At 32.7% G+C, this 144179-nt stretch overlaps 1 protein-coding gene across 1 annotated transcript; it reads left to right on the plus strand.

Annotated features, from left to right (window-relative positions):
- Positions 1 to 2297: 2297 nt before the first annotated feature.
- On the plus strand, positions 2298 to 101475 carry LOC127285424 (MOXD1 homolog 2). Its single transcript, XM_051311426.1, has 9 exons — positions 2298 to 2893; positions 60615 to 60914; positions 76846 to 76995; positions 90692 to 90886; positions 93875 to 93961; positions 94844 to 95026; positions 95629 to 96081; positions 96396 to 96589; positions 98333 to 101475. The coding sequence occupies exons 2-9, from the start codon at positions 60648 to 60650 to the stop codon at positions 98790 to 98792; spliced, it is 1989 nt and encodes a 662-aa protein (XP_051167383.1). The 5' UTR covers positions 2298 to 2893; positions 60615 to 60647; the 3' UTR covers positions 98793 to 101475.
- Positions 101476 to 144179: the final 42704 nt, after the last annotated feature.

Here is a 144179-nt window from a genome sequence, read left to right on the forward strand (position 1 = left end):
GATTTATTTTAATATAAATTATATTTTTCAAAAATTAATTTTCGTTAATTTATTAATTTTTAATTAGTAAATAATATTTAAGAATTCAATATTTTAATAATAACCTTTTTTGAGCTTTTACATACTTCTTCAATAATATGTTACAATATTATTTTGATGATTTTTTTAAGTATTTTGTTCAATTAAAAAAACTATAATTCAAAAATTTCAATGATAACTTTCTAAATTAGTTCGCCATTTGCGTCAGCCAATAAGATCGCTTGAGCACAAGAAAATTTTGCCTGTACCGTATGAGAAAGATTTTTTTTTCTTTTACAAATTGTTGAGTTTCATAGTGGTTAGGGTCTCGCGCTTGCGTCCGGCAAACCCGGGTTCGATTCACCGTCCGTACAAATTTATTTTCAAAAATGTACTGTATTAGGTTTTCGAAATATGTGACAAGTGTTATAAAGTTCGACTCTAAGTTAAAAATTCGAAGTGTGTGCGATGTGTGAAAATGTTTAGAAAAGAGTAAATTTAAAGATATGTTCTTGATATGAAAATTAGGATACATGAATTGTTTGGTAAATAATTTTTTCAAAAATATTAGCATAATACTATTGACTTAAAGTAAAATAGAAATTAATTCAATAAAATCTGTAATATCATTTATTGTGTATACTTTGAATTGAATAGCATGGCATCTTCACTTCAAATATTCTTCAAATCAAACGCACAAAATATGCTATGTTAACAAGAGTGCATGCTATTAAATCTATGGCGTAAGAATTTATATAGCATATGCTATTGAATGAGTAGCGAATGTCTTCGAACGATATTGAATATGCCGTTTGATGCGACAAACTAATATTTTATTGATTCAATAGCATTTTTTTCTCAGTGCACTGATTATAATTTTTACTGATATTTTCACTTTCACTTTTACTTCCATTGATTCTACTTTTCATTCTTATTCTCATTTTCACTTCTACTGATTCTTATTTTCACACTTAACTAGATATTAATTTACTAGCTAAAGCCACTAGCTAAACTTATTAACTATATACATACTACCTAGTTACTATATCTATTAGATACTTACTGCCTAGTTACCAGCCCAGGTGGAAAAGTTCCCGGTAGTGACTACCGGCAGTAACTACCGGCTATTTGTACAGCCACTACCGTTAATCGTTACCGGTAGTTACTACCAGTATTCGCCTACCGGTAGTGACTGAAGTGGTGGCGGTACCGGTAGCCACTACCGGGAACTTTTCCACCTAGAAAAAGTAAGTTAGTAAAGAAACGTTACTTTACCAACTTGTTACTAGATAAAGCTACTATAGCTATAGATAATTACTAACTAGTTACTATCTAAATTTAAAATCTAAACTTACTATCTAGTTACTACCTAGTTACTACCTAGTTACTACCTAGTTACTACCTAGTTACTACCTAGTTACTACCTAGTTACTACCTAGTTACTACCTAGTTACTACCTAGTTACTACCTAGTTATTTTACTAGCTTGTTACTAGATAGTTATAGTATTTAATTACTAGCTGGTTATTCTACTTACTGCTAAGTTACTAGCCTCTTTAGAACTTAATTATTAGTTAATGTTACTACTTACTTTTAACTAGTTTCTTCCTACTTAGTATCTGAATTCTTAGCTTAAATTTACTATCTAAAGCAAGTTACTAGCTTAAATTTACTAAACAGTTATAGCTTATAGTAACTGTTGTGTATACAGTAAGAAAAGTACCATGGTAGTCATAGGAAAGCATGCGTTACGCATAAGTTTGTCTCACTGGCACTCAAGGGCTGTGACTACCATGGAACTTTTCTGACTGTATATATTACAGATGTTCCGGGATATTTTGGAGATATTCTATGAATAAATTTTTATTCTGAGAGATGTAAATATTTCTAAATAAACCTAATTTTTAACTATTTCGACTACTGGATTGTTACGTTTTTTAAAATTAACTTCCTTTTGATTCTTTCACTTATTTACTATGTGAATTTTTGTGTTGAAAAAAATGTGCCCACAAAGGAGTTAAGAAAATGAAAAGATGGCGGAATGTAATATCCGCGCTCACGAAGAACATTCGTGTGGTGTTTGGGTTTTAAATCCGCACTCAAAAAGGGCCGAGTGCCACGATGGCTATAAGGGCAAAGAAGCTTTTTGTGAGAGAGGGGTGGGAGGGGGTTGAGAATAGCACGAGGGTTCGAGCTGTGAAGGGTCGGAGCGCAGTTCTGCGAGTGGGAGAGAGAGTCGATGTAGAAGGGGAATCCCACAGAAACCAGTCGTATCCCGGCCTCAGGTCGCATTGCCTGCGCGTTGGGTGTTTAGTCTTTAGGCGAAAGTCGTAACGTACGGTTTAGCCTGTCTGTCACGGTTTTTCTAACCATTTAATCGGAGTAGAATTTAATGTTCCGAAAAAACGATAACCTTTTGTCAATCGCGAAATTCAATCAATTTCACTTTTTCTTCAAATCTCCTGAGGAACCATTTGGACACTATTTTTGCCGAAACATTTGTTGAGAACAAGAAATCGTTTGTCATCTCTTGTTTGTTAGTGGATTATTTGGATTGCATTTGTGGATTTGCATTATTTGGAATATATATATAGTGATTTTGGATTATTACAAGTGTTAAAAAGTGGAAATTAAGTGAAAACTTGAGAGAGGAGTTTACTAATTCGTGAGGACACACGTAGAATGCAAAGTGGAATTTAAATTGGACGCTTGTCCAACACGAGGGACAAGTGCATAGTGAAGTGAGTGACAGAGTGAGTGCTTGTCAGTACTGTGTGTTTGGAGGTTCATTTCTTAAGGAACATCAGTGCTCTGTTGGAGACGTTAACCCTGGAAAAAAAAGTACCGATAAACCAGAAAGCGTCGCGTCGCGAGTGGTAAGTTTCTTGTGATTTTCTTCTTTGAAAGATGTGACCGAGAGGAGATAAGCCTCTTTTTTACCAGAGAATTTCCCTAATTTTAATTTTAGAAGTCATTCCACTTTAAATATAGCATTTTTTGAAAATGCTTATATTTCTCTAATCGTAAAAATCTCGTTTCAGTATTGTTTGTGTCGTGTTTCGATATTGCTCGCTTGTTTCAATGTTCTTTGGGTGTTGTTACTGATTGTCATCAATGGAACAGAATCACGCAAATTCTGATCCTTTTTTCCATGTTTAGCTGTTATATTAAAATGGAGTTAAAAAGATCGTATAATCTATTTTGACGTCACTTTGTTTCGTACTAAATCCGAATGGTTTATCATTTCCCACTCGAGAGGGAATACATTATACCGTGAACATGTGTAGATGTTGAACAGTCATGTCATATGTTTTTTGGAGGTAGAGAAAAGATCCTAAAACTTCGAAACCAACCCGCTGGGAATATTGACAGGTTTTTGGACTTTCAGAAAGAATGCGACAGATGATAAAAATTGAAATTTCAGAAGATGTATCGGTTGCAGATAAAATATTTCTTCTTCGTAGCTGTAGTGCATTAGACTTTTGTAATCTTTTACCTATTTGCTTCTTCCGAACTCTTAATTTTAAATATCTAAAAGTTTTAACCATTAATATCGGTTCTACCAATAAATAGTTCATCCAGTGTTTTGTTCCTTGAATTACAAATTCCAGATACATATAACTCAGTGATGAGAATTTAGTATCTGATCATATACTTTCCATCATTTATTGCAAATTCTTTGGAAAAAATATAGCGTGTCAGTTAATCTATAAAGAAGATAATACAACAATAGCAAAGCAATCAAATTGCCATTTGCACGCACAATTTAGTAAATGATTAATGTACTTTTCTCTTTCAGATGCTCGACATCAAATAGAAAATTTCCCTGAAAAAAGTTTTATAATGTAAACATTATTTTATTGGTAACTGTTTGCATATATATTTTATGGATCTTTTGTAAATAGCTGTATACATACAGAATGTGTTTCTTTTTTAAAAGTCAGATTCATTGGATTCACTACAATTCTGAAATGCACCAGGCGTTTCGGAAACGTTCATAAAACATCTCTCGAGGTCACTGAATGTCCCTCTTGCTAAGTTTTCCCTGCCTCCGACCACAGTGTTTGAAAGTCGGTGGTTGAGACTTTGACAACACACGGCCGGCCTTTTCTTTGCCTTGAGCTCCCACTCTTGAATTGGTGAAAAGGTATTGAGACTTCCAAGCATCTTTTCAAAAACCTTCAACTCATGGAGATCGTAAACAATGTGAAATTGCATAGCCGACAGCAAATCTATTATCCGAATAATGGGGGATGTGCACGTTCAGACGTTACTCGCATGACGGAAAGGTATCGGACGATTATATGTATATGTGTTTCTGAGTGTGTTCGTTGACTCGCAGCAATTTTAAAGGCCTTCAAAAGAAAATAAAAAAAAATTCTTTCGTTATATATGAAAGAATTATTCCGCTATATATTGCCAGCCTGTCATATTCAGTTATTCGTCAATAGTTTTTCCTCATGTAAAATATAATTATGGCAAACAAATTGACAGTTCAAAGCGAATAACTTCCGGCATATGTCAATTTTCCAAATTTTCAAATTATATTGCAATTCACGTTGACTGACAACAAAAACGGAAATTTTGAAACCAAATTCAAAATATGTCACGTGGATTAAATGTTTATTTCTGATGACAGTTTTTAAAATTGATTTTCATGAAAAGTTTTTAATAAGAAGTTAAAAGCTTCTTTTTTGTTTCTTTAGCTTTTAAAAATGATCGATGCCTTATTTTTCGCAACAGGTAGACATTTCTCGTTCCTAGTTGTAGTCATGTTTGTGCCTCACTATATATAAGAAATAGAATGTAACAAATGACTACACGACCATTAGCTAACGTTACATTTATCGATTTGATTAGTTGCCCGTCGAAGAAATTCCTTGTTCTACAAATATTTAGTCATTAGATACGACACACCGTATTTCTTCTAAAAAGATGTAAATAAATCGTTTTCAATCGTGTTAAAATTATAATACATTAATTACAAACGAGAAGAAAAAAGATATCTTCATAAATTAATTAAGTATTAGAATCATAATATTTTATACTTAATTATAGGATTAAAATAAATTGCTCTTACAAAATCGTTTCATCATCCTATAAAATTTATTTTCATAAATGCGTCACTTATAAAAATTATTAACTGAAGATTTAGTTTTGCTTAGAGAATAAATTTTTAATAGAAATAATTGAATTAGTAAAAGTTAAGGAAAATAAAATAAAGAATAATTGAAATAAATTTTTTGATCATGTAAAATCAGTTTTGCTCTGATAATTCGATAATGTTTTTAATCTCTTTTTAATTTATTAGGGAATTAATATTTGATCGATAAGACGTCGAACGAAACAGCGTTAATTCCTTATAGCGAAGACTCTCATGTCATCGACATGAAAGCATATTTATATATTCTGAAGAGCGCGCAAAAATAAAAGTAGAAAAAAAATTGAAAAACGTGGGTTGATGTGAGCTTTATAGCTCAGTGATTCGATCGAAATCTTGCTCGCGAGACGAATAACGATGAATAATAATTGTCTGGTATTATCGTAATATGTGCGTGCAATCAAAACGGTCGCGAAGTCATTCCCGGATGAAAACCGGTAAATCAGGTTGCTTCTGATATCGTTGGAATCGATTAGAAGGTTCACGAGTGCGTTTGTAAATACTTCTCAGGACTATAGACCTGGAAAAGTATCGAGACGACGACGACGACGACGATCCTTCTCTTGAACATCGTCACGTCCATTTCCTTTTTTTTCATCTTCCTTTTATGTGTGTGTGTGTGTGTGTGTGTATGCCACTCCCGGGTGATTTCATTTAATGATTTCGAAGTAAAACGCACGCACTAAGACTCTACAGGCGCACCTAAGACACTTTTAGAACGTATCGATTTATGAGCTCGACTATTTATTCACTTGCTCAACAAGAAAATTTAGAAAACTTCTTTACTGACCTTCATTATGGGAAATATAGAATTAACGCTGATAGTTAATTATTTCTTCTCTTTAAAAGACATTTTATCAGCTTTTATTGTCCGACAAAACATGCTTTTATTCTTCTCAAAATTGTTTAGTTTATTATAAAACAAATAATATACATATTATTTCTGTATTTCAAATAAATTTATTTGATAAGTCAAGTAAACGATTATTTGAATCAAATAAATTTTCTTTTTAGTTTGCCTTTTGTGATAACTTTAAGCGATGCCAATAAATGGAAATTGATAAAAGAAATCGAATTTCCCATTACTTTTTAGAAGATCATTTTTGGAGAATCACAAATATAGAAATGTCTTAAGACATTGAGAAACTTACTTTTTTCAATTATTGTCTTTGTATATAGGTGTTTTGAAAGCAAAACGTAAAATTTGACGATGAAAAGAGACAAAGAAAACCGACAAAAAAGCAGGGGTCATGTTTGTTGCGCGTATCAAATTGAACCATTCTTTGGGATTTATTGGCAATTAATAAGCGTTCAGCGTCGATTGATCAATAAATGTGACATATATATGTTAACACACAGTATGTGTTTATTGATACCAGACAACAAAAGTAAGACGATGATTTAGAATTAATTCTGTAATAGTTGATCATCTTTTATGTAACTGAATTCAGTAAAAATCCTTTCTTACGAGACTCTATTTATATAACCACACTATAAAGAATGTCAATCATTCCATCAACTTTTATCTTCTTCTCTAGTCGTTTTGAAATAAAAATGATTTCTAAATGCTTGAAGGCAGATAAAAGTTACAGAACACTTATTTTATTGGCCTTAAGTAATAATAGAATCAATAATAATTATCACTTAATAAACTAATGTCTTTTATTTTAGTCGTTCACTTTTAATTTATTAATGCATGGAACTATTTTGAAATTCGTAAACAATTTTAGTATTTTTAAATTATAAATTCAAAGTAAGGAATTACTTTTTTATTTTAAATTCGAAATTGATTGTCGGGTAAATATTTGTCATTCCACTAATAAAAGTTTTACTTTTGTCACGATGGTAAAATTTAAAAGAGTTTCTTCTTCTGGAAAATTGTCTCAAAAATAAATATAAATCAAGGAAGGAAAAAGTCAAATTGAAATTGGATTTGTGTTATACGTTAAATATTTGTTCAGAGGGACATTGTTGGGCATATTATTTGGGTGTTTAAAACGTCTCCATGGTTGAGCTCGTGGGTGGAATTTGAAAGCATTCAGGTGTCTACCTAATCCAATAGTATATATATATATATATAACAAACGGTCCCAAGGGTCGGTGGACCGAGAGAGATTCTGGTATATTTATGGATCGGATTCATAGCACAATATACGAATGGTATTCTAGGTAATATTGACGCCTGGTCGAGCGGATGATTCTTATAAAGTGCTATAAACACAATAACGTTTCTCGCGACGACATCGCGGCGAGACAAAATTAAGAGCATTGTCATGTCGTAAAGCGGAAATAAGAAAAGTTGAGATAAAACTCAACGGCGAGTTGCTTCTTTCCTAAGGCAAACTTTAGTCTCGGTTTTAGATATAAAAACAGCAAGTTGTGATTTGTAAATCTTTGAGATGCGGCCACAGCTTCGAAACTTGAAGGGATAAAAAAAAGTCCTTGAAATATAATGTAAAAATAACACCCTTACAAAATCCGATTCAGTGGCACTTTCAAGAGAAAGTCCTTCGTCCAACACACTGGTGGGTTTAAAGTTGGACGCAATTTCCATAAGTTAAAATATGGCTTCTTCACAAAGTGAGAAAAGATCGTTTTGGTATAGGGAAAGGAAGTCGGTAGCACAAAACGAGATGCTGTCTATGGACCATTGCTCTCGGGTCCGGGAATCTTAACCGCATATCTGCTTTAAGTTTCGGAGGTATTCGTTTCTTTAGGTTACTCGGTCGTTTCTTTTCTTTTTCCCTTCCCTTCCCACCTCTTTCTTTCATTCCAGTTTTCTTTTTCCAGAAAACGCAAAGCATGAAAAATCAAAAACGTAAATAACGAAAATAACCCTTTTCTCTAAGCACAAGTTTAACAGTTGGAATTAAATTTTTTCGCATCTACCTAATGTAGAATTTAAATTAACGAAAAATTAACAAAAAGCTAAAGGATTTTAAAATTGTAAATGTAAGTTTTGTTCTAAATTATTTTTGGCCTCTAAAATCGTATCCTCGCTTCCCCTGTTATTATTTCATTTTGTTTATAAGTTATTTCAAATTCGTGATTTATACTATTCGAAGCGAGGTTTTCGTTTTATAAAGTGCTGGACGGTAGTTGAGGACAAGTGATGGGTATATTATAACTTACTACCGAGGACTTAATTTCTGAACTCCTGTGGAGTGTTTCTTCAGCCGCCTCTTTAGTGGCGTAATAGCCGTAAAAAGTGTGCACAAGTGGAAGCCTCTCTTTTGCACTCATTTCCTCTCTCGCTGCAAAAGTTAAATGCACTTTACAAGAAACGATCAGGAATGCAAGAATCCTGAAAAACGAGTTTTCGTAACGTTCCGATCTTTTTGTTGTCGGATATATACTTATCCGAGAATCGTCGATATGTAATATTTATATGTCATGGAGCGTCATTAATAAAATACGAAACAATTGGCTAAATGTACATTTTAATTAATAGAAAATGTGCAATTAAAATGTTTTGAAATTTTTACAATTTTCAAGTTTAAATACACGTGTGGAATCATGTCAATGGTTCCTAAATCAATATTACACTTCTCTTCGAGTGCTGTTGGGCAGCTCCAATTACCGAAATCCGAATCTCGCGTAATCCTTTAATTTGCCAATAACCGTATAATTTCAAATTTTGATCATTTTTTGCTTCTATAATTCTTAGGAAAGACGTCACAATTTAACGAGAATAATCAACAATGCGGGAATTAGAGCAGCATCATTATGATTAACGGGTCGATGTAATTTGTCTCGATTGTGAATTTTCGTGTTACTTTTCCCACGACACTCTCGTACCAGACAATTCCCATATATGTAACTTTTAAAATAAAATAAAAGAAGAGAGTTGGCAGAATCTAGGCCAACAGTTACTGCTGCAATTTCTATATGCAAAAATCTTGTCAATTTTCTGGAATAAAATGTAATTAAGATTATCTGGCGGTAGAATTTTTTGAAATAATCTTCTAACAGGCAAAGCTAATATCTTTAAATAGATTAAAGTCCTCTTTAGTTTATATATGAGAGTTTCGTCTCGCTGATGTTAATTCAGTTAATTGGCAAGCAGGAACTTGAGAAGTGAAAAAAGGAATACCAACAAGAGGAAAATTTATTCTTGAAGGCGTCGTCGCATCGTCTCATCCATATGATCTATAATTTAGTCCGAGGTACTTACAAATTACAACGAATAGAATTCAACCGATGGCCACCTAGCAATTTGAGAGAAAGAGAGAGTTAGGAGCGGGATTATTTTGCGTCAAACACTGTCATTTTCTCCAGAATTAAGTTGAAATTAACATAAAATGAGAAGGAAGGAGAATAGACTTGAAAAATGTCTCCGTCTTCTTTTATATTATAAATCATGAGAACAGACGGATAATTAACCTCTAATTTTATCTAAATATTGACGCATATGGAAATCATTTGTCAAATAACTATTTGACTCTTCAATTATTATGTCTTGAATTTCATTTAACATGTCCAAAGCGTTCATCTATAAAGAACACGATTATTTGGCTATTGATTTTTGTTAAGTACCGTTTCATCTCAATATATATATATATATATATACTCGTTACCGAATGTTTAAGTGACCGAATAAAATGTTTGAGCACGAATTTTAGAGAGCTTTGCCGTTAGATTATATTTAAAATTTAAATCCCGAAACATCGACCTTGTTTCAAAACTTGTATACATATTTGCTCATCAGGAAATTTCATTTAACTTATTCTCTATAGAATTTTTAAAATTATAAATTGTCCGCTTTCACTAATTATTTCATTTAAAGTTTTTCAAATCAGTCTTTTATTCCGTTTTGTTTCCTCAATTTGAATAATTCGATTAAGCCATACACACATTTTCTCAATTACTGAGTAATTGACGGTCCTCGACTTTATTATTATTTTTTTATCAGATATCAGCATTGGGTTTCAGGAAATACTTGAATTTTTATTATGACACTCGGGAGAGGGTTGGAACTGATATTTATCAGGAGAAACACAATCGTGTTGCCCTTTTTTTTTATTTGCCCTTCGAAAGAGGCTTTAATACACTGAAAGCGGATTTAAGGATTGATTATTCACAAATTACAGTAGAGGAACATTTTTGAAAAAAATTTAGGATGAAACTCGCGCGCGAAGAGGAGATTAATTGAGGAGGGTGAAAATAACTAGAGAAATTCAATTGAGGTCAGCAACGCCGTTTCTAGCGGAAAATACATTTCGCTTTACTGTATCATGCCGCAAAATCTGAACCTGGAGCGTGTTTTTAATGCCCAGTCGTTATCTTTTATCTTAATTAAACAATTCGATTCTCGAAAAAATTTCTCATTTTATATTTATACCAAAAAATTAATTCTCAATATTCGTATACATCTTGGAATATATTATTGAATCGAATATTAAATATAATATAAACCAGATTCATATTTATTAAAGTAAAAAATTATTTCTAGGAAGAAAATCCGATTATTAATTAAAGGATTTTAATATCGTTGCAAAATATCTAAAGACAATGTGTATGTATATAGGAAACGTTGAGGACATGTTAACAAGAATTGTATTTTATTTTATATAAGAGAAACTGCAGGTTAGGAATTTCTATCTTGTTGGTTGAATGTTCACCTTCGTTACATTGGATCTTGTGTAGCCAGAAACGTTTTGCTCGTGTCGCTGATTCTAGCGGGTTAACGGTTCCGCTATATGTCCCTGGAAAATAAATGTCGCTCTTGCATATATATATATGGGCGCGACATATTCAGAACAAACAGTCATGGAGGGAAGTCTTGCCATCATCTGAATTTCATGATAAATGTCACTAGAAGAAAATGGCCAAGTGAAGTCATACATCATGCAGATAATTACATTATTTAACTTGTAGCGAATGAGTAATATATAAATGCCACACTCACTTATGTTGCACATGACTCCCAAACGTCACATTCCATGGACCATGTCAAATGTCCCACCCACGCTTTTCCACTTTTGGGATTGTCATTTATAACAGATGGATTTTTATTTTCATTTTGTAATTATAGTAACTGGCAAGGTATGTGCGAGAAGAGTTAGAGTGAAAATATCTTTGGAAAAAGCGCCGCCTTTTGAGAATCTTAAGAAGCATGCAATGCATTGAATTACCGATAATAAGGAGAGAACAATTTACGCGAACCATTGTGTTCCGACGAGAAACCACTACACACAGAGGCTTCTTAAGAGCTTTCGCCAAGGGTGCATTGACGTCGTTCCTGAGCGCATTCTTGAGAGTGCACGTTAATTCTCAGATTGTCGTAGACACGAGAGAACTACCTCTTTGAAACGTCAAGAACACGTCCTGCACCACTGACTCATAACGAGACTAAAAGTAAGCTCTCATTTTCAAAATCAACCCACCCCATTTCTTTTGTTATCCATAAAGAAACTCCTGACATTCGATGTTTCTCCCCTTCAGTCGTAATTTCATTTCATTTGCGCGCTCACTTTATCCGCAATTACTTTCCCTTTCTTTCTATATTACCCATCAACGTGCCACTTTTCTCTTTCAATTGGGACAAATTTGTTACGAATTGAACCACGAGAAACTATCTTTAACTGTCAGTAGTTAATTGAAACAACTAAAAGTTGGATATACCACAAACTCAGTTAATTTACGCCTAATCCAATATTTAGTACCACTTTCTTGCCTCTGAAGTTAACAAATGTTCTCTTGAATTCTGTTAGACTTTATTGAATTTCGACAAGAATTTTTTATACTGTTAACAATATTAGTAATTTGCGAGGTCAGAATGGAATGTGATTAATGGAAGAAGACTTCCATTAATTAATTACATTTCTTCTAGGAAAAAAGAAATACAATCAAAAGAGTTAAAATTAATTCTATACATCATTTTATTTTTCTGTCAAAAGTAATTAAGTATACTGTATAAGTATACTGAATATTACTTTATGAAAGATGTAAATAGTTTTGAATACAAATTTGCAAAAATTTAATTTTATAATCTTCAAAAATTCAATTATTTCTTGTCTAGGATGGATGGAGGGAAAGAGGAGAAGTGTATTAGAGCACAAGAGGAATTTTAAGACGCTGGAAAAAATAGAATTTTCTTAACTGAATTTTAGTGTAAATCCAAAATTAAATTAGTATTGTGATTGGTTAAATATAGAGAAGTAATGGCTACGATTCAAAAGAAATGACTAAAAACTTTGTGTTTTTATGAGTACCTGAGAGGTACTCGTATCTTTTTAAGCATCTCCTCATATCAGAAATGAAGTCACAGAGAGAAAAAAGCTTTCTAGATGAAATGGATGTTTGAAGTAAATGTAGTTTAAAAACGTTTATAGTTGATGGAAAGGATTGACGTTGAAATGTCTCACAGTTACAGAGAGAGAGGGGGCGTGTTGACGTGTGTAGCTATATTGTTCGTGTTTCGTTGACAAGTCACACATAGTTCGCTGCCTTGCAGTTTTAGAGATGAATATTACTGCCGGAAAGGAAACTCTAATGAATATAAGGGCGAACATGTGCAACTAACTACTCTCAAGTGATGCGACTCCGTATTATCATGTCCCAGATGTTAGCTTTTCTCATTCTCTTTCACCACTTTCTTCTTTTTAACACTCTTTCTATCTCTTTCTTTCACTCTTTTTCTTTCTCTCTCTTTCTATATATTTCTCTCATCTTTTTTCTATAACTATTTTTCTCTCTTTTTTGTCTTCAATTCTCTTTTTTAAAAACTTTTATTCTTTCCCCTTTCAAAAGTTCTTTTCACTGATCCGCCATCTCCATTTTTGTCTTCGTGGTTCTTCTTTCTTCACCTTTTAGATACACGGCTTGTCTCACTGTGCGTTTACCGTGTTAATGCGAATTTACCGGATTGGAAGGCAACCGGAAACTCAGTAAGAGACCCACTGCTCGACTTGCCCGAAGGACTTACATACCTAGTAAAACTTATCGTTTGCTAGACACTTTGACATTTTGCCCGAAGCGTATACTTGACGACGACGAATGTTCCTATTTACGACAGTGTTCCTGTGGAAATAATTAATTAGTCAAGCAAAACAAAACTTGCCTACTGAAATATTTTATTTTTAACTAAAATCTGTGGTATGAAAACAAAAATAATAAACTACTAGAAATATTTAAAAAAGTTGTATTATGGAAAATAATGGATTTATTCTATTTTAAATAGAGAACTAAAATTGAAAGTTCTTTAATTAATGTGCATGAATACTTTTTAGAGAGAAATCTGTAATAAAACAGAAATGACCTAAATACATTCATCATTGATAAGAAATGTGCTTTTGATGGATTTTCATTTATTTGTCCTTTCATATTCGAATTGTTTATCAGTGAGAGTAGTCTGCTGGCGTATTTGTTCTACAGAAACGGGGATTTTCTCGTTTCATGAGCATTCCATCGAAATGGTAGTTGTGAACGATCGGAAGTCGATCCTCATCATAAATATGCGGACGTGGTCAATGGACGAGATTCTCTGCTGTTTCGTGTGGGCGAAGGTATAACCCCCGCCTCTTGTAGGACAAATATAGGAGAGTCGATGGATACTGAACGCCATTTTTAATGCATTATCTACTTACTTCTCCCATATACCAAATGTTTGTGTCCGATACAACGATGTTCAATTTCAAAAGGATTCAAGAGATTGTGTTTGTTGGTTCGATTAAAATCCTAGTCACACTGACTAGTTTTAAATCTCACACGCCTTTGACACCTACGCTTTAAAGCAATTGATCGTTCTATTGTAGCTTAAGGTCTATGCATTTTATTCAACAAAAGATAAATTACCGAAATCAATTTAAACTTTCACTTTTCCTTTTTTATGCTTCTTCTATATGTTAATCATTTATGTTAATCGTTTCGTGTTCTTTTATATGCGATTCTTTAACGAACTGATCATTTTCGAGGGAGAACACTTTTTTACAAAGTAACTTTGATTTCTTTTATCAATTTTTATTTATTGCTCACAACTTAATGTAATGAATTCTTATAAATAATTTTAAACCAATGTAATTTCCAGTTTGAAAAAATTTTGCTGAGAAAAGACTTAATTGAAATTTGTTGTAATACTCCAATAATGTTTATTGGAGAGAAGCAATTTGGGAGATGTGGTTTTTTTTGTGTGTTACTTTATTTTTTGGCGGTCCATCTTTCAGAGGGATATCCAATGCGGAGTGAAAATGTAAAATTATCGCGTGACATAAATCTCGGGCAAGTCGCGCTGAGGATGCGCATCCCGGACTCTTAATTACGTTTTTTCGTCGCAACGCCCATTACGCTTGGCCATTAAGTCCGTCGAGTTAAGTAGCGACGTGATACCCTACGACCCTTAGGTACATACCCCGTTTACGTATATATGTATATATAGTTAGGAAGTACATAACGCGTACATGGCCGGTAGCTCTTTTCCTCTCTTCATCCCTCGATTCACCTCGTTTCCCTTTTTCTCGGCTTTTCCTCTCTCCGGGATAAAACTTAATTGTGTACTTTATCACGATTTCCTTGCGCGCGTTATTTAAAACACCTACTCTTCTTTTTTTTCATGAAGAATTGTTCTCTTTCAAAATTCATTTTTTTAAAAGATGTATGAAATACATTCCCTGATGAATTGTACATCATGTAACTTATTTATATTCATAATGACTTTTCATGTAAATAAATACACTTCATATTTACAAATCTAATTATATTTTGCCGGGAATCATAAATAAAATTTTCAAAAGCTGTGCTCTTGATAAACTGGTATCGTTTCATTAGGGCGCCTGAAAAATCATTCGGGGGGCTTAAGAATGGCAAAAGTGTCAAATTTCACAGGGATTTGAAACTCACGCGAGAGGTAATCGGTTGCCTGGGGCGCAAATTAACCCTAGCCAACCCTGACTTACATTTAATAATCTCTCATTGTCAGACAAAGTAATCTCTCGGTGAGATTTATCTCCGTCTCTTGATTTGAGAGCAGAAAACGAAGGAGGAGGTAGGCACCACTGGTACGCGAAAGAGGCGGAAAGAGATGAAGAAAAACGAAGACTACAAATATATACTCTCCTCTCACTGCGCCTACGCACGCAGTTTCATTATATATATATATATATATATACAAGCCGCCAAAGTTGACGTTTGTCCTCTCGTTGGACACGAGCAAAATATTAAGCTCAAAATTAGAATCTGTTCCATACATATACATTCTGTTCCATGAATATAAAATATGCAAGCAATTTTCCCCTCTCCTTTAAATTGCAATGCATTTATAATTATGTATTCGTCATGGACGCGGTCGTTAATTTTCTCTTCATTAAAAAAAATGTCGAGCTAAATATACCGAAAAAATAAATTAAAAGTTATGAACTTTTTGTAAATAATTCTATTGATTTTACAATGATTAAATATAAAAATAGTTTCTCTTCATCTTTTGGGAGGTATATAATATAACTGATTTTCATATTTGCAATTTAAAAAACTGAAGAAATAAGCGTCCATTTCGTAAATTATAACAATTACCCTTTTGCTTTTTACTGCTTTAAAAAATAAAACACCTTTCTAAGAATAGACTTTATGGAGATTAGCCGAAAATACTAAACGCCTTCTTCGATATACCTGAGGGACATTATTTCAGGGAACTTAATCTCCAATCAATGTGTGTATAAAATGAGTCTGAGAATCAAACTAAGAACATTCCGATCAGATTGCCGCACTTCGCTATCGTTTATACCACTTTCTCTCGATTCTAGCTACTTGCTGGTCACGTGACTAGACTATAATCAGTGGGTGGTTTGGAGTTAAGATTAAAGAGCATTGATTACCCATTTCAAATGGGTTTCTTCCGTTTTTAGTTAAACTTGAGTGAAAATTGTTGCTTTATTTTTAGTATGGCAATTTGCTTAAGAATACGTGTGGAACTTATTACTTTAACTTTAACATAAATAAGGAAATAATTTTACATTAATAAAGTAAAAATTTACATAAATTTATCAAACATGATTATTAGGCGAGCAAAATTAAATTAGTGTTTAAATAACATTTCTTCTTAATAATTCTTTCTTTTCAGAATAGATTTTTCTCGTTTGAAATAATTTGAAAAGACTAATTTCCATAATATGAAAAAATACACTTTTTCAGCTTCCTCTCTTGGGTGACTTTCATATGGGTATTGTATAACATAACGACAGAGAAGTATTGGTGCTGATCGATTTCGATTAGATTCGCGTTCTTTTTTCTCATTGGCATTGATTTAAATGGCTGTCGATTCAGCACCTGAAGGTGCAAAACAGGTGTAAATATATGTCAGCTTTTTTAATACCTTGCTTCAAACAGATGTAAAATACAGATGGTGGGTTGGTTTTCTTTGCCCTTGGGTGACTTGACTCAATTCAAAATAAAATACATATAGTAGAAATTAGCCTCAGGCTAGAAAGGGCTCTCTCGACGAGGGATCTCTGGACAACACCCCTTTTTGGGGAAATAGTAGAAAAATCTATATTCTCATCCTTAAGGATACTAGTAGTATTTATAGGCTACTATTTTTAGTACTATTTAGACTATTATTTCTATTATAATTTCTGCTATTTAAGTACTATTTTCCGAATTTCTTTAACCTCGATTATATTTTCTGTTTATTTTTCGTGTCGCTTGCAGAGTTGTCTCGTTCCTGAAAATTCATGCATTATACGGTTTTCCACACTTGAGAACACCTCCTCCAAATGCATAATGGAATTACTTTTTTTGTGAATTTATATGACTGGAGCTTCTCTTGGTTTCTATAGTTATCATATATTCTTAATATTAAACGAAATCGAAGATGAAATTGTAACACCTATCAGAACATTAATTAATTAATTCCGGGTAAAATATTAAACAATCAGATATCCCGAATAAAATATTCACCAATCACTTTCGATGGTCTAGAAATGAATTATAAAAATTAAATTATTATTTCTAATATTGAGACATTTAGCGATATTAATGTCAGTATTTTTTTGTTTCAGGTAAGCCATATTTGACCTAATTTTCAACTAGACCAATAATGTAAGTTTTTAAAATTCATTTATTGAAGAAACACAATTGCTACCCCAGCGGAATATTTCTTTAAGGGAATATTATTTCTTTAAATTAAATATGTCAGTTCCTTTGTGCTGAGCATTGACCATAGATTTATGAACATATGTTATTTCACGTTTTGATGAGCACCTTATTGTCTCGACGTCCGGTGTATTTGGTAAACGTCGCGCAAACCTTAATACGAACAACACATGCCAGAAATGAGTATGTCCATAGTTTTCGTTTGTTAAAGGGAGCAAGGATGGCAAAGAGTACATTTCTCATCGTAATGTGATTTATAGGTCATTTTTAACCCCTCGGGTAATGGTGGATCCTGCAAACTGCAACGGCTGACCTGTACTCTGACATCCGACCACCCGACCATTCGCATCGGCGCGTAAATGGGTATTGGGTATATTTCACACACACACACATTTACGAACACGTTTTAATATCCTCGTGCTTATTGTTCCTGTCGGTGTATCTTTCCAACACCTCACACACTACCACGAAACTAATTACCGTTGCGAAAAAATTTGCCGCTATTTATTACCGTCGGACCTTCGTGTGTGTGCTGTGTGAGGAATCGCGCTTTCTCTATATATAATTCATATGTAAGAAAAAAAAAGAAGCATTATTATATTTGCAATTCTTTTAATTGCCCACAATGAAAATATATTTAATTATCATTATACAGGACAGAAGAATAAATTAAATGTAATGTGAACTCAGCACTACTAGGGAGAGGCGATACAAAAACTCGGCTTTTTCAAGTTGCTGTTAGTTTCCAGATAAACCTTATGCTGATGATGCATAGAATTTTCTGAAAATGTAAGAATACAATATTCCTCTTGAAATTGCACAGTATGCAACTGTAAACGTGTAATTTACATGAACAAAAAAATCTCCATTTTCTCGCCTCAGTAACCATTTTAGTGTTTCCCGCTACTTGGTTTTCTTCTTACAGGAATTAATCTTTTTGAACATATATACATAATTTGCAGTTCTATATATGCGCCGGCAGTTTTTCCTTTTTTTATTACATTTTAAGGTATGTGTGATGTTTGCGTCTATCTGCTTCTTTGAACTGAATATTTACAAAAAAAAATAATTTCTCCAGAAAACATACCGGATATACAACAAATAATACATAAGGGAGGGAAGTTTTTACTGTATATCAAAGTTGACCCCGCCTTTTCATAAGATACATTAGAATCCAATAGGAATTCAATTTTTTCTCTTTCCTACATTCGAAAAACAATATTAGCGAAAAAACAATTTGTTCAGAACGAAAAGACAATTTCAGAATTAAAGTTAAATAAATGCGTAATCAGCAACAATCCAAAATCGAACTGATTTCAGATTAGATCTGATTAATTCCGGATTCACAAACACAATTCGAATAAATTTCGGACAGTTTCGGACTTTTCATCAGGGAAGGCATCATAAGGAGAAGTTAGTTAGCTCTCATGAATACCTGCTAATTAACTGTCAAAAATATAAGATTGATTAATCGTCAAATCATTGACGTAGTTCCTGGTTAAGGTAAGCGCAATATGATGAGGTTTTTTTTCGTTCAGAGTCGTGACATTGCGTTGAGCACTTATTAGTATCCAACATTCTATATAGATATATTGCTACCCGCATCATAAATAACATTTTGCGTTTATCGTTTGAACACTATGGATTATGTTTTATACTTATACACCACTGAAATTGTAACAAACTTAATAATCCATATGTGACGTTGGCGAAATCGAAATTTCTACGGTCGATCAAACAAAATCATCAAAAAATCATTATTTTTCCATTTTCTTATGTTTTTGACAATTGCCTAAATCGAAATTAAATCCGCAAATTAATTATAACGAACAATTTTCTAAACCTTCATTTAATCTATACTCTTAACAATGTATCTACTTTGACCAACATCGAACTTATATTTGACCTGCATTGAACTTACTTTGACCTAGAAACGGCGTAAGACGGGCGGATGGACTCATATCTTCTTATAGTAAGGTGTTCAATCCTAAGCCACAAAACCCTAAAAAAAAATTTATTACAAAAATGCAAAAACTTGGAATGTAAAAATTTTTTATAGAAAATAGTAATAGGATAAATAAAATGAAGAATTTTTTAAGGAAAATAAATGTTTCGAGTATAATAAAATGTTAAAAAAATTTCTGCATAATAAAGGTGTGCGATTAATGTATATAAATATATATATATTAAACAGCTCAAAAGTAGTTGAGAAATAAGAATTACCAGCAACACTGACGCCTACATTCTCGCATCTATACATAAATGTATACTTGTGTACAAAGAGTACAAATTTTACACTCGACCAACGAAATACCTCATAACATATAACAACGTTGTGACGAGGATAATGCATTATACGATGCATTGCTTATTATAAGTACACCCACGGACGAATATATACATGTATGTACGCTATGTATTTAAGGCTTTTAACTCATGTCGTAGTGTTTTCAGAACCCAGGATATGGGCAGTCACCCTCGTAAATTTTTCATTAATCAATAGAACACGAAAATATGACTAAAACACGTAAAAACCATTATATTGAAAATTTTAATAGTGCCAAATTCTCTCTCTCTTTCTCTCGGAAAAAAAATTTATTATCGATATTATTAATGTTTCACCATATGGTAAAAATTCCGGACTTATTTTGGATTGTTTTTTGATCTAACTAAAATCAAATTGTTGCGGGTTAATTTCGGATTTATTTCATGTAAATTTCGGACTATTGCGGACTGATCTCGGATTTATCTTCTCATCTGAACTGACTGCTGACTAATACGGATTGTTTTCATACAATTTATAGACTAATCCGGACAGATCTGTCTGTATTCAATATGAAATCAGTCTGAAATTTTAACTAAAAACATTAAAACAGTTAGATAATTGTCTTTAACTTGAAGGTATCAAATTGCAAAATTCTTTTCCTAATTCGCTGAAAATTATACAACTTATGCATATTTTTAGGATTTTAGTTATTAGATCTCTTGGAATTATTTGTTCTTTTCGTTTTAGATAATCACATTCTTTATTGCACCCTATATGATTATTAATATCGACAATAGAATTAAAAAATAATAGAGGTCTTAAAGATTGTGGCTTTAAGATTTGAAGACCTTAAAGGCCAGAGAATTACACATCCTCTCCTTTTCTATTGTGAGACTGTCCCAAACCCTTTTTTTATCACTCTCTCTCTCTCTCTTTCTCGCTCTTTTGTATGATTTGTATCAAGAATCGTCGAGTGTAGGCGTTCGTGGGTGGTGTTTAGGTGCGTCGTTGGTAATTATTCTCAAAGTCACAGAAGACTCTATCGGGTTTGTGCGCGATATACAATTACTGTGCCGAGAGGCATCACATATAGATAGAATATATTATAAAAGGCGCTTCACGACCTCTCTCTTTCTCTTTCTTCCTCAGAGAGAAATATAGTGAGAGAGAGAAAGAGAGAGGAGTGTGTGTTTGAGAAAATCGAAACTTTGCATGTTGCGCGCAGGTTTAAATTCACTTCACGTTTCAGTTGTTGGCTGTTATCAATGTCGAGAGACGCGAAGCAGCGGCATCATCTGCTGCTTTCTCACTCGAATTCGAATGCTTTTGAACTTGCTCGGTTTCCACCTTGATGACGCGAGTCTTATCCAATTATTACGCGATTCCGTTATGACTCCGTGCATCTGAATTTGCACCACTCGCTCCCCTCTCTCCATAACACAGCCGCACGGGGATCCAATTAACTTCGTAATTACACCAGTTCGCGAGATTATTCTCATTAGGACTCCCGGGTCAGAATATAGTCGAAAGCCGACCGCGCAGAAAGTGCCACGAAAGGGAAATGCGTGGAATTGCCATTTCTTTATTTTTTCATAAAACCAAACTCACATTGCTCCAACACTGCCAGGAAATTACGTTAATCGTGAAATTGTTAATTGCCGATGCAGGGGAAAAGGTCGCAATTATTTTGTCGTTTTTTTGAGCTATTAAAACAAGAAGTCCACGATTGGTTTGGGAAAGGGGAGATTGTACAAGGTTAGAGTTCATATAACAGATCCCTTTGGGAAGAAACTGAAAAATATCAGACGGAGAACGTTTGTGACCCATAATGTCAAGTCCACACGCTGGAATTTTATTCTTTTTTTACATCCTTTTTCTGAGCGCGAGTCAATCGTGTCCTCTCTCTTTTTCGATATACGCCTTTTTTTCATCTGGCTGCACTATCTCGCGTATGTGAAGGGACTTTCATACGTTACCTGCCATCGAACGTTCATTGTAATTACAAATACCGCCATGGTGTACGCCCCAACTCGCAAGCATGAACGACTGTTTCAACTGATAGAATGCATCGTATGCGAGTATATATATATATATATATATATATATATATATATATATGTATACACATACGGATAAAATCCTATCGTGATTGCAGTGCGCATCGTTCGCGCAAAGAGTGCGAACCTATTGATGACAGAGAGGAGAGAAAGAGGAGGAAAAGTGTGCGCTTCTACGGATGAATCTCCCCCAGCCATTTAATTACATCTCTCTCTTCTCGCTTTCCTGTAATTCCTTCCTGGCGTGGATTTATCGTGAAAATTGTAAAAAGTTCATTGTTTGCGTCGTAATAGGATCAATCACCTTAATTTTTTTCAAGAATTTCACAAGTTCCCGATTTAAAAGTTTCAGCCCTGTCCTAATTAGTCGCTTCTAAATATCCTGACTTGATTTTTAGCAAAATATTTTACGTCAAGTCCTAGCCATTTTGTTTTTTCAGAACAATCTTTGTCCTACACTGAGAAAATGATATTTTTAGTTATATTGATTTCAAAATTTTAATTGTAGGAAATGATAGAACAGGTAAAATAATTTTTTTGTAGACAGTTCGCAATGGATGCGTGCGAATCATTTTTAGGTTAAGAATCATGTCAAAATCTTATTGAGAATAACTATAAAATAATAAGTGCGGAACATCCGAATTGTGACACTTTGCAGGGAATGGTAACTTTTTTTCGCTACATAGTATGGGGAACTAAAATATAAAAAAGCAGGGAGAAGTATAGGTGTCAAAAATATGGAGATATGACATATTTCAAACGTTCTACTGGATTTCCAGTGGAAATTTATATGTTTACTTCTTGTATGTAATTTTTTATACATTTATAATGTAACTATTTAAAAATCTACTTTTATATATATCCAAGTGTAGAGAAAATACTTACATATATATACCTATGTACATGATGTTTTAATTATTCAACCTTCTGCCATTTCACACTTTTATTATTCATCGTTTCAAGAAAAATGAGAAATTTTTTCAATTTCATAGGAAAACTCTCTCAAGATATTAATCAGTTGCTGTAATTAGATTTGTGATATGTTTGAAACATTAAAATGTCCTCTTTTCAATATATATACGTGTATGAATATCTTTTCCAATTTTTTTTATAATTGATACATTTGAGGAACGTAGAAAATGTGAAATAAAAAATGATGCATCCATCATTTAATGGGTTTTTGTAATGTAAAAAAATCACTAAAATTTAGAGAATAAAAATTGCGATATCGAGAAAATCATTGAATAATTAAAGATCGAAATAAAAAAAGAAGCGGATGAGTTATAAGAATTAAAACATCTGGCCCGCAGTGAATGATGCTATTGTATTGCGATTATCCCATTTCCTTGCGGTTGCATCAATCGAATGATTCGCCGTTTCCGCTTTTGCAACTGCCGAAGTAGAATCATCGTTCGATTTTTCAAAGATTGATATTAGGTTGATTTCATTTTTCGTTACAAAAAAAACTTACTTTGAAATTTTATCAGAGTGTCGACAAAAAATAAAATTATAGGTACGAATCAATTGTTACTGCTATATCGTATTACTTTTTTTCTACCGATAGTTCAGAATTTTTTATGTATAAAATATAGTTTTTCATACTACATTTTTTCATACTTTTTCATGTCCACCGTGTGAATTTTTGAAACAAAATTCCATATTTTTCAACATTGAATCGCTACTATGATATTGCTTCAAATATTTCTCGATACAAAAAGTAAATTTTAGTGTATTCATTTGAAGCAATTTATATCAGAATTACTTTTCTGGGATATATTACTTTATAAATACCTATCTAGAACGATTGTTAAATGTTTCGAGAATTACGAAAAATACTTATTGAACTTAATTGACTTGAATGTATCTAGTCAGATAAAATAGTAATTAATCAGTAAACTAATTGAACGACTAATTCTTAAGATCTCTATGATAAATAGAATAATTAATCTTAGTTTGAAACAAAGTTTTCATCGCTTGTTTAATTTTTCATGAATATTGATGAATTGGGGTAATCAATAAAATGTTGCTGAGAGCATTACATTTTCTCAATATACATACAAATATTAGCGTCAAAATAAAGGTATTGATCTTAAAAATGAAAGAGTGCCGATCAATTCGTGATCACGAATTTGCCAGCGGTGCTGAATAATATCGAAGTTTCGTGTTTTATCGGACTTACTTTCTCTTGATGTAGAGTACGTATATACGTATCATTGGAACATTGCCAAGAAACGATGAGGATAGATATTCACATAATTTGCAACTAGCTCTCTAGGAGATATATACTTTTCACTAAAATTGGAATGGAAATCAAAAGGAAGTCTATGATCGTTTCCGAATCCCCTTAGTCTCCTTCACCAACCATCAGTACTTTAAAAATGTAACCTTTATTTTGTACATCCAAACTGGAAATTTCAGAATTGTTTCTTCTATTTTCAAAAAGAACAAATTTCTAGGACATAGAAAAGTGGCAATTTTCCACAATTCTCAATGCAGTTTGAAGGAAACAATAGACTTTGTGCATTTCATAGTTGTTTAAAATGCCGTTACAAATGCTTGTCTATTATTTTCTAATTTAGAAAAAGGATGATAAGTGGGATGTTAAGTGCGCATTTGTGATTCTTTTATTTTCATCAAGTGTCTTGATGTTTGCCATTAAGGACTGTCGAACATTTCCAAGTACCCGTTATAATGTTCATTGGCTCCCACGATGAGTCAAGTAGTTCATCGAAAGAACAAGAACGTGGCTCCTCCAGCAGTCTTTGTCACGGTTGGTGGCAAGCAATCTCTTTTGCTCTTGCCAATCGTGATCACTCTCAATCTCCATTCCTCTCGTTTATATTCTCTACAAATGGCGAGCACGCTGTTCCGTTTTACAATGTCGTTGTTAAATTCTCCGTGGTCGTGTAAGAGTGCAAAACCATCGTGCCGATAAAGGAAAACGTGAAGCTTCGCGTGCGCTTCCGCGGGCACCATTCGTCGACGGAGTCTTTCACCACTTTATGCCGATGACCCCATAACCATGACCATATACGCTTTCATCCACAACATCTCTCAGCAGCTGGTTCTTTACTTCTCTGCTATTCCAGCTGAATAGGAGCTTCCAAACTTTTCAATTCCTAGATTATTATTCTAAATAAAGAATTGTTTCTTCTAAAAATGAATTGATGCTTATATAAAAAAAAACCTAGACTCATTTGTGGCATTTAGGTAGCGTTTAATTCACATTATACAAAATGATCCCAACTTGTGCCAGGTTATATTATATATTATCTAAATATGGATAATTAAATAAGTTTAAAAAAAACAAAAAATTGTTTGGCATTTCGTACTTGTTAATTTTTAAATTAATGGATTATTTCATACACTGAAAAAAGTAGTATTGATTCAAGAAAACCATTTACTTTTCCATATTTCATCCATTAATTTTCTTAATTCAAGAAAATTTACGTCAAAGTAATAAAATTATTTTGAATCAAATACGGAGAATTAAATAGGTTAAAAAACATGTTTTTGGCATTTCATACTTGTTAATTTTTTAAACTAATGGATTATTTCATACACTGAAAAAAGTTAGCTTTTATGCTAAAACAAAAAAATCAGTACTATTAACTTAGTAGCGGTTTTTAATTGTAAAGGAATTTTTCAAAATAAATGTTAAATAAAAAGTAGAGAAGGACCTAATCGCTCAATCTAAAAGAAGGAATTAAGATTAATAATACTCCGAGAGTTTGTCGATTTTAAGACTCTGATTCATGATACGAGAACAAATTCTAAAAAATGACTGTATTTCTAGGAAGAATAGAACAGGAATTTTCCGTGAATCCGAACTCGTATCTTGGATTTACGATCGAATGGAGAGAGCCGGTTTTGATTACTAGGAGATATATAAATGGGGGATGAGCTATTTCGTAACGGAAGCCGAAATCTCACACACAAGTGTAAATAAATCATTTCCATCGCAAGAATCGTGTCACGTACGTATATACACATGGGGAGAGATGGTCCCCCGCTATTCATAAAGGGGAAAAGAAGATGCATACATAACTTTTGGAATCTCGCTTACGAAAAGGTTAATTACAGAGATCAGCATCTGCTGTCCATATTCTTCGCTTTACGTTTTACTTGTATAGCAATCGGGCTGGCATGTAGTGTGGTTGGCCACATCAAACAAACGAGATGCCTTTGAAGATGAAAAGCTCTCCGTCGCACAACAATTTAATCTTCACGGTAATAACGCGCGACTGCCGCGCGTGGTCGTAATTTGCCAAGACCTCTGAGTTTGTTGAGTTCCGGGACCTAACTTGACCCGGCAAACAAGCTAAAGGGTAAATGAGCAAACGAACACATCTTCTGCCGTAATTAGCTGTGCATAATATTTCAGCCTCGAAGATCAGGAGGAACTTATTTCAACGTCATCATTTTACTTGATTCGGGAATAAGAAATAATGAAGAGGTCAAACATGCAATATTGACTCTGGATGGTCAAGAAACCGTGCTTCCTATAACGGCCAAGCCTACACGAGTATAACGTTACCTCATGATCGAAAAAATCCAGAAACTGGAGTCTTTCGTCGAGGTGAAGTGTCTCTTGTATGGGAATATAATTATATTACGTTCCGAGAAATTATAAGGATTACAAGACAAATTCTTGTATTATATTTATTATACAATGTGCTAAGTTGCATCTATTTAAGAAATTATAGAAAAGTAACAATTAGGATCATTACGATTATTAAAAAGTTATTTTATTAAAATTGTTTATCTATTATTTGTATTTTGTGTTATTATCAATGTAAGGGATAAACGTTATATACCTACCAATATTATTGTTTGCAAAATAAATATTTTATCCACTAGAACGATTTTTCAATTTTCTTGAGAATGATGGCTTATAATTTTCTACGGATATATTTCTATTGAATTGGCACTCTATATTAGAAAGGTCTTTTACGAAATAAGATGGTTCATTAGGTACGGGAAAGTAAATTCAGAACATTGATTGAACTGAAAACTACGTCAGCATAAATACGAGGGGGATAGAACATTTTACCTAAAATGGATGAAAGGCCAATGATTTTATTAGACGAATGTGGTGTGTTTCACCTTGGTTAATTTATCAAGAAAAAATTGTATATTCCTCTACTTTCTTTCTAAAAACTAACGTATATATTTAAAAGTGTCACAAAGTACTTTCAATAACTATATTTTTTGTTATAAGCTTTATTCAAATTAGTAATGTATTCGACTTTTTTTATAAAATCCAACTTTTAAATTAATTTAAAATTTTGCTTTTGATAATTAATTTTCAAATAAATTATGTCGCTTAAGTTTATTTGCAAATTGGAGAAATTGAATATTGTGAAATGAATATATGAGTCTATATATATATATTTGTGTATCCCTTCCGCAGTCATAAATAATGCTTTTGTTTGGCGCCATGAAAACACAGATATGCATAAATTTTTGATAAAAGAATCCAGAAATCATGGGGTCATAATTCACGTTATCGGGAGTCAGTCGAGTGCGACAGTCAATCGATCAGTGAGGCAAAAAAGTTTTATGTTCTGCACGTAAAAGTACGTTGACTATGCTGCCCACTGAACGATTAATAGGGTTTTCTAACAATCTGGAAAAAAGTTTTCATCTTTTATCTACCTTCGTCTTCTTTATGACTATGAGGCATTTGTTTTTTTCCCGAAAATCAAATCAATGTAACAAAATATAATTATTTTCAAATAAAGATTTTATAAATTATGAAGTTTTTCTAAATTTATGATAATTAGAAATGATTATAGTTTAATGCAGAGGCAATCAAAGAATTTAGAAAACCGTTGACGCTTCTTGATATTGTACTTTGGAGAGATCTTTCTATTGCCAGCTTCCGGAGAGGAGTTCCGATGTGTCCCATAGGTACAGTTATGTTCTCGGTAAGAAGCCAGAATGACTTCTATGTGCCAAGCAAAGGAATCGACCTTCTTAAAGTGGCAATGAACCACTATTACACGCATTCCGCTAAACTAATGACATCATCCTTTTACGGACATCACTCTATGGACCAGGTTTTTCCATTTGGGACCTTTTGCAACTCTCGGAATAGCATTTGACTTGACCGTTTCATTCGCACTTTCTTTGCTCCATTTCGTTTTAAGTCATTCTGCATAAAATTTTTGTATTTGAATTTATAGTTTTGTGCTATTAATGTTTTTAATTTCACTTTCGTAATTGAAATTAATTAATTAGTTGTAATTTAATGGGAAATAAATTAGAAACAGTTGTGGAATATTTAAAATCTGTTTTTTGATTATTCAAAAATCTATATGCATTTCGGGAAGAATAAATTGGTTGCAATAATATGATAAATTAAACAACGATAGTAATGAAGAGGATTTATCATTGAAGACAATGCTATTGTCTCGAGAGAAGGTTGAATTCCGCAAAGCTGAAATAATTGTCGTTATTAGACTTTAATCACAAAGAGCACACTCTGGAAATAATAATACCCCTTTCAAAATTGAGATGAGTCTCTTATATACCATTAGATTGAAAGGTTGTGGAAATAACAAGTACGTCTTGCAATGTTTCTTCAGTGACTGTTTGAACAAAATTCTTGTAGGAATACAAAGCGATTTTAGAAAAACTAAAGCATACGAAATAGATTAAAAGATTATTTAATTTATTTTTAATTTTTATTTTTTTCTTTGATATTATTCAAAGATCCCGACAATAATGAACTGTTCTGTATATTTAATTACGACTCGGGTTTGAATTGACGTAGGAGTGCAAGAAACTCTCAAGACGAGTGATTGTCCGAAAGAGTGTGGTAAAAGATGGTGAGTTTTCTTTCAAATGACGGTGATCGAGAGGCGGAGATAAAGGCGCAAGGCGTAGACATTTGAGAAAACGAAGGTCAATAACGCATCATGGAGGTGAACAGCACTCTGTTTAGTGGCAAATTGATTCCCGGACATGGTAGATGTATGGTCGATCGTCCCATCGGTAGTTCATTGCGTGTAGATACATAGGTATATATATATATACACGCGAGATCGTTTGCTGGTGTGTGAGAAAGGTAATGCCGGCCCCCGTATAGTCTCTGGCGAGGTCGTGCATTTACACAAGCGGGGTCATCCATGGTCTCTGTGGTACCGTTGCAACTGTATGAAGCATACATATTCTCTCCGAGCAGAGCTATTCTCTCTAATACAAACACATATGCACAATATGATATGCGCAATTCGTCGATTGCTTATTTTCATACCGGTAAATTCGTAAAACTTATACGTATACGTATAAGTACAATATAACGTAAACCTTGCAAGTCACGTATATGCTTCTTTATAAGAAAATCATGTATAAGTTACTTTTGCATCTTGATTCGAATTTACATCCTTTCTTCTTTAGTGAAAGCTCTCTCTTGAAACCTTTTCTTCTCTGTCTATAAGTACAGAAACATTTTAGGTAAAATCACTTAAAGTCCACCTGGACTCAGGACAATTATCATATAAAAACGAAGAAGGAGATCCAAATATGGAATTAATCATATATAATCAAAAACGAGATAGAAGCTTTTCTAGTTATTTCGGGTCTTAATGTTTGAACTGGAAGACTGTGATATATATATATATATAAGCTCACATCGAATAAAGACGTTTGAATTATTTTCTTTATGAGTCGCTGTACTCCAAGGGGAGTCATCGTCATTTTCAGAAAGCGGAGAAATGTTCTTTACCACCTTTGCAGTGGAGACCACAACCGCTCGATAAATCAATGTCGGAGATGCGAAAAAAACGCCGAGATAAAATAGTAATATCCAGAAAAGCTTCTATCTACTCTAAGTTTTTGATTGTTTCCGTACAGTTGTAGGAAATTTGCACTGGGAGAGCATTGATTTTCAATAGGATATACATGTATGTACGAACCTTTTTTTCCATTGTCTTTTTTTTGTGACTCATATTACAGTCTCGAAGATAAAAATGTCAACTGCGACGCAAGTCACATTTACATGCATTCTATTAGTATAACTCATGTTTTTGTATTTTTCACGCAATATAATAGAGAAAAATATATTCCAATTGACAGTTATAGGCTTGACCATTAAACGTTGCGAAATATTTCACTGATTCACAAAAGAGGAACAATCAAAATTGAAATGAAAACGTCGAGTTTAGTGTTTCGGATGATTCAGTTGACGAGAGAGAGAGACAGAAAGAGAGTCGTCCTGAACTTCAGCGACCCTGGCGTTGCTGACCCTTGATCTCTTGGTGAAGGGACTTGGAAAACTCGTAGTGCCGGTATAACTTGCACAAAGGGTCGGTCCAGCATTCCTTCTTTCTTGATTCCTTCTCTCTTGGTAATGGCAAGTTGTATATTACGATATTTTCATTCTATGAGACATTTTTTTTTCTATTTTAGTTTTTAAAAAAAGTATTTTTTTAATTTTCTTTATTATTCATGATAAATGTTCATTTAGTGATAGTGTTAACTGAGGACGTTCCAACCATAATTCGTCGGAAGGATAAAGTTATAACTGATGATTTGTCGTTTACGGGATAGTGTTACGCTGTTAACTGAGGAGTTTCTAAGAAAGGGTAAAGGTCGAGAATGATCGATATACTCCTTTCTCGCTACGATTGAGAACTTTTTTTTGTAATTAAGGCATAAGACGGTAAAGTGAATACACCTGTTGTCATATATCTTTCATATTTCAAATCTGATTCTAATTAACTGACAGAGTAATTTCCTATTTTCAAAGTGTATCAAAGAAACTACATAGGAAGAAAAAATTTATTTTTTATTCTTTTTTAAAAATACCTACTAAAAAGTGCAAATTTCTTAAATTTTTTTCTGATGAAACAGGCTAACTCCTAAATTTATTATATTAAAAATCTAGTTTGTAATCGGTTGGATTCTCTCATAACAGGAGGAGAGGGATATATGAATAAGTTGAGAAAGAAATTAAATAATTAATTAATAATTAACAACTTGAGTTCCAAATACCGGACTCAATTTTGTCGACTCCTATTTTGGAGAAACGCCTTTTATGGCGTCTGAATATTATGGTATATTGTATTACACTATTTCCGGAGGGAACTTTATATTCTCTCCTCCAATACTTTGTAAATCTTTGTTTTAATTCTTTTAATTGATTATCTACATTAATCTTAAATTGACTGACTCTTTTGTATACAATAAATGAATAATAGCTATTAAATTTATTTTTGTATATTCATTTAAAATTGAAATGTTTCGTAATTTTAATTCACCAAAGTTCGAAGCGCTACAATTTTTAGTATTTCAATGTAAATAACTTTGTTGGTACATGAAAATGCAAAACTTTAGTACAAATAATTTATGAATTGACACGTGATTACTAATAATGAATGAGAACTAATGAATCTTCATTCACTAATTCAAATTCAAGAGGTATTATTTTACCTCTTCAATAAATTATTTGTATTTGTAATTACACATTCGTATTTTTATTTATTATAAGTCGAAAACTAACTGGGAAACACATTCAAATATTAAACAAAAATAATAATTATAAATAATTGATATACCTAATTAATTTATTATATTTTAATCCTTTTGTGGTCGCGTTTTTAAACTTTGCAAATTATTTTAGATAATAACTTTAGCTCTATTTTTCGCAAAATGTTTCATTGGTCACGTTCCAAGTTGATAAAAGTTGGGTCATTGTATACTCACATGATATACATATATAAGCAGGTGCTGACCAACCAACTTGAATTCTGTAGAATTGTTTACATTCTCTCAACATCAACGGGAACGTCATTATCGCAAGCAGTCAGCTTAACGCACAATCAGCAGCAAGATCGCGTGCTTCTAATTTCATGCTCACTATTTCTGATCCGCTACGTCCGGATATAACCCTGCTTCGATAATCGCTGCTTTAACGATCGTAATCAATGACCTTAACCTCCGTAATATGCAACTTGTTTACATCAACGAGAATCAAAACACATCAGGTGTGTATCGGACTTATTCATAAAGAAGCTCATTTGCATTATGCTCTCTTTAAATCGTGACTCGACAAAAAAATGAACTGTTAATAGTGTGAAATTACCCAGAATTAAATAATTAAACCAATCTTCTTTCTCGATTGAGAGAAGAGTTTCAATAACTATATTAGTGCATAGGTGATTCTCGTAATTTCCGAGGAAGAAATTTTTAAATAACAAACGAATATAGAAATTGTAATATTTAATGATAAGATTTTTATTGGGTTTTGATATATTTTTTTTTCTCATTTTTCCCTGAGAAAAATAGTTAGGAAAATAATTTTTATTAAATTCCCTTTAAAATAATCCCGATGAAAAAAACGACAACAATAAAATGGATTGAATACCAACAGTTTTGAAACGTTCGAAATTGCATATGTGCGTTATGAGCGAGGAAAGAAAAGTTGGATTTCATTGAAAGTTATGCATTATAGAAAGGATCTTGAATTTTATAAGATAAAGAATAATAAACAGCTTTTGGAATTCCTGTTTTACGACACAAGAGTCGGATGGAACGGAAACTTTCATAGCTATAATAGCGATGATCGTGTGACACGTCATTATTGAGCGGTAAATAATGTATTTTTTTCTTGGCACTCTCATGTAATAGTACACATAAACGCAAGAGAAGATGGATGTTGGATGTTTCCATTTTTCTTTATATATAATCTTGGATTTTCTTTGGGTTTTTTTTTTTCATTTGGATCCACGGCACGCATTTGTCCTCCAGGTTCTCTGAGAATTACGATAAACCCAACGGTTGGTCTGCGTGAGATTTTACGAGAGAGAGTTGTAAAGTAATAACGGTATTATTTCTACGCCGCACTGCATACTACGGGAATTACTAAAGGGAGACGAGAGTTGAGTTGGAGAGAGCAAATGATGAGGGAGTAAAGAGAAACGGCTCACGGAGGGTGAACCAGGAGGATCGATACTTGGAGGAAACGAGAATAGACAAGAGAGAAGGTTACCAAGATCCATTGTCAAAGTCCCAACAGCCCTTGCGACAATGTACCCGCATGTCAAACTGCCGATTTCGGAAACTGTATATATTGCTTCCGCTTTTCTTCTCTCGGTGGACACGAGGTCCAGAGAGACAATTTTTCGCTTTTTTTGAAAGGCTTAAATCTGAATTATCAAACATCTACTTTGCCAAGTTTGTTGGGAATGTAACATTGTTTCCCGATCTAGATTTTGACAAATAGTCTTCAGGAATTGTTGCCGTCCCCGACAATTTTTGTATGCAAAATTATTTTCCTAGAGATTTAAAATTCTGATTAAAACCTTCTGATTTCAAAATTATTGTAATAATCCCTGGTTAAAATTTCGGACTGATTTCAGATTAAATACAGATAAATCACTAATTCAAGATTACTCCGGAAACAGTCCGGAATTTTTACCAGGGATAGGAACAAGAATTTTGCATTTTTGCAATGAAATACATTTGCTTGGGTACAAGTAGCAAATGTTACTTAGTGACCGTTTAGAAGAAAAATAGGAGAATTCTTTCATAACTGACCCGGAAGGGACCAATTATTATATATGCGCACTTATTGTATAGCGCTTTTAGCCTTTATGCGGTGAAGACTTTACGAGGCATGTATAGGGTTATTACTGTGGAATCTTTGTTGGTCGCATGTTGTGGTTTGGATGCGATTTCTCGCCCGTGGTATAAGTAAATGTGTTCAGGTAACTAGAACATGACGGAGAAGGAAGTTTGTAAATTGGTTATATAGTATATAGTACATATACACAGAAAGTGATCTCCTAGAGAGGAAACTAGACGTTTAACAATGTGGCATTTATGACGAACGAAAAGTGGAGTTTTGTTTGCATCTTGCATCCAATGATTTCACGTATATGCAACAGCAATACTACACATAGTCGAAGCCGCGGCAGCTCAGCGGACCAATTATGGAAAGCTGCGCGCTCTGCCGTTGCCCCTGCTGCTGTTTTGCAGGCTGGAGAGTGTATTACCCTATTATCCTCCAGGGTTGCACGAACCAGATGTTCGTGCAAACCGAGGATAATTTCGCCGAGCTCCTGGCTTTGCGAATCCGTGACTGTCGTCCGTCTGAAAATATAACTGCTGAATTCGTATTTGTTTCTCTGATAGGAGTACAGAACTACATTATTTTTTCCATTGTTATTTTGCTTCGTTTCTACCAACAATACCTTATTCTAAGCTTTTATAATCTCCAATTTATGTCTCTAACATAATTATCCCTTTAATTACCAAATCCTTTCTAAATTACGAAGAATTTGTTGTGACCCAACGTGTATAATTAAGGAATTGCTATATATGAATTGTTAAAGAAAACAATATTCTTTATAAATTTATATTCCCATACAAATTAATAATAACGCACTTGTTAAATTAATTGGAGCAAATGAGCCATAATAAATCTTGAATATGATACCTACTTTATCAATTATGATGTTTGTATCCTGTAATAATGTTCCGATTCCCACCTCTTGGCTTGAAATCAATTCTATGTGTGAAAATATTTCTATACCAGCTGAGAGTTTCGTGATACTTTATACGCAGACATAATTGAGTTATTAAGATTGTAATCGCACCCCTGATGAGGAACGATTCGCCTTTACAATGAAGTATTAAAAATCGCTCTTAAGATTAAGTGGCGCGAGACCTGTTAGTAATGTTTTCTCCCGCTTTTACAAAAAATATCAAATCTAATTTTTTCTTTTTTCTGTTTCAGGTAAGCGTCATTCATTTTGAATATCCAAGTTGTTAACGTAAGTCAAAAAAATAGTTTTCTAATTTTTTGTAATTTCACCTCTTGCTTTAGTCTATTGATTTGACTTAGGACAATAGAATCAGTCGTTATATGCTTTGACACAAACGTTAATTTCAACGGAATACTCTTTCCGCAAAAATTATCCAAGAGAAATTAGGCCTACCACACGTGAACGTAAATTTACGTCGTTTACGCGTGAATCCTATGTGTTTCATACACAGCACCTACATTCGGTCGTTAATCCAGTTTTGTTTGTAGTTCCGTTCGCATCAGTAGGGGACCACTGGGTTTGCAGTGGACAATTATCTCTCCAATCTCTACAGACAGACCAGTGTCAGTTATTGACACCTTGATTGCATATCGATCGATTGAATCCCCTCTTCACATTATTTTCCTTCTCCTTATGAAATATTTTAATGAAAATAGGGTTATGTGATTTTTTTGTTAATTGATTATTCAAGGGGACATTTTGGACGGTTATAAATTATATTTTTGTTTGGATTATCATATTTTATAAAATATGATCCGGGAACTTTTTGTCAGTTAATTAGACTTGAGATGACTGCGGAAGTGTTGGTAATTCGACGTAACGTTCACATCGCGACTCATCAAACACCTCACTCAGACCAATCGTAGTAGCAGTAAATGTCTTGGCATCCTTGCTGTAAATCTTGTTGCATTCTTGGTTGCATGGTGTAAGAGTGTCTTGCTCGAGCAATTTGAGGTGCGATTACCACAGCAAAAGATTCTTTCTGCTAGCCGCGAATGCGCATGACGAGAATATATACTGTATTTTAATCCGTTATGCAAGCTGGTGTACGTGGAGAAAAAGGAAAGGGGTCCGGGTTAGATAAGATAAATTCACACTGGACAGCGAGGACGCAGTCCACAACCAACGGAATATATTATTACAAGTATACTCCATTATGGCGAATCGGCGTCATTTCTTATATATACAACATAAAACGTCTAGGAATAATCGTTTACAAACTTGGGATTAGCAAGAAATGATCTTTGGAGAATTATTATATGACCGCAATTCCATGATGAACGGAAAATGTGATGCTTTTATTTTTCTAAAAGGTTGGGTATTAAAATAGGTTTAATTCTTGTGATTAGTTTACTTGTTAAACACATTGGGAGGTTCAGTCGCGTGCGAAAGGTGATTATAATTCTTGGTATAGAAAAAAAGCGCCTCGTCGTATTTACACTAAGTTGAAATATTAGCGGAGATTCCAAAAGTAGATAATTAGAATCGCTGAACGTGACTGAGCGCGTTATATGCTCTGTAAAGTGATTTCGATAAGCAATTACGTTTCCGCGTGACCCGTCCTCGTCGGCAGAGATGCACGAGATTCTGTAGAGAGCTGAAACCAGTTTAATGGGAATAAGATGGGGTCATGCAGACCACACTGTGAAATCGCCAGTGAGATAATCAATTAACGGTAGCATGTAAGCTCTTAAAGCAACTTGATTAGGAGATATTTGTAGATTGTTAGACGGATTACGGCAAAAATCAACAGTATCTCTCTAGTGACAACCATCTTTTCTTTTAACCAGAAATCTTTTTTTTTTTAAACAAGAGTCGACTTCCTTTTTAAAGAAGCCCTCTCTTAACGACCCGTTTTCAAACAAGTGTCCATTCTGGACTTCAAAAATCCGTTTTTATCACTTTTTTTTACCACAAAATCGGAATTAAAACTGCATTTCGTCTGCTCAAATTTTTTTTCTTTCTAAATCATCAGAAAATATTTTTTGAAAAATATGTGATTTATATATAAAAATCTAAATCCAAAACTTACTCCAAAGGAATCTTTGAAATCAATATACGATAGTGCAGATCTGTGGAAAAATAGGACAGTACTCAGATCTGTAACGTTAATGAGTTTTTTGGTCACCTATCGACAATGAACTAGATGACATACAACTGTGAGTGAACAATTCGACCTGATTCACAGGAATGGAAGCTATATTTTCTTTTAATTGCTTTAATGACTCCGCTTGTGTTCCCGCCCCCACGTTTGTGGAGTTTCTTCTTTTTGTTTCATTTCTTTCGCCTTTGTTTCCAGGCTTTTCCACGTCGCTTTTCATCTAAAGAATTCTTACTAAACAAGTTCTTTCTGACATATTGCGGCCTTTCATAGTATATTTAGGTCACTTTTCATTTTGTCCTGACCAATTTTAGAAAAAACTATATTTATAATTTTTATTGCTGCAATAAGCAGCTTTATTCATCACAAAAAAAGGTTGTTGCTATTTGATTGATGAATTGAAAATAAGGGTCCTTGAAAACTGGATGATTTGATCTAGAGCAAGAGAGAGTGTCTCATAACTTGTACAGCAATGGCAGATCTCGATCTGCTTTTGATTTATAAGTGCCGATCTTGGTCTCAGCTTCTCACCAGGATTTATCATGAGAACAAGTCTTTGCAAGCGATAATAGAAGTTTGTTCTAATACGAAGCAGGATGGACCTTATTTTCCATCCATTTTATCTGGCCATCTCGTTTACAGTTCTCCTCTTTATCTCATGGCAGAGATAGTTCAAACAGTTGGAAGTTTCAGGCACTTTGAGTCACTACGAGGAGAGATTCTCTCCTTTAAGTCGGTTGGGTCAATATGAGACAGGTCAATAATTCAGACCATTTTCCGTGAGAGAGAAGATCCCTTCTATAACTGTCTCTAGAACTAAAAGGCAGAAAGCTTAGATCTTTTTTTTGTCTGAATTTCTGTCGCTTTTAACAAACCACATATTCTCTTTAAGCTTCCATCTTCTCATTTTTCGATACAGCCGGAGATGAAGAAGAGGATTAGCGTGGGTGTCAAAGGTATGATACGGAATTAGTCCCGCTTGAAATATCATTAACATCCATTGGACGATTCCAGTCTTACGATTACTTTTCGTTTAGTACAATCCTATTTGTGTCATAAGAATACTAAAATTAACCACAAGGATTCTGAATTTGGATGCTCTTATTTTTCAACAATCAAAATTAATTATTTTTTAAATCTACAAGTGTTAGGAAATAATCTTCCTAAATAAAACAATCTTGTCGGTAAAACCCACGAGATTGTGATTTGGACAGAAAGTCAGTTCAGAAAGAAAATATTGTGTTGAATATAAGTGGTAGAAAATTAGCTCGACTTGGCATCTGGAATGAAAAGCTCAACGTCCGGTATACGATAGGGAGTATCGAGTTTCTCGAAGGGAGAGAGAGTATGTTTTACTTCTCGTGAAGGCTTTCGCAGCTTCCTATGAACATCACACGCGCTCAGTATCAACACACGGCATTGTCCTGGAATATTATAGAGCTACGACCAGAGGAACCCGGTGACTGTCCAAGTGTGTGCGTTTTGTACTGAAAAGCGGTATTTTACTAGATATATCGCCTTGCGGAGAAGCATTGGTATTGTACCGCTGCCGGCTTATACTTATGTAACGTGAGATCCCATAACCGGCGCCGCCATATTCTCCTTCACTCTCAACACCACACTTACCGAATACCCGACCATTGAATATCATAGCCCGCGAACGACAGCCGGCAATGAACTCAAGAATTATACCTCAGTGTTTCTCAGTTTCTTGCCGATATTATTGTTATTTCAGGTTTATTTCACATTTCCGGGTTGGTAAATATGGTCTGTTCGCTGACAAAATCAAAACTTATATACAGGTTCATTATTTAGAAAAGAAATAGTGGAGGTACAAATATTGTAATTAAAATCTAGGTTGATTTACGCTAGTCATTTTGATTGCTAGAAACAAAAGGAATTTATAACCTACAGCCCAGGAGACAATGAAGACTAACCACTATTTCTCTGTTCATTGGTATTTGATTGATAATTAAACTCGTGAACTAACATATTGCGTCAGAAGCTAACAGATTTTCTACAGATAAAAAAAAGCTGATGAAAACACGGTTTTATTAATTTCACGGATATTAAAGGAAGTTCGATAAACGCGGGATTAGTCAAAACAAAGACCCATTATTTCCTGATTTGGCTTACACCGTAAAATGTTTGGCAACACTGCATTTCGTAAGTTACACAAAACTAAGATATGATTTTCACGTAACTGTTTCTAAAATCTACAATAACTATATAAAGAGGCTAATAACCACAAACCAAAAATAACAAGTCGGTTGATTAAAACGGTAATATTGCAATTCTATTGGGAGAATTCTACTTAATCTAATTCCATATTCGTTGTATTGAATTTTTCTCAATAGTCATCGCTTTGATGTGATTTTGCCTTGAGAACCCTTGGTGTATCGTGCAACAAAACGGGTCGCAATATTCCTTTGAACACACTCGATCGTAGGAATTGTATTCTCTTTCATTCTCTTCAACACGTGCCTTCCGCACTACAGTTCTTTCTAAGTAAAAGACAAGAAGGCCAGATAAATCCAGACAGCAAAGCCGAACTATCTTTCTCTCTCTCAACAGAGAGAACCTATATCTAGTTTGAATGGTCACATAACAGAGAAAGGATTGGTCATAAAAGCTGCTTGAAAATTCTATCACTCCTCGACACATTCCTAAAAAAAAAATAAGATGAAGAATGTGAGTATGGATCGGAGAAAATCAAATAAGGCTTCGATGCGTTGATACTGAAACCTTCCCACTGCTACTTCCCCTTTCCTCTCCCTTCGTTATAAAGTTCTCCCATGAAAGTAGATCCTGGGATTAAGCTTTTACTCTTCTTGTGTCAGTCAAACAAAACACGAGTCACGTAAAAGAGAAGTCTTATAAAAAATCACTTTGCGGACATAAAGATTGTTGTGCGCACAAATAATGTTTTTCTCTATATATTTCCTGACTCTTATATATATATATATATATATACTTTTATCAACTTGACTTTTATAAAACCTTTGGCGTATTTTTGAAAAAATTAACTACGTGACGAAAACAAAACAAGATTTGGATTGAGAGTTAATTTTTTGGATTTTTTCGTGAGATTTTTTTCTATTAATTTAAACTGGAATCATGCTTAATACTATCGTTAGCCGGTCTAAAATTGAATATCAATTGCAACCTAATTTTGATGACTATGAAGATACCAATCTTGAATCGGCGTTACCTCCTTTTTTCAACCAAGTCTTTAAACCTATTGTTGCTTCTTATATATATATATATATATATATGTATGTATGAATGAAAACTATTTCTAATAAATCAAGAATAATAAAGTGTCACGAAATAATCAAGTTATATTAATTGTAACAATTACTGTAATTTACAAAATCTCTTATTTTTCCCGAAGTAATATTCTCTTCCTATTACTTTTCTACTACTTCTCAGGCTATTGACTTAATCTTACTAATTAAATCTGCCAACTGATTAAATCGATACATTCACTCTTCGTTGAACCCACTACTGTTTCTTCATTCTAAATTATCTCCTTTATTGATAATTTCTGGTTTATTTGATGGATTATTTTTTTGGAGTCAATATAAAGTGAAGGGTATAATGGTCTTGATGGGCGTAATTTGTCACGTCAAGATGATCAGGAAGATAAATTGAATTTAAAAGTGGAGGGAAAAAAAGTTTTCGGAAAGAGATTATTGGTGTTAGGTGTGGTTCATCGTTATATGGATATTTCCACTGGTTGATATTTGAACGCATCCATTACATTTTGCTTGTCTATATAGATACATATAGAGGTAGAGATCATTGGCTGCACTTATGTTCAAGGTCGAGAGCGAGGACGAGAACAAGCTAATCGAGCGGCAATGATCGCTGCACTGGGAAGGATTGCTGGCTTCTGTATATCGCACGCCTTTACAGGTGCAAAACTGGTCTTGCTTACCGCAATCCTCATGCATGAAAACGCACCCACACTAGACAGCAACTTCTCTCCCTCCCTCTCTCTCTCTCTCTCTCTCTCTCTCTCTCTCTCTCTCTCTCTCTCTCTCTCTCTCTCTCTCTCTCTCTCTCTCTCTCTCTCTCTCTCTCTCTCTCTCTCTCTCTCTCCTCTCTCTCTCTCTCTCTCTCTCTCTCTCTCTCTCTCTCTCTCTCTCTCTCTCTCTCTCTCTCTCTCTCTCTCTCTCTCTCTCTCTCTCTCTCTCTCTCTCTCTCTCTCTCTCTCTCTCTCTCTCTCTCTCTCTCTCTCTCTCTCTCTCTCTCTCTCTCTCTCTCTCTCTCTCTCTCTCTCTCATCGACTGTAATTGAGGCTCTGGGTGCCGAGTCGATTATAATCGCTTTCAGTGTGTAACATAATTAGATTCTATATAACGTTTCAAGTAAGTGGACCTATAAATTTCACGACTATAGCCCCTGCTTCAATTCACATTCGAGCAAGTGCGCATGATCAAGAATGTCTTCCTTCTCAAAAATATGTTCAACAGTCTTCTTTACCCCCTACACAGGCCTCGAATTGACTTTAAGGCGCAATAAAGTCGTTTTAATCGATTTTTTATGATAATTAAATTTAATTACTTAACCCCTTGAAGTTTACTGATGCCTTTGACAAAAATAATTTTTCTCATTTTATTAAATTGCTCAAAATTGATTACTCGGGGATTTTTGAAGAAGCTGATTACATTCTGGTGTTAGTTTTTAAAAATTTAAAATGGAGGATCCAATATAGCGGACGATTTTTTGAAAATCGAATGCAATTCGTTTCAAACTTGTTACTAGGGGGTTTTCGGGGTCGCTGATTACGAATCCGAGGTTAGATTTTAAAAACTCAAAATGACGGATCTAATATGTTATATTTATTTGAAATAAATTTTCTACAAATTTACACTGCTGTAGTTTTTTTTAATTTCTGATAACAATTTAATTTTAAAGTTTTAATTTGAAACTTCTTAAAATAATTGAATTTTTAAAGAAATATTAAAATTATTGAAAGTAATTAATATAGACGTCTTTTGTTTAAAGATTTTGTAAAAAATGTAAAATAAAAATGTCACAATTTATTAAAATAAGTTGAAAAAAGTGGTGTGTTCGAAAAAAGTTGGAAAAGTCATATAATCCGAGGCCTGTCTACTTTAAGAGTATCTTTTATTTTTAGATTATATTCTGTTTCTCCGAAAGCATATCTTTCAAAGTAGTTTTCGTATATTTATAAAAATTAATTAAAGTGCAAAGCGGAGTTTTTGTGGACACAAACAAATAAATTCTGATTAGAGAGTTAAAAATGAATTCAAGTATATCTATCTTGATGATTACGCAAGCAAATTTCACACCAGGTTAGAAGTTTGTCTCCTATACAGTTGCGAGCACTATTGAAGGGTGCCAAGAGAAGCCCTTATTGATAGAGCCGAGCGGGTCTATAAATACGGGTCTGGTTTCTAACAGAGAAGACAAGAATTTGAAAAAAGAATATAAATACCTTTTTTAAATAGAAGTATAAAGAAAGTTCTTTATAGCGTTATCCTCTTCGATTGAGAGTTTTCTTTCAGTAGCCAATGGATTAATCTTGTAGGTTTGAAAAAAACGCTCACCTCATCCATATATCGTGAACTCAATATCAGAAACTTAATATATCGTTTGGATTTCAATCAAGTGTGTGCGATCAACCTTCGGAAAAAGGAAACTTGCTTCGCGCCCTTTGGTAGAAAAAGAGATAATCTTAGAATTCATTTACTAAGATTAATCGACGTATTTGCAGGCGGACAAAAACAAGGAAGAATGCGCGACCGATGCTTTAAAGCATCTTTGCCGCAAGTCGCTGAACTCGTGCCGAGAGTCAGCTCTAGCACGTTCATTGATTTTTTTTATGCGGATGTAATCGAAGAGTTGAAATAACGCTTCTCCTGTACCTTGTAGGACGAGTAGAGAAAAAATAGTCATCATTACGGGTCCTCACGACATTGTCGTCGTTTCAAGAGTCGTATAACTCATCGGAGGATAAAGAGTTTAGATGAAAATATACAAAAAAAAAACAATTTTCTTTCTACTCGCTAGAAAAAAGGGTTTTTTGCAAGGCAGGAAAAATTGAAAATGTTAATTAGCGTTGTGAAAAAAACTTATCAAATCGCTTCTAATTGAAATTTCAAATAAATTTTTAATTCTTTACCTCTTTTCTTCTAAGTTTCTTATTTTATCTTTCGTCCCGAAAACGCTTCTCTTGCTTCTCAAGTCAAGTCGGTAATTTGATTTTTATCTGGTGTCTGCCAAGCAGAAAAGTTTTCATCGTTGAGGGGGCGCGTGTTCATGAATTTTATTAAGTCTTGGAATAAATGGTCATATAATATCGATTTTAATGTTGTAGCAAAATTTCATTTCCTCATCAAGAGATATTTTTCCCTATACATATTTTGTGACTCTCATCTTATGACTGGAATCTATTTATATAAATTATTCCATCGATATGAACCTTTTATCATTTTCATTCATCTGATACCTCTCTTTGACGTAAAATTGATTCGACCTCATGCGTGCCGTCAAGTTGTTAAGTTGCGTTATCTCAAAAACTTTTATCTGATCCCCAAATCTACTTTGCCAAGAATCCTAATTAAAATCGCAGCTACCGTTTGAATTTCATTCCCTAAATTAAGAATTCCTTTTTTATTTTTATTACCATCATTATAACACACAGAATCAAAAAGAAATATTTGAAAAAATTAAGAAAAAACATAATTCGTAGGTGTGATTCTCCAGAAACTGATTCTTGGTTACTTGATATAAGGTTAAGTTTGAAAGTCAGTTGATGATAAAATATATTAGCAACTCTCGTGAAACAATTGAAATTCGATAAAAAAAATCAATGATCACGAATCAGTGAATCGTATATAAAATTTATTCTTTAATACTAGTGTTCGCTGAAGTTATTATTTTGCTTTTTGATATATATCAGTAGACTGTGAAAGGGGACAGTAATTAATAACTTGCTGGAAGGAGGGTTTGCACTTGAAATTATTAGGGTTCCAGTATGGAGTGTGTCTCTGAAACAAGGTACGCGAGTTCCTCGTGTCGACAGGGCGTATCTATAGATTTATAACCAGGTAACCGTTCGCGAAAGACGTCGCTGGCAATGAGTAATGATATATTTACCCGCATCTACTTGAACCTCCAAGATATACGCAATGTTCGTGTCCCTAGAAGCGAGGGCAGAACTCGTAACCGTGATAACTCAGAGAAATGAGCTTCTTATCGACTTCCATGACGAGAGAATTTTTTTCCTCTAGACAATACGCATAACTCGAAATAAGACAAAGAACATGATTTTATCAAAGAATTATTGGAAATGAAAGCAAAAAACTATCTATTGAAACTTATTTTCAATTTGATTCTAAGGGAATGTCACTATAAGAATACGAATTTTAAGGTAAAAGACCAAAAAGACTAAAAGTCGGATAACGACACGTTAATGGTTGCGGTCTATTCTAAATAAATATTTTCTTCCCTCGACGAATGCCGAGTGTATCGTGGTTCTACCCTGTCCGAATACTAATGACATTGCTGGTAAACTGGTGGAGAATTTTAACCAGTTTGAAATTTCCATGTAACCTCTGCTCAACCACAGGACGGCTTTACACATGTTTTCTACGTGTTTCTCAGAATCTGCCAGGAGGAAAATTAAAAGGGGTGAAAACTTGAATTTTATCAGTATAAGGAGCTTGAAAGATATTCTCTTCTCCTTTGAAAAGACTTACATGTTCCAAAAGCTGAAAGGCGATTTTTCTGCCAGAATAAATTTACAAATACCAGCATCTCTCCAAAAAACCTTTAAGGGAATTGTGGATTTTATTCTCCTTTGATATATAAAGATTGTTAAATACGAAGCAATTTTAATTAATTTTTAAAACAAGAATATTTGAATTTATAACTAAGTTTTTCTTCCTTGAGAGCGAAAATTCACTTTTTGGTCTTTGTATCTATATGTGTACCTTTTAAATGGCCTGTTTGTCATTGTTCCCTTATATTGCGCTCAATTACACACAATTTCTGGCTAAGAAGAAAACCGAAAACAGCATTAACTTTAAATCGACAGATGGCTCGATGAACGCTTGGACGAATTTTCCTAGGAAGAATCTCTGAAGTAAATAAAAAAAAAAAAAGGAAACACAAAGGAGAGACAATTTTGCTGGTGGTGATCGTGAAAAGACCTTGTAAATACGGAGGATTGTTCCCTCGTCAAAAACCACATGAATAAATAATAATGTGCCTCGAATTTTTTTGCCATTGAAGTGGGTATGCGGGATAAGGTCTTATAGTGAAGGATAGGAAAATATAAATATTTCTATTGAGCAGCGACCGGCCGTACCGCCTCTGCTTAAAACGATCCTGACCTCCATTGAAAAGCGATTTGTGCTTCCTTTTCAATGACTGGGTCGCTTAGCGGTGAGTTTGCGACTGCACCGGAGCTATTCTTGCTTTTGCTTCGATGCGCTTATGTACTGCGGGCTAGCCTCTCTCTCTTACTCTCACCTTCTCTCTCTTTTTCTCTAACGACGTTAGTTACCTTACCGAGCTCAAGCACCTCTACATCATAAAAGGGTTGCTTTTCACCTCTATAGCTCTGCTTGACAGGAGACGACGTGCTAGGCACAATAAACGCTTTACCGACAACGGCAGGTTCATCCGGACATTTAACCTCGTTTATGCTTCTGTGGTGAGAAAAATTTCACTAAAATCACAATTTTATTTCTTTTTCACTTCCACGTAAACATCAACAGTCCGCTATTTTCCCTTTTTTCAGCATTAGGTATTATTGATTTTTATCCCTAACAGAGGAAAATTTTTGTATTGTCCCCTCACCAGTAACAATCTGTTCCCTTTATTCACTAACAAATTTATGGTTTGTATTAGAAAATTAATTAAATTTGTCTATATTTAATTAAATCTAATCCAATTTTTTCTTTTTGTTACAGGTAAGGATAAGATTTTACATTGTGATTTAAATCGATCCCTATTAGTGAGTAATTCATTTAGTATGTTTTTGTAAATACGTTTTCAATTTTTCTTTTATCTTAAGTTTTTATATAATCGGAAATGATGCCACACCTTCTTGAAGTCTCAGATGACTTTGACTGCATGGTTGATCTCGATATTCTTAGTTGAATTTTATCGGGACTCGGAAGCCTTAGAAATCTGGTGCCTTTGACGAAAATGATACTTCATCTCTCTCTCTCTCTCTCTCTCTTCCGCCTTTTTCCTCCGTCACGGTTATGGAATGCCGTGTATGAGTCACTATCCTCTTTGATGTGTCCTTTTCATATAAATTTCAGCCTTCAACTTTCCTACCGTTTATACAAACAATTTTTACACTTCACTTCCTATATATTTTTATAGGAATTTCCAAATAATAACTACCTTTTCAATTAATTCTCAGTAACGAAAAATTCTGGTATGTATAAAATAATTTTGAAAATCGTACAATCGATCAGAGATTTTTGTGAGATTCACATAAATAACAAGGTTGACCTACTCTTGGAGTAATTTCATTCTCTCTTGAGCACCTACATTTGCATTTTCTGGCGAGAAAAGCATTCTTGGTTCTTTTTATGTGCATCTCGTCTCTATTTCTTCCATCGCGTTAACCCATTTTGCAGGTCAGTCGTTTCAAGTTTACAGGTTTGCCGCGTCCCTCGGATCGATCAGTCGTAAATGCAATTGCGCTTAGATTGCCAATCGGTGTCGTCGTTTCGCCATGGGATACACGTAGCACAAGAATAAACTAATTGTAAGTGATGTTGATGCACCTGCTCTCTCCTCTATATATGTTCTGTTGTTAGTGGAAATTTCTGCTTTTAAAATAATATTTTAGCAGGATTATTGCCGATGGAAATTGTAAAACAGCTTAAGCTTCGCACTCGAGCGACCAACGGCATTATGCAAACCAAGTCACCCTCTTTCAACCCTCCTCGTATCCTCTGGCGTACTCGCGTTGTCACCAACCCTTTCCCTCGTCTAGTACTCATATATATATATACCTCGAGCAAAATTTCCATTCCCGATGTCGCGGATCCCCTCGTTACGCAAAAGGAACTAACAATCCTCAGAGAATTCCGGTCTACACAGTTGTCATGGTTACCCGAGACACTGGAGACTGTTGCTTCGGAAGTATTATTATTCCCCATCGAGATGAATCCTTAAGATTTGCTCCGAGTCGACAAAGTCGTGACCCGCAAACTCAAAAGAGAAAAAGGAACTCAGATTCATTTTGGAAATAAAAAATCTTGTCTTAATTAATGAAAAAACTTAATTCAATACTGAAAACTAATTGAAAATTAATTTCGTTAATGTTGGAATTAATTTTTCAGTTATTTTCGAGGTTATTTTAGAAATTTAGTGTTTTCTCTCGTGACATATTTCATTTATTTTTTTGGGGAAGACGTAAACCCATAATCTCGCCTTCTTGGGAATCCTGACAGAAGCAGATTTGCCATTCGCGAAATCCAATTCAGACGTCATTTCGAGTATTCCGCAGGGACAGCGGGACCGCGCGCGCGCGCTCTCTTCCCCCCCCTCTCTCTCTAATTCTAATGAGTTGCTGTTGATCAAAGACAGCAAACGTCATGCACGCGAGTGATGTTGGCAAACGGAAATTACATTACGTCAATGCGTGCTTGTGATTCGACCCTTGTTTCTCCTTCTCCCTTTCCTCTCTCTCTCTCTCTCTCTGCTCAAATTTATCTTCTCCTTGCAATTTCTCCCCTTTGTTGAGGAAGTATGCCGTTACCTCTGAACTCTCGTGCTCCATGTCCTACTGAGTGAGTATTTTGTTTACTCGTCGCACATTTTTGCCTTTTATTCTTCCGCAAAAGAGATACTCTGCTTTATCAGTGCAAAATAATCGAAGTTCCCTTGAGCACTTTACCTCCGGAAAGGATGAGGCTTCCTGGCGTAAGAGACTTCCTCTGGATTGAAAGGATTTTCGCTCCTTGCATTAGCCCCTTTTCGAAACGAGAATCCCGCAAACTCCTTCGGGAGTGCCATGTAATTAAAATTACAAAATTGTATATACGTTTTCATATTATAGCTTAAAATTCATTATCAATCTCTGACTTTGAGTTATACACATGCATTTTCCATGAGAGCATATATGAATTTCAGGAAAACGAACTTTCGTAATAATTATTATCTAGAATTTTTCTCTCGAAATTGTTATAATTAAATACTATTTACACATTTTTATATAAACAATTTTTTTAATTTAAAAATTGTAATTGAAAAATAATTTTTGAATAGTATACTTTCTTTGAAAGAGGATGTGAAAATTACACTTTCTCACACATCCGACTTTATTTCCTTTACATTTTTCCTGCTTCGTTCCGAACATTAAATCCTCATCCCTTTACAACATCCCCCTATGAATTCACAAAAGACTAATATAATCTGTAAGGAGTATTTTGAAAACATAAAAAGATATAACATGTATACCTTGAAATCAGTTTTCTAAAATGTATTCCATGGGGATTATAAGCGTGACAACTGTTTCTCTCGATGTCCTTTTTTCAATCGTGGGAGGATTTAGATTTCAGGGGAAAGATTCTGATCATAATAATATCATGAAGCGTCTACCTGTCTCAATCAGGATTTACGCCAGTTCCATTTGATTGAGCGTTTTTACGGCGAGATCAATTTCGTCCGGAGATTATAATCCTTCAGCTGGGTGACACTTTTTTATTCCCAAAAATTCCAGGTGGCATTTTATATATTCGGAAATTCTATTGAGCTCTAAATGAGAGGTACATGAGAAATTATATACACGACCGCACATCCTGTCATGGCAAATATTGATTTTGTTTCGTGGGCATGACAATAATTTGTCACCATACAATCTCTGCGTGTGGTTTATCCTTCATGAGGATCGCGTGCACAAAGTACACAAAACTGGGGTCATGTTTGTTAAGGGCGAGAGAAACCGGGCTCCAAGTTGATATCCGCGGTTCCCATCATCTGTCACATGAGTCTTTCAAACACTCTATTTATCCTTCTACTGGTGAGCTCCTTCTACTTTACAAGTATTTTGTAAAAAAATATTGTCCGAGGCGTAAAGAGTCTCTCGACTGCCGCGGCTGTGGTTAACGACGTTTCGCAACAGAGTATTCTATCTCACTCTTCTCGTTTCCTTTACAACGTTCTCCTTTAGACTCAGGAGATTATTTGCTCCCAGTTTCCACTGTAACTGGATATTATCTCGCACCTTCGATACTTAAAGTGCAATTTGCCAAGAAAAGTCCTACTTTGTTTCTTCAGTAACAGAATCCAGGTGGCAACCAGCTTCTAGTCAAAGTAATTGTACATTTTTTCCAGTCTATTTAAAAACGTTCTTTTATACGCAAGGCGATTAAAGGTAAATGCACTTCTCGGTGTATTCTCTCCTGGGAGTACTATCTTTAAATTTTCAATATTTTTTTTCAATTCTTTTCTGTTTCTCAACTATTTTCATTGAATGTGACATATCCTTTCCCTGGAGTTTGACCTACTTTTTCAGTGGAAAGTGTTGGATAACTTAAGAGGCAGTTCGAGTAAAATTTGCGAAAATTAGACTTTATAGGAATTAGACTCTAATTTAATCTTCCTATAACGAAATTTAACTTATATTACTCGGGTCTCATTTGATGTTAGCTAGATTCAAGTCGCGTCAGATATGCAACAACCCAGATTGTTTTACAATGTGTTTAATTTTATGAAACCTGAAATGACCAATATAATCTTCACCAATCTTTGGAATTCCCCCGTCTCCTTATATTTCTGACTTGTTGGGTCGATAAAACAGCTCTTGTGCGGTTAATCGGTCCATTTGTCGAGGAAACGTCACTCCAATGTCGCATCCTATATGTATATGCACTCACGTACTCATGGGATATCTCAAGCCTGACAGGTGTGCCCCAGTATTCCTCCTAGATGTATGTATTCCCCTTGGTAACACTTCCTCGTTAGTACTCGTCACCTTTAATTAGATACAGTTTTCACACTTCTCGAGGAACATCAACCTTCACTTTAACATTGTGACACATTGTTTTGATTTTACTCTAAATAATACAAAATAACAAATAATGCTTTAAAATTTCCTTCAACAGCTAATTGGTTTCGTATCTTACAAATATTTTTATATTTCTACACTTTTAGTTAGAAAATTTTCATAGAAAATTATTTGTCGCCAATGGTAAAATAAAAAATAAGTGGAATGGTGTGCTTCCATCGTTATGGCAAAAAATGTCTTTCAATGAAAATAAGGGTTTCAGTTTTTGTGAATTCTACTTTCTATCAAGTATATTCCTGCGAATGGATGCTGTCGACGGTAACGAGAAGGTAAAATAAATGGTGGCCAAGCGGGATATCGCGTCCCGTTCCGTATCGTTCCGCGTGGTCTGTTCCAATCGGGCAGCTCACTAACAAGAGAGGGTCAGAAAATCAGAGAAGAATGGAAGCGGAATTCAATACCTTCCTTCCTTTTTGGTAGCAAAAGCTTTCGTGTACACACATACTCACACACTCTCATATCTTCCCTATCCTAGATTGGCAATTGTGCCTTCGGCAGGATTCCTCCCGTAATATCTGTCCTCGACTTCGTCTTCTATAACCAATTTCATCCATAACCTCTTTTATCCACTGGCAAGAATATCGAACGCTTCTATATATTATCTTCCTGTCAAACGCTTTAACTATTCCTTTATTAGTATAGTTTGTTCGTCGTTAGTGAATTCTTCTGTTGAAAATTAGAAAATTCATGTCATTTTAAATTTTTACACTTAAAATATTGATATATTCTTTGATACGAAGAGGAATCGGGATGACAAAAGTCTCCTCCTAATATTACTATTTTATCCCGCTGACATTCTAGGGTATTTTCACTAAAGAAATTAAAATCGTTGTGAGATTCTGATATTAATTTCTGATTTATGTGAGATTATCAGGAATTCACAATGTCGAAATGAAATCGGTCTTAACGGACAAGGTTATAAAGTCCACGAGAATTAGTACGAATGTGATGCAAAGTTAACTCCAAAAACTTTTATTTCTATTCAAATTTCCATTGATTGCTTAAAATTAATTAATGCTAAAACAAGTTATAAGCTTTTTGAAATCTTTTATATTTAAAAAAAAAATATTTTTTATAAAAAAGAGGTAGGGAAGTAAAGTTTCAAATAAAGCAGAGAAAAATAAATTGAAAATCTAACCAATTCTGACGATTTCTCTTTTTTTGCTACTTTTATTGAATTCTTATCTCTTGAGATCGAAATTGTCTTGTATAGAGAAAATAAGAGAAACCGAAAATTTGATTAGATTTTGTGAATGGGATTTATTTAGTCAGAAATAAAGTTTCACGGCATTATTTATTCGGCACATGAAGGAGATAACAGAAATGGTTTTTTAAGTAAAGATTTGAAGAAAGTGCATTGGAGAAGTGAGAAGAAAATTGCAATTAAAAAACCATCACATATTACCAATACCGATCGAGTTAACTATTGCCATGGTAATGTAGCGAGCGAATATATAGTAGCCTCGCGAAAATCGTTCACGTTTTTGCGTCGATTTCCATTTTCTTCCTCGAATGCAGAAATAGTATCGACTCTGTTCCGATACTCGTTCCTCGTAGAGCGATTTACATTTGAAATCAGGATGGCACGTCGAAAGTGTCGGGATCGAACTCTCTGCTGCTCGATGCAATGACTAACTAATCCCCCGGGCAACGTTGCCGCATGAAAATTGCGAGCTACCGCTCATGATATTTCACTCACATTGCGCATATTTTTCTGAAAAAGTATATTGCTCACTTTCACCTTTATCGAAATCCATAGCGTGAACTTTTCACACCTTCAAACATTATTGCAAAAAGCAGTTTCTTTATTATAAAGCGAAATTTCCACTTGATATTAAAATCATCATTTTTAGTTAATTTTTTTAAGAAAATGTTGAAAAGGTTAAATTGTTCGCAATGTGAAACCTAATCGGTTGTACGATAATTGTAAATTGTTTCATGCGGGTAGGAAGTGGCGCCAATCACCCTACAAATTTGGAACGTTCAATCAACTTCTTGCCACGAGCGAGGAGGATCGTCACATATATAGGATCACGCGACTATCCTGACCAGTGGACCCCCTGTTGGCATTCATATCCCTGCAGTTGTGCGTGGTATAATTATCCCCATGACGTGCCTGAAATTGGGCCAAAGATCGTTGGGATTCCCCTCTACTAATTCATTTTGCTCCGCCCTCCTTCAACTCTCAATACGAAAGCCAATTACGCTTGTCCTACGCAAAACCTTCCAACCTACTGTCAAGGGGTACAGATTTAACAACACGCGATCTTATGCCTGTTAAATCAATGGCTCATCCTCTTATTTCTTCATTAGCTACCAATTGTCCAGAATTTCTTCAATTCCGAAAATGAATTTTAATAATTGGAAATTAAAATTTCAATTATGTTGGAGATTCAATATTTGTGAAAGTAAAAGGGTTCCCTTTCCGTCTAAGACTATACCAATTTGGAGTGCAATTCCGGGTTCGCCAGTTCAAATATAATATAATGTGCGGTTCGTTAGGCTTAAAGTTGTTATTTATTCTTCAGTGTATTGTCTAATTAATTATCAAATTTAATTGTAATTCCCTTATTATCTCGCACGTGTTAATTTGTTGCCTGAATAAAGTACAACTATGCTCTGACAGGATTATTAACATAAAAATGGATTATCCATTCCAAACAAGGTATTTCATTAGGAAGTAGTTGGTGCGTAACAGCCAGACATGTTTTGGTTAACGACGTTGATATTAGCAAATTCCGAGGGGAATGACACGCATTCGGAGAATAACATTTGCTCAGCCATGTTCCAAGTGTCTGTCTACTATGAGCCGCGGCGTTTCAGTGTTCATTTCCCTGACCAAATTTGTGTGTTGCTTTAATGTCTGTTACATGGAATTCCCGTACTAATTAGTGTGTGTCTCAAAATTGACAAACTTTCTTTTTTTTGCTAGTGATCCAATTTTTAAATTTAGAAACTTATTTTGAAAATACTTTTTTTACATCTCAAAGACCTCCTTAACTCTCTTATAAACATCGAATACTTAATTTAGCTTCTTTAAATCGCTTATTGTGTCTCGTGTGTTTAAATTCCGCGTTATTAAAAATTCCTCTTGTTACTGAAAAAGCCCGTTTAATAACGCTCTATATTTCGTTTGGGATTTATCTTTCCACTCAGTTCTTTTATTAAATTTTCCTCAAATATGCCACAAAACTTTTTCCAGGTATATTGACTTTTTTATGACGCAAAATGTACTATCTACTTGAATATCTATTATATATATATATGACCTAGAAATTTTTAAAGAAAAAACGAATATAAAAATTTGGATTGAAAGAAGTAAAGGAATTTTTCAACTTTTTTTTAACTAGAGACGAAATTAAGACATGACTGTGTATTTTTTTTCAAGTTTCGTATATCGTTTGCAATGTACGTACGTGTTATACTTTGCGGTTGTATATCATAACACTTTTGAGAGAGGCTGTGGCAAGAAACATTTTTCTTGACTTGCGGTTTCGTCCTCATTACGTGCGTTTCGTTTGCGGTGCATTGTATTCGAAACGTATGCCAATCGCACCTTTTGCAACATCTCCATTTTAATACGCAATATCGATTTTCACCGTGACACTTTCTCACGATATAAAAATCACAGGAAGTTGGAAACTTGTTCTCAATATCAAATAGAATATATGAAATTATTAAATAAGAATATTGGGAGATTGAAGTATAAGTAATTTTAGATAATAATGCATTTGCAGGTATAAATAATAATTTTGCATAAAATTTGTTTAAAATCTTCCTTCATATTTTCATAATGAGGCAGCAGTTATATGAATCTCCGTAATACTTGCTCGCTTCTTTATTCTTAATGAGAGAACACGTATTCATCATCACAGTGGGATCTTGACAGCAGAAAGGTTCATTAAAATCCCGACCTTTCTTGGCGTAAAAATGGCTGAGAGATAACAATTAACTGACTCGTTTTTCTACCAAGTTGGTGCATTTTTACTTGACTTATTATTATTATTTCTATGGGAATTTGAATATACGATAGCATTTATGGGGACTTTGTTTTTAGCGAACTCGATCAAAAGAAAGGGATTGTATATAAGACGACCTTGTCAACAAGAAGCCCGTGTGACTTTCGAGCATCCGTTCTCGCAGGTGCTGGGAGCCATTAGGCAAATAAAAATATGCACGTGAGACGTCACGCACCAGTTTTATGAGACTCAACCAATCACGATTCTTTCTTTACAAGACGCCATTTTGCTATGTAAAAATGTCGGCCCCAAAATGAACACCATATGAAGAAGGCGTGGTTTTCTAATTATTTTATACATATAATCAAATAAGAAAGACGTCACCCACCACGAATCGTACTTCTGTTTTCAAAATAAATATACACACTCATTTATCATTTCTGACAGTTGGAATGTTGAACCGTTTAACTTTGACTTGAGGAACATTAATAAATTATCAAAGATCACAATCTCTTTTTCTTTCGAGAGATGTCACCATATTTGATATTAAATTGAAGAAAGAGATTCATTCAAAAATAGTAACTATTAATCTATATAGGACGTATTTAGTGAAAACAGTTATAGGAACAAAATTTTAATAATTATCTATGATTATTTGGACCGAGAATTTGAATAAGAGAAAAGGAATTAAAATAGACTTGTGAATATGAATTTAGAGGTTCTTGCTCATTCTCTTTTCTGTTAAAATAAACCGATTAAAATCGCTGATTTTTCAGACCGTATATATACGGGAGTAAACAGCTTTTTTAAGGTACAATAAAGTGCATTCATTCACGAGTCACACATACCTTTATATACGTTTGTATACAGCTTTTATATACATTATGCATTTTGCGCATTGGGGCTTTTGCTCGTTCACGGATGCGTTGTATTTTATGCATTTTTACCTTCTACGACCTCGATCTGTCAGGTCGGTTTCGATTTACCAACTGCCCGAGCGTTAAGAGCAATAATGCCCTCCTGCACTGTCCATATTCGCAGAGAGTATCAGTTTTAAATGTTATTTTTATCAGTTGTAAAAACAACAGCGTTTTAAACTATCAATAACTTTTGTATATATAGATTTGTTCAATGTTTTCTATAAATAATATCTTTAATGAAATGTAACGTCCTCTACAGAAGTGTTATACAAAAATAATTAAAAGAGAAAATTTAATTATAATTATTGTATTAATTTAATTTTTAAGACTGGATTCTCATCTAATAACTCAGGAATGATTTTAAATATAAGTTTCTATTGATACTTTTCATAAGGAAATGAATATTTGAATTTGAATTAAAAACTTTAAATTGAATTAAGAATTTCTAAATTGAAAAATTTTGGAGAGAACTCTTGAAGTAATAAATTGAACTTGTAGAACTTTTGAAATTTTGTAGAAGTAGTTTAGAAGATGTTGTTAAACTTTTTGAATTTTGAACTTGACTTAGAATTGAGTCGAGAATTTGAATTGAACTGTTTTGAAATAGGAATTTGACTAAAATGAACTTACTCAAACTTGCGTTTATATGGGTTTGTCCTCACCACAAATTTTGAATTTTGTAGTGTTGAATGAAGTTTATCGCTTTAGATGTCAATTTTTCAAAATTCAACTTAACGGATTTAAAGTGATGATTTTTTTGTTTTTAAATTGAACACATTGATTTGATGGTATATTTGTTTTGCACTGAGTAACATTAAATCTTACACTTGTATTTCAATAAACATGAGATGAACATAGGAGGAGACGATTTTGCGTCCATTATTTCCTCATTTACCTGGAGAGTTAATAAAGAGATGTAATTAAAGCTAAGTGTATATACGCGACTCACTGACCGGACATGGCCCGTGGGAACGAAGTTGTAAGCTTTTGACCAGTTGCGACGTTAATTAACCAAGTCTCCTCTCTCGACTTCCTGATTTTCCTGCGATAATTAGCTGTGCGCGACGTAATTGAATGCCGAAGACAAAACTCGAGAGACGCGCAGCAGTCCGCTCTCGTTGAAGCCGGATCAACGCGTTCAAAGGTGAAGACAATCCTGACAGTGGACAGCTTTTTCAAAAAAAAAAAATAAATAAAAAGGATTTGCCTCCTCGTTAAAATCGCAAAAAAAGTCCGCGCGGAGTTTAAAACTTTTCAGAGCGAATTCAATTCGAGAGAATATCCATCATCCTGCCCGAAAAAGAGATTAAAAATATTTTCAATGGAGATGAAGCCGTTCTTGTCACTCTTATTGTTCATTGCGAATATATTTTAGTTGTGAAAAAATGTCTCCTAGAAGGATAATATTAACTTGGATCATTTTCTCTTGGTTCTAATAACTAATTACTACTTGCTAATTGTAAGATTGTGAAATTCATACTCGATTTCATATATAAATTGATTGTATTGTATTGATTGATTGTATTGTATTCAATTGATCGTATGTTCGAACTATCGAAAAAAAAGGATTTAAAAAAGTGTTATCGTAAATTACTACATGCTAAAAATAACAAGTTCAAAATGGCATGAATTCAAATCCCACCGCTGTTACCATGGTCTTAATTTCTGTTAGAGCCTATTTATTATTATTTATTTCAAATTTTATCAGTTTTATTTTAAGAAATTATTAGTCGAGAGTTTATAATTATTGTATTTTTTCTTGGCTACATTATTTTCAAGTGATTTTGCTCTTGGCCTACTTCATTTATTTTCTTTATTCAGATTTCTTTTTACTTCTTGGCTTTTCGTACTACTTTTAACTTTCCAAATTTATCTTTCTTACAACTCCCTCAGCTCACTCGACGCTTCTACCAATATTGAAATGACAAATTTCTGTCTTTTTTTTGCCAATTCTTTTTTTTATAATTAGTATGAATTTTGAGAATAGTATTTTTATTAAAATTCGTTGTAATTTTTTAAATGTTAGAGATTCTTGTTTTGGGATATTCAGGGAGGTGGACAATTTCCACCCTTTCAACATGTGGAAGACAAATGGTATAATTTTTCTTTAACCTGCCGCAGTGACTTGTTGGAATTTCCCTCTTGTCTCGTCCGTAACGCTTGTCTCCGTCGCGTTTAAATAACGAGCTTTCCCCGACGAGCACTTTTGCAACTGTATATATGTATATACATAAGAAATTGAAAAAATTGTCGCAAAGGGAGCAATCGCTTTGTCTTTCGTTAATATTTTTCATTCTTTCCAGGATTTTATTTTATTTATCTTATGGAAAATTGATTTTCTTTTTAGAATCTCATTTTAAAATGAGTAAATATATTTTGTAAATGAAGTAATTTTACTGAAAATGTAATACATTTCATTGAGGAGATATTATCCGTGAGAAAACAGTTTCCGTCCAATCAGGAGAGATATTCCTGACGCCTCTCTTTTTCTCTCTCTAAAGTAGAGTATTTCTAGTATAGGTTGTCAGCTTCAAAGGCAATTACAGTCATAAACGATCCGCGAACAGTGTTAGCGCAGCTATAATTGCACAGTAAAAACACTTAAACCCTTAGTTCATATTCCGAGTGCATAATTAGTGCTTATAATAACATTGTGCGCTTTTCATTATCGTTTCTTTTCAAGAGTCACGCCCTCTTGGCTTCATAAGATGTCTATTTAAAAATACCCAAGTCTTGAGTCTGAATTAGGTTATGCTTCGTTCCTCGGACAACTTTCCGACATTAATTGGTATTCTTCTCACCTCTAAGACGATGTGTCTTTTTCACTTTCGATACAACGAACTGTGCTACTTAAAAAGACGTAGTTACTATACCAATTAGTAAGATTAATTTTATATTTTACTGTTTTGGAATTAGAATTAGTTTTCGCAAACACTTCTCCACTATCGACCCTCAACGTTTTTACCTGCAGGGATGCATTTCTTACCAAAATCTTTTCTCTAAATTCATCACTTTCCTGCTCTGATCTGACAAAGTTTATGGATTCATTTTTATTCTTTCTGTGAGATTTTCCATGCATTATCGTAGTATTTTCTGAGATCAGGAGGACATCAATCCAACAAATGTGATAAGTACACCAAATAATTAAATTCACAAGTATATGTTAATATCCACTTTGGATGAGTGTATTTTCTATAGCAGTCAAATACGAAACTCGAAGAATGTTTTCGTTATTCACACGCTTAATTGTCAGTAGTTGCTCATGTCATTTCAGTGTTTACAATCTTTTTAACAGGCTCATAAAATTTGTCCGACACCATTAACGGTGAGTATAAGGATGCGATCTTACCAAATGCCCTGACACTTTAAGTTAACTAATAGCTCTTTCTCTCTCGCAATTCTAAAAGCCTTTTGTTGTTGGACGGTTGCTTTACTTATTTCTTCGCGTGCCACTTATTAGCACCGGAAACCAATTGATGAACTTTTCTTTGACATGACATTTAATGATCACTGATGTGTAATCTGTTAAATGACTCGCTGGCAGATGTTTAATAAAGAACTTTTTCTTTTCAGATTTTAATTTTCCCATTCGCACATTTTAAAGTTAAATAACACAGCCACACAAAAAAAAGTACCCGGACCGGGGAATGAGACCACCATTTCTTGATGTATTTTGATGCGCTGAACACGAATCTGAAGTCCGTTTAGCTCCATCACGTCAGGATTTTGACATAACCTCAAAAAACATAGCTGATTTTAAATGACAGGAAAATTTTTTAAATAATGGCAGATTTGCTTGAATCTTGTTACTCGGGGGTTTTTGGGGTCGCTGATTACGAATTTAACGTCAGATTTATAAAATTCAAAATGGCGGATCCAATATGGCGGGCGAATTTTTAAAAAGTAGTTGGATTTTAACAAAAATTGGTATCATGGGGTTTTTTTTGGAGTCGCTGATTACGAATTTAATGTCAGATTATTCAAATGTAAAATGGCAGATATAGTACGGTGGTCAAATATCTTTATATTTCTACATGTGTCTGCATCCAGGGCACCTCCACGCGGTGACGGTGGGCAACGGAGTTTGTCCGCTATCCGTCTAAGTCCCTGGATAATGGCTTTGATGCCGTCATGGCAGACACACGTAGGAAACGTATTACGATGCAGGGACTCGGAACCCCAGTATCGGCCAAGTTACATAAAAATTCAACTATTTTTAAAAAACTCGTCCGCCATATTGGATCCGCCATTTTGAATTTGAATAATCTGGCGATAAATTTGTAATCAGCGACTCCCATAACCCCTAGATACCAATTTTCGTAAAAATCCAACTACTTTTTAAAAGTTCGTCGCCATATTGGATCCGCCATTTTGAATTTTATAAATCTGACGTTAAGTTCGTAATCAGCGACCCCAAAAATCCCCGAGTAACAAGATTCAAGCAAATCTGCCATTATTTAAAAAATTTTTCCTGTCATTGAAAATCAGCTATGTTTTTTGAGGTTATGTCAAAATCCTGACGTGATGGAGCTAAACGGACTTCAGATTCGTGTTCAGCGCATCAAAATACATCAAGAAATTTTGGTCTCATTCCCCGGCCCGGGTACTTTTTTTTTGTTAATTTAACACAACGAAAAACAGAATGTAAAAACAAAAGTACATTATTTTTAATTTTATCTACTTATTTTAAATAAATCTTTGATTACAAAAAGCATTGTATCACTATCTTGTGAACATCATTTTATGGAGATGTATTTCCTGTCTCTACGGGAATTGAATTATTTTTGAATAACAATTACTGGTTCGACGAATTTGAATAAGAGATTTACGATGAGAATCTGGCAACGTTTACACGCACCCGCGTGTCGCGTTACGCGTCAAAGGAACTGGGTTTTGTTTTTGACGTACTGTATATATATATATATATATATATATATATATAGAGGATTTATTTAACATCTAGCACATTCGAACGATGAGAATGAACCAATGGACGAAGCGGCGATGCGCACGAGCGAACGACCAGCAATGGTACATATATTTCGGGTTGATGCCACTGGTGTGTGCTGGACGCAATTTGAGAGCAATCGACTGAACGACATGCCGCAAATCAAACCCGTCCATAGTGTTCGTGAACCTAGGCTACTCCTACATTCGTTCCTGTGTATGATGAGAGTTTATCCCGCTCTCTCTTACTCCTTCATATTTTCCATCACACTCGCTCTTCAGTAGGTTAGCATATCCTCTCTCGAAGCTTCTCATCCTCACGGTTCAGCGATTCGAGTCGTTGCGCGACAGCTGTTATACCATCAACTCGCTAGCGTATTACACCGCACTGTTAATTGAATCGATTCCTATTGCTCAGCAGTCAGTTAACGTTATTCTTTAAAATAATTACATCTTCTTATTAAGATTAGTATATTTCGATACAAGGGGCCAAACGAGCGTTTTGCTCATTACAAGTGTAACGAGCATACGCTCGTTTGGCCCCTTGTATCGAACCATATTTTTCTTTATAAGTGCAGGTATAACCTCGTTTGACAGCTACTTGCAGCTATTCAAAATGGTCGACTCCCTCATTGTGCGCGCGGACGATGAGCAAAATGTTTTGGCCACCGCTTAACGGTAAGCAAAATACTTTGCTCATCGACCGCGCGTACAGTGAGGGATTCGACTATTTTGGATAGCTGAAAGTGGTTGCCAAACGAGGTTTTTGCATGCACGTATAAAGAAAAGTATATTTTCTTAATAATTCTCTTTCTGTTTTGTTAAAGAATTTTCGTTATCAAACATTCAGATTATGTTTGTGTTTTAACGGATTGAAAAACTGATTACAGGTGTACGTCAGTACAGAAATTTATTGGTCATCTTGCTGTTGCTATTTATTGAATTTCGATTGCTATCAGATTGTCAGCGGTCGTAAAATGGTAGAATTGCTCAACTGACTAAATATACACTTTTCGAAATATACGCTAGAATTGATTAATTTAATTTTGAATTCTGGAACGGAGAAAATTTATAGAGTATTAAATTATTCGCTTGTCTTTTCTCCTACAAATTCTGGACCAAAAAAGCATGAATGATTTAAACATTATTTATTAATTTTAAAGTAAAATTTTCGTTAAAGTTTGGTTAATATTTAAGGGTTTAATATTAATAATACCTTGAAAATTTCACCTATAATCAAGTTTTTCTGATTCATTTTTTTAATGTAAAAATAAATGTCTGGATAATTGAAGCCTACCGTCATTGTAACACCCTTGAAATATTAAAAGGGACAAACCTGGTAGTTTGCGGTAGCGTAAAATTCGTAACCGGTTGTCGAAACTTTTATGTTAAACTACTGGGCACTGGGTTTGTAGGCTATATAAAAGAAACTTGGTCTTTCTTCAAAAGTTAATTTTTCGTTTTCTGTTTTTGCAGATGCTGTGAACTGGTTTGAAACTCAAGAGGAAAATGAAGAATTTGGTGGAGTATTTTATTTTCGGTTTTCTTTTACTGATCCTTGGCTCGGATTATGGAGCCGCATTTGAGTGGCAGCACAGCGCTGTCCTTGATAACAATTTTCTTGTCTTGTGGACGCCTGGCGAAAGGGATGTGACCTTCGAGGTCCAGGTGAAAACACTCGGTTACGTGGGTTTAGGATTCACGAGAGATGACCGACGTGCTGGCACTGATATGGTCATCGGTTGGGTTGATAACAACGGTCAGGTTCATCTTCAGGTAAGTCAACATTTATATTATTCTAACAATTATAATAATTGGTGATTTTAATCCTTCATTTAATTATAATTAATTGAGGGGCTGATAGTAAAAATGGTTTAAAATAACATTGGGAGCAAAAGTGGGATAAGTGACTTTGGAGCAAAAACGGGTTAAAATGATTCGTTTAATTTATTGATAAATTCATTATATTATCGATTAAAAAATATTAACAATAGGAAAAAATGCTTATTTTATTATAATTAATATTTTTTAATCGATAATATAATGAATTTATCAATAAATTACACGAATCATTTTAACCCGTTTTTGCTCCCAAGTCACATATCCCACTTTTGCTCCCAATGTTATTTTAAACCATTTTTACTATCAGCCCCTCAATTGTAATAATATAAAGAGAATTAATAATGGTTTTAATACTTTCTTATAAAGCATTTTCGAAGCAAAATTTCAGTCGGTTGTAATTTTTTTCCCAAACATGAAAAATTCATGTCAAAAAGAATTTTGACGAAAGTGCAATTTTTTCCTCTGAAACTTAAAGGATCCCTTTGATCTTGATAGGAAAACCGACAACTATTGCTGAATGACCAAAAGTGGAATCTTTCTAGAGAGGCTATGCGGACCAACGTATTTGAAGTTAGTCGAGAGAGCTATAGATCGCGTTCGTCTCACGTGTCCGCAATTTTTCCAGTAGAATCGCTGCTCGCTTGTTCCATAATGCATGCGATGGTTGGAGCACTATGTTCATGGTACAAAGTCTACGGCTTATAGAAGGCAACAGCCGTCGTCAGACGTTCTCATACCAAGAGAAAGGGAGACCGATGGCCGAAGGAGACAAAGAGCTTTTTCATTATGATCATAATCTTAGGAATAGAATTGGACTATTGCAATTCTTTTCGATCGATTCCCTCTCTCTTTTTTTTCTCTCAATTGTAGCTGATTTTTTTCAACTTTATGAGAATGCCGCTAACCCTAAACGATTATCTTCCGGTCTTCGCGTCAAAACTTTCTCACTATTAGTCATTTATAGTGATCTAGAAAAAACTCTCCAACTAAGATCGTTTTCTGAAAATTGCTTGTTTAACTGTCTGGAACATTCTTTCAGAAAGAATTTTTTATGACACTTTTTTTTAAATTGGAAATTTAAATGACAAACAAAAGTCGGGGTCATAGAAGAATTTTTGAATTAGATTGTTAACGTTTTTCTTGCATCAAAAAGCTGAAAGTTTTTTTTTTATAGGTTAAATATACAATCACGTGTGGATAATTCGACGTTTTTCTCGCTTGTAAATAAAATGAGACAAATGAAACCACACGAACGAGACACTAAGCAGCAAAGTGATAGAGAGAAGAGTGTGATGCACTTTGTGTGGAATAAAATTCCCATTTCACATTTTGTTTAGTGGCTTTCAGCACCCGCGGTTCAACACAATAGAGAAAAAGTGTGTGTCTATCAACAGACATCGTTTGGATGTATCCATCAGCCTTTTACCTCTCAGCTTTTCTATTTTTTTCACTCAGTTTATTCACTCGAGTCCGAAAATAAATTCGATCGAAAAATAATTTTATTTTTGTAATGATCAACGGTGCCATAGCCCCGACTCTTATTATTTGCCGCATATGCAATTTGTACTGCTTATTACTCCTTGGCGTTGTATACAAAAACCGGTTGCTGGATGTTTGGCGAATAAATTATATGTTTAGCGCATATTGCGAAGTGAAACATGACGCGGAAAGCTATCAGTGTGTCCATTTTTTCGTCCTAGTAAGCTAAAAATACATCAAATAAAAGGAATTGTTCCAATCGAGTTTTTCGGTACAATGTCGTTCTTGTAATCGTCAACAGAAGAGAGAGGACTAAAAATGTCAATGGCGCGAACACAAACGGAATAAAACTGACTGTGTAAACAAGTTTCGATAGGTTCACCACTATGGGATGCAATTTTATCCAACAAAAATGAAATTCAACGTAAATGCCGTTACCAACACATATATGACTAACCATGAATAATATATTTTCAAATCTGTGGTGAAATAAATGCACGTCTCGTGAGATTTGGTTTACTGTTTGAAAATACTGTTCTAACCGAGCGAGCACAGTAAACGATTCACATGGTTCTTGTGATTATGAAAATGAGGCTCAAGCGACTACCAGCATTGTATTCAGGCAGATGGTCTCTCACTCGTAAATGGTACTTATGGCTGATTTCTAGAATCTCCATAAACCTCCATTACTCCTAGGTCAATTGCAGTTCCTTTCTCTTTCGTTCATAGCTTTCTTGAACTATCTTTCTATCGTTAAATTGTAAACAATTTTAACTATAGCTGTTCTAAGAGAATACGAAAAAAATTCGTTTTTTTTTAAAGAGAAAATATGATTCTGTCTTATACGCGTGTAATTCGCAAGAAGGTGGACATGTTCGACGTGATCCCATTACAAAATCACACCTCGAAAGGCAAAGCAGGACGTGACCAAATAAGGCAGACTCCGCAAGCGTGCTTGCTGATTCTCTCTCGCACTTTTGCATTGGACAGTCGCGTGATCTTGCCGGCGCCGGAGGGTGCTCTTGACATCGGGACAAACGAGAGCGAAGGGTGACAAAGCGACATGAAAGAGAAGGAAAGAGAGATCTAGAAAAATAAGAAGACATATAACAAGGAGGGAAAAAGAAGGGTCCGCGAGGTGAAGGGATGTTGGTGTTGTAAATGGCAAACGTCCACCCACGGAGGTTGGAGCCACTTCTCGTTAGGCTTGGTTGTATGTTAATGCGAATCGTACTCTCATACTTGGTGTAGCATAAATGCGTGCTCCATGTTAGTACACGAACGCGCCGGTACTGTAAAGGCACGCTTATTGTTGTACTGACATTCGTTGAAATTCACCGATGAACGCAAATGACCACCTCGTCTGGCTCTTTTTTTTTCTTTCTTTTTATCCAACTCATGCAAAAGAAAATTTTTATTTTATCAGATAAATTTTCTTTACAACATTCTAAAATTTATTAATTTGCGATTCACAAATATTCGAACCATTCGTTATATAACAACTGTTCCTGATGAATTTGTCAAATGGAGATAAAATATTTAGATTCCGGAATAAATAATGAGCTTCTAAATCAAGATCCTGAGAGCTCGTTAATCTTAAATGAAATCTTTAAAAATGCTCATAAAAATTCATTCTCTAAAATGTAATCAAGGGTTTTAGTTTCTTTTATTTTTTCCTTGCAGCTGGATTGTAATGCTGAATGACACATCGCCAGCTTTCTCTATTAACTTTGTTGTATATTAAAATGCAGACCGCAACACCTGATCGGGTCAGTAAACAATAAAGGAGGGAAGCAGTCGAGTTAGGCTGGTGGGTAGATTGATAGTTAGATAGAGACTTGTGTATATACAGATTCAGGCACTCGAGTGATGGATCACACCTCTTACAATGAATATAGATCAGTCTTTTAAAGCAATGCGTTTATTTTTTTCGACCAATGGAAATGGCTGGCAGCTACCATCACGGTAGGGACCCTGATGGGTACCGGTGATACTGTCAAAAGTCTCATATGTAGGACGTGAACGTAAACTCTACTAGGGACCTATAGAATTTATTCACAAAGAAACTGTCCTTATGGACAAATAACCCTTCTGATCTTAGGATTGATCAGGGTATCTGGTATCAGAATATATACGCTATTATTTCTGTTAGTAATATATGATCCAAATCGGTTAAAAAAGGTTCTAAAAATTATAGGTCTCCGAAATCAGGGAATTTTAAAAAAGTCATTTTAATTTTCCAATTTTATGAATTTCGAAATGATAATTGGCAATAATAGAAAGACTGATAATGAGTTAAATATGCGATTTGAATGTAGGCAGAATTAGTTCAATTTATCGGAAGAGATTAAATTTGTGTGTAGTCTATGTCTTTGTTGATTTCAATATCAACTGTTGTGATCATATATATATATATATATATATATATATATACGTACGATGTTATTATGCATTATATGATGTTACGGTTATATATGCATTCGAATGTATGATTAGCTTGATGCACTAAATGTGAAATGCGAGCCATCAATGAACAACATTAATTCCAGAATATTGGTGTTACTCGATAATCTGAGTTATCGACTAATTACTAGATTATCTTTCAATAAAAACTTAAATTTAAATATTCGGAAAACCTAAAAATAGAAACTCAGTAATTTATAATTTTCCTCGGAGTCTGATGTTCATTTCATTTTGCCGGTAAATCAGAGTATATATATGATGGGCACACAAAGAACCTAATCTGCCAGCTTTTAACAACCCGGATTAGAATGCAATCCTGGGAGAGAATTCGCTTACACTCTCGAAACTCTAGTGTATACGAGAATTAGTCGTACCTGCTGTCTCGAAACAGATAGAGACTTTTCTTCTTCCAAGAAGATAAAGGATTGCACAACTATAGTTTTGAACAATTTTTTAATTATAAAATACTTTCAATTTGTTTCAAAAGAAATAACTAAAAATATCGATGAAAACAAATGTTAGCTATTATTAGTTAAAATTAGTTATTTTCCACAGCAGGATAAATTCGATTACCATTGAATGAATTTTAAACTTAGTCACAATTCTGATGAAGAGACTTGACTCGAGTGCAATATATTAGTAAATGAAGCTTCTCTTTCTAGACGAGGTTCTGTATTTTGCAGTTACGACTCTACTCTCATTGTATTGGAATTCTCGAGTGGTTTCTTACTTGAGTGAAAACAAAAACCGTCTTGCATGGATGCTCGTCTCGAGGAGAACAGTGATGGAGGAAGAGGAGAGTTAAAAAAAACTGTAAGAGAGTCGACCTATGCTCGATATCGACCGATCGATCGTCCTGTCTCGTTTCGGCGCAATTATACCTGCAGTGCATGCATGCAGGAAGACATGTATAAGCATCTCTTGGAGGTATATTTGGACGTTTGTCAGGTCCACTTTCGAGAGCGTCCCTACTGTCCTCCTTAGACCACCGTCGTCGCGGTAGAACGATAAATTTGGCGAGTCACAATCCACGACTGAGATCAGGTCGTATCAAGATTTGAGCAACCAGCTACCTACTACCTTGCATAAAGCGTTCACGGCACGTTTTTTGCAGACCGACAAACCACTGGACGATGGGATACCTCATTTCTCGAGATTCATGAACGCGATGCTGCAGCCTCCAGGGGTAAATAGGGAGTAGGTGTGCAAGTTAGGTGGAAAGGTACTTGCTATCTGGAGAATCTCTTTCTCTCGCTATATGGCAACCTACTTTTTCCCTCTCATCTCTGGACCAGCTGTTACTGCTTCTGCTGTTTTAGCCGAAAGGGTAGTTGCGTCTCTCTTTCTCCTGGAGGATTGGCATATGATGGTGTGCGTGAATTTATATCAAGAAATGATGCATAAGGACCGAAGGACAGAAGGAGGCGATGGAGAACCGTGCGAGGACAAAGGGGGAGGAACTCGTTATGATAATGAGAAGATGCAATGATAGCCCCTCGCTTGCTCCAGCTTTGCTCGCTTGACTCTTGCTTCTGCCAATGATCTTCGGACCCGCTTCTTTTATTCCTCCTTGGTGCGCGCGACGTCGTATAATGGGACGGCTGCTCACTTTAAACAGGGTAAATAACTCGCAGTGGCGTCGTTTTATCTTGGGCGCGAGCCGCTTTACTTTTCTTTCCAGGGACAGCTGATCAGTCGAAACCTTAATTTTAAACCTATCCCTTCTACCGGACAAGGAGGCACTCTGACATTTGTCGCTAATTTTATTCCGTCCCTCGATAATTCAAGGCGAAATGTTCCATAAAATTCTCTCCTATAGAGACGTCGAAGCAATTGATTCACCCATCTATTTGATGACATCTAGTTTTGTTTCCTAGATAAACCTAAGGATTACAGAATAGTTACGAGGGTTTAAACTTTTCTCGATTATTCAGTTATACCAGTTCTAATTACATTTGTAATCGATTTTACGAGCGTGGAGAGTTTAATGACATACTTTTACGATTCACCCATGCGATCAAGTACTAATACCTATCACTTCTGCTATTCCCACGTGACTCTACAAGTACTTTCAGTTCCAAGCGCAAATGCGAATTTCACTAACATTCTTGATAGAGGCAATAAATTGTCCGCGACCATTTCGAGCCGCAGGTGCACCAACGATAGACTATCTGTATGGATGAACGCCTTTTTTGGCATCGAAGAACGACCGGAAATGTATACAATATACGAGTAATGGTATCACGAAAAGTGTTATTCTAATCGATTTTTAAAGCATGCATTATTCCGAATTCACCATCCTTTTGCTAACTATATTTCCTTAAAGGATTTTTCATTAAAAAAATATAATTCTAAATTGACAATATTTAAGAACAGTTTTTACAACAGTTTTTAGTTTTATTCGATTTGTGACTTGAAATGCTAGTTGTATACAATTTTAGTTATAATTTGTTTTCGCGGTGAAGTTCTAGTTCTGCTTGTTGAAATATTTTACAAGTAGCAGATTTTTATTTACTTCACTGTTATTAGATTCTGCCCTTCAGTGTATTTATAGCCTGCTTTTATGCTGTCGTGTGATTCTGCCCTTCAGTGAAGGATATATTGATTATTATTTTATTTGACAAACAGTTGTTAGTCTTTATCTGTTATGGACCTAAGCAATTCGCAAGGCCGAAACCCCAAATAGAGGGAGACGGGAAAATTTGCGAAGAAGGGGAAATAGAAGCAAACTAAGAGGGGCGGAAAAGCCGGTTGCCGAGTGACCTTTGAAAGGTACAACAGAACAGTGATAAAAGTTCAGTTCGATACGAAAATATATAATTTCGAAAATTAGGTATCGTGTCACTATTAATTAAAAGTCGTGTATTTTGACAGTTATAAAAATAAAAAATACATGTAGGTGATAGTAACTTTTTATGTCAACATCCCAAAAATTGTGGAAATTTATGTAATTGATTTTAAGTTAATTTAAAAGAAGTAAATATGCAAAAGTATTAATTAAAATTAATTCAAAAGAAGTGAAGTATATTATATTTACACTTCTAGAAATAATAAATGATGAAAACATCGAAAAGTAATAGTATCATTAAGCGTCGCAGTTTTTGGCAAAAGAGCGTGGACAGTATAGCTTGGCGACAAGGGTGAACTAGGTCGACAGCGAGCAGTCATAAATTATACTTTGCAGCTAATGGTGGACTATGTATTGCTCGGAATACGCATTGCGCTCGGTTGCACCTGGACGGTTCGAAAAGATTCTCCCGGGACAATCGTTTTGCAGCCGGCAAACATCCTGCGTGCAGTAATGAGCTGCAATAAAGGATTGAGTGGAAAAAGTATGGAAGAAAGAAAATAAAAATACTGAGAGGCGGGGGAGTCAAGATGGAGCTCGAAGGAAAAGAAGTGAAAAGAGACGTCGAACTGTGACTTGGAAGTAAACGTAGCGTGGTGCCGCGGTTCTCGCGTTTCTATAGTTTATTTCTTATATTATTCTTGGGGTTTATTCGCCTCACTCTTCTCCAAGTTTACCACATTCGACATTGCTCATTGTCACATGATACATTTTCTCAACTTTTTTTCAGTTTTTTTATTTCTCGCTGTTTCTATTTTAAGACAGTATTAATTGTAAACGAGACCTTCGAAATCACTTTTTTTAAATTTAGTTCTTTGACTCAGATTGCAGTTTACATTATTGTAGAGCAAAAGGAATAGAATACAAAAAGAGAGTGATTCTCTTTTTTGCAACTTGACCATAAAACTGCTCCAGTCTTCTCCCTGGAGCAAGTAAATGAGTTGTCCGTTCTGATCAATGGTTTTTATTTTTATTATCTCGGAGAAAATGTTTGCGAATCTATCATTAAGTACTTGTCATTATTTTCTTGTCGATATCTTTTACAAAGGCATTTGTTTTCTTATAATGGGGCAAAAACGAATTTTAATCGTATCGATCTTTTAATTTTTAGATTTGGGAAATTTATATTCCACCAGAGTCTTATAATATTTTCTTAGAAATCTGGTGATTCTGACTGTAACTTGAATCCTTGATGTACGACGAATCTATATTCTTCGATCGATCGCTGCCTAACCGCTTCTATTTGTCTTTCCTCTTAAAGAACCAGACTTGAAATTCTGCACGTGCGTGTACACGCCCTCCGATATGAATCCCCGCATCGACACGATTATATTTACGTTATTGCAGACTAAAGAAAATATCGCTTTTCTCCTTTTTGATTCTCTCTCTATATATATATTTCCTCGGAGAGCTAAAGCTCTCAATTTTCCAGCTCAGATCTAATACCACGAGGCAAAAAATGAAAAAAAATGTTATCGGACATTTTTCGACTCATGCTTCTAATCTCGATTTAATGGGTCGGCTTAATTACTAAGCAAATATTACCAACACTCCCTTCCGTTCGATAACGATTGACACACATTCTCTCTGTAGCTGCAAGGCACTAACTGTACATATAGGCGACATCAATTAATACATTTCATTTTAATTTCTTTCTGTAATGGAAAGTTCTAAAAAATTAGAAATTATTTTCTTTTCCCTTCACTTATTTTTGCAAAAAAGGTATATACCCTAAAGGAACATATTGTAGAAAATAGCAAAGTTCTTGCGAAAATAAAAATAATAAAGTTGAAGAGAAAGCGCTCCCATAAACTTGAAGGATTTATGACGAGCAAATGTTGAGCCGGAAATAACTAGACACCCCTCTTCATCGTTTTAGACATGCATCTCATTCCAACGTCTTGGGCGGGATGAATGACGATTTTTCTTAATGCCTGATGTTTATATGAGGAGAAAAATTGAACGGAACGACATGAAAACGCTTCTTAGCTACGTCTGATTCTTGGTATATAAATTCGCGTAGGTGGTTGGTTTTATCCGCCACTAGAGCCAGTAAATTTGTCGTGTTTAATGGACGATCTTGGTCGAGAGTGTTGCTTTTAAAATAAACCGAGAGTCAAGATGAAGAGTATCATCAGATTATTAGGCGCACCTAAGAAAACACACGAGTGACGGGGGCCACTGGACTTTATATAGACCTCTTTTATGAACAGCTAATATCGCTTATATTTGTTCCACGTGTCTTAGAAATAATTCTCAGGTTCAGATATTCGAAATAACATACATAATTATTCAAATTATCAATTTCAGGCGCTCTTAATTATAGTTTAAAATTTTAATAGGTTCTCAATATTTTACAAACTGTCGGATCATAGGCGTTCAGTCGCATAATTATCTGTTTTAAAATTTATAACTCATAGCTACTAGTTTTAATTACTTATAATTATATCTTATTTGATGTATAACTTTTATAATTATATTTACTCTACTTGATATATTAAATAATATATGGGAAAATATAAACTAATTCAATATTAATTGACTCAAAGGAGTAAATTAAGTAGAGTGGGAACTTTATTACTATAATATTCTATTTTGTTATTCATTTTAATTAAAACATTTAAAGTTAAAATAATTAATTAAATAATTAATCTGCTACATATTTTGGCGACCTTATCCTGTCGCCAAGAATCGACGCTCTTTGGTTCGCCAATATCAAGTGTCACCTTGGCCCTTCTTTCGTATATCGTGGTGCATCTTTGTGTGTGGTGTTTGGAACCTCTTTCTCGCGATTTCACGAATGGTTGAACCGGATCTCGTGAAACCAGCTACTAATGTTTACACTCAAGGCAACACATCTCGTCCTTCAGGTTGGACTTTTATTTGTCGTTTTGTCTCGCCGTATTTGGATTGCGATATTCTGTATTATAATATAACTTCAAGCAGGCTGTATCGGTTATACATTGCGAAAAATGCGGGAGACAGGAAAAGGTGTGGCCATCTGAGGTTGTTACTTGTCTAGCGTATAGTGATATTTTCAATCACCGATATTAGACAACTATTTAGATTTGGTATACTAAAATTTATTTGTATTTTCATAAATCTTTTGCTGGATAAAGAAGTTGTCTCTCTTCCCAGGATTGAGTTTGATTATCCTTTTAAACATCCATGCTTCAATTTGATTTCCCTTCACGATCGGACAGAACTGAGCTCGTACTATCGCATCTACTGATCTCGAGACTTGTAATCCAAGAAGAAGCTTCTCGGATTTCCAACTTTTTACAGCTCACGCTTTTTTGACACCCCGCTGTCGTATCACACCAGCGAGCAGCAAACTGACACATCCAAGGTGGCATCTAGATTCGAACGTAAGGTATACGATTTTCTTTTTTTTCAATCTTGTTTGCTGCATCTAATGATATTCTGCGAGCCAAGCTGGTCTCCCTCTCGTATCATCGTTCGCCGATTCATTTGTACTTTTGCTTCTTTTTTGCCATCCCAATGAATCCTTCTTAAGATGCTATCACTCCACTCTTCGAAAGACACGATTAAAGAAGGTTTTGCAATTGATCTCATTCCTGACGTTTTGCATTCTTAATGCATTTATTTGGACAATTTAAGACGGTTAAGAAAACAATTGAGAATTGAACCGAGAGTTCTGGCACGCTGCAGAAAAAACGAGACAGGAGAGAAATCGGTCCAAAGAGGAGAATAAGGAATCTCTGCGAAACAGAGAGAGGGGGAGAGAGAGAGAGACCCGTTATGGAGATGAGAGGACCAGTGGACAATGCTTCTGGACCAAGGTCTGAATTCATAATCTCGACAGCACAATGATCCAAATATGTTTTCGGTACAACAAAACGCTCTTATAAATGTTTATCATTAATTTAAATATTATCAGATGCGAATGCTATTTGACTGTGTATCTCAACAACCGCAAGATTGCGCAAGTCGGGATGAAGAATGAATTTTTCTCCCGCAGATCGAGGGATCTTGTATATCATCTCCTCTATATCCAAAAAAACCGAGCGCGGTTCTTTTATCTCATTTCTTACCAAGGAATTAGTCCAATCCCCTAATTTTATTTTTTTCAGGTAATTCATTAAAATGAACATATAAGAGGGGAAAACAAATATCAAAACAAATCAAACAGTTTTAACTGTTAAATAAATTTTGTAATTAAAGAATTTTTTTTGTCAATAAAATTTCTGAATCGACAAAAATATCGATTCAGAAGATGAACCCCGGTTGAAGATGATTCTGGTTTAGCAATCTAATTGCAAAGGGGACAAGAAAAAAGCTTTGTGCAAACTTCGATCTTAAGTAATTGCGAGTGAGCGACATTGCACTTGGAAAGTGGCCTTTGCTTGAAACTTTTGCCAATGTATTGTAGTATACGTACATTTGTACTCTCTTCTTTCAATTCTGTCTCTACTCTTCGTATTGACATACACATACACAAAGGTTTGTACTCTCGAGACCACCCCAGAAGTCGCTCCTCAATTTAAAGTCTACAAGATTTCCATCGCATGATGTAGTCGGTTATTGAGTGCGTGCTTACTTTCCAAGCAAGGTACGCATCTATTATATACCCGGTTAGGAAAAAATAAAATCCACTCTAGACTAATTGAATAATTTTAATTTATCAAAACTTCTTGTATTTATTTTTAACTTATTCGAAGATAAGATATATATTCAGAAATGATGTCACTTAAAGGAACCTCGTTTCATAATGACAAAGCCTTCTCTTTTTTTTATTATTCTGAGAATCTGATAAATAGAATTGACAGGGATTTTCAAGACGTTAACTTGACAAAAAACTATTTTAAGAGGTTTAAAGTATTTACAAATAATTTTAGAGTCTTAAAGATAAGTCCATCTTGGATATGACTTATAATAATGGTTTACCCGGATTCTGGACTATTAATAATATTTAAAGAGAAGAGATTAAGAACATTTAGCAATTTGTTTTTTTTTAAATAGGATAGAAATCAAACGCGACACTACACTTGAGAGAATACCCGTCTGAGAAGTCATGAATTGAATTTCTATAAAAATAATGCTTTCAAATTTGAATTAAATGTAGATTTCAGTAATTTTTAGACAAATGATTTTCTATAATTCTAATATTCGTTTTTGTTTAAAATGAAAAGCACCCTATATGTGCGATAAGTGTTACGTGCGTTATCCGTTAGCATCTTGGCATTTGAGTAAGGATGCAGCAATTAGGGAATGACCCTTAGATACTCGAAGCCACCGGAATGTACACTTGGGTCGGTAGTGAACCGTGAGTTGAATCCTTAGTAAAGTCAACACTAGAGGGTTTTGGTACGTAACGAAGGAACATGAGCTGGAATCGCTTCCAGGAGCTTCGCAGATGAAGAACAAGATCAGTAGTAAGCAATCTGAGAACGATAAGAGAAAGGACGTGGAGAAATGTTGTCGACTGTTGCGACTATAAACCGATCTCGTAAAACTGGCCCACTCGTTATCTCGTATCTTTTGGTGTTTGAATTGGTACTCGAGACACGAGAAGGAGAAAAAAGGAAGTGAAAGAAAAAACAAGGTAAATGTCGACTGATGGTGACTGTGTCTCGACATGTGTACCTATATTGTCAATGGAAACAGTAAATCTCTCAATAAACACCTTTTCCCTGATTGTTTTTCAACCATTTAAATTTTCGTTTCCTTAACTTAAGAGAGGTTTCCCTCATCTCAAGGAGGGAAATGAGACGGATTACATTAGAAATTGACTAGACGACTTTCTTACCGTTTTCATTAAATTGTATAAGAAACTATCTGTAGGATCAAACGTGAGAAAATAATGAACGATTCCAGAGGGGAGAATAACATAGAAGAAAGATAAAGAGCTGCACAGTAGCAAAGCTAAGAGAGGGTTAACTACTTAGTGTCGGGAATCCAGTTTCTTGAAGCGTGATGCCGGTTCAACGTATCGCATGTTACGTTCAGGAATCTCTTGATCGAACTTGCCTCCGTTGGGGCGAAGCAACGTTATCGGACCTCAATGGATTCCCGTAATTAATATAAACGAGTATGGTTATACCGTTAGATCGTTCGTAAACGACCATCGCGTCAGTCGATCGACCGGAAAAGCTATTGAGAGGGAGAGAATGACTTCCCATTTTACTAAACTCCCCTAAATAGAACGAGTATGGGCCACAGAAACCAACTTCAATTTTTCCAATACCAGTCTTTCACTAACAAAAGCCACTTCAATTATTCTCTTATGCTGTCATTAATCTATTTCTATTAATGGCAAATATTATATATTCTACCCCAATAATTTAATAAAATTACTTAGGTAATCATATAATTATTTCCTTCAACTTTTTTTTAATGCAGAACATTTATTTGCATAAATACGTATAAAATATTATTTTGCATAAATTTCTAACAAATACGTAAAAAAAAGTGCATATCCATTAACATTCAATATATATACTTTCGACAAAAATATTCAGGAAACATTCGACTTGTATAATCAGCAATTGCATAATATAATAATCAGTCAAAGTATAATTACATCCTGCTTTATAGAACGTGCGAATATACTCATGAGAATTTTTTTTTACAATTCAAAAGGAAAACGTTTCTTCTTTTACATTTCTGTGAATGAATATATTCTTAAAACTATTTTCTTAAATGCAGTAGCATACTTTTTGTAGTAATGAATTTAAGTCTAGTGGAATTTAAATATATTGAAAGTGAATTTTTAATTTAATTCCTAAAGATTTTACTAATAATTTTACTGATATGTAATAAAATTCTTAATAAATGAATGAAATAAAATCTATTTAATATAACTGTTTTATACTAAATAATTTCAAGACGTCCACAATTTCCAAAAACGCGTTGATTCTCTAACGATTCTCATATGGAACTGACCAATTAGAGGTTGATTTCCTCCTGATCGTAAATCCATAAGTAGAGAAAGAAAAGGAAAGTAGAAATGAGAGAACAAGGGAATTAAGGTCTAATTTTCTTAATACCCAAAATCAGTTTCAAAAATTAGGTTTCAAAATCATGATTCAGATACTTTTTTCATTTAGGCATATATCATTTGAGGATACCATTCTTTACCAAGTATTTCGCATATATGCAAAAAAATGATAACAATGTATACTAGGAGGGGGAACGGGGGTGATGGGTGGAAGCGGACTTTTCGATCTGGAATGGGAAAAATACGCTGGCTGCTTCCGACGCTGAACGGAAATTGAACAAGTCGCTCGAGGAACGCTTCTGCAAATTATTTATTACTTTATCAGGTCGCATAACGGCATCTTCCGGTCGCACACCTCGAGATATGTCTGCTGTGTGTGCATTTTCAGCGAAAAAGTTGTTTTTCATTTTTTTTGTAAAAAACGGATGACATCAAATCACACATCTCCACGAGTCTGTGACAAACGGCAGGGAAAGTCTTTATCGTGAATGTTGAATTGCCGTGGCTGCTTTATCATAACATGAAGGGGAGAATAGCAATGTAAAAAGGGAACTAAAAATAATTAAAGAAATGAAATAATTAGCAATGTGTACTGTGATAGGAATATGGTAATACGGATAAAAAACTGACATCCGTGCCACCTGTTCTACTTCGTGAATTGAATAGTTATGGGATAATTAAACAGGTTCAAAGAAGACTATTTGCCATCAGCTGTTATGGTTTTTGTTAGAAAATTAATTTTATAGATTTTCGAGTATTGATTTTTGATTGTTTTTGTTGGTGCGAAAGTAAGAAAGGAGAAGGAGAGTATAAGAAATGTGCAGAAGCGAGTGCAGAAGGGAACAAAACCGTCATGGTAACGCGCGTGACTTGACAAGAGAGTCCACGTTAAGGTTTGATGCTGTTAAATTAAAATTTAATAAATACCAATGGGAAACAAAAAGAGTCATTTACGAGCAAACAATGCCTTCGAATTGGGCGAGGCGTTGAGTGTTGCATTCGCCGCTTCCATACCCTTCGAGGTAATTATATCGAGGCAGCGCGGCCGGAATTCTCGCCGCAAAAACTTGTCTTTGACCAAAGTTCCGAGACACCTTGGATTAACTAACTATATCGAGGCTTGTAGACAGCCTAGAGGCATCACCGACGGCATGTCTTCAGTCATTGCTGCAGGTGTCGAGAAAGGCGCGACCGTTACATGCGCGACAAAAGGTGCTCCTTTCTTTTTCTTATTCTTCTCCTTCTTCTTTCTCCTCTTTCTTTTAACAAGCCCATTTTATCCCGCGCACCAACTTTGCGTTTACTCAACAATAGAACATTGATTGCGGGATCGAAAACGTGCCATTATGTCGGCAAAAGGTATCGCTCGTCAACTGCTCGCGTCGAATGGAAGAACGTGTCTCGAAAGGATGCGAAATTTCCTTCATCGCAATCTTAAGAAATTTTAAACGTTGGGAGAAATTTAGAACAACTTTATATTCTATGAATTTACCGGAGATATTAGTTGACTGGGAAATTAGGATTTAATTAGAAATGGAAATAAAATAATGAAAATTCAAAAACGATGAAGATGGAGGAAAATGATTGAAATTTGACGGGAGATAGAAGGTATGGATGAAGATGTTGGATTATGGGTGACCGTGGAGTGTAAATCAGCCGCCTTATTTTATCAATGAATACCTGACGTCGTGCTGTGATATATAGTGTTTGTGTACGCGCCTCTATGCTCGCAGGGTGAGAGTGAGTACACGATCCCAAGCGCCAATGAATAATTCCGGTGCGGTACACCCGCAGCGGGAGCTCTCTGACTATTTCTAATATTTACCGCAAGCATGCGATGAAACTTGCATCTTGTCGCAACAGTCGTTTACGTAAATATTTCAAGCTTTCGATGTACGAAATTGCTTTGCGAATGTCGGCTTTTCAAGAATGTTTAACATGCGAATTGAACTTCTATGTGTTCAAAAACTTATTGAAACTACATCAGAAAAAAATTAAACGAAAATTCTTCGATAATTGAAATGTGTATATTGAAATTGATTTACTCAAATAATTGAATGAATTAATAAATTTAAATAAAAATTAAGATTTAATTTGATATTATTTTGTTACAGGATCGACATGTCAAGGACGCTACTAGAGATCCGCAAATGGATTCGAGTCAGGATTATAATCTCCAGCTGGGCTATGAGAATAAAACGCATACGGTTTTGCGTTTCAGTCGACAGTACGATACTTGCGACCCTCGTGACCTCAAGATTACGGTAAGCTGTCCACTTTACTCAAACTCGATTGTTGAACTGAATCTTGAGGATTCACTCTCTTATCCGACGATTTGCAGGAGGGATTTACCTCTTTCACACATGTGTGAAAGATTTGTTTTCCTTTCAATTTACCTCTCGAAAGTATCCTCTCGAATTTTGATCTTTTTATTACTTAAGTAAAGATAGAATTCAAAATATTTGGATTTTTCAATTTGTAAGATTTTAAAATTTGATTCGTTTTTTTAGATTAAAGAAATTTTTTAGAAAGATGCTAAAATATATGTATATGTATAACAGTAAGACGTTAAACGCTTGTCAAAAGATTTGGTGACATATTAGAGCACTTAAGATGGTTATACAAAGAGGTCGACGAACGTTGTGAACGTGTTAATCACGGGTGAGTTAGCACGTGCTGCTTTCTAAGAAATCCGTTTTTTTACGTCTCTTCTGACCTTTGACAATGAACTACGTTATCGTTAAGAGGGGCATTCAGCAGTCAACTACCAGTCACCGTTTGTTATCCTTAAAGGAGAAGTGGGACTGCACACCAAGCCAGCGAATCCATGAATGGTTGCTGGTTTTTCATGAGTACCTTCCTCTCTTGTGGTCAGCCTCGATCTGACCTTATTTGCCAAGAGGCAAACGTTCATCTAAAGTATCTGTTCCAGAAACTTGTCCAGCGGTATTGTATGTTAATAAAAATCGACCCAAGTTATCGCAGAGTTGGTGTTTTTTTGTAGCCTGACAATTCTTTACGGCTCAGTACTCTTTCTGTGTAAACCTTGTCATTCCGATGAAAGTATAGCCTTTGTGAACCGAAAAAACGTCTTCCAACAGTTGAGTCATCAAAAGCAGACGAGAAAGAGTAAAATAAACTGATTCTATCTTTTTTCTGCGACAAACGACAACTCTTTTCGTTATCTGATCATGTGATGTATCGAGTCTTGCCGCTGTATTTTTATATGTTAACGTATATCTTCGTCGACTCATCTAGGCAACTAGACCCCTATACTAGGGTTACCAAAGCGATTCAAGTTGTACGACCCGATCTGCGTCTTATTTCGTTCATGATCGGCGATATCTTCCCAGCATGACTATATATACTCAGCGGGGGGGCTTCTTCTAACTATATATCTACTCCCTTCTATCCTATACCAATTAACTTTTATTCAAGAAAATACTTTTAATTCTTGTCGCCCTGAATAATTAATTACACTAAACTTGTAAAATATCTTGTGAAAGTTGTTGTGTGAAAACGGATGACTCAAACTCTTCTTATTTAATTACATGGAACTAAGTTTGCAACCCTCTAGAGAAAACTGAATAGAACGAACGAGAATCGACAATTTTTTTTCCCTCACTGTCCTAGAATCGTTTAATTGGTATAAAAAAAGGTTTTAGGTGATTGACTTTTAATGAAAAATTCCGCAAGGCCTTGTGGAAAATTAATAAGATGAAATTGAAAATTGAGCTTCTTGGAAAAAAGTTTATTCAAGAGACGTCAATTTCACATCAAAATGAGCCATGATATACGTAACTGGTGTGTGATTATAGGCTTTGATTCTACCAAACGTCATCTGTAACCTCGACTCTTATCCTGTCTGCCTGTCGAATCCATTGTTATTCGAGCTGACGACTGTAGTGGATTAATCGAATGAACGTCAAATTAAGCGGCGCTCTGGCCTAACCCGTTTACACACGTTGCGATCGGATATTAATATTGCGTGACTGCAATATCGGTGGCTTTAATATGCAGACAGCTTGATCAGTACGCTATGGAAATGAACCGAGAGGCAAGGGAGAAGGGACATTTAACGTGGCGACGCGCCAGTAAATTTCCCTCTCTCTCTCTCTCTACTTCTGATATCGCCGCCACTCGTATAACCCTCAAGTCAGATTAACTTCCCATTTCCGATCAAAAACATTCCCGAGCAAGATTAATTGATGATTTATTTCGTATTGAATTACTTTCTGAACTTTCATTTCCTTCATTATTTACGTTGTTGAAAAATTATATTTTATGATCCAATAGGGATTGATTTTTATGACACTAACTCTATCATCACTGAAGGTAATCCCCCCTTCAGTGTTCAAATAGTCGATTTTAGATGATAACGTTTATAAATGTCTTGTTCCCATTTTGCAAACGTATTGGCTGCTGATTAATTTAAATTTAACTCTCGAGATAAAGGAAGAAAGTGAAATGGAAAAGTTGAAGTTTAAGCATCAAGCATGCAATTACCGCAGGCGTTTATCGAGCGAGAAGCCCATCAATGTCTGATAAATCACGCGAAGCTGGTAAAGACAGAGGCTTTTGGTTCTTATAAAACCTTGCACTTGGTGCATATACGAGAAGCAGGTCTAATTTCTCAAAGTGCATTCACGTCATTCGCACTGTCAGTGTATAGAATCGATAATATATCCGTGTAACGTGCTTCGATTCAACGACACCAAGAAATTCCATTTCGGCAGATTCGTCGTTTCCCCCATCGAAGTCCCTTTCTATTTTACGTGTTTTTTCCTCCCTTTTTTGTGAAGGATCCTCTTGAGAGGAAGGTGGTATTGCAGCGAGAGAAGCGAATAGTGGAAGATTGGTGTGCCTTCTGAAGGTATGGGATTGGCTGGTTGACCTGGTTCTACATCTATTCGAACCCTGTCGTAGCCGTATCTAGTTTACCACTCTATCTGGATTAGGTTCGTACACGAACTGGCCGATCGCTATTTCAAATAGCCGATTGGAATGAAGAAGGAAAATCGAATTTGACCGACCGACGCGACGTTCACTGCGACGCCAGGTGTGGAAGACCTTATCGTACTGGCGGGACGATATATGGCAACGAGGGCACTATCTTCAAGCTGAGAACTCGAATTACTCGAAAAATCTCACAGATCTGGATTTCACTCTAGTTTGAAAGGTGGGGCTGTGGGAAATCGCTTCCTCCAACAGACTTTTATCCGATGAATTCGGCGAAAACCCATTCCAAGGAATCGAACGTTTCAGCGACTCAAGCCTAGATTTAACGTGAATAAAAATTGAATGCAAAGAATCAAAACTTTTGAATTAAAAATATTTTCTGACTTTATAGTTTCTACTTTCTTGGGAAAGAAATTTTATTTAAAGAAAAATTGTTTAGTATCTATGTTTTGAAAGAATATATATATATATTAATTAAGAAAAAGATTTCTAGTCATTGCTGGTAAAATTAACGATCTTACTTTTTGAAAGTTTTCCAATAGCTGGAAAAGTTAAGAACAACCATTGGGAAAATTTACTTCTCAAATGTATATATATATATACCGGAAGTGAATTCACTATTGTCATCCGTGAAGATGTCCAAGTTAAAGTCCCTTTGGAAATTCTAATTAAACTCTTCTTAATGTTGAGCTACGTTTATTTTCAGCAAACTACCAAACTGCGTGTTTAAAACTATTTTCAAACTTAAAGCACCTCGACTCGATGTTCTTGCAGATATTGATGTTCTTCACATTAAATATTCATTAAATATTCATCAACTGTAATTAAACAAATTCTTAATTACAAATTTCTTAGAATTCACTATTTTTATATATTTAATACAAGTTCATCAAAAAATTACTTTTAACAACCATTGTTTTTTCCTATAAAAATTTCTAATTGAAAACGTAATCAATTATATGAGAACATTGTGTTTCAAAAAAATTTAATTAAGAACCCGAAAACAAAAAATGAAATCAAGATTCTTCATTAAGATTTCATTTTTAAAGGACAGTGATTAAATAAAACTCATTATCTCTTGTATTTAAAAAAATTCATTAAAAAATATTTTAATACAAAATCGTGGTATGAAATTATGTCATTAAATTTTTTTTAATACAGAAGTGACGTGAGTGTTTTTTTGTCATTATTGGGAACTGACCTAGAAAGTCAAGAACTAACAAATCATCACGAATTTATGAATTATTTATTGAAAAGTTATCAATAGAAATTATTAAACGGGTATTGAAATATTACTGAATATTTGTTACAAATTATTGATAAGTTGGTCATGGAAGTTGATCAGTGTAATAAAGTATTCATCAATCCCTCGGAAAAATAAGTATAGACCAACTTCCACTTTTAATGGAGTTGATAAGAGTTTAAAGCTCCCTGTCGTCGTTTGTAGGTAATAGATTTAAGAGTGACCTACCAATATCGAGGTAAAGAGGATTTTATGAGGGTCCAAAGCACTTGTCTTCGACCGCGAGATAGATTTACAATGTGCAGCCTTCTTTCACGACACATTTAAGTGCACGTCCCAATATTGTCTAAGTCGGGTAGCAAAGTTTGATTAAATTCCAACATTTTACGAGGACAGGTCACAGCTTGTAAGTTTACTACAATTCCAAAATGGACGACGACAACAAACATTTCGTGGACGAAGAAACAACGCTAACTTTCCATTTTCTCTGAAATTTAATGTATAAAGCATCTGCAGTCGATTTCCCATAAGAAAACTTAAACACAAACTTAATGGTTGTATAAAATTGCACATATTCAAAATATTGCTCCCTTTATGGTTCAATTTTACCACGTGTGACTATTACAGATATATTTGTAATATATGCAAACAGAAATTGTGGGAAACCCCAGAAGGCAAAATTATATAATTCATCGTAAAAAGAGCAATAAACGCTACTCACTGTCTCATATGATTCCATTGAAATTTCCTAAGGGATAAGGATGTGTTTGCATTAACTAGAGCAATTTTACGCGTTCGTCCATGTCCTGTTCATATCGTTCACATATACATTCAGCATTAAACTATGAGAAGGGAGCTTAACTGCTTACACCGAAGCTTAAATTAGGTGGTGTACTCGCAACCAGTTTGATGCTGCGTTAACCAATTTTATCGTGAACGTTAGACATGCAAATTAGCCGCATACAAAATAAGCTAAAGTAAAGCGGAAGTGAGCGTATTCCAGACTAGGAGGTCGAGGGTTCAATACTAAGAGTCCGAGGGGTGGTGACGCTAGCGATCAGATCTTTTATAATCCACCTTCTTACGAAACTCTAATCACAATCTTTATACGCTATTTAAACGATGGGTCTGCAGGAAAAACATGAGCTGAAATTTTCCATGATCTCTTTTGCAAAATCTTAAAATAAGTATCATAAAAAAGATCTATATGAAAATAGAAGAAAATTAACAAAGAAAAATAATTGGCGCATTACAAAATCATGAAAAGATGAATTAGAAAATGAAAAAAAGTTACTGACGAGTAATTTGTCGAAGAAATTCCTTCGGTAATGATAACTTGTCTGCTTGTGCATTAAAGCAGATGTTCGTCAGATATCTTTTTCGTTAAGCAAGAACGTGCGACGAGAGACCTCGTAAAAAAGAAAACCACTTCGCGACAAAACTTCTCCCCTGGACCACCCAACTTGCTTTATATTTATTTTCTTTGTTTCGTGTCACAATTATTTTCTGGAAAATACATATCAATATTTTGTAGCATACTTATATCTGAATATTTAATTTTGTCACTGGTACTTTCACAAGCCATTCAAGGTAATTGTATCCTCGTTACTCTGCAAGGAAACGCCCGTTGGCAGCGTTAATGTGCCTATTATGTCTGCGGTTATCCTTCAAATCAGAGTTGGCGCACTTAACCGAGACCATGGGTTAGCAAGGTAATCTCCTGCTTTCCTTTTGGACACCCATTGGGCACAATTTTCAATTAGGAGTCTTTTCTATTTCTTCATAAAACTTTTTAAATTTTTTCTTAATTATCAATGAATGATGATGAAAAGCAGCTGTTGGTTTAAGTTAGGGTTGAAGTTTCGCATGTGCGCTTCTTCGCAATTCTGTTCGTCTCCAATCGTACAAACTCGTTTGAGCGACTTTGGAAGACGACTTCCTAGCCGGAACTCACCCCACCCCCCTCTCGGTTGATTCCTTTCCTCTGGGCAACCCACGAGAACGCTGAAGTTAAACGAAGTCGTAATTCCGAGCAAATATCTGGGAATCGACGATAGTTTAACTAACTTACGGGCGAAGACCCCTCCCCCCTTTCCACCTTCCCACTTCCGACCTCGGAAACTTGACATAATATATCATGAGAAAAAGCTCAATACTGATAGAAATCGTGACCTAAAATCGATTCCCTATATCTTCTCGTCGATTTAAAGTTTCCCCTCCCTCATACTAGATCTTAATACTTAGAAAACTTGACTATCAATTTTGCGAGATCCTCTAAGAAGATTCTTGCTAGATATTCGCAGCTCTTAATGCCACTGCTTTTATTTTTCCAAAATGTTTTTATTTAAAACTTTCTTTAACCGGAATTTCTTTTTTTTTTAATACAAACTACTTTCCATATTGTTGACTTAGTTTTGTAATATATTTCATATTGGAAATATTTTTAAGTTTTTTTAGAAAGAATTTTTTTTTAAACGTACATACATTCTTTAGTGAATATTTTTTTTAAATCTCAAGTGCCTTTTTTATGACCACAAGTGGTTCACGCATTACTATACTGAATTCAAATTCAAGATAGTGGAATTTTGGGTGAATCGTGGTTTATTCTTTTGTCAAGTGATGACCGTCTACAGGTTCAAGAATCGAGGATACTTTAACAGAGGGGAAGAGAGAGTTTTACCCCTAGTCCCACTCTTGTGGCCGGTTCATTGTTCCATTGTATTCCGAGCAAGAAAGTTGTCGCTGAGAAAAAAATGCTTGTCCTTAAAAGACATTGGTGTATATAAACATGTATATACCAATACCAATACTAATAATAATAATAATAATAGTAGTAATAATAATAATAATAATAAACAGAGGAATATCTCAGCACTCCTATTGGATTATTAGTTATTCGTCTGACGGTATATGTATCTGCTGACGAGTTGTTGAGACGGAAAGGAAAATGGGGCAAAGATTGGATCGGATTTGTATCGAAGGGCCGATGAGTGTGGAAAAGCCAACTTGCATATTGCATTCTCGATTCCTACTTCAATTTGTACTAACATCAGCTCTACCCGTCGACGGCTTGCCACTCTAGAAATCATGAAAATCTCTCTGAAATTGACATGACATTCGGAATTATTTAAAACACCCGACTAAGCTGGAGAAACATAATTAAAGTACCATTGATTCATTTGTCAATAATTCACAAAAGCCACAAGCAGTATTTACAGTTATCTTATGTATAGTTAATAACAAAAATACTAAAACAATAAAAAGTCAATAAAAATCTTTTTAAAGATTAAAAATATTAATTTAGATTAAAAATGTCTTTGGAATATATTGAAGTTGAATGATTTGAAGGTGTTGCTAATTAAAATCGCTAAAGAGCTATGCGTGTTGCTACCTGTCAGACTTAGTTGGTAGAGGGAAAAGTTTAGATATAACCCGCATTTCTAATGGGTGTTAACTGGATTGTCGGTTAGAAATATAGAGGATTATAATACCTGTGAAACAAGGCGGAGTAAATTCACTGAAAAGGAGAAAAGGGGTAGTTGCAGGTTCACTATACGTCAAGACAATAAGAGCCATTAAGATAACTTAGTGAGTGAGAGATAACGAAATCCGCACCAATGAAAATGAGATCTTTTATATATATATATACTGATGTCACCCGTTTTATTTCCTGACCTCATTCCATAATGAATAGATTTAACTTCCCGTTGATTTGCTCACTTGAATCGCTGTTAATTAAAGACTTCCCTTATTATTCAGACTGTTTCTTTTTTTTCAATTATATTTTTTTTCGCATTCCAAATATTACTCAACTAGAATGACTTAATTGCTTAATAAAAACTTTCTGCACGAAATATCGTTTTTCGACACACTAGCCTAAATTTGCCTCCAAATTCTTGTCGAGAAAATTGGATTACTTTTTGAATTAGTAGATTATGCCGATTATGGTATTACGATAATGAATCTTATAAGTTTAGTGCTTTAACGCAGGACTGTATCTGCAACGAAAAACTGATTACTATTTCTGAAATTCACAATTATCATTGTGACACCAATAATTATTCTTCTACTATTAATTCATGGTTTCTGATGATTTTTTCATAAACAACTTCCTGTTTTTTTAACTTCCCGTACCGTTATCGTTGAAAACGTGTTTGTATTTTTTTTTAATATTCACCGGAAGTTCATTCCTGGAGTGGGGTTACGAATAGCAACAGCACTACGAAGATTTCGCTACGTAGCGATTTGAAACTACATTCACTTAACAAAAATTTTTAGTTACTGAGTTACTCAAAAAAATTGTATCAGTTTCGATTTAAGTTAGCACAATTGTTTTACTTAACTGGTAAAATTCAAAGATAGAAATTATATTATAAGTACTTTTTAAAGCGACAAGTATGAAGTTAAAAATTATGGATTCAGGTTAAATTTATTCGAATAATCATAATGTTTAATCAAATAATTTTTTGTAAATTATTTTATTGTAAAATAACAGTTGGCAAACATGAAGTTAGAGAATTGTTTCCACCTTCGTGTCGTAATGGTTTGCTACGTAGATAAATTTTTTTATGAAATTGACATGAATTCTATGTCAAAGGTCTTATCATTTAAAACAAATTTCACGAAAAATATGTAAGTTTTTAACCCTAAATGGCGAAAAGCGCTACATAGCGACTAGCGCTATTCGTAAATACTGTAGTTCTTCTGCATGTGGCCAGGATGTTTTTTGGGTATTAGATTCCTTGTATTTGATATTCCATTGCCTTTAAAATAGTCTTTGTAATTCTAATTGATTGCTTTAATTGTTTGAAATACCTTCATATTATAGTATTGTATGCCATATTTAACTGCTACAAATATAACGTGTGTATCACTTATAGAATAAGTTAAAAAAGTAAATTAGAATAAATAAAACAATGATATAAAAGATCGTGGATTGAATTAAGTGGATTTGATATTTCTTTTGCTATACGTGGCGCGTTAAAGTATGTAATTATAAATACAGCAAATATAGCATATTATAAAGTAGTTTAGTAGTATCATATGTATACCATTTATATAGTATTCTATAGCAAAGTTACAAATAGTGTCAGAGTTGAGTGATTACACGCATAATACAATCTATAAGAGAACGTCTTTACATAATAATGGAGATATTTATGACACGTACGTGTACAAATCGCAGAAGCTTTTATTTTCATTCTTACACGTTTAAAGCCACGTGTCTTGAAGCGGTTGGCGAAACAGATCGATCACGGAGAATTAAAATATACAAAATAGGGAAAAGGGGTTGAAGAATAATTTAAAACTTGTGAGAAAGGCTCTTGTCGATACATTCCGAGTGATTGGACCAAGAATAACAGCAGCGGACTTGAAAGAACACTCAACTCTGTTAATTATACAGGTGCTCGCTCTCCGTGGTGAATATCCACGCAGTACAACTACTCGTGTGGAGGGCATTAAACCTGATCGTAATATGTTACATGTCGTTGCACAAGTTCGAATTCGAAAGATCGATCGTACTACAAGTTTTTGTTATTCTTTCCGGAGCAGTCAAGTTGTTTTGCTCTCGTTGAGTAAAATCTTGTTTATGATAGGAACGTATATGATGAAAATCGCGTTCAGAAGAATAAAATTTTCTTAAGGCTATTTGTTAATGTCCGGTTCGTTTATCCCTTGTAAAACTTGTCCGCCAATTGGCCTCGAACGAGTTTCACAAGCCAATTGAGACTTTTCAAACAACTTTTTTTCCCTTTAGACTGGGAGAGTATATAACGAGCTTTAACAATATGCAACTTGCTAAACAAAAATTTAATGCGGTTACTGACCGAGACGAGTTTTAGAAATCGAATCACTCTGAATTTAAATTGGTTTTTCTATCGGACGATTCAATCGACAGTGGTATATAAGCTTATTGAGGCCAGTTTTCGATAACCATCTATTTAAATGTTCTATTTGAAATTCGTTGTAGAAAAAAGTAAATGGCCTTCTAGGACGTGCCTGGATCTACTAATCTGATGGGCGTCATTAAATATTTGAATAAGGAGATTGTGTTTTTTTAAACACTTTAATTGATATATAAGTTCCTATTCTCCAAAACGGGGCATTTTCATGTCTCTCCCGTTTCGGGAGACTATTTTCCCGTCATGTGCTCAAAAATTCCATTAATAGATGGAACTATACTAAATTACAAATTTAGATTTTTGGCGAAACTCAAAAATTGCTAGATGAATTATCAATCACTGAATCCAGATGTAGTAACTTTTTTCATCTTTCATAATGGAAAAAATTAATTCAATTATAGGAGTTTAAAACTTGAAGTTGATTATAAAAAATAGATCTCGTGCTCGCTGGAAGTATTCAACACTTTTTATGATCCGGAGTAACATGTTTAATTAATTAGTGTCGAGAATAACAACCCGGAAGAAATTCTAATTACGGTCTACTTTACTCAAGAAAACCCATGAGTGAGGATGGACTGTTTCAATGGGACCGGGTTACAGATGGCTGCTCTCACGAACAGACCTCGTATCGTATTCCGACCAAAGTGTAGGTACATTTCCGAGCTTTCGTGAGCTCTCGGAACAACGCATGGAGAAAAGAAAAAGAGAGAGAGAGAAAGACAAGATTTACTGTTGAATCGAGTGGTCGTTTAGGAAAAGGAGAACAGCAAAAAGAAACTTAGAAAATATATAAGAAAGTGCAAAATAGAAAATAAATTTACAGATTCAGTGTATTTGCAGTATCTCACATCTTAAAGCCAGCTTTAGTCTGATTCTGTTTCAAATTTGTAAATACTTTTTAGTTAAATAGAGAATTGCTTTTTAAATCCCGAGCTCAATTGCAATTTCTGTAATTCTACTTAGGTGGAACGTTCAATATTAGTTTTGCCTATTAAGATGCAGACACGTATTCAGTTTCGATAACTGGCTGTTTTCTCATCTCGAGGCAATTAACGTTGATTCAAGTGTAGATACAGTTTACACAGATCGAAGTTTTCTTACCCCTGGCTTTTTTCACATCTCTCAAGAAAAAAGGGGCTTGATAGATATGAATTGCTACATAGTTTAATTACTCAAGATGTCATCTACAATGCCAGCGAGACCGTTGTATTTTGACATATGTTAAAGTTAATAATTTACAAGACTTTTAAATTACCATTTCCTGACTTCTAGTTATAATTTTCTGTCCCTTTGGTAAGATTTAAATGTCTATTTCATATTCCCTTTTCTATGGAATTAAAATAAATTGTCAAATTTCAAAGAAAGAATTTTCACATTTCAAGTAAACGGCAATGTCTAATTGTCCCCAAAGGACTGAAATAAACGTCAGGGAAAAAGGAGAACCGGAAGGAAGGTATGATCTTACGTGAAATAATTATCGAGAAAACGTGAAAGAGTGCGCGTGAGCAGTCTGCTAGTTTGACTCGAATCGATTGTAACTTACGGCAATTTAATCCCACGTACACTGTAACCTAGTCTTCGTAAGATTCCAAATCGTATTTGTCGAGCTTTGAATTCCGTCTAATTTCCCTTCCACTTTTTAATCAATTACAGTCTCAAACTCCGTGTGCCAAGGGCATTAGGAATGAAATCAAAGAACTGCGTACTTTTATTTTAAGCCTTCTCTTGTTCTCTCTATCTCGCTTTTTATATCGAGGGACGAAAATTCAAATCTATTCTTGACAAAATGAAAGAATATCGATTTCACCTCGAGTTTATTTCGAACATTGTTGATTAAAAATTAGGAAACATTTTAGTTTTCAAATAATTAAAGAATTTTTCCTTGGGAATGGAACCCATTTCCTTTCAAATTATCCACAATTGCAATAATTAAAGAGAAGGTGGAGGGAGATGACAGATTCGAAACAGCTCCGTAAAAATGTAACATAATAAATAATGCTTTCATTGAGTCCGACTTTTGGCACATCGGGAACTCTAATTATTACTTCTTAACTTCTCCCGCTCCCCATATATTCATTCCTCCTGAAATTAATGGGATTAATTGTATTTTAATTAATTAATTACAATACTTACGCTTGACATAGAATGACCCATCTAAAACAGCGGCGGCGGCGAAATCTTTTTATAATATATATATTATATATACAAAGAGGTAGCGCGTAAATACTCTCACCTGCCGGTAAGATTTTTTATATTTGATTCGATATAGAAAATTCCATTTTCTATCATTTTATTTTTTGTTTTGTCATTAAATTCAACTTCTAAAAATAAATTCACATCTGTTGGGAGTTAAAGCCACATTTATTCTTAAATCTGAATTTTGACAGTGATATATCCATCAAGTTTCAATTCGATGTATAGTCATAATAAATCATGCATCTTTTAACTTGGATCGATTCTAAAGGCAGAAAGCTAACTTTATCGAAATAAGATCAAAAGCACGTTCTTCTTGAATCATGAACGAGAATATCGATTTCTGAACTAAGTCGAGGGATTATTTGGAGGAACTTTGATTAGCATGTAATTCGATTCAACGTCTAATAGTTGGCATATATATTCTCAGATATTAAAAAATTCTGTATAATTTTTCATTAAATAGTTAATTATTTCAATAGTTTTTAATTATAATTTAATTTAATTATTTAATAAATTTGAGTCCAAGTTTTTTATGTTGAAGAATCGACGATATGTTTCATTTTATAAATGTTAATAATTTAATCAGCTCACTCCCTTATGTCGATTTCTGTAACATACTTATGTTCCTCGATTTCATTATTATAAAAATAGCTTTCGTTTTTTTAGCATTATTAGATATTTAAATTATTTCTTACAGAATAAATTTGTTTTCATAAATTTAGTGGAAATAGTCATTCACTTGGAGCAAACTTTTGATAATTAAAATTTTTAGAACTATTTTTGGTGAATAAAAAGCATTTTTAAATACTTTTTATTCACAATTTAATTTCGGTTTGGTTTTAATTTATTATTTTCAAATTAATAATGAAGAGGAAAAATGATTGAGAGAGTTTAATTGTGAAAAGAAAGATATTGGAGAAGGGTTTTAGTACTACTCATAAGAAAAAACTTCCACTTTCTTTTCTATCTCATCCTTTTTTTTGCCAAGTGTTAGTGGTGGGTTTTCTTAACGACTTTCTTTCTTTCTCTTGCTATTTAACTGGACCTCTTTTCAAGTTGCTCAAAGACTGAGATGGAGGAAGTTAAGCTTAATCTTGGATGAATCATGAAGTCAACGTAGCTTTATTACTGTAATTTGTAAAGAGTCCACATCTCGAAAAAACGAGAGGAGGTCTGGTACAAAAGAAAAAGGAGAGGAAATTTAAAACTTTTCCCAGAACATGAAAGACAATTACTCATTTCTTCTTTCTTGAAATTTACATTTGTTCCTTATTGGAAGATATATTTTTTCTTACCTTCAATTTACATGTGTTTTTTTTATTGAAAGATATATTTCATCTTAACGCAAATTTACAATTGTTTCAAAAAAATTTACGCAGATATTTATTGAATTTTTTTTATTATAAGAAGATATATTTCTTTCTCTTTATTGGAAGTTATATATCTTTCTTTATTGAAAGATATATTTCTTTTTTATTGAAATATGTTTTTCTTATTTTAAAATTAGCATCTCTTCTGTTCTTTTAAATTTCACTTCATTTTTTTTTGAATCTTTTTTTAGTATCTTTTTTTGGTCCATCCATTGCAAAGAGTAATATTCTTTTTTATGCTTAATATTCCTGTCTGTTTTTTAATATTTCTTTTCCTTTTTATTTGCAGAATGACACAATGCAAGTCGTTTGGCAGTACAATGCGGACGAGCCAGTATCCGCAGCTGGTGTTCTTCCCGCTCATGGAGCCGTTCGAGGGTCGCGACCTCTTTACTTGGTACAGAGGGACGCTCAACCCAAACGCACTTCTCGGAACTATGAGAATGATCCAGCACTTCAGGTGTGGGATGTCTTGAATCATCAGGTGAGTGACCCTCGAAATTTCCTCAAAATTCCATTCAATTTTAATTGACTTAGGAATTATATCTATAAGAGAATAAAAGACGCACTCGACATAAAACAAAGAGAATAAAATTCAGAATAAATAAATGAAAAAATTAAGCTTAGAGATAAGAGAAAACTGTAAAAGAACTTTTCTTATCTTCAAGGGGGGTAAAGAAGCTTCGCTTAGCAGTTTTTATATGTTAAAATTTCTTGATTAGCTTGGCAATTTCCCAGAGTAATAAAGACGTTTATGGCGGTATAAGTGGATGGAGAGACAAGTGTTGCGAATTTTAATACTTAAAAAAAATTATTATTATTATTGTTTGAGAAATGCGCGCTCAACTTTAAACAAACTTAATTAGATAATCTTTAATTGGAGCACAGAGTTTTGCCAATTAGCACTATCAGTACCTTGTTATTAATATTGCATTCTTTTCGTGTCACGCGCAGATATGCAGTTAATATGTTACGTATATAAAGAGAAAAGAACTGCATAATTCTATTGTGATGAGCTCAAGTGGGAACGTGTTACAGAAAAAAATAAACATTGATTCATCAAGAGAGAGAAATCAGAGTCATGTGGGAAGAATAGATTTCATCGGTATTTCAAAAGAATAGACTTAAATATTCAAAGAATATTTAAATAATACAAAGAATTCTTTTTTATCAACATGAATGATCAATTATAAATCACATTTCTAAATAAGTTACTATATACTATTCACTTACATTCGTCACAATTCCTTTTAATAAAAATTTTGTTTTTAAAAACTTATTACAATGCCAAGAGCGATTTCAAAGTTGAAGTTATTGCGAGATGAAGATATAGAAAAATTAAATCGTAGTCAATTTAAAGGGAAATTTTTTTGACGACTTTTTATATTCATTTCTTTGGTGTTTGGTACCTTTTGTTAGGTGTAAAAGACGCGTGCAACGAAAACAGCTGATTGCACTATGCAAGTGAGACGAATGTTCGAACGCATTTGCGCCCGAGTGGGTAGTGGATTTTTATCGGAAGAAACTCTCTGCATTGTGCACCAAATTTATGACGATATAAATCCAGTCGGGGTCACATCCGGCAAAAACTATTCGTTCATTAGCGTCGCTAGGTCATAGATTATAGGGGAGCTATCGTGAAATCGGACAATGCTAATTCCGTTGTTCAAGTCCGTTTTATGTGCTCTCCGATATATATATATATATATATAAGGGTTGAATTAGGCCACGGCAGTGCAGCCGCTTCACAGTGCCAGGCTCAAACTTACTTGTAATTAGCCTTACGCGAAGGAAATTGAAATAAGACGATTTAATTGAAAAGTCTTGAATTGAAAATTTCTGAAAATCAAACTAGGCGAAACATTAATTTCGGTGAACACAAGATTAATTTTCGTTTCGACTTATTACAGAGAATAATTTAGTAGAAGGTTTTATTTCTCATTTTATAAGTCAATATATTACTATTATAGAAACCCAACATCAATTATACGCTGTTAAATTTGTTCTACATATCTCATATTTTTATCAATCATGCGATGAGAGCGCGATGTACGGGAAATTAAGGAATTAATATCTGAGCACGTCCACAAATTTTGTTATCACCTGGAAACCGACTTTCTTGGGGTTGTTGAATTAAATAAAATAAAATAATAAATATACACTGTACAACAAAATTATGAAAATATATTTACTTTGTCAATGAAACTCCTAACAATAAGCAATTTAATTAAATTAAATTTTAACTAAAATGGTTGTCAATTGTCAATCACACTTTTGTTACTTGCGCCATCTACAAAGTATCTTAAACGAACACAATTTCCACCTCCCTTGGAGGGGTTTCATAATAACCTATCAAATTACGTATAATACAATAGCGGGTGCTTTAGTGATATTTTTTTGCGCGTTTTTAATTCCTCGAATTCCTCTTGAATCATGGGAATTTATATTATGAGGCGTTGTAAAGAAATAAGAAATAACGATAAAATTACAATCAATACGCATTTAACTATCTATAACGATGTTTGCTCTCTTGGATCGATTGACTTTGCGCTTGGTCAGTTGCAGTCATATCCTCAGGCGCGTCTGCATAAAATGGGAAATGGCCCGGCTGGGTAATCTCAAAATCGTTAATTTTTCAGAAATACGTGGGAAAATTGCAAAGCCCGCGAGCTACCTAGTTCCAATGAAAAGAAACCGAAAAAGGAATCTGGAACAGGAAAGAAAATTCTCGGACTTCATTCTCAGACGTCCTTCGTACTTAAAATTTTTCTTATTCGCCTTTTCTTTATATACATTCTTACATAAATTAAAAATATAAATTCAATTCAATAATATTTTTAATCAATTTTAAAAATTATGCAGCAATTTTTCGGTAGTAAAGTAAATTTTTCAACGACAACCGAACAATATCAACCATGAAGAGCGAAACGAAATGAAGTTTTGTTTTGGATGAGCAGAAATTTCCTATCCCTTCGCCTAAGTTGTTCTTACAATAAGTTCTATATATCCAGCGGTACTTTTTCCTTTTCTCAGTGTTGGTTCTCCGCAAAAGGCAGGAGAGGACGATAATTGAATCGGCGCCTCGATATTCGTTTTTCTCGCGTTCTGTGTTGCTTCTCGTCTGCGGCTGCAGCCACTAAAAAACTTGACGAGCAAAAGTCCATCCGTTCGAGCTTTAAATAACGCATCATGTTTATGCATCAAGTCGAGACGCCTGATCTTTTTAATGACGCAATTTATATTTATTTCGCAATCAATGCTAATGAGATAACGCCATAATTGACTTTCATATAAAATAGTGACCCATCGATAGAATAGAACTCTATTTAATAATAGATTTCTATTATTAAAATTCCAAATTGAAATTTCTTGGAGAAATATAATGTCAAGTGTATCTTTTACTCTTTTTTTTATCACTGCCTTTTGAGTTTATACAAAGTCAGAAATGTAAGTAAATTTTTTTTTTTTGCAGGTTCGCTTACCAACGGAGCAAGATACTCTACTTTGGTGTCGAGTTCTCAAGATGCCGAACATTCACCATAAACATCATGTAGTAAGAGTAAGTCTTCCTTGATGTACTACTTTTATCAGTTAAATGCATCGTCGACCCAGTTCGTTAGTAAATGCTGCACTCGCTGAAATTATAGTATAGGAAAACTTGTTCCTCGATGAAAACTGGACTCGAAACTTGGTTAAATCATACATGAAGCCGTCAATGAACGGAAGCAATTTACAGCTTTTGATTCGAGATGCACTTTTGATGATTGCATTTGTCCAGTTCAGTTTATGGAGTTGACTTTATCGACTATTCATTCAAAAGGATTTCTTCCTTCGCGTTAAATAACTGAGTGAGCGTCATGATTAATAAAGGCAAGACGACGGCGTCTCCACTGCTTACAAATAGATGGGATCCATCAGTTTCGGAAATCCAACTTCTTTAAAGATATGAGATAAAACTATTAGGGAATTTTTTTTTGTAATCAATCAATTTACCTAGAAATATATTTGTTTAACAGATATATTTTCTCTCTCGTAATCTTTTAATTGAAGAGCTTTGCGAGTTTAGTATTCGACAATGATTATCGTCAAAAGTTAATCTTTTCCAGAAGTAATTAAGATTAAAGTGAAGCAAGAGTATTAATCCCTCTGCACCAGAGGTGCGAAGCGTTGGATTTCCGGTTCTATAAATTTGCCAATATAGATCTCATAGTCGCAACTAGTACGTGGTTGAATACGATCGTACGTGATTCAAATTCTCGATCTTGAAACGTTTCTCTAACCCCATTCTCCTGACTCAATTTAATGGGAAAAGGGAGTGCTAATTATAGGAGATAGAAAAACAATGAAACTCGCGATTTATTTATTCGTTTTCAAATATAAAATTTGTTAGAAATATATAATTCCGAAAAATGTACAAACGAACCATTTTTACAATTTGCAGTACGAGCCCGTCATTCAGCCCGGCAACCAAGAGTACCTGCACCACATGACGTTGTACGAGTGTCGAGGCAATCAGACTGAATTGGAGGCTGCTGCAAGGACCACCGGAGGAGTCTGCTACCAACCTGATCAACCCACTCCCAAGTGCAGTACTATAGCAGCTACTTGGAGTCTCGGTTCTGAGGTACATTCACATTAATTATTCTTTTCAATTCTTTTTCCCCTATGCGAATAATCCTATTTCCGTTTCTAAATATAGAAACTTAGAATCCTCCTGCTTGATAATTTATTAAAGGAATGTAGATTACTTGTTGCAAAAGCTGATGGAAGAAGAGGAAAGTAATTTATAACGTGATTCGCTATTTGCGAATGGGCAATCTTGGGTCTAGAATTCGCGACGTGAATTACTCTCGTTCCATCGCGTCAGCTATCCTCACCTGTGCCATTAGTATCCACAGATATCGCACGTCAAGAAGTCTTATTCCCATTTGCTTCTTTGCTCGATGACTGTGTGATGAGTTCTCTCTCTTTTAACCTAAAAGACGGCACTAACGCCGCCGTTTGCGATAATCCCGCGAGCAAGGTAATGCATACCAATGGCAAAACGACCACAAACCAGTTCCCTGTGGTCGGTGGAAACGTGAGCTCCCTGTGAAGGTGCAATTCCACACGCGTTCTCTCACGATTTCTCCTATACAGTTTCTACTCCCGATATATCGCCTCTGTTTTTGCTCTCGTTCCTTTCTCAACAGTTTGCTCTATACGTCTCTCTTAACTTTTGCGCAGGGCTTTAATTACCCACCTGAGGCAGGATACGCTCTGGACCCGCATACTGGACCTCGTTTCTACATGTTGGAGACTCTCTATGTCAATCCAAGGCGGGATGCCTTCATTAACGACAACTCGGGACTACGTTTTCTGCACTCGGAGAAACTGAGAACCCACGATGCCGGTGTACTCAGTATAGGTATCGATCCTAATTGGCGTCACATCATACCACCAGGCCAATCGGAAGTCGTTTCCGAGGGACATTGTATTACTGAATGCACGGGACAAACCATCCCTAATAATGGAATCAATATGTTTGCGGTCATCATGCACACGCACGAACTTGGCAAAAAGGTCAAGCTCAGGCAGATCCGAGGAGGCGAAGAGATGACACCAATCGCTGCTGATGGCAACTACGATCCCAAGTATCAGGAATACCGAAGACTTCAACGTCCTGCCAAAGTTTATCCGGTAGGAACTTTATATTCTTAGTAAAAAAACTTGTTTTAAAATTATTTTAAAAGCTTATGTCTAAAATTTTACTGTTAATTTGCAACTGTTAAATTAAATTTAAAAATATTTAGTTTCTTCTCTTGTTGAAACATTGGGTCTTGGTTGTTGTGTTTTCTTATCATGCGCACGTTGAAAGAAACTGAGAACATTCCCTGAACTTGACCAGTACTTGGACGTCGCGTGACCCATCAGATACACGTTATTATCTCTTTCTGCTAATCAAATTTCAACTTGTTTTTTTAAAAGAAGAATTTTTTTCTTTCTGATTACAGGGCGACCATTTGATAGCGGAATGTACATACTCGTCCGAATCGAGAGGTGTAATCACTTTAGGTGGATTGACAACAAGAGAAGAGACCTGTCTCGTCTCTGCGCTCTACTATCCACGCATCGACTTGTCTCTTTGCTACTCGTTGCCATCTCTACCAACCGTTCTTCACAGTCTAGGAATTCAAAAGCTGATAGAGTAAGTATTCATGTTTTATTCAATAAGTAATTTTTTCTGTTAATTCACAACTTAATGTACAAATTTCAATTAATGAGTAAATAATTCAGCTTTTATTTAATTGCTCTCAAGTTTTATTACGTATATTTAATTTGCACTTAAATTGTTTGTATTTCATCAGTTTAAAATTAATTAGTTAATGTTTAATCAGATGGTATGTCTATTTAATCGGCATTTATTGATATTTGATTAGCTTTTCGATTCATCTGTTTTATATATTTTCCATTTTTAATATGTGGTTCTTTAAATTTTGTTAATGAAAAAATTTTTATCAATTAATCTAAATTGGAGAAATAACACTAATATTGTAAGAGGAGATAAAAATTGAAGACATAAAAAAATTTGGAGAAATTATTGAAATTCAGTTGTTAAGTCTTTGGCCTATTAATCAGAGTGCAAAATATCAGGCACTATTGCTATTCTGAAGAACAAATTAGCTCAACTCAGTCTCTATTATTTTCAATTGGCTGTTAGTACCATTTGTCACTGTGAGTGTTGCAAGAGAGTATTGTGGGTCATGTGAAGATTTATAACTCCACTCGACGCGCGATGTGCACATTTCACTGCCTATATGAATCCACACAACAAAAAGATACCACGTGGATATCTTACGAACGGGCGTGATATCCTGAATAACGAACATTTAATTTTAGTAACAAATAAATGTTTTTTATTTTGGAAATTAAAAATTTTTTTGCAATTTATTTTTCTTATTTTTTGAAATTACTTAATTTTTCATTGTTTAATTGCAGTATAATTTTGATGAAATAAAATATTTTCAAAATTAAGAATATTGAACGTTCTCTGAAATTCTTTGTCAAGGAGAAACCTTTAATTATCGCCCTAGAAAAACGACACTGAACGTGAAAATGGCGGTGAAATTATCAAAAGAAAATAAATATTTTTTACATTGTCCGTTGATATTGAATATTCCGTGTTTACTTGTAAAGGTTTTAATTATTTTACCTCTTATGAATTCTATGACAAGACAAAAAATGACCTGACTAAAAAATACTTGGGAAAAAAACAATGTGAAAACGTATCTTAAGCATTTATACTTTATTCCGCCATTATGAGATAATATTCGGTTTCTGCACATGCGCGAAAATATATCTCGCATCATACTCCATATCTTTGATCTTCATATAGTTCATGTTTTTTTTCTATAAAAAGGATTTATTTCTTTACGATTAAGTAGTAAATTTATTTCTTTATTATTCTATAATGTTACGTCGAAAAATGTTACATAAATTAAAGTATATAATTAAATTTTTAATTAGTAAAAATTTTAACAATTTTAGAGTAGTTTATTATTATTATAATTATAATATATAAAGATTTTATATATTCATTCATTCACATATATTGATTTATAATTTTGATTGAAAATGAATTGTAAAAAGTTGGAATTTTGCAATATATATTATCCAATATTATTTGAATGAATGCCGAATTAATAGGTTTTTAAATATCTTCCTGGCGCCTTAAGGATTTAAGATATTTTTAGAAAGATATCAGTTTCAAGAAATATATAAATTGCAAAGAGATATCGGAATAATAATTTTTAGATATATTCTATTTCAAAACTATTCTATTACAAAAATAGTAAAGAATAGAAACTAATTTAATGAAAATTAAAGTAATTACAAATTTAATTATTCTCCTTTCATAATAACTTACGGTGAATTCATCTTCTTGTTACAGTGGTTCGGGTCCGGTGAAGATTCAAGAGCCCCCTGAGTTGACTGGAATGACCCTGGAGGAACGCTTATTGAGCTACGATTGGCAGAAGAGCTTTAAGAGCTTCCAAGATGCCACTAAAAGGGGAACGTTCAAGCCTCTTTGTTCCAACAGTAAAGGGGTTGCCCTGCCAGGAATGAAGGTGGAGTCTCATTATCCTCGGATTTTGAAGACCTATGAAGAAAGTACATTGCCCTGTTCGAAAAAGCCAGTTAGAAATAGATTTTCCATGATGTTTAGTGGAGATGGAGATATTGGGACGCCAAGCGATTCTGAGGGCGATGAATCGAATGCGGTTGAACGTGGACAATTAGTTCGTAATAAAGTGTCCCGCAGTAGTGAAGGTCCAATGGCCGGAAGTTCCGGGGTAAAATCAGTGTCTATCGCGTTACTGGTGGCGGCAATGGTTTTTGCCTTCAGGTGAAGGACAATGAAACATGTGTGTGTGTGTCAGTGAGTTTTTTTAAAGTTGAAAGAAGAATTCTGTCTGATAAAGACTTTTAACGGAGACGCTTATGTGAGTACCACAAGTCGATGGTAATGTGTCTAACGGGTATTTAGAATATTTCAGAGTTCTCTTTTTCGTAATTGGAAGTTTGAAATTGAATATCTGAAAGATTATTAACGAAAGGACATAATAAGGGGGAGGCGTAGATCTTGGATCCTCTTTAGAAGAGGCCAAGATACACATAGGCTGTTTATTTGCCGAATGGAAGTCGTGCAAATCTTTTTCTAAATGTGAATGAATTATTTTCTGCTTTAGTCAAGGGGGATTCTTTGAGAATTTGCACGACTTTCACTACGGAAATTGTATATTTTGTTAATTAGAACTTTTTTGTGAAAGTTATAAGAGCGTGGTCTACTTACCGGGGAGAGGGAAAAATGCTTCCTCGCGAACCTCACGTTGAATAGTCGACGAAGTACTGATTTAATTTATAAGTCGTACCCTGAGTATTTAGATTATCGCTCGTTATGACTTGTATTATTCTGTACAGTTTTTATACATAGCGATATCTCTTCGTTGTTTCAAACGGGGAGAGTAATTATTTATTATTATTTAAAAGAGAGATTATTTTCAATGTTGATATTGCTTTGTGCACGAGATAAACATTCTATATAAGTTTTGGAAGTTGCTTTTACTTCTGTCTCTCGAGCCTGCGTCGGGATCAATAATTTCAAAAATCAACTCAAGAAACCTTGTCAAAAGAATTAGAATTTAATTTTATTCGATTAAAATTTAAGGTCTGAATCATGTAAATCTTCTCCTTTTAGAAGAGTTTTGCCGTGAAAGAGCTTTCGAGACAAATTACATTTTTGATGTTAGACTGAGCCCATGAGAAAGTGGAATTGAATATCCGAGAGACGATAAAAGGTTCCCTTCTAGAGCATAGCGTTTCACCTAGCCGACTAATCGATATTAATATGTCGTGTAGTAATATTTTACAATTTAATACGATCATTATTCATAAATGTCATAGAACATCTGTGTGTGTAGTAGGGTAGGGCAAACTTAATGCAAATCAAAAGCTAAAATTGAACGCAACGTCTCGATATTCTAATAAAGTTTGCTTTGCAACAAAAAACACGTTATTGGCGCTTTTATAAATTTTCAAATTTTTATACAGCTTACAAATTTTACATTCATTTGTAATTCATCAATTACCGAAGGCCAAACGGACTTTTAACCGATTTATAAATCTTTTAACCATGGTCGGCTAACAAATTTGTTTATTCAAAGTCAGTAATTTCACCTACATCGAATTAATTTTCGACTTTTCATGTTCAAGTTAAAGCCCGAGTTAGCGACAAATTGAAACTTCTCGTTTTCGCTAAAGTAATTCGATGGTGATACAGATAAGATTTATTCTATCAATGTAAAAAGTCGCCAGGTGAGAGCGACAGAGTGGGTACTAGGCAAACTACCGGTGATAAGAAAAGAATAATCAACAAAAGTGTCATGATCGCATGTCACTTAAATAATTGAAATTACTTTGTAGATAGACAAAAAAATATGTTTATTGTATTTCAACGATTTTGAATCACGTGAATGTTAGTTTATTCTTTATATGTCATTTCCTGTTCTCGATACACTGTTCCCTCATTATGTAATTCCCAGTGATGATGATGATAATAATGATGAAAAAAAGAAGAAAATGATGCTAGTCAGAGATAAGCTCAGCTTTTCCAATATCTTCTATTTTGTGTTTTTATTTTTAAATTTTCAAGAATTATTAACAAAAAAATGTTTTTCACTCTACTTTACTTAAGATGAAAATGTAACTTTTTTATACCAAATTTTCTCGCCGCTTGATTCGCTAAAACGGTACAAAGATCAAAAGATCAAACGCATTTTTCCCAGAATAGATTTAAAATTCTCTGCCACATATCAAATGGATTTAAAGTCAGTTTTGCATATTCACTTTGCCAAAAATAGTTAGAATTCCGAGAAATTGCGCCGTATTTGAAAACGTCGATGACTTTTGGTATTAAGGAAAAATTTATTACCTGGCAGAGATGAAACTCATTGGCAAAAATAGATATAAATATAGACTCGTTTTGGGAGAAGTGCATCGAGAGCAGAAAAAAAACCGTCACGGTATGTATTGTATGTAGAAGTTTTTTAGGGATCAGTGAATGTTACCGCATTGCTGTTAATGTGGAACGTTTGTGAGCCGGATCGCAATGCATATGTTGAATGAGAAAGAAGAAAAGGAAGTGAGAAAAAAGAGAGAGAGCGCATGAGTGTGTGTGCGTATGAATGAATGAAAAAAAGAGAGGACAGAGAGAGAGAGAGAGGGGGAGAATGCGTGTATATAGCAAGAGTACTGTACATAGTCATAGTTTTATGTATACACATCCGATAGTCCTAAAGGTACGTCCACATACCTAAATCAAGTGAATAGATTCTTTGTAGCTCTATCGTTTATGTATTCATGTACCAAACGCCCTGTCCTTCCAGAAAAAAAGAAGATGAAAAACTTGTCTTAGATTTATACTGATCTAATTTACACCTAACGTTTACAACTAAGACGCCACACTATCATCTACACTGTAACAAATTGTATTATATTTTATATATATATAAATATGTAAATGTTTTTTCTAAATGGATTTTAATTATTTCTTCCTCCCACCTCATAGATTAAGAATTTTTAATTATTATTATTATTCCTATTTTATTCATACATTTTAAGTAAGGCAAAAATAGTACCTATAATTAAGTCTTCTTTGAATTGATCCAATTTTTAATTTTAATCTAAATTTAAATTCATTACGATTTTTATTGAATCTAATTTTTAATTATAGGAATTTTAATTTATAAATTTAATTCACTATATATTGAAATATTCTGAATTAAAAATTATAAATTTTTAAATCATTTTAAACTGTCTAAATTTAAATTCATTCTCATTTTTATTAACGTGAAATTCAAACGACGTAAATTTAAATTTTTTCTAAATTTGAATCTAATTTTTAATTATGGAAATTTTTATTAGTAAATATATTTTTAAAAATACAATTTAATCTTAAAATTTTAAATCCTTCTAAATTTTAATTAATTCTAATTAGTATTGGTAAAAATTTCAAAAAATTTTAAATTTAATTCAAAATTTTAATTTTTATAAACTTACATTTTTATCAATCAAAATTTTATTTTAATTATATTTGAACTACATTAATTAAAAATTAAAAATTTTAAATTATTTTAAATCATATAAATGTAAATTTATTCTATTGTTATTATTTATTGACAAAAATCCAAATTTTATTTTAATAGTAATTGAACTACATGTTTTTGTTACTTTTTTTATTTTAAATTGTTAATAAATTAATAAATTTAAAATGACTCTAAATCATATGAATTTAAATTCATTCTGATTTTTATTAACATCAAATTCAAACATTCCAAATTGCAATTTATCCAAATTTTAATCTAATTTTTCGAAATTTTTATTGTTAAATATTTCAAATAATTCAAATTTAATTAAGTAAGATTTTGAACTATCTATATTTTAATAAATTCTAATTTTTGTTGATGGAAATTTGAAACGATTCAAATTCTAAATTTAATTTATATATTTCTAATTTTTATTAACCTTAACTTTTATTGATACAGATTTTATTTCAATCAAAAAATTATAAAATTAATTTTAAATATAGTTTATTAAAATTTTAAACGATCTAAATTTCACTGTATTCTAATTTTAAGGCTACAAATTTTCAGCTTATCTAAATTTTATTCCAATTTTTATTTGTTTAAATTTTTATCGATGAGAATTTCAAAATATTCAATATATATATATTTTAAAAAAATTTAAATAATATTAAATTCTTTTGATTTTAAAATATTTATTTTTTAACATTGGCTTTCTATTTTTTTATTTTTTCAGATATTTTAATTTTTTATGTAGATATCAGTATTCATTGATTTAAATTTTTCATTTCGTATATTTCATTACTTACATTTTTTTCTTAATTAGTTTTGATTTTTTTTTTAATTTACTTTCAAGTTCAAGTTTTTTCTTTAGTTTTTCATTTCTTTACTTCTTGTTCTTTTAATGAAAAAGTTTTTCTTAAATTTATTTCGCAGTTTATGATAGAAAAACTTCTAACTTTTTATAAACTTATATTAAATTGAAATTTATCTCTAATGTGTCTATAAATAAAATTTCCATCTGTAAAATATTATACAAAATAAGAAAGACAATATAATATTATTTAATTTAATCTTAAATTCGAGTTAATTACTTTTTTATTAGGTTTTATTGAAGTTCTGTATAATTAAAAAAAATTGCGATAAAAATTGATTAGAGAAATACATTTTATGAGAAATTGGAGTCATAAAAAAAATTTTCTCATACATACAGAACCTGATGAACAGGGCTAAAAAGGTGCACGAAATGTTTTCATCGTGATCAATCTCATCTGGAGAGACAATTGGGACCTTATACTTTGTTGTTGAATAAAGACAATTGAGGTTGGCAAACAATGAAGCGTTTTTAAGAAACTGTTAATTATCGAACTTCCCTGTACATATATTCAAGAGGAAGAATTGCATCAGAAATCCTCTCCGATGTAATCTGACTTTCACGTTAACGAGCATCACGATTGAATCTTTTGAAGCGTCGCAACCTTTGTCGAATGAATGAAAATGCGTTTAGTTCATTCTCAACTAAGTATCATCGATAAATTCTTGAAGCTGAGGACAATAATTTCATTTCTCATCATGTGAAAGTGCAATTCAACTTTATTGTTTCGGCATTTAAATTTTCTTTTCTGTTGTGAAACTTTTGTTTTTATTTTTGTTTAAACAAATTTTAAGTATTTCTTTTCTTAATTATATTAATAAACTACAATTTTTACTTTACTTTTACTTTCACTTTTTTGAAAATATCATAAAAAGTGAAAGATGTTGATAAACAATAATAATATTTTGTTTTTTTGTTATGAAAAAATGTTTTATTTTTAATTTCAATTTCCAAAAATAATTATATAATACATAAAACAAAACACAGAAATTATGTTTGATAAACAATTTAAGAAACAACTATGAAAATAAATAAAAAATGTTATTAATTTCTAAAATAGATCGTAAAATTGAAAAATTAAGTCTTTCAGGTTTTGTTGCTATGTTCCTAAAAAAAAAATTCGACTTACCGATCGCGATTCCCTCGACGGAGAAATGGCAGCTTCATCTTTTCTAAACCAGTCCTCAATATTAATTATGAATTTTTTGTTGAGTTGTAATGATAGTTAGAAATCGGCCGGTAAATACCCATGTGCGAAATGCCAATACTGACGATATGGCCCAACATTGGCCCAGTAATGTCTGCCGAAGTATGGCAAACGTTACTGGACCAGTACTGGCGATCAATTCGTCCCAATATTGGTACCAATTCTCGGTTACTCTAATTTGCCATTATTGGGCCGAACTCTGTCCCATTACTGGGCCAATATTGGCAATGCGTCTCAGTTACTCTAATTTGCAATAATTGGGTCGAACTCCGTCCCATTATTAGGACAATATTGGCACCGTTTCTCTATTATTCTAATTTGCCATTATTGGGCCTTCTCTGTCCCATTACTGGGCCAATATTGGCACTGCGTCTCAGTTCAATTTTCCATAATTGGGCCGAACTCCGTCACACTACTGGGCCAATATTGGCACCAATACTTATGGTAATTCTACTTTTCCATATTTGAGACGAACTCTCATTACTGGGTCATTATTGGCTCATTGACGGCTGAAATGTTGAATTTATTTTGACAAGTCATTTTTTCCAAAGTTGTAACGAATCTTGGCCCAGTAATGGCGCATTAACGGCTGAAATGTTCCTAAAATGCAGCTTATCAAAACATTTTTGTGTTGAGATTCCCATATCCGCGTATAGTGTAGTGGTTAGCGTGTCAGACTTCGGTGCGTTAGGTTGCGAGTTCGGTTCCCGCGAGCGTTACAAATTCTCAAATGTTTAAACAATTGTGCTTTCTGTCAGGACTTGAATTATAAATGTATAATGAATTAATTATTATAATTTTTGAAACTTTGACAATACTGGGCCACTATTGGCAGCCAAGATTGGCCCAGTAATGACGTCTGATACTTGGCTGCCGACGTCCAACCGCAGTTAACACCACAAGAGTTGGCCCAATATTGTCTGCCAAGAGTTGGTGCCCGATTTGACAATGCTGGGCCAATATTGGCCCATGTTGGTTTTCGCACATGGGTATTTGTACTAAATATTATCGCGCGTCGATAAACATGTTACTGACCGCGGAGCACAAAGATGTAATACCCGATTTCGCCGCGCGGGTCGCATCGCCAAAGCTCACTCGCGTGCGCCCAGCCCACCGATCGGATATATAAGCTGCGCTCTCGCTAAAGACCGTCACTCTCGTGCTACACGGAGTCCGGGTGAGTCTTACCCACTTGACTAGGAGTTTTACTGCGAAAATCTTTGTAGAGTTTTAATTTATGTAAAATGTGTAAATAGTGTTTTATGTGTAAATAGTGTATAGTAACGAATTGTAAAGTAACGTATCAAGAGGTAAAGTAATGTAACAAATGTATAGTAACAAAATATTGTATTTCCGCAGTTTAAAGTAAATTTTCCGTTCTTTTTACCGTTTTTAAAAATACTTAGAGTTTTACTCTTTGTATAATTAGAACACGAGTTTTACTCGTGGTTCACTAGAATATCGCGAATTCTTATGCAGTATTGCAATAGATTTCACGGCTCATCGCAGCGAGTTGAAGCCGATTTCGTTAATGCGCGGCTCAAGTAAGCGACGTCACAAGATTGATGCCGATTCTCGATTCCGCGGCTCAACGTATCGCGATTGACGCCGACAATCGTTGTGTGAAACCGACATCCGCGATTTATCTACACGCCTGTATATTTTTCACCTGTAAATACCGTTGTAAATAAATAATTTGTTTTAGTTTGTAATTAACCCGTAATTATCCTGTTATTATTTTTGTTGGAATCAAAACGAACCCTGGCTCGGCGAGCTAAAATATTGATTCTTACAATTACAAACGTTACAGAGTTATTAATAAAAGATTAATATTACAACTTTCTTTATATTTCTCAACTGCATATTAAAGAAAAAATCCTCACAAAAAAGAAAACAGAGTTTCCTAAATATTGAAAGATTTGAAATATTTCAATGCGAAGTCCTTAAAATATTGCTAAAATTAGGGAAATGTTCGCATGTGGGGAATATCCTAGTAAGAAGGCTTGTATTAAAAAGTTTTGAAATTTTTTCAAATCTTATGAATTCCTTTTTTGTCCATTGTATTTATTTCCCCAGAGAGGTACCGAAAAAATTAAAGTTGAATTCCTTTCTATGACTCTAGAAATTGGAACATAACCTCAGTTAATATTTAAAGTAAAAATTTTGTTAAAACTGCTATAGATTACTAAACAAAAGTATATAAATAAAAAATCCATGTTTTATAATGGATCTCGTCATTGCAAATTACTTATTTTAGTTAAAGACTGTAAAGTTCAAAAATAAAAAAATTAAGAATAATTTTTTTAAAAGTAACTAAACAACAATTTTTTTAATAGAAAAACAATTTAGGCAACATAAAATTATCATTTTAATGTTTTCCAAAGTTTTAAAGTGTGAAATTATGCTTTAAATAACACAGGCACACAAAAAAAAAGTTGTCTGTTTCTTGAACTAGACATATATTTCCTACAGTATTTTGGGCCGCTGAAACCGAATCTGAGCTCAGAATTGCTCCATCACCCTCAGTTTTTTTTTTAAATCGACCAAAACCACCCTTAAACGGATATATTCACACTTCGGAGATAAAAAATAAATCAACTTATTTTTTAAAAACACCGAATTTTACATCTACGAAACTTTGCTCCACTAACTCAAAAGCAAAGCCAGCATTGATCCAGCACCCCCTAAATTTTTTTAATTGAAAAAACTACCCCTAATCTGAAGAATAAAATTCAGGAGATAAAACAATAAAATAACTGATTAAAAAATTTTATAACCGGGTATTTTTACTCCAGCAATGCAGAAACAAAGCCAGAAATACTCCCTCACCCTCTAAATTTTTTTTAAATCGAAAAACCCCCCTTAAATAGTAAAATTCAAATTTAAGAAGTAAAAAAATATTATATTACCGGCTTTTTTTAAATACAGAACCTTACATGTATGTAGTTTTGCTGTACTAACGCAAAAAATAAAGCCAGCATTGATCTATCACCCTCTGAATATTTTTAAATGGAAAAAATTACCCCTAATCTGAAGAATCAAATTCAGGAGGTAAAACAATAAAATAACTAATTAAAAAATTTTATAACCAGGTATTTTTACTCCAGCAAGGCAGAAACAAAGCCAGAAATACTCAAAAAAAGCCAGCATTGATCCATCACATTCTGAATTTTTTTAATAAAAAAAACTACCCTTAATCTGAAGAATCAAACTTAGGAGGTAAAACAATAAAATAACTGATTAAAAAAGTTTATAAGTAGGTATTTTTACTCCAGCAATGAGCATTTCTGGCTTTGTTTCCGCATTGCTGGAGTAAAAATGCCTGGTTATAAACTTTTTTAATCAGTTATTTTATTGTTTTACCTCCTGAATTTGATTCTTCAGATTAGGGGTAGTTTTTTCCATTTAAAAAAATTCAGAGGGTGATGGATCAATGCTGGCTTTATTTTAGAGCAAAACTACATACATGTAAGGTTCTGTATTTAAAAAAAGCCGGTAACATAATATTTTTTTATTTCTTAAATTTGAATTTTACTATTTAAGGGTGGTTTTTCGATTTAAAAAAAATTTAGAGGGTGAGGGACTATTTCTGGCTTTGTTTCTGCCTTGCTGAAGTAAAAATACCCGGTTATACAATTTTTTAATCAGTTATTTTATTGTTTTATCTCCTGAATTTTATTCTTCAGATTAGGGGTAGTTTTTTCAATTAAAGAAATTTAGGGGGTGCTGGATCAATGCTGGCTTTGTTTTTGAGTTAGTGGAGCAAAGTTTCGTAGATGTAAAATTCGGTTTTTTTAAAAAATAACTTGATTTATTTTTTACCTCCGAAGTGTGAATTTGTCCGTTTAAGGGTGGTTTTGGTCGATTTAAAAAAAAACTGAGGGTGATGGAGCAATTCTGAGCTCAGATTCGGTTTCAGCGGCCCAAAATACTATAGGAAATATATGTCTAGTTCAAGAAACAGACAACTTTTTTTTGTGTGCCTGTGTAATAAATAAAAAATTATAAAGTAGATTGCATTAAAAGGAATTAAAGTATTATTAATTTAATACTAGTTTTCGGTATTCAAAGTTTTTTACAAAACCCAACTAAAATTTATGTCACTGATAGGAACAGAAAAGAAATCAATTTTATGAGAAATATCTTTTATCTCGGGAATTCAAATGTGTGGACAAGAACGGAATTCAAAAGTATTTACTTTGTAGTAAATAACAATGGAGTGGTGAAATTTTTCAATACTTTTTAATGCAAGTCTTCTTACCGTGATTTCAGCGATCGTTGCATAAATAAATAAATATTTTATTTTAATATTTTGAGATATTTCAAATTAAATAATGCGATCCTAGTTTTTTAGGGTTTCGTGGCTCAGGCCCGTTACCATGACAACCGTTTTTTTCCTTAGCAACGTTAGTATTAATATTCGCCTGGAAACCCTGCGATGAAGGCGCCATAAGCTTGCTTCTCTCATATTTTATGGCATGTACAGCTGCGCAGTAGTTTTTAATTTTTTAGAATCCAATGGACGTTGATATGTTAGAAAATACGAAATTATTCGTGAATGAAAATTTTCTTTGAAATATTTCTTGAATATTGCAGAGTCTTCATATTTAATATTGCAGAAGTATTAAGCGTAACATTTCAGCAAAATTACACGGCAATAATTCTCAATAGGCTGCCATTTTCCTGTTTTGCCCAAAAAAAAATCAAAAAAATTTTTTAATTCATTTTTTTGAAAAACTACTTTAATTTCAAAATTTTTTTTGTGGTTATAGTCTTTGATGTTAAGAAGAACTTTTGTAAGTTTAATAATGGGATATTAATTTAAAATTTGATCGAATTAGAACGAAATTTGTTTAAATTTAAAATCTGACCGAACAGACGGTTGAATTTTTTTCTCGCAAAGTTCTTCCTGTTCTATTATAAAACTTAATAAAATTATTTCTAACATCAATGACTACAACTACAATTAAAAAAAAAAGTTAAAATCGAAGAGGTAGTTTTTCCAATAAATTAATTCAAAAAATTTTTTTTAAACTTTTTTCCGGACTAAAAAAATTTTGTTTTACAACTATTTTTTTCAAAAATTGCATCTTATTGTGAACAAAATTAAAACATTAAAATTGAATGATTTGACAAACACGATAATTTTAAGGCCGAACGCAATTTGGGAAATTATTTTTTGGAAACGTACCGATCTGACCGACGCTAATGAAGTGATCTCCCACACCTAAAAAACTAATAAAAGATACACAATGAATTTTTTATCACGTAATCGTACGAAAATTAGACGCGCTGTGAGATAATTTTTAATTTTTTCTAATCAAATGAAATGCGTCTCCGTAGCTCTCTCTCACTCTTTTCTTATTTGTATCTAATTTTAATTTAAATATTAAAAATTTTAATATTTATCATACCGATGTAAAAATATAAAAGTAATGAAAAAAAATTTTTTTTTAGATTTTTTCAGATCACGTGATTTTGAAATCGTCGAAAAAGTTCAATTTAATAAAATTTAAATACGTGTAAAATATTTAAATCAGATTAAAAGGCGAGGGAGTATAGGGTAGAAAAAAACGCTAAAAGGATTGATATTGTTGGCAAAAATCAGGACGTGAGATTCAATATCTGACGACATATTATTAATATAGAGATTGAATAAGGAAAGGGAAAAGTTTTGTGAAACACCCGTACACGGAAAAAACAAATGACAATTGCATTGACCGATAGATACTCGGTAGTCTATTCAACAGGTAGTTTAAAATTAGTACTTTGAGGTTTTGTGGTATGTCAAGTGTTGATAGTTACGAGGATAATAAGTGATAATTGATAGTGTCCAAGGCCTTAGAGAAATTCAAATAAACAACATCGACCTGTAATTTTCGTTGAAAGACTGAGTTGACAATTTGTGTAAATAAAGTTAAGTTGATAATTGTACAACAATTTCTAATTCACCAGTGTGTTTCATCAATTATAACGTTTGACAGCGAAGTTTATATGGTGTCATGAAGGGAACACACTACAAAAATAATTAGAAAAACAAATCAGCGAAAGCATTTACAATAAATTTTGGATCCTTATGAAAAAAAAATTATTGGAATAACTACTAAAACCCAGAGTACCTTTTCAAAAATTTTCATTTCGCCTAGTTTTGGAAGAACGGTTCACTTTAGCATATGTATTCACTTTGTATTGTTTGTTAAAGCCAGCCTTTATCCATATCATTTATAGATTTTTCTCATTCAATTTATTTCCATAACGGATAATGATAAGTAATACATTAAAAATAACAAATATTTATAAAAGCTTTTTTCTGATTAAAAATAAACAGTAAAAAAGGAGTTCTAATTAGAAACGTGTGTAAATGGCACCTGTGGGTACGTAGAGTGTTTCGCAAGCTCAGCTGTTGTTGGCAGTTTGAATTGCTACTCTTCCTTAACCGTAGATTACATCGGAAGATTTACCAAAGCGTCGAAGTTCCGATCCATTAATGAGCAAGTTTCCGGAGAGTTTGATAACTCCTTGAGAGTATGTATATAAGTACATGTGTACCTTACGCCCCTTGCTAACCACTTCTAATCAAACTTTGACGTTTCTGAGGATCGTAACGAAATTCTGGACATTTGGATAAGCCATCTAAGCTGCAAGAAGCAAGATTTGAGAATGTCTTGCATGAGTATAACCAACACTTTCTCAGTTTATAAAGCAATACCAAGAAACATTTTTTTAATTATTATTGCATATAAAAAAAAATGATATTATTAATTTGATTAATGGTTGCTAGTTGAATATAATTAAATCCAATTGAAGGAATCATATCTAATTATATGATTCATAAATAGTAATAATATGGGATTTAAGGAAGTTATGGAATCTCAGGTAAATTTTTAGTTAAATTCCTATGTGTCTTCATTAATTTCTGTCTGAATATGATTTCTTCTGGGATTTCACATTCGAATTTTCAAAAGGGTAAATAAGTTCAACATTGGTCGTCAAATACTAGTTCAATATAGAGAATACTGGCTTTCAATATTGAACCAATTTTTTTCCCAATGGTATACTTTTAGCTAGGATTCGTCTGTAGTTTTAACGGCATAAAACAAACTGCACATTTATGTGAAGGATGGTGGTAAATAACTGGCGAAATGAACAGAAGCTACGACTTCAATGAAATCCCGATTGTATTTCGACCAACGGGTAACGTGACTGTTGTTGATTGAAATTTATGTCCGATGAGACCTCAGAGCTAATTCTGCAAACTCTTCCTGTAACGGCAATGGTGCGATGATGCAGCGCAATGCAACGTAATGCAATACCGTTTCTACCGCTAAAGGAACTTTGTGTTTGACGATGCGAATTGGAAACGATTTTCATGGACAATTAATTCATTAAACGTATACCCTTCAAACCTCGCTTCATACCTACATTGAATCAAAACAAATAGATACGTACAATAAAATAGACAATGAATCACAAATTAAATAAAAGCAGACACCAACAGAGTTTTAAAATAAAACTAAAAAATAGTTTTGTTCTGATTTGGCAGGAATAGCGTTGTCCAGGAAAGATCTTTCCGAATGTCCCAAAAATTGGAAATTTTACTGTTAAGTAGGTTTAAAGATAAATTGCAAATAACTGTATTAGATTCATTTATGCAATTTTCATTAAACTTTTCAATTAAATACACTGCGACCTGAGTTTAGCGGCAGGTTTGGTGGGTCGTTCGCTAAACTCAGTAATGAGATTTCCCGAAATCGACGTCAGCAATCAGGGCCGTACGAACTACTTGAAATACGAAATCCTTAAACTCTTTTCTTGAAAATTCTTCATCTTATAATACATAATATTTTTATTGCAATAATTATTATAATTATATTTTAATTTTTAGATTTTATTATAATTATAAACAGTAATAAGTAATACTTAGAATTACTTTTAATAAAAATTCAAATAATTGTACTGACATCAGACAAGAAAGGGGAAAAACTCACCATTTGCCTTATAAATTTTAAATTTATTTGAAATTAAATAATATAAATTTCATCAAATATAACATTGAGAGCAAATATTAAAATTAAGATTTTCATAAAGTAAGTTTATAAATTTGCTGGGAGTGAAAACAAAAATTAAAGTTGTATACATGTATATAAATAAGCTTTTATAATTATGACTAATGATTTTTAGAACATAATCATGCGTCCCTGATTGTGTTACAGAAATTTTACATTACATTGTTACAGAACTGTGAAGTTAGCATAATATAGATCAGATCGGTAACTTCCTTGTAACAATGTTCTAGAATTCTGTTACAATGAGGTTATGTAACAGATTTATAACCAGCTTGTAACAAATGTTCTATAAAACTGTGTCCTCACTATTATATAACAGTTATAGAACGTGTTTGATGGGTTATTACTTTCTTATTTTCTATTTTGCGATCGCGTTTTTGCATGGATTTGAAAAATCTTTTGGATTTTGGAAATTTGTAAGATAAGAAATCTTGCTACGTTGTCCGATTTTATAAAAAGTGTTCATAATTCGAGAAAATAGTGTTTTAAAATCAATGTTTATCATTTTCACGTTCAGTGCCGTTTTTATAGGGCGATAATTAAATGTTAAAAAATGTCAGAGACCGTTGAACATTCTTAATCAATATAATCTGAACAAAAAATAGATTTATATTTATAATGAAATACAAAGCTCATCAATATCAATTATTATTAGTACTAAATTAGTTTAAAAAAATAAATATTTTGTTGCATTTTAATATTGCCTGAAAAGTTGAAAGAAACTTTTTAAGAAACCTTTTAACTTAGTTTAAAAGTTAATATTAATTATTTTTAATTAATTGGTACTAATAATAATTGAAATTGATGTACTTTACATGTCTTTTTAAATTTAAACCTTGTTTTTGTTCAGATTATAATGATTAATGTAAAATTTGAAAAAAGTCCATTGAATACTAGATGAGAATTCATAGGCCAAACTTTATCTTTAATAAATAATTATTTATTACATTATATATTGTAATTTTGATAAGAATCAACTCTATAATCATCCATTTACCCCTAAAAATGCATTTTTCCTTCATATTTAGTCGATTTATCAAGTCTTTTTTGAAGAAACCAAAAGATAACCGAAAGTTAATCGAAACCTAACCCAGCTGGGTTAACTTTCGGTAAATCAAAATCGCCAGGGGACTCCTTTCTGATTAAGATTTTTGTTCAGACTGCGATTGTACATATTAATTCCGAATTTTTCCAGACTCATTGTTGATTAGGATTTTTTACCAGATTAAATCAGAATTATTATCGACTATTACTGGATTTTTTATATAAAGATTTTAGATTATTACGGACTCATGTCGGATTCGGTTTTTTGACAGTACTTAATCCGGATTGTTGCGTACTATTTGCGGATAGTTTACATTCAAATTCTGGATTATTTTGAACTCATATTTCATTGTTTTTTGATCTAACTAAATCAAATTGTTGCGGACTAATTGCGGACTTATTTCATGTCAATTTCGGACTATTTCGAACTGATCTCGGATTTATTTTTTCATCCGGACTGATTGATGACTAATACGGATCATTTTCGCACAATTTCTGAACTAAATCCGGACAGATCTGTCTGTATTTAATCTGAAATCAGTCAGAAATTTTAACCAGGGATCAGTAACATATAATTGTCCAAAGTAAAGTAATTTAAAGAAGTTATCATCACCGATATGCATGCCGAGAAATGGTTAATTCAAGATTGAATGCATATTTTGGCTACATTATTTATACGCTTGGAAATACCCAAATATAATTTTATTGAATTTAAGTAGTTTTAGATAGTAGCTTTTATCACATTATAGTTGTTTCTGAAACCTAACTGCCATCTAATCTCTATCAAAAATTTGTAGATCTTGATAAATGGAGACTGAATTATTGTTATTGGAAGTAAAATCAGCTTTTGCCAATGCACTGATAGGAAATTTATACAAACCCACCAATGCCTCCTTTGTTAATGATCTTGAATCTCAGATCTTTGTTCTTATCCAGAACTTTAGTAATTTTATTTACAATTTAGATGACTTTAATTGCAACTTAAATATTAGAAATTTTGAAACCTAATTATCTCACTTCTATGATGTTCTCTTTAGGATTATCTTTAGTATACCTCACACTCTTACTCACCATACAAGTGCATCTAATATACTCGAATTAATTTGTAAGTAAGAACAAGTATTAATTCCACCTTTTTAGGGAACAATTAACATTCTTTGATTTGTACTTACAGTATTGATAAAAAATAAGCAAACACGACCGTTGGCATAGTCGGACCGAACTGGAATTTACTCTTCAAAATCGTTTAGAGCCTTCATTTTTTAACCAATTTTACTCAATTTTGTTTTAAATGAAAGATTATAAAATTTGAAAGAGATTTGTGGAGTCCGATTTTAAAATTTTTATTTTCTACATGATTATTATTATTATTATTATTTATATTATATTTATTTAACACAAAATTCAGTAAAATCGGTAAAATAATGAAGACTGTAGACGATTTTGAACAGTAAACTCCAGTTTGGTCCTTGATGTATGTGTTGGCGTGTTTGTCGAATATTTGCCAGAATTTTAAATTCTAACAAAATTATTTAATCATATATTTAAAAAAATGTTATACTTGTAAATTTTAATATGCTGTTGAATTACAAACATTCTTACATGTATTGTATTTGTTTGAAAATTATACATCCAATTCTTTTAATTTAATAAAAATAGTCAGAACCACATGCATTTCGATTCAATATCTATTTCTACAATGTTTAAATTGGTAACCAAAGAAATGTGGTACTTTACAGAATTCAATGTAGAGTCTCGTGAGCCTATAAAACTTTATCAACGTCAAGTTTACCGCCTTATGGCTGTTTCCAACTCAAGAATATAAACCGGACTCACGATGCGAGTACTTGTGCAATTTATCGCGTGATTTAAAAAAAGCTAGTGCTAAATTTCACGCTTTTTGTCATTTCATTTGACACAGTGACTAGAAAAATGTAGTTACTACTCTTATTTCAAAACAAACGACGTAACACAAGCTACAAATATTCATCGGTAAAAGTGTACCGCCCTGAAATACTGCGTCGTAAACAAATTACATTTAGTACATTTTTTATGTCATCGATTTACGAGCACGTTCCAGCTTTAAAGTTCTATTTCTTTTTTATTATAAAAAATTTCCTGTCATCCGCTTAAAAATCCGGAGCTTTTTTTAAAATATAAATTAATATAAATTTTTAAAAGTATTTTGTCAAAACAAATATAAGACTCTAGAATTGTATCTTCTCCATTTGTATTTAAAAATTGCATTTCCTTCATTACTTTTTAAAAATTGAACGTCTCATTATCCAAATCTTTCTTAAATGTAAGAAACAGTTGTAGATATGGAATTTTATTATTTTCTCATTTAGAACTTCCCTTTAGAAATTTGTATCACCTATACATTTTGCTTTTCACATTTCACATTCCACTATTTACATTCCGCATTCCACTTTTTACTTTTCGCCTTCCGCTTTTTATTTTCCACATTCCGCATTCTACTTTTCACTTTCTACATTCCTCTTTTCACCTTCTGCAATCCACATTTCATATTCCGCATTCCTCATTCCACATTCTATTTTTCATTTTCCGTATGCGGGAACCCACTTTTCACCTTCATTTTTTTTACTTTGCGAGTAACTTTTTATATTTTCAAATTCCGAATTCTATTTTTCACTTTCCGGATTCCAAATTCCATGCTTCACTTATCACATTTCAGTTTTCACTTTTTATTTTATCATATACTTACTTAAAAAAATGTTACTCACAAAAAATTTTAATTGATTTTTATTCAAAAATTAATTTTTTAGTAAATTTTTTTAATACGGAATGTGAAATGTAAAAAGTAGAATGCGGAATGAGAAAAATGAAAGTGGAATTTGGAATATTAAAATTGGAATGTGAAATGTGAAAATAAGGATGTGGAATACGGAAGATGGAGTACCTACAGAAAGTTGAATGCGGAATGTGAAAAGTTGAATACCGGATGTGGAAGGTGGAATACGGAAGTTGAATGCGGAATGTGAAAAGTAGAATATGAGATATGGAATGCGGAAAGTAAAATACAGAATATGAAATAGTTACGTAATCATGCCTTGGGAGACTGTATTATACACTTAAATAAATTTAACACGTATGACTCGAGGTTCCATATCACAGCCTGCTAAAATAGTCGAGTTCTGTTTTTCCTATAAGGTCTAAGCAGAACTGACTCGGGTACGTAAGTCGGGTGCGGGATATGGAGCTTCCAACCTCAAAATGTATGAAAATATTACATATCCCGTATCCGCTTTACGTACCCGACTTAGTTGTGCTTAGGCCTTTACCAGTTTCACTATAGTGAAAGACTTGTTATTCTTCCACTTAAAGGTTGCGCACCTATCAATATCACTGCTCAACATGAAACAAGGATAGAGGGCAACGTACTACCCAGCAAACACGTTCTATAAATGTTATATAACAGTGAGGACACAGTTTTATAGAACATTTGTTACAAGCTGGTTATGAATCTGATATATAACCGCATTGTAACATAATTCTAGAAAATTGTTACAAGGGAGTTACCGATCTGTTCTATATTATGCTAACTTCACAGTTCTGTAACAATGTAATGTAAAATTTCTGTAACACAATCATCACAAATGATCTGTAACTGACGTTTCAACATAGTTCTAGAACTGTGTCTGAAAAATGTTATGTAGCTGTTCTAAAATTTTGTTGCAGATTAGCTCTGGATGACATTTGTACCTACCCGTGCAGAAATTTTGACCGGGCCCTGGCCAGGGCCAGACCGGGCACGACCGGGGCCACTTCGGGAAATCTGGCCTGCCCCAGGCCTGGATGAAACAATAAAACCGACCGGGGCCATGGCTCGGGGCCCGATCTGGTTCCCTGCTGGGGACCCGACCGGGGCCATCAAATTTTTCCCGATTTGACCACCATTCAAATGTTTCTGGTATGGTAATTACCATACCGCGTAGAAATGGTCAACCCTGGGAAAAGGCTAAAAAAAGGCATCAGAGAGGCATTATAAACCTTGGCAAAGCCCTGGCACAAGGAATATGCGAACCCTGGTATCACTTTGGCTTATGAACGATTCCCAGGGACTGGGAATACCCTGGCATTCCTTTTTGCGGACCTTTTCACGGTCAAAAGTGAATTGAGGTCTTTGCAATTTTATAGAAAAATTAGACTATTTCAACTCCGAGACAACCCTGGCATAACTTTTTCCCGGTCAAAACCGCGAATTCCGATCTTTTGCAATTTTTATGGAAAAATTAAGACTATTTCAACCTCGGGACAATCCTGGCATAACTTTTTTACGACCTTTTTGTCCACCTTTTCACGGTCAAGAGCAATTTGTGATCTTTCCAGTTTTTATGTAAATATTATGAATATTTCAACTTCGGGACAACCCTGGCATCACTTTTTGACGACCTTTTTACGGTCAAAACGACGGCTTGTGATCTTTGCTATTTTTGTGGAAAAATTATGACTATTTAAAACTTGGGACAACCCAAGGACAAAAAAAAATCTTGATTTCAGCCTATTTTCGAGGCTAAATTTAATGTGTTTAAGACTTTTTTAAACCCTGGAATAACCCTGGCATTAATTTTTGACGACCTTTTTACGGTCAAAACCGCGGCTGAAAAATTTTGAATATTCTCTTTATAAATTAAGAATGGTCATACCCTGGGATAACCTTGGCATTACCTTTTGACGACCTTCTCACGAACAAAACTGCAGCTTGCGATCTTTGCAATTCTTGTGGAAAAATGAAAACTGCTTTAACCCGAGAATAACTCTGGTATCATTTAATCGTAGTGTAATTATAAAGTTATATTGACTCAAAAATTCTTTGGTATTGTTGTTTAATTATTTTTGGTATATTGGTTCTACAATGCATTAAATGAATAAAGTGTCAGAATTATAGATATGAACGTATATTTATTTTAACCATTTAGCTGTTGTTGTAGTTGGATTACAACAAACGTAGAACTTACAGAGCAAAGTGTTATTGTAATCTTGAGAATTCGTATACAATTTTTAATACATATTGCAAATACGAACTCACTCAATTTAAGTGCTAAATCTTTTTAAATCTCTTAAATTTTAATTGCTAGTAATGTTAATTTTTTTTGACGTAAAATTAACTAATGTGTATAGTGACAATTAATGTACTATTCGCTAATGTAAAGTAGTGGCAGGGTGCCTTGAGGAGTTAAATTAAAAAAATAGTAACTTAGAAAATTTGAATTAATATAATATTTTATGGAAAGTTTTTTCAAGAATTTCTAAAGAAATTTCAATTTAAAAATTGAAACATTTCTATTTATTTTCAATAAGAAATTCTATAAAATTTCATGGAATTTACATCAAGTTTTCATAGAATTTTTACTGATGTAAAATAACTTTATTGCCTTTATAATGAACGAGGAAGTTTATGTAAAATCACGAATTGATTGACGACGAGATTTTAAAATGAGCAACTCTAAATTTTCAAATAGGATAAGCACTAAAACTGTTATGTTTTTTAAAAATTTGAAATTATTTCGTAAAGTTGAAAAATAAGGAATCCATTAGAACTTAAGGAAATTGATCAAAAATTTGGTTGTAATTTAAATGAAAGATGATGAAACTTTTATAAAATTTCAGTCTGAATTTTTTTTTAACTTCCTGGGGCACTTTCCATAAAACTTGTCTACCTAAGATTAATTTTAATCTGATTTTCCTTTTTTCAGATAATGCAATAACAAATACTATAACATTAAGTCCGCATCAGATAAGTAATAATAATTATAAAAATTTGCAGAACCATTGATAGCGAGCATTCAAATTAATTCAATTTTCTTTTTTTAGGATTTAATTCGTCCAAAGTGGATCCTGAATCATCAGTGCCTGTTGATCCCTGGTCGCCCTTTATCGTTTGTTTTTGGTTTTCTTTTTCTAAATCCGTTTTACTTTGAACTGTATTTTTGTTACGGGGATTTCTAAGAGTGCAACATTGACTGTTCAAAGTGTCTACATATCTGTCGAAACTCATTCCTTTTGTTTTTCTTGTCACATAACCTAGGCAATATTTTCAAGATGTAAGTAAATTTTCAAATTTACATTCATTTTATATTTAAATTAGTTATAAATTCACTAATTCATTACTCAGCTAAAAATTCTATTATAGAATTTTGAGAAGAATCCTGTCAGGAATCCTGTGAAGGATTCTGAACAAAAATTTTCGTATATGTAAAAAAGTAATAATTATTATGTACGTACTGTACACAGCATTCCGGATATTTTCCGGTATGCCTTTTCCACGTTTTCCACCTCTAGAATGTCCAAGGGCAGTCATTGTTTTCAATTCTTCGGTTCCCACTAACTCTATCATTAATCTACGTACCATTTCTTCGGGTCTGTTTTTAAAACGAAGGATTTCAATTTGTCTTGATTTATTAATAACAAGTACGTCATTATTCATTGTCGCTAATTTTCTGGACGATTCCATATTTGCGATGGATGTTTGATTGGTGCTCTACATTAGAAATTAAACGCATGAAATATCTATCCCAAGTAACAATTTAAAAAAAAAAGACATTCTAGAAATTGAATAAAGAATATTCCCGAGATTTGTGTCAATTTAATTATCCGAAGTGCATTTCCTATGAAATTCCCGGAAACTATTTGTAATTTCATAGGGAATTTCATTGAAGTCCATTCCTGATAAGCAAATCTCGGAAGTTTTCTGGGAATATTTTCAAGTTCAATATGCATTATTCTATTTAAATTAAAGGTATAAAATATAGAAATTATGTTTGGAATTTTGAATACAAAAGTTATGAAAAATTACTAACTGAACTGTCAGAAGTTGCATTTCCACTTAAATAAGCTTCTCCCCAAATCACAAGTTGTTTAAGGTATTCAAGGTTTTCTCGAGTCACTAAAAAGAAAATGTTTTTTTATAGTAATTTAAATTATTGAGAATCATTTTATCATAAAACAATTTTCGAATTAGTGGTAGGTAAAATTTATATTTTATATATTATTTTTATATTTTTAATTAGTGTTACGAAAATTTGCGTAAACTTTAATAGGTGATTATTTTATAGAGGTAAAAAATATCAACTCTAACTTATTGGAAAAGACAATTTTGTATGACTTGAAGAAGTTGAATTGCCGTTTTGTCCATCAACTAGGTCCAAATTTCCACCTTCAAAAATATTTTCTTTATTAATTATATAAGGGAACATAAAAATTTGAATAAATTTCACTCAAGTTTGGTCCAGTCGAGCTAAGATGTCAGAAATACAAGTAGTTTTTCTTCAGTTTTTAATAATAAATAAAAATTATATCCAATAGATAACTTAAAGATTGCTTTGTCAGTCATTTATCAGAGTATACTTTGTTCAATTTTTTAAATTGTTAGGACAATTACCTTTCAGAATATTTGAATTAATAGGTTTCGAAACATGGTCATCGGAAGTAATAATTTCTTCCAATTCTGAATCCTTACTGCAGAGTATAAAGAAAACCTTGGATTAATATTAGTATTAAAAATGAAGCTAATCATATTTAAAATGAAAACAGGTGTAAAAATAAAATGTTCATATACAAACATGAAAAATTCATGTGAAAATATTTCCGGGAAACTTTCGGTATTTTCAGGAAATATTTTCATATTTTTCTTTAATGTAAGATTCTCTTTTTACCCCATGCCTTCATCAATTTCCTCATCTTCGGAACTCTCGTATTCTTTATTTGATTGAGTTTTTCCCTTTTTTGAAATTACTTTGCGATTCAACTGTGACATTTCGGGAACATATGGATCATCTACGGAGTCGTCATCGGAAATTTCGTCATCGATATCTTGATGGAATCTTTTTTTATCAGCTGCTCAAAATTTACGTCAGAAAAAACGTCATTATATACTTATATTGAATAATTACAGAAATCACAGTACCAATTTTTTAAGAGAAGAAGTGAATAATTTTTCGAAAATACATAGTAAATGGATTATTAAAATTTAAATTCAACTAAAATTTCAAACAATGAATGATTTAACGAATTAAGACAAGAATCGATTAAAATTAGAATAACTGAATTTGTTATTTAAAAAAATCGTTAAATTTTTAATTGATTAAAATTAATATGCTGAAGTCCACAATTATTAAGATGAAAAATTAAAAAAATATTTTTTACATTAAAAATTTTTTTTTAAATTTATATGTATAAAAATTTTAAATAATTTTTTTTGCATTAATTATACAATAGTAAAAACTTAAAAATTTTGTAAGAAGTAAATTGACAAAAATTTGGAATAATAGAGCTATTTTCAATAAAATTAAAAAAAATTTAAGTTTTTTAAAAAAATAATAACGTAGTAATTAAATTTTTCTTTGTTTCGAATTTTGACAAATTAGAAATATTAAAGACTTTAATATAAACAATTTACTGCTTTTTTGTTGGACTGTCGTATTTTTTTTTATTATAGAATTAATTACCATCTCGGATTTGCGATGTGGAAGGTTTAGGGTCTTTATAAAATATTTCATCATCCTCGGAATTGTTATCATCTTTGTTAACTAACTTTTTATTATTTTTATTTGCTTTAGATTTTGCCTTGTGATTCGTTTCTATATCATCATCATAACAAATTTTTTTAGATAATTATTTTTTTATTATATTATTTTAATGTTTGTATATCTTTTTTATATTATATAATTAATATATTTTAAATTAAATTTTTTTTTTTAATTTATATGTATAAAAATTTTAAATAATTTTTTTGCATTAATTATACAATATTAAAAACTTAAAAATTTTGTAAAAAGTAAATTGACAATAATTTGGAATAATAGAGCTATTTTCAATAAAATTAAAAATAATTTAAGTTTTTTAAAAAAATAATAACGTTGTAATTGAATTTTTCCTTGTTTTTAATTTTGACAAATTAGAAATATTAAAGACTTTAATATAAACAATTTACTGCTTTTTTGTTGGACTGTCGTATTTTTTTTTTATTATAGAATTAATTACCATTTCGGATTTGCGATGTGGAAGGTTTAGGGTCTTGATAAAATATTTCATCATCCTCGGAATTGTTATCATCTTTGTTAACTAACTTTTTATTATTTTTATTTGCTTTAGATTTTGCCGTCTGATTCGTTTCTAAATCATCATCTTAACAAATTTTTTTAGATAATTATTTTTTTATTACATTATTTTAATGTTTGTATATCTTTTTTATATTATATCATTAATATTTTTCAAAGTAAAAACAAAAATTTTTAATTTATATGTATAAAAATTTAAAATAATTTTTTTTGCATTAATTATTCAATAGTAAAAACTTAAAAATTTTGTAAGAAGTAAATTGACAAAAATTTAGAATAATAGAGCTATTTTCAATAAAATCAAAAATAATTTAAGTTTTTTTAAAAAATAATAACGTTGTAATTGAATTTTTCTTTGTTTCGAATTTTGACAAATTAGAAATATTAAAGACTTTAATATAAACAAATTACTGCTTTTTTGTTGGACTGTCGTATTTTTTTTTTGATTATAGAATTAATTACCATCTCGGATTTGCGATGTGGAAGGTTTAGGGTCTTTATAAAATATTTCATCATCCTCGGAATTGTTATCATCTTTGTTAACTAACTTTTTATTATTTTTATTTGCTTTAGATTTTGCCTTGTGATTCGTTTCTATATCATCATCATAACAAATTTTTTTAGATAATTATTTTTTTATTATATTATTTTAATGTTTGTATATCTTTTTTTATTATATAATTAATATTTTTTAAATTAAAATTTTTTTTTTAATTTATATGTATAAAAAATTTTAATAATTTTTTTGCATTAATTATACAATAGTAAAAACTTAAAAATTTTGTAAAAAGTAAATTGACAATAATTTGGAATAATAGAGCTATTTTCAATAAAATTAAAAATAATTTAAGTTTTTTAAAAAAATAATAACGTAGTAATTGAATTTTTCCTTGTTTTTAATTTTGACAAATTAGAAATATTAAAGACTTTAATATAAACAATTTACTGCTTTTTTGTTGGACTGTCGTATTTTTTTGATTATAGAATTAATTACCATTCCGGATTTGCGATGTGGAAGGTTTAGGGTCTTTATAAAATATTTCATCATCCTCGGAATTGTTATCATCTTTGTTAACTAACTTTTTATTATTTTTATTTGCTTTAGATTTTGCCGTCTGATTCGTTTCTAAATCATCATCTTAACAAATTTTTTTAGATAATTATTTTTTTATTACATTATTTTAATGTTTGTATATCTTTTTTATATTATATCATTAATATTTTTCAAAGTAAAAACAAAAATTTTTAATTTATATGTATAAAAATTTAAAATAATTTTTTTTGCATTAATTATTCAATAGTAAAAACTTAAAAATTTTGTAAGAAGTAAATTGACAAAAATTTAGAATAATAGAGCTATTTTCAATAAAATCAAAAATAATTTAAGTTTTTTTAAAAAATAATAACGTTGTAATTGAATTTTTCTTTGTTTCGAATTTTGACAAATTAGAAATATTAAAGACTTTAATATAAACAAATTACTGCTTTTTTGTTGGACTGTCGTATTTTTTTTTTGATTATAGAATTAATTACCATCTCGGATTTGCGATGTGGAAGGTTTAGGGTCTTTATAAAATATTTCATCATCCTCGGAATTGTTATCATCTTTGTTAACTAACTTTTTATTATTTTTATTTGCTTTAGATTTTGCCTTGTGATTCGTTTCTATATCATCATCATAACAAATTTTTTTAGATAATTATTTTTTTATTATATTATTTTAATGTTTGTATATCTTTTTTTATTATATAATTAATATTTTTTAAATTAAAATTTTTTTTTTAATTTATATGTATAAAAAATTTTAATAATTTTTTTGCATTAATTATACAATAGTAAAAACTTAAAAATTTTGTAAAAAGTAAATTGACAATAATTTGGAATAATAGAGCTATTTTCAATAAAATTAAAAATAATTTAAGTTTTTTAAAAAAATAATAACGTAGTAATTGAATTTTTCCTTGTTTTTAATTTTGACAAATTAGAAATATTAAAGACTTTAATATAAACAATTTACTGCTTTTTTGTTGGACTGTCGTATTTTTTTGATTATAGAATTAATTACCATTCCGGATTTGCGATGTGGAAGGTTTAGGGTCTTTATAAAATATTTCGTCATCCTCGGAATTGTTATCATCAACTAGCTTTTTATTATTTTTATTTCCATTAGATCTTGCCGTGTGATTCGTTTCTGTATCATCATCTTACCAAATTTTTTTAGATAATTATTTTTTATTATATTATTTTAATGTTTGTAAATTTTTTTATATTATATAATTAATATTTTTTACATTAAAATTTTTTTTTTGAATTCCAATGTATTAAAATTTTAAATATTTTTTTTCTTCATTGATTATACAATAGTAAAAAATAAAAATTTTGAACAAAATGAATTTAAAAAAAATTTTGAAATAATAGACCTATTTTCAATAAAATTGAAAATAATTTAATTTTTTACAATTTAAAATTTAACATTAATTGAACTTATCTTTGTTTTGAATTTTAAATATTAAATATCAGACTTTAATTTAAACAATTTACTGTTGTTTGTTAGACTGTTTTTTTATTTTTAATTATATAATAAATTACCTTTCCGAATTGTCGATGTGGAAGGTTTAGGGTCTTTATGAATTATTTCCTCATCGTCGGAAATTTGACCATCTTTATCACTCTTATTGCCTTTAAAAATATTTTTAATGTTTTCTTTTGCACTTTTATTTTATTTATTTTTATTTATTTTGAATTTTTATTCGTATTAATTTTATATTACACATTAAATATATTTAAATTTTACTTGTCAAGTTTTGTAACCCCAAAATTTTTTTATTTATTTTATCCTTAACTGACTCCTGCTTTTTCTTTTTTTCCGCAGCTGCTGATGGATTCCTCCTTTTTTTGGCCATGACCTTAGTTTTACTTTTTAAAATTTTTCCTTCCGTGGAAACATTTAATTTTTCAAGATAACTTTTACTTTCTATTTAAAGAAATAAAAATATATATTATAAAATATATAATACATAACCAAAATAAAAAATAATAATAGCAAAAAATACAAAATGTGAAAAATAAAAATTAATCTATTTTAATTTTATTTGTAATATTTCAATTATTTTTAAAAAATTTCATTTACCACTTCTTGCAATAATTACTATTTGATATGAAATTCCCTGATCGATTAATTTAGTTTCATCTCCATCACTTATTGTTTTAATTTCTTCAGGCTCTTCTATTACACTGACAGTTTTTTCTTTTTTCCAAAAAATTAAACAATATTTTGTTCCTGACATTTTTTCTGCCTATTCAACTTAATGAGTTTCAATATTGATTTTAACTAATTACTTTTTTCCAGTTGACATATCAATAATACGAATGTTGTCACTTAAAACAATTGCATTGGTAACCATGAAAATTTTTAAATTTAAATTTCATTAATTAAAGCAATTTTTGATGATTAAGTGATTTTCAGAAAATGTTTAATTTTTCAAATTTTTTAAATTAAATTTCGATTTTGCAATGAAGATTCAATTTAAAAAAAGTTTATAAATTAATTAAAGTAACTTAAAATTTCATTTTTTTGACAATTTTTGTCTTCTATCTTTTGTTCTGTTTTTACTTGAGAAATAGCTTTTCATTTGAATGTGTCAAAAAAAAGTAAATATAAAAATTCAAACTATCATTATTCAAATTGATTAATTATAATTTTGATAAATGATGTAAGTTATTTAAATAAAAAGGAATTTTTATATTAAACAATAATATTAAAAAACTAAAAAAATGAATCGAAACAAGAACTTTGACAATTATTCGTACTCGACGCAAAAAAGAATTTTAAACGCTCTTCGAGAGAATGAAGCAAATTTATTTAGTTCGTCTGATTCAGTAAGATATTGCATTATTTATAAATAAAAATTTACTGGCGTTTCCTATACATACTTAATATTATATATTTAAAAAAAAATTGTAGAACATTAAAAATGAAGTTTAAAAAAAATTCAATCTTCAATGAAAACATTATTTTGCACTTCTTTTCATATTTTCACAAAAGTCAATTAATGTTTTATTTACATATTTACATTTTTTAAAATCACAGCTTTGCAATAATAAAAGATTTCAAAATATCGTAATGAGTCATAATTGAAAAATAAGGGTTAATTATCCAAAAGAGGTGTTACGAATTTTTTTAAAATTTTTTTCTTATTAAGAAGTACATGAAAAATCCTTCCAAAATCTGTACTTGTAAATAATTTATAACAATTAATGTTGTTAATATTTTTTTAGCAATATATACCGAGTGAGAATATTGCTGACTTTTCTTTTTCTAGGCCTTAGATTTTTCTTATTAAGATTTTCTGAAAAAAACCTTTAAAGTTTTATGATTTTAGTCGGCTGCTGACAATTACCATTATTATCGTGATGATTATTATTATCTATGAATTTATTTTTATTTTTTAGTGATTTTAATAAAGAAAACTCCAAATTGACATTTTTTGTTAATAATAATAATAACAATAATTTGTTACAAACATTTTTAATGTAATATTTTAATTAACATAAATTTTTGTCAAGTCATTCTAAATATTAGTAAATTGTCTTCTTGTTAAAGACCCTAACGTATGCAATTAAATTTTAAAAAAATTTTACTTTATTTAATACGAATTCGATAGAAAAAAGTGTAATTAAAAATATTTGTTAAAAACTAAATAATAAATGTCTTAGTGTGAGAATTTTTTAAATAGATTTTTACAATTGATTGTAATGAAATTTTAAGATATCAAAATTCACGTTTTTTAAAGTAAATCTTTACATTGTTTTATTTCTGTTGAAAAGAATAAAATAATTTTTCATATAGTGGAAAATTTTTATGTGGTAAGTATAGAATATTATTTCTTAGATATGTGTAATTTAATCTTATTACATATATTTTTTTCTATACATGTAAATAAATTTTTTATAATTTTAATGTGAAAATATGTACACTTATATATTATATTCTAATCTCTGAGGACATAAATATTAAAATTATAAAGTAAGTATTAATAAAATAATACTGTGGTCTTCTAATAGAATAATTTTTATAAATTTAAATGTTAAAAAAATAAAAAAAATTTACTACTGAAAAATATTTTTTAACTTTCAAAAATTTAAGGAATTGTAATAAAATAAGTTTTTTCTTTAATTTTTTTAGTGAAAAAAATAAATCTATAATTTATACGACTTGAAAATTGTTTCCTTGTAATAGATAATTTTAATTAAACATGACGTAACAGATTTCAAAAAATGTGACTCTTTTGTTATAACCAAAGAAATACTTTTGTTCATTTAAACGTCAAAATGTCTGAAAATAATTCTACCATGGAAGAAATGAGAAATACTATTGGCCAATTAAGAAAAGAGGTTGAACGATTAAAGAAATGTAAGTATCATATTTAAATAATTAAAATTTTTAATAGAAAAATTTATTTAGTTGTTCCTTTCAGTAAACGGAGATACAAGCATGGAAATTGAAATGGATGGGAAAAGTACGATATGTAATGAAAAAAAAAATGAGAAACTGGATGGTAAGATTTTAAACAAAAATTTTTTAGCCGTATAATAATGTTTTTATTTTAATTTTTTTCATAAACGTCAAATTCGCATTAACGTCCACACAGAGATATAACCTTCATTAATATTAGTTAAAATCCGAAAAAAATTTGTTTTAATGTATAGACATCAATTGAATTTTATAATATATTAATATTATATTTTCAAAGGAAATATTAATATTATTAATTTTTAAAATACTAAGATAATATAAATTATTCAATGAAACTTAATAAACATTATTTTTCATAAATTTAAAGTGACATTAATTTTAACAATTATAATTTTTATTATGCGATTATTAATTTAAAAACGTTTAAATTTGAAAATCAATTTGTTTTGAATATTATATATTTTAATTTGACATACTTGTGCAATATTTTATTTATAATAATAAACTTTTTCTATTCAGGTAATGGTAAGGAGATAAAAGTTTGGAGCAGAGTGTGGGAAAATTCGACTTTGAAGAAGCAGCAGACAGAAGGTTATTTATTAAATTAATTTTTGTATGAATTTATCCTACTCAAAAAAACATTAAATTATAGTGATTAATTTTATTTATGTTTATTAGATGCAGGGAGAATTAGAAGAAAATCGAGTGGAAAGAGTAGAAGAGAATGGTACAGGAGACGAACCGAGTGGAATAATAGAAACTTTTATCCAAATGGTAAAGGTGATAATGGCAAAAAAGGAGAAAACGGTAATGGTGGATCACAAGGTGGATATGGTGGTATAAGTAGAGGAGGAACAGGACGTGGTGGATCACGAGGCGGTTACGGTGGTATAAGTAGAGGAGGAACAGGACGTGGTGGATCTCAAGACTGTTATGGTGGTACCAAAATAGGAGGAACAGGACGTTGTGGATCAAGAGGAGGATATGGAAGGGGAAGAATGGGAAAAATAGTTAAAATTATTAAATATTTCAATATTTAAATACTTTTAATTACTTGAAACATAGTTTTACCATTAATATGAACAATTTAAGAATAAAAAGTAATTTTTTAATTTTTATCTTCATTACAAGTTGTAAGGGAAGAAACAATTAAATAAAAATTAAAATTTTTTAAATTACATGATTGATATACACCAATTTTTCTTAGAATTATATAAAATCTCAAATATTTCTGTATTTTCAAAATTAAAAAAAATTTGATTATTTTTGGATTTTAATTTCTTCAAGAGTGGAAAATTTTAAAAAATCTATATTAATAAAGGTATAAAATAATAAAATTAAATAAATTTAAAAAAAAAAATTTCCCTGACGATTTGACTAATTGAAACAAGGACCATCTATAGACAAATGATAATTACATTATGATTCATTTTTTGCCAAGTGAGATTAACTATCACGGAAGAGTTGACTAACAGTGACCAAGATTATTTTTATTTTGTTACTTACTTTGTGGCTTTTTAATCTTTGGCGAAATATTTCGGAATTTTGACTCAAAGAATTATCAGTTCTGGGATTAAAAATGTTTTTAAGTAATATTTTTGTTTCCAGGGAAACTCGCAGAAATTTTTTCACATTGGTCAGTTAAACCGAATCAAAACTCATTTCAATTTAAATTTTCGATAAATTTATAAAGTGGATCACAATACAGCCTTCTTCTACTTCGTTGAAATATTTAAAAATATTTATCAGAAAAAGTTTATTTTATTATTTACATACATTTTTATTAGTGATTAATGAGAGAAAATAAAAAAAGACCCATTGTCAGTAAAATATTAGTAAAATAGAAAAAAATTAAAGTTTTAAAACGATTTCAGTTTCTAGTTATACCTTCCGAAAAATCCGAATAATCTCAATACTAACTTTCATGACGATCCCTTGACCTATGCCCTAGAATATTGAGGTTATGTTTGACTTTAAATCCTGGAACCCTATGCCCTTGAAATTTAAGGTTATGTTTGATCCATAACCTTGAATCCTGGAGACCTAGGACCTTGAATTTTGAGGTTATGTTCATTTTAATACTAATATAGGTAGATATATGGGTCATTTCACGTCAATTTGCCTGTAGGTGAAATTTACCTATGACATTTTAAATTCGGTAAATGTATTTTTTTTTCTCTATAGAAAGAAAGGTTTACGTATGTTTTTACTTTTTACAAGTGCTCAAATTTTGGAGTTACAAATTTTTAAAAGTCTGGTTCTTTCGAGTTTTTTGAAAATAGTCTCAAATTCAATGACATATAACTCGTAAAGCATTGGTTTCAGGAATTATGACCAAGATATAAAAAAGTTTTAGTTTTTTATTCACTTTTAAAATATGTTAACGAAAAAAAAATTTTGAATTTGTTTATAAAAAATAACGATTTTTTAAAAATAAATAAATTTTTTTCAATTTGGGTCCGATTTTTATTATTTTTACAAACATGAAAATAATAAGAAAATTTTGTATTAAGTTTTGGAGTGGGCCTGATGATCCTTTTGTTTGTATAATTTGTTTAAAAACAATTTTTTCTTTTTTTCATTTTTTTGTTATTTTTTGAAATGAAAACTTTTTGAAAACTCATACTGTAATGTAAAAAATGAAAATATAGATTAAATTCAATTTTTTGAATTAGGATGTAGATGAAGAATTTCAACAAAGAAATTATAACAATAATGGACTGCTTGATGTCAATGAGATGGAAGTTGACTTAGACAATCAAATTCCAGATGAGAATATGAGTGCTGCTAGTATTGGTAGTCACAATACTAATAATAGTGTTATCGATGACTCAAACACTGATGAATATGATGAGGAAAATGTTTTATCGGATGATGGTAACTTTTTGATTAGTATATAACTGTGTATTCTCCTTTATAGAAGTAACTTCTTCTTTTCTTAAGTTCTTCTTCATATGTGTAATATATTCATATTTAATTATGAAATGTATTCGTGACGAAGCAAAGACCTTGTTCACTTCCATATGACAAAATGTCAAAATAAAAAACAATTATAAAATTTGTAATTGCATGATTTTTTTTGGAAATATTGCATTTCATTCTATAAAACTTTTTAAACGAGAAAAAGATTTAGTGTGGAATACTTATAGAACGATGTAATATTTCAAAGAAATTTATTTTTGTAATTGCAAATGTATATAAATGGATTTTTATTTTTTACATTTTATCATTCATTTTTGTTGCTTCTGATTGTAACCTTTAACTTTTATGCTTAAAAATTTATATATATATATATTCAAAATGAAAAATTGTTTTTTAAAAAAGGACGCGCAAAATTAGTGCCAAAAGGAAAAATATTTATTAAGTAATAAAACTGGTACGGTAGATAAAGTTTTAATAATGGTGGAGTTAAATTTTTAAGACCTGAGGATAGTTAGGATAAATATTTCATTATACTTCGTTATATATATTTGCGTACTAAAAAATATTTAACATTAACCCGGCTGAAAAACGTGTACAAGAAAATGTACAAGTTCTTGTACATGTTCATTAATGAACTTGTACATTTGTTGTACATGTTCAAGTAATGTTCTTGAACAAGTTCAGCATCCGGAATTGAGACATGTTCTTGTACCAGAACTTGTACAATATCCTGGATAAGATAATATACTTGTACAAGAAAATGTACATGTTCTTGTATACATATTCTTTGTGCAGGTTTCATGCACAAGTACTTTTACATGAACACGTTTATGTTCTTTTACAAGAACATTTGTTTAAAAATGTTTTTGAAAAAAATTTGAAATCTTAATAAGTTATAATTATTAATACTCTTCACTTACACATGCTAAAAATTATTGCACAGCTGTAAAGGCTTAAGAAAACTACTGCGCAGCCTTTAAAGTTTTTAATTTTTTATTAAAAAGACATAAATGAACATGTACTGGAACATGTTCCACATCTGGTACAAGAAAATGTCTCAATTTTAGATGCTGAGCTTGTTCAAGAACATTACTTGAACATGTACAAGAAAATGTACAAGTTCATTAATGAACATGTACAAAAATTTGTACATTTTCTTGTACTATTTTTTTCAGCCCGGAAGAAATTGATGAAAATTTTTGTATCTTTATCTCTTTAAAAAAAGTGTCATTATGTACATTAAAGGGTTGCAATAAATTATTTTGTAATTTTTTTTCACTTTTTCCATTCAATTTTCAACAAAACTTCTAATATTTTGTCATTTTAACACAAAGTAATGAGTAACTCAAATCGTAAAGTAAATGGTCTTTGTTTTAATTAGTTTTGTCAAGCGATTGAAAAATTTGCCAACTTTAAAAAGAATATTCAGTAAATATTTAAGTTTTAAACAATTTATACCAATTTACAAAATTATTTTTATCATATTTTTAAGTGTATTGAAAATTTCTTATTTAAAATTTACTGTCAGATTCAGATTAAAAAATGCAAATAACTCTTACGTATTGTTCACCCAAAGTAATATTAAGTCAAAAATTTTGGAAGTTACCTATCTCCTACAAACAGAGCAGAAAAAATATATCTCGGATAGTCATTTAGAAATCACGCATCTTGTATGTCAATAACATACACGGAAGAATTTTTGTTAGTTTTTCTCTATCAAAAATGGTGGTGCCTACTTTATAGGCATGAAATGTAGAGGCAAAACAATTTTGGGTCTACTGCTTCCCCTCGTGGTAGCTCTGAACAACAGGCCAGAAAGATATTCGTCTGTGGGGTGTCAATGCTTTCAACAGTTGATAAATTAATGTACTGGTACATCAAACTCTTTCAAAAAATTTTTCATGTACGTGATTTCTAACTGAAAATTCGAGATACGTTTTTTTTATTTTGTTCTTAGGAGATGCCTTAATACCAAAATGTTTTTATAGACATACATATATGTATTTCACTTGGGGTCAACGATATGTAGTAATTTTCCTATCTAAAGCATTTTTCTAAATTTTGATTCCCATAGGATTTATGTGCTAAAGTACATTTTATATCGCAGATAACCAGCATGCTGGTACATAAAAATTAATCACTTTCCTTGGACTCCCGTCTTTATACTCTCCCATGTAACAGTTATTCCCACTTTCACATAATTTTCTTCTTATGAAAATAAAGAAGAATTTTTTTGTTTTACCTAATAAACATTTATAGAAATAAAATAGAAATAAAATTACTCTTATATTAACCCTCCGTAGGTGGCATGCTGAGGAGTCTCCTAACCCAGTTTGTTTGTATATTAAACAGTTTTTATATTTTTTAAGATTTTTATTTTCAACTTATTGAATTTAAAAGTAGTAAAAGTTGGGAATTTTTGACGCGTAGTGAGGAAACGTTGCACTGGTCGACAAACCGCGTACAGTAAAAATTGTTATTAAATTTTTATTTCTATAATAAACAATAACTAATGATAATTGTGCATTCATTTAACCGTTTATGAACTCGAGTAAATATTTAAGACAAAAATTACTATTTTACAATAACATTAAATGGTCATGCATGAAACCATGTGATACATTTATTCGAGATTTTCCCTCCCACTTGTGATGCTTTTTCATTAACGATTAACATGTAGCTTGATATATTGCTAACCCTCCTCCTACCCCTTAAAATATACCATGGTTTATGGATAACCCCTCAAACTAAATTTTGAAAGTGAAAAGCTTCCTCACCTGCGACTAACTGCATTACAAAAAAGATCCGACTTACGGAGGGTTAAAAGAAAAATATTGTACCTTATTTTGCAGTGTTTTATTTATAAAATTAATTATATCTTAGAATATTTTGATGCTGAAGAAAATGAAATACTTCAAGAAGAGAATAATTTAAATTCAAGTCCAGATGACGATGATGAAGATGATTATGATGATCATGATGATGATGATGATGGTGATGATGATGATAATGATGATGATGATGATTATGATGATGATAATGATGATGATTATGATGATGATAATGATATAGAAAACGATGATAATAACATTAATAATGATGAAAATGATGATCTTCCGCTTTATGAAGGATCACCACTAACAGTTAGAGAAAGTGTTTTGTCTATTCTTGCTGTTGTGTTGCGCTTTTCACTCTCAGGAGTGGTAACAACTGCTGTGTTAGAATTACTGGCCATGCACTGTCCTCAGCCAAACAATTGTAAGAAAACGTTGTATAAATTTAAAAAATACTTTGAAAATTTACAAAGTCCCCTTACAAGACATTTTTATTGTTCATTTTGTTTACAAAATCATGAATCAGAAATGTCGCAATGTCCAAATTGTTTAAAACAAAATAAAAGTAGTTATTTCTTAACAATATCAATTATCGAGCAAATTAAATCTCTTTACAACCGACAAGGTTTTCGAGAAAAATTAAGACATCGATTTAACAGAGTTAAATTGAATGATGAAAATATTGAAGACATATATGATGGGAAAATTTATAAAGAATTGTCAGAACCTGGTGAATTTTTATCTGATCCAAATAACATTTCGTTCTCATGGTACACCGATGGAGTTCAAGTTTTCAAATCGTCAAAATTTTCATTTTGGCCATTTTATTTGGTAATAAATGAACTGCCTTATGATTTACGTTTTAAGAAAGAAAATCTTATTTTAGCAGGAATGTGGTTTGGAGAAGATAAACCTTCACCTAACCAATTTCTTTTACCTCTATTCCCTGAAATTTCGGAAATATTGACTGGCATTGATGTGAATACACCTGATGATGAAAATAGAATTATTAATGTAAAAGGAATGATTATATCAGGAACATGCGATCTTCCGGCAAAAGCATTATTTCTTAATATGAAACAATACAATGGAAAATACGGTTGCCAGAAATGCAAAATAAAAGGAATAAGAGAAGGAGGTACTCAGGTTTATCCATATCAACCTGTTCTTAAACTAAGAACTGAAGCAGAGACTTTAGAGCATGCTAAAGTAGGTACTCCTAAGAAACCTAAGTTTGGTGTTAAAGGCCCAACTATTTTGACTTATTTAGTTTATCAATGGATAAGAACAACTGCGATTGATCCAATGCATTGCGTATTTATTGGTGTGTTCAAAGCACTTTTAACACTTTGGTTCGACCCTAAATTTGCCGGCCAACGCTATTCTATTTATAACAAAGTTGACGATGTTGATAAGCTCATAAAAAAAATTAAGCTACCACAATTTGTTCAAAGACGACTTCGCTCTATAAAAGATCATTTAAAATACTGGAAAGCATCTGAGTTTAAAGTTTTCTTTTTCTATGTGTCGCTTATAGTTCTAGATGGAGCTTTAAAACCCGAGTATTTTGAGCATTTAAAATTATTAGTTAATGCTATTTATTATCTTAGTCAACCAAGCATATCAGAAGATATGCTAAATAATGCGGATCGAATGATACACGAATTCATCTCTCGATATGCATTTCTTTATGACGTTCGCCACATGACAAATAATTTGCATTCTTTGGCACACTTTGTTCCAGATGTTCATGAATTTGGTCCTTTATACGTATATTCTTGTTTTACCTATGAGGACATTAATGGGAAATTGAAAAATTTGGTACATGGTAGTAAAGGGGCACAACTTCAAATATATTTTGGTGCATCTTTATATATGAACACATTCACATTAAATCAAGATCAACTTGTTGAAGGATCTGAGGCGCACACTTTTTGCAAAAAATATATATGTTGCACTAAACAGTTAAAATTACAATACATACAAGAGAATTTATATATTGTTGGCGCATATTCAAGAATGCGAATTCCGAATGATGTTCATCAATTATTTTTAGATCGTGGAGTTCAAGTTGTAAAATACATAGTCTTCAAAAAATTAATGAAGAATAAAATAATATATACTTCTGAGATATACACTCAAGCGAAAGTTACAAATTCTAAATGTGCGCAATATATTGCAAACAATAATTACAGGTTTGGCATTATTCGTCTATTCCTAAAAGTGTTATCTTGCGAATGTCGAAATAACTGTTATTGTCCAGCAACTTATTATGCAGTTATTAGAAGGTACCGAAAAGAACTCGCATTTCCAACAACAATTCTTCCGGAAATAGGTTTAAATTTTATTCACAGAGTTTATGAAATTCCAAACCATATGGATGTTGTAAATGTAGAAAATTTACAAAGTGTTTGTTTTTTCATAAAAGTTCAAAAAGAAAATACTACATCCACGTTTGTTTCACAACCAGTAAATTTTATTGAACATGAATAAAAAGTGACACCTTTATTAATTTTGGTTAACAGTTATATAAATAAATTAGCCACAATTTTGGCTGACAATGGACAGACTTTCGAGATTTTTGGCTGAATTTACCTGCCATTACAGTTAAATAAATACATTAGCCACAATTTTGGCTGACAAAATCAGAAGATTTTAGAGATTTTTGGCTGAATAAAATGAAAAATTGTAAATCATTATCATCATCAATGACGTTAAAATGGTTTTTTAAACTTTTGTCTGAGTACAAAGAATAAAACACGAAACCATAACGAATTCTTTACGTATGGTAAAAATATTCGACACTATCTGTATTTCATACAAATAATGAATTACAGTGGATAAAGATAGACAGTAGGAAGAATGAAAATGAGTAAGTATTTTTAATTCAAATTATTATTTAATAAACGTAATTTTCTGCTTATTAAATCATTTTCTGTTTTCTAGGCTAACAAAGAAAAATTAAAAATCACTCTTTCTATTCATGTCGTCCTCAACTAAAAATAGTTCAAAGTATATGAAATTATACTGTTTTTAACTGCAGTACCAAACATAAAAAAATTACACTAAATATATGGATATCGTACCCGCATCGATTATATGGAATATGCCTGATTTGAAGTGGGACACTTTATAGATTGCTTTTCATATACAACTATGTGTATGAAAAACAAATTATAAAACATATTTTTTTTGAATTTATTAACGTGAAGTAATTTTTATTTCATAGAAATGTACAAATTTATCAGATTAATGTAATAATTGTTTTTTGTAAGCATCAAAAATGTCCATAACTTTCATATTTCAAAATAAAAAAAATTTTTAATCAAACATATTAAAAGTATTCAGTACATCATTACCATTCACCTACATAAAACTATCAAAACAAATCATGCAAATGAAACTCTACAAGTATTCCCAAGATAATTTTTTCACAAAAAATGGCAAATATCCTAAACAACGTTTTTGACCAAAACAGGGTTCTTACTTTACCAAGAGAATAGTTAAAATTTGCAAGCTCCAATTTGACGATAAAAAGTTCCGAAAAAAGTGATGCCAGGGTTATACCGGGGTTGAAATAGTTTTAATTTAATTTTAATTTTAATTTTTAATTTTTAATCACAAAAATTGCAAAAATCAAAATCCGCGGTTATGAACGTGAAAAGGTCGTGAAAAAATGATGTCGGGGTTGTTCCAGAGTTGAAATAGTTTTAATTTTTTCACAAAAATTGCAAAAATCAATAGTTGCGGTTTTGACCGTTAAAAGGTCGTGAAAAAATGATGCCGGGGTTGTCCCGGAGTTGAAATTGTCTTAATTATTCCACAAAAATTTGAAAAATCAAATATAGTGCTTTTGACCATAAAAAGGTCGTGAAAAAAATGATGCCAGAGTTATACCGGGGTTGAAATTGTCTTAGTTTTTCCACAAAAATTTCAAAAATCACAATTAGCGTTTTTGACCGTAAAAAGGTCTGCAAAAAGGGATGCCAGGGTTATACCGAGGTTGAAATAGTCTTACTTTTTCCACAAAAATGCATAAAATCAAAATCCGCGGTTTAACCGTGAAAAGGTCGTGAAAAAATGATGCCGGGGTTGTCCCAGAGTTGAAATAGTTTTAATTTTTTCACAAAAATTGCAAAAATCAATAATAGCGGTTTCGACCGTTAAAAGGTCTGCAAAAAGTGTTGCCAGGGTTATACCGGGGTTAAAATTGTCTTAGTTTTTCCACAAAAATTTCAAAAATCACAAATAGCGTTTTTGACCGTAAAAAGGTCTGCAAAAAGGGTTGCCAGGGTTATTCCGGGGTTGAAATAGTCTTACTTTTTCCACAAAAATGCATAAAATCAAAATCCGAGGTTTTGACCGTGAAAAGGTCGTGAGAAAATGATGCCGGGGTTGTCCCAGAGTTGAAATAGTTTTAATTTTTCCACAAAAATGTCAAAAATCACAAATAGCGTTTTTGACCGTAAAAAGGTCTACAAAAAGGAAAGCCAGGGTTATACCGGGGTTGAAATAGTCTTACTTTTTCCACAAAAATGCATAAAATCAAAATCCGCGGTTTTGACCGTGAAAAGGTCGTGAGAAAATGATGCCGGTGTTGTCCCGGAGCTGAAATAGTCTTATTTATTCCACAAAAAATGCATAAAATCGCAATCCGCGGTTTTAACCGTGAAAAGGTCGTGAAAAAATGATGCCGGGGTTGTCCCGGAGTTGAAATAGTCTTAGTTTTACTATAAAAATTGCAAAGATCGCAAACTGCTTTTGACTTTGAAAAGGTCTGCAAAAACTGCTGCCAGGGTATTCCCAGTCCCTGGGAATCGTTCATAAGCCGAAGTGATACCAGGGTTCATATATTCCTTGTGCCAGGGCTTTGCCAAGGTTTATAATGCCTCTCTGATGCCTTTTTTTAGCCTTTTCCCAGGGTTGACCAGGGTACCATACAGTAGTCATCTGCCTAACAATTTAGAGTGGATATTGATTTGGTCTTCAGATTCATTAATTTCGTAGTTTGAATCAATGTCGCCTGGTGTGAGACAATCTTCCATATGGGAACTAAGCGAATCATATTGTTGTCCTAGCTGTGAGCTGATATTCTCATTAACATTCGCATCTTCATGATTTGAATCATCTGAAGCTATAAGGCATAGAATTATGTTTAACATACATGAAAATAGTTGTTATCATTATTATTATATAAGAAAGAAAGATCATTCTTATAAAACTAATTTCGATCAACCAAAAAGCTTCTTTGCAAGTCAGAAAAGTTTTTCTTTCTATCTAAATCACGAGCTTTCTTCTAATCAGGAAATCCGTGTCATCTATCTCAATAACGAGCTTCTCTCCAGTCAGAAAACTTTCTGCCTCTATTTCTCTAAACCAAAAGCTTGTTATTAGATAGCTTTTGATTCTATAGCCATAAAAAGCTTCTTCTTCAGTCAGAAAAGTTTTCTTCTATCTCAACCTCGAGCTTTTCTCCAATTAGAACAGCTGTGTCTACTATCACAATCAGGAGCTTTTCTCATGTTAGAAAGGTTTCTGCCGCTATCTGTCTCAACCAAAAGCATCTTCATTAGAAGGCTTTTGATTCTATCTCCACGAAAAGCTTTTCTTCAGTCAGAAAAGTTTTTCTTCGATCTCAACCACGAGCTTTTCTCCAATTAGAAAAGCTTTGTCTACTATCACAACCACGAGCTTCTCTGCAATTAGAAAAGCTTTGTCTACTATCTCAACCGTGAGCTTTTCTCGTGTTAGAAATGTTTCTGTCGCTATCTCTTTCAACTAAAAGCTTCTTCATTAGAGAGCTTTTGATTCTATCTCCATGAAAAGTTTTTCTTCAGTCAGAAAAGTTTTTTTTTCTTCTTTCTCAATCACGAGCTTTTCTCTAATTAGAAAAGCTTTGTCTACTATCACAATCATGTGCTTTTCTCATGTTAGAAAAGTTCCTGCCACTATATCTCTCAAACAAATCTTTTTTATTAAAGAGTTTTTTTCGCTTTAATATTTACTAAAAAGCCTTTTCTACAGTCGGAAAAGCTTTTTCCTTCTATCTCAACCCAGAGCTTTTCTCCAGTCAGAAAATCTACTTTCTTCTATGTCTACATTAAGAAATTTCGATCTCTTCACCATGCGTCGAGGAGCCCTAGCACTCAAACCTCAGCTCTTCACACTCTCTTCTCACCATACATCAACTCAAGTTCTATACCTAAGCAGGCGTGAGTAATCCAACTTCTGGAAACTCTATCTCATGCGTCTGTGATTGAAAATTTTGGCTACCCTGACCAATTACCCTCAAAGGTACCTTTTATCAACAACTCCGGCAAAGGGGGGATATCGCCTACACGGCTCATGGCCAAGCGAAACTGTTCTGTTCGGAACTTTTCCTTGCACGCCAGCTTGACGTAGCTATCTCTACCTTTCCGTTGGGCCAAGTATGGTCCAAACTTCAAAAGTCACAATGAGCTGAACAAGTTCGATGACCTACTCACCTGCGACGATTAGACATCAGGAACCGGATATTTCAATGCCAGATAGTTACCAACAATTGAGACTTCTGCTTACTATATCTTCTTTTCTTCAATGTCAAACAGTGTTACCACGAACATTCTTAGTCTTATTTCCTGAATAAGGAACGGATGCAGAAGACTTCATCAGTAACATTCAAAACACGTACCATTCTAGTTACAGATCGATCCCATTTCTATTATCTACCAGCGAGTCACGAACCTTTAATAAGGTTTCGTCGACGGCCAAATCACCACCATTACGTTGTTACTCCTGCTAGAGTAATTTCTAAGAGACTCCATCAAAATTGAGGGGGATGACAGATGACCCGGACGGGTTATCTTATCATGAAGCTGAACAAGCCTAAGCCGTCAATCCTCACAATTTACAAGCGCCTCTACTCCTAGTTCTCAGCCTTCGACTGCGGGTCGACTCTCTCCCCCTGTCTAAACCGGGCCAACTCCTGCCCCTGCCAGCGCAGTTGCCCATCCCACAACACTAGGATAGAGCAGCTTTCGGTCCCTCGGACGAGGCGACCATTGCAACACATGCAGCTGAACTAGCTCGTTGCACATCTCTAAACAAATTCCATCACCCATCTTCATGGAAAAGGCCGAACAACGCTCTCTTAAGGGGGATGACTACAGCGATACCTGTGGCTGAAAAAGCTCAGCTATCAAGCAGCCAACCACTCAACATCCATTCAGCAGATGCAGAAAGGGATCAACAACTCCGAAAATTTTGTACTCATCAAAATCATGTCTAAAAAATTCTGTTACATCGACATCACTCGAACTTCGAACAACCTTTAGTAAATTTTAGTAACCAATCGTGACCAATGCCTTCCTAAGGGGGGGATTGATACATGTCACTGATGGGGGTAACGAGAAAATCATGAAGAATGCAAAACACGTTGCTATATCTTCATGAATTTCTTGTCCTTAACCGAGTCATTGGTAACGCGTTTTCTATACTTTTTCCAAATATCGGCGCGCCCCTTTTTCACTCTACGCTTTCCACTCTTTTTCCCATTCGCTCTCTCCACTTTCGCCTTACGGCCCATCTCTATTCATCCTTGCACCTCCCACTCTCAACGCGACAAGCCCTTTGCTTTCCTCGCGCCACTTCTTTTAACCCTCTGTTCGCCGGATACTTTTCCGAGCCGAATTTTCAATTATTTATTTAAATAAAAGGTTATGTTCGAAGTTAGATGTGGTTTTTATATCTTGTAGAACATTTATAGCATAATTTATTATAAATAATTATTGTATCATAATAAATTATTATTAACTAATTATTAATTATAATTGTTATTACAATAATTATAATTTGTTAATTGTTAATGGTAGATATTGTTGTCATAGTGATTTGTAATTTATAATGTTATGTATATATATATATATATATATATGTGTGTGTGTGTGTGTGTTAATATAGATAATATTATATTGTTAACTAATAGTAAATATGTAATATGTTACACATACATATCGGTATTTGTAACATATTATATTAATAAACTATATTTTAATATAATAATATTATTATCATATATCACACTTATTAAGTAAGATTAATTATTAATTAGATATATTAATTAGGTTAATTAGGAATGGTTAAGCAGGGATGTGAGAGAATCTTGAAGATAGAGCAAGTCTCGCGAAAAGACGCGCGACTTGACCCTTGGCTCAAGCGAAACGCGTGAACCGTACGCGCATTCGGAATGCGCCGGGCCTAAGAAACGCGAACGCTGATTTTGCCCTCTCTCTAAAATTCTCCCACTTTGCCGTTTTTGGAAAAGTCGCGGATGATAAAAGTCCATGCACTGGACCAAAACGTCAGTTCTCCTTAGAGCTCACTTGGGGTTGGCTTTCCTCCCCGGCCTAGCCTGACCTACCGCTAACACTACTCAATACTTAGAAAAATTCTGAGTTGTTGGACTTAGAAAAATTTCGAGTCATCGAACTTAGAAATTTTTCCGAATCTTCGACTTAGAATATTTCTTCGATATTGATACTTAGAAATTTTCGCCCTTGTGGGACTTAAACTTTTTCGACACATTGTAATTTTGAAATAAACGATCACTTATACATTGACTCGTTTCAATCAACGCTACCCCCCCCCCCCCCCGACTCTAACGTTTTACACTTTCAGCCGCAAAACACTCTACGTATCGAGTTGGTTTTCCTCTCGATACTAGAGCTTTTCTACACTCATTGTTGAGCTGGCTTTCCTCTCAACAATCTAAAATCGAGCTGGTTTTCCTCTCGAATAGGCTTACGACCGAGCTGGTTTTCCTCTCGGAACACTACACATACACGGTGTCGAGTTGGTTTTCCTCTCACACATCACTACTATATCGAGTTGGTTTTCCTCTCAATAGTAGTATATTGTACAACATAGTACCGAGCTGGTTTTCCTCTCGGATACATTACACACACACGGTATCGAGTTGGTTTCCTCTCGATACCTAGCTACACATACTATATTGAGCTGGTTTCCTCTCAATATCAGTATATTCCACATATTACCGAGCTGGTTTTCCTCTCGGCTACACTACACATACACAGTGTCGAGTTGGTTTTCCTCTCACACATCACTACTATATCGAGTTGGTTTTCCTCTCAATAGTAGTATATTGTACAACATATTACCGAGCTGGTTTTCCTCTCGGCTACACTACACATACACAGTGTCGAGTTGGTTTTCCTCTCACACATCACTACTATATCGAGTTGGTTTTCCTCTCAATAGTAGTATATTGTACGACATAATACCGAGCTGGTTTTCCTCTCGGAGACATTACACACCTACATTACCGAGCTGGTTTTCCTCTCGGCTGTACTACAGATACACATAATCGAGTTGGTTTCCTCTCGATATTAGAGTACAAATTACTTTCTTTTTTTTTTAAATTAAACCATCAAACAATCGTTTTTCTCTCTCTCTTTACCCAACTTTAATGAATTTAAAGTTACTTTGCCACTATTTCGCTGTACCTTTGAAAAACTCCCCATTGGTTATGAAGCAAAATAGATTTGGCTGTTGCCCAGTTACTCCCTCTACAGTGACCGGTGTCAGCTTTTAAATAATTCAATTTCCATTTAATTTAATTTATTAGAACTATTCTTCTATAGAATTTCTATTAATACGAATATTAACTTAACTGTTTTTTCATTAATTGAATTTATATACATAACAAAATTCTTATTTATCAATTTATTTACTCTCCCTGCTAAAAGCAAGATTCGAAAAGTCTTATACTATCTACATAAAAACCTTATATTCTAATTACAATACTTAATTCTTACTCATTATCCTAACCATTTACTTAATCTCTTCTTCATCCAATTTCCTTTATAATTACAATCATCAGTCTCATTCCAGGTTAAAATTTCGAACTGATTTCAAATTAAATACAGACAAATCACACCGGATTAGTCCAGAAATTGTATCAATACAATCCGAAAATGATCCGTATTAGTCTGCAGTCAGTCTGGATGAAAAGATAAATTCGAGATCAGTCCGAAATAGTCCGAAATTGCCATAAAATAAGTCCACAATTAGCCGGCAACGATTTCATTTAGTTAGATCAAAAAACAATCAAAAATGAGTCCAAAATAATCCAGAATTTGAATGTAAACTATCCGCAAACAGTACGCAACTATCCGGATTAAGTACTGTCAAAAAAACTGAATCCGACATGAGTCCGTAATAATCTGAAATCTTCATGTGGAAAATCCAATATTACTTATATTTGTTTATTTGTCCGCACTAATTTCCGAATATTTCATATCATTTTCTGACTATTTTCGTACAATCTAGATAGATTTAGTCTGTTTAAAAATTTGAATCCGAAATGAGTCTGGTATAATCCGCAATCAGACCGAAACAATCTGTATTTGGGTTTGTTGGGTTTCTATTATCCGGAATTAGTCCGGTTAAGTCCGAAATTAGTATTATTTTTGTGACTGGTAAATATGGAATTAATCCAGTCTAATCCGAAATTAATTGGTTCATAAACAAATAATAAATGCAAAATTACTTCTATTGAATTCGAAATCAATTCCGCCTGTGTAATCAGTAAATCAAGAATCTGCATTAACTAGTTACGTTTGATCGAACTGACTACGAATTAGACCTGATTAATTC

The sequence above is a fragment of the Leptopilina boulardi genome, unplaced genomic scaffold (genome assembly GCF_019393585.1).
Source record: "Leptopilina boulardi isolate dan_hultmark-lab unplaced genomic scaffold, ZJU_Lbou_2.1 LbouV2_332, whole genome shotgun sequence".
NCBI classification, from domain to species: Eukaryota; Metazoa; Arthropoda; class Insecta; order Hymenoptera; family Figitidae; genus Leptopilina; species Leptopilina boulardi.

Coding starts and splice junctions, on each gene's coding strand:
- LOC127285424 (XM_051311426.1), top strand. CDS start 60,648: ATGAAGAATTTGGTGGAGTATTTTATTTTCGGTTTTCTTTTACTGATC. Junction 60,915..76,845: donor ACGGTCAGGTTCATCTTCAG/GTAAGTCAACAT, acceptor ATTTTGTTACAG/GATCGACATGTCAAGGACGC. Junction 76,996..90,691: donor CTCGTGACCTCAAGATTACG/GTAAGCTGTCCA, acceptor TTTTATTTGCAG/AATGACACAATGCAAGTCGT.